Source organism: Muntiacus reevesi, chromosome 2 (genome assembly GCF_963930625.1).
Source record: "Muntiacus reevesi chromosome 2, mMunRee1.1, whole genome shotgun sequence".
Taxonomy (NCBI): Eukaryota; Metazoa; Chordata; class Mammalia; order Artiodactyla; family Cervidae; genus Muntiacus; species Muntiacus reevesi.
The window spans coordinates 224,493,200-224,634,917 of record NC_089250.1 but is presented as its reverse complement, the minus strand read 5'-3'; the positions used below and the strand labels follow the sequence as shown (position 1 = coordinate 224,634,917).

The 141,718-nt window shown below is 51.3% G+C and overlaps 3 protein-coding genes across 12 annotated transcripts; 2 read left to right on the top strand and 1 right to left on the bottom strand.

Annotated features, from left to right (window-relative positions):
* The first annotated feature begins 10,820 nt into the window (after nucleotides 1-10,820).
* CIBAR2 (CBY1 interacting BAR domain containing 2) lies at nucleotides 10,821-21,688 on the top strand. The gene is made up of 8 exons (XM_065920445.1): nucleotides 10,821-10,840; nucleotides 12,686-12,920; nucleotides 15,014-15,082; nucleotides 15,175-15,282; nucleotides 16,222-16,326; nucleotides 19,278-19,391; nucleotides 21,143-21,244; nucleotides 21,575-21,688. Exons 1-8 carry the CDS (start codon nucleotides 10,821-10,823, stop codon nucleotides 21,686-21,688), a joined length of 867 nt encoding a protein of 288 aa, XP_065776517.1.
* A 2,726-nt stretch (nucleotides 21,689-24,414) lies between these two features.
* KIAA0513 (KIAA0513 ortholog) lies at nucleotides 24,415-84,229 on the bottom strand. 5 transcript variants are annotated; one of them, XM_065925123.1, is made up of 13 exons: nucleotides 83,963-84,229; nucleotides 82,712-82,790; nucleotides 45,892-46,400; nucleotides 43,851-43,950; nucleotides 42,953-43,026; nucleotides 40,085-40,155; nucleotides 38,596-38,800; nucleotides 38,210-38,250; nucleotides 37,662-37,740; nucleotides 35,145-35,222; nucleotides 31,116-31,196; nucleotides 30,629-30,723; nucleotides 24,415-29,667 (listed from the first exon to the last, which is right to left on the bottom strand). In XM_065925123.1, the coding sequence occupies exons 3-13, from the start codon at nucleotides 46,218-46,220 to the stop codon at nucleotides 29,618-29,620; spliced, it is 1,203 nt and encodes a 400-aa protein (XP_065781195.1). In that variant the 5' UTR covers nucleotides 46,221-46,400; nucleotides 82,712-82,790; nucleotides 83,963-84,229; the 3' UTR covers nucleotides 24,415-29,617. The 5 variants fall into 5 exon arrangements, with proteins under 5 accessions (XP_065781195.1, XP_065781197.1, XP_065781199.1 ...); XM_065925125.1 differs by having other exon boundaries at nucleotides 84,010-84,229; XM_065925127.1 differs by lacking the exons at nucleotides 82,712-82,790; nucleotides 83,963-84,229 and adding exons at nucleotides 60,778-60,893; nucleotides 75,323-75,438.
* Nucleotides 84,230-84,295: 66 nt separating this feature from the next.
* ZDHHC7 (zinc finger DHHC-type palmitoyltransferase 7) lies at nucleotides 84,296-101,913 on the top strand. Of its 6 annotated transcripts, XM_065925130.1 has the most exons (10): nucleotides 84,296-84,524; nucleotides 85,036-85,193; nucleotides 85,940-86,171; nucleotides 94,031-94,116; nucleotides 95,719-96,039; nucleotides 97,378-97,502; nucleotides 97,905-98,001; nucleotides 98,443-98,524; nucleotides 99,337-99,467; nucleotides 100,069-101,913. In XM_065925130.1, exons 5-10 carry the CDS (start codon nucleotides 95,725-95,727, stop codon nucleotides 100,243-100,245), a joined length of 927 nt encoding a protein of 308 aa, XP_065781202.1. In that variant the 5' UTR covers nucleotides 84,296-84,524; nucleotides 85,036-85,193; nucleotides 85,940-86,171; nucleotides 94,031-94,116; nucleotides 95,719-95,724; the 3' UTR covers nucleotides 100,246-101,913. The 6 variants fall into 6 exon arrangements, with proteins under 6 accessions (XP_065781202.1, XP_065781201.1, XP_065781200.1 ...); XM_065925129.1 differs by lacking the exons at nucleotides 85,036-85,193; nucleotides 85,940-86,171 and adding an exon at nucleotides 91,507-91,560; XM_065925128.1 differs by lacking the exons at nucleotides 85,036-85,193; nucleotides 85,940-86,171 and adding an exon at nucleotides 91,459-91,560.
* Nucleotides 101,914-141,718: the final 39,805 nt, after the last annotated feature.

Here is a 141,718-nt window from a genome sequence, read left to right as displayed (position 1 = left end):
CTCCCAGGTGACACCGCCCTTCCCCTTCAAAGCCTGGGGCCTGTGGACACTGGGACAGGCTGAACAGTAAGAAATTCAAGCTGCACACTATTCACAATAGCTAAGATGTAAAAACGACGTTAAGTGTCCATCAACAGAGGAATGGATATACAATCTATATACAACAGAGTATTACTCAGTTGTAAAAAGAATGATAATGCCATCTGCAGTAGCATGGATGGACCTAGAGATGTCCACAGTAAGTGAACTAAGTCAGAAAAATAAAGATGAATACCATATGATATCATTCATATATGGACTCTAAAACATGGCACAAACAAACTCATCTATGAAACAGAACGACAACAACAACAGAAACAGTCTCACAGACACAGAGAACAGACTTGTAGCTGCCAAGGGAGAGGAAGGTGGAGGAGAGATGGACTGGGAGTTTGGGGTTAGTTCCTGTGAAAATCGCTGTCATGTCCGACTCTTTGCAACCCCATGGACTATCCAGTCCATGGAATTCCCCAGGCCAGAATACTGGAACGGGTAGCCTTTCCCTTCTCCAGGGGATCTTCCCAGCCCAGGGATTGAACCCAGGTCTCTCACATTGCAGGCAGATTCTTTACCAGCTGAGCCTCAAGGGAAGCCCTTGGGGTTAGTAGATGCAAACTATTATATATGCAATGGATAAACACAAGGTCCTACCGGATAGCACAGGGAACTCTGTTCAGTATCTTGTGATAAACCATAATGGAAAAGAATATGAAAAAGAATGTATATATATATATATGTATGTAACTGAGTGTGCCATACAGTAGAAATTAACACAACATTGTAAATCAACCATACTTTCATAAATAAAGGGAAAAAAGGATTCAAATTACAGATCAGAAAGCAGGAAAGGGTCACCATGCCTTACTGTCCCCATCCTCTGTGAGTGTATGACATGGACTAGATGGTGGTTTTCAGCTCTTAGACATCATAGGTTGATAATTCTTCCTTTTCCCTAATTCTAGGAACCAGCAGAGGACTGCCAACTCTTTGTTATGTCAAAAAAGGACAATTTTTAAAGTACCACTTACAACCACTGCCATCTTGTACCAAACAAGAGACAAGCTGGCACCAAAAACAAAGGAAATCAACAGTCTTGGAAGTTTTTTAAAATGGGATCATCCCCATTTTGTAAGTATGTTTCTGCATCTCCCATGTCCCTTCCTATTTGCTTTGGACTGTAAATGCTAACCAGGCCTCCTTTGGCATGTGTTCAGCCTTCGGGGACCACTGGCTGGACCCCACTGTGGTGATGTCCTACACACAGCTCGTAGCTGTTGTCGAGATGTGGCTGAAAAAATCTGGGGACCATTTGGCACTCATTTCCCACTGGCTGGAGCATGCCCTGGTGATTCCATCCTACTGAGGAAATTGGCCTCAAACTGATGGGCCAAAAGTCCCTGAAAAATATATAAAATAGATAACCAACAAGGACCTACTGTACAGCACAGTGAAATCTACTCAACATTCTATAATAAACTATATGGGGAAAGAAAAAAGACTGAACATGTATACATTTATAATTGAATTTATAACTGAGTAACTGTATACTATGATGTACACCTGAAACTAACAAAACTATACTGTAAATCAACTGTATTCTGATAAAGTTAAATACACACATGAAAACCAAAAGTCCCTGTAGAGGGCTCCATCCATCCTGAGGGTGCTCTGAGCTCCAAGGAAGGCTGGGCTGCATGTTAGAAATTCCACCTCACCTGCTGGCTATTGGTTCCCTGATCTGGCTGTATTCCCCCTGGAATGTGCACTCAGCAAACGCAGGGTTACCACTCCTTGATGTGGCTCCAGTGCCTAAGAGATCACTGGGCACAGAGTGGCCACTTAATAAACATTTGTTCAGTCACTGAGTTCAAGTACAGATACTCTCAGGAAATATTATATAGCCATTAAAACAAGGTCAATGACTGACAAACATTAACAGTGTCTGAATCTAGATGGTGGGGACACAAATTATACTGTCCTATTTTTTTCCACTGCTGTGTATATTTGAAATCTTTCCTAATAAAAAGCTGGAACAAATAACCCAAAAATTATACCCATGCAGAGTTTATAAGAAACAACATGGGCATGCCTGTGATATGTAGAAATTATGAAATCATACAAATTATTTACCATAGAGATTATAAGGAAACGTACCCCAATGCAACTAATGGAATCCTCTGGATATGGCTTACTGCCTTTTCCTCCATACTTTCTACCTATGTTTCTGTATTTTGTATAGTTAAAGGGGGAAAGTTTTGCAAGAAATATAAATAAGATGCATCTCAGGGTTTTCTTTTCCCACCACTCTTCCCTTTCTCTCTTCTCCCAGGGAGCTGCTAATTGCTCCCAAATTGTCTTCTCTTTGCCTAGGAGGGAACAAGGCTTTCCTGTTCTGTAAGTGTTTGTGCTGCCAGGAGTCCAGAAGATGAGAGAGAATGGAAAGAGGTCCCTTTACATGGAGCTGGGCCTGGGCTCCCAGGAAACATGGGTTCCCAGGACAGTGCCGAGCTGTGGGCTGAAGGCATCTCAGAAAGCTATAAAGGTCAGAGAGCAGAGTGTTCTGGCATACAGAACTGATGACAAGGCAGAAGAGTTAGGGGGACGCTGGGTCCTACCCTCCAATTATACAGATAAGAACACAAGATCCAAAGAGGGGAAATGACCTGTCCAAGGTCACACAACATCCAGCAGTCAAGGCAGGACTTGATCCCACAACTTCTGAGTTCTCCTCTCAGACCCCTCTCCCCATCCTCCAGGGCCCTCTTCAGAAGTGCTCCTGAATTTTTCTGTTTGGTGGACCCACACAACAACTACTCCAACCCCTCCCAACATCCTGCATCACCAGGTTTCAAAATCACTCCTGGCTTTCCAAGGGAAACATAGTTTGGTTTTGGTTCTTTCTTTTCTTCCACTTATATAAGGAAATCTGAGATCCCTTTCTAATTGTTTGGTCAAGACTGCAGACAAGCAACAAGGCATGCCACAAATAATATCCTGAGCCTAGGGAATCCAAGGCCACCACTGGCCTGGGGAAAGATGGGACACCAGGCCTGTCCCTGGTGCTTGCTCAGCACATGAGTCCCGAGTTCTCGGAACACAGGGTGGGGTGTTCGCCAAGTTTCCCAGATCCCTGACGTTGGGGCCCTGTCAGGGAAGACTGAAGGAGTCTATATCGAGCCCCCGGAGGCTGGGGCTTTAGTGGCTGCAAGTGCAGACGGAGTCCATGCAGAGTTGGCACCTGTGGGCTCTCCCAGAAGTGGGGCCCTGCAGTCTAGCCTTTCTTGCAGCTAGGTGTGGCCATGTGACTAAGTTTTGGTCAGTGGGATATGATCACAAAGTGATGTGTTCAACTTAGGTAAAGACAGGGGCATAGCCTTCTTTGTTCCTCCCTTCTTTCTGATTAGATAGTAGATGTGATGACCAGAGTTCTAGCAGCCATTTTGGAGCCTGGAGGTGACTCTAGGAATAGCAAGAACAAGATAGGAGAAATCTAGGCCCTGACATTGTGGAGTCTCCCACAGTGAGAAATAAATCTCCATCTTTTTTTTTTTTTCTTTTGCAACACTGTATGGCTTGTGGGATCTTAGTTCCCCAATCAGGAACTGAACCCAGGCCCTCAGCAGGGAAAGCTTGGAGTCTTAACCCCTGGACTACCAGGGAATTCCCAACTTCCATATTCCTAAACCCACAATTATTTGGCGTTTCCTTTGATTTGTGGACAAAACTATTCTTAATGTACCATTTTTTGGCTGGGAAGTGAGTTGTGGTCATTTGCAGAGGGTCTATGTGTTAAGAGGCTCAAGGAAGCTCTTTGATGAGACTGATAATTATTGGGCGTAAGAATAACTGCTGATATTTATCAGTGTGTGTCTGTAAAACACTCAGCCCAGTGCCTGGCTCACAGTAAGAACCCAATAAACGTTAGCAACTGTATTGTCACTATAGGTGATGAAACCATGTATCCTGGTACACAGGACACAGAGCACTGTCCGAGGAGGAGGCATCTGAACTTGGCTCTAAAGATGGGACTCAGGAAAGTAGACTGGTGAGCAGTGATGTCACCAGGCACTGGGACCATGACAAGATTTGGATTGTATTACAGATATAATTTTATGTGTGCCTACAGAGGACTTCCCTGGTGGCTCAGCGGTAAAGAATCTGCCTACAATGCAGAAGAGGAGAGGTGGGTTTGATCCCTAGGTTGGAAAGCTCCCCTAGAGGAGGCCACGGCAACCACTCCAGTATTCTTGCCTGGAGAGTCCCATGAGCAGAGGAACCTGGCAGGCTACAGTCCATAGGGTTGCAAAGAATTGGACACGACTGAAGCAACTTAGCACGGCATGGCATGGCAATGCCTACAGAATCAAGTGGAGTAGGTGCACGCCACCCTCATCACATGGTGAGGTAGCTGAGCCTGGGGAGGACAGATGGCCCCCACAGGTTACCCAGCAGAGCCGATTTGGGCTCTGCATTCTGGCACTGTCTGTGGTTGTCCCCACTGAGGGTCTATAGGCTAAGAACCAAGGCTCAGGCAATGGGAAGGACAGGAACAGAGGCTGCCCAGGAGCATGCTGGGGTCCAGTTCAGAGCTTCGGCCCTGCACCAGGAGAGGGAAGTGTGAGAAAGGCCAGTGTGTGTGGAAGGCAGGGTCAGCTAGCACCCCCGTGAGCCCTCTGGTCCCCCAGGGTTCACACTGGCTGTGTCCTCTGTGATCACCCCAGAGAGTGGAGGAAAGGCCAGGCTTTGAATTAAAAAGGAGTTTCCTGGGACTGATGTAACCAAATGACCCCAAACAGCACACATTTATTATCTCACGTTTCAGAGGACAGGAGTCACATGGGAAGCAGAATCTAGGGGGTGAGGGGTGAGCAGGATGAGTCCCGCCCTGTCCCCGACACTTACCATTGTGTTAACTTGGGACACTGTTTGGCTCCTGACTGCTCTCTGCCATTTTGAGGCCTGGCATGGTCCAGGAACCATTCCCATCTCCCCTCTAGCTGTAGTCCTCCCTGCTGGTCTGATGCCCCCAGTGCCAGCCTGTCCAGGATGGAGCCATTTTCAGAGCAGGGGTCATCCCACTGCTTTCACCAAGCAGGACCCTGTGGGGTTCTCCCTGATCCCAGTCCCCCTGGGGCCTCCAGGCACATCCCCCAAGCTGGGCTCAGAGTCAGAAGAAACACCAGTCTGGCAGGGCTACAAAGTCACTGCCACTGCGGGATCTGCAGCGGCCCTGACTGAGCACTCCTTTCTAGGTTTATAATCCCACCTGCTGGCTTCGTGAACCCTGTGAAACGCCACCTTGGTGTGATACAGCAGCTAAGAAAAAAATTATTATTCAATCTTGAGTGGCACTAAAAGTGTCAGGGCTTAGATCTGGGAAGACAGAGCTCCCTGGAGGCAGGAGTACTCAGACCTCGCATGGGAATGGGGCACTTGCAGCCACCCCCATCCCACCCAGGGCTACTGTGGCCAGACACCAAGGATCCCTCCCCAGCACCATCTCATGTCCTCCCTAAGGTTACCCTGTGAGGCTGGATGAAGACTCACCCCACTGCCCAGATGAGGCTCAGCAGAGTCCTGGCCTGCCTGGAGCCCAGCTAGAAGGAAAGGGCATGGACTTGGCCCCTGGTCACAAGCTCCAGGAGACAGGGACCCATCTGCCTGTGTAGAGATGTGTCTCTACCAGCCACCCAGGACTAGGGGTGGCAGAGACACTGAGCAAATGCCAATGAGGGATGGAAAATGACTGAACCCAGATCCTGGGTTCACCAGGCCCTAAAGAGGCACAGATGGCGAGAGCCAGCGTCATGCGGGGAAACAGCAGAGGGAAAAGAGTCAGCTATGAAGACAATCTCATAAAATGGGGCAGGCTGAGTCCTCCTGTCCAGGTGTGAGACCTGCATCCAACCCAACAGAGCTATGTGCCCCAAAGTAACTGCCCCCCTATCCAAAAGAAACATCAGAATTGTGCCAGCTAAGGACAGAGGGTGACCCTGGACTGGACCCTGGAGCAAGAGAAAATGATCTGTTTGCTTACGTACCAAGATGACATCTCGGGAACAAGTGTGAAATCTGAATACAGTCTGCAGATTAGATAATAGAAGGAAAGAACACATGACAGTGAGAATGGTCTGGTTTCAAGATTTGTCTGTGGCTGTGTGTGAGGCTGGTCCTGCTCTTAAGAAACATATAGCGAGTATTTGGGTAAAGGGGCATCGGGTCTGCAACTTGCTCTCAAGTGGTTCAGAAAATAAAACAGAGAGAGAGGGAGGGAGGGCGGGATGGAGGAAGAGAAGAGAATGATAAGGCAAACTCAGTAAAATGTTAACAACTGGAGAAATTAGGTGAAGGAATTCTTGTACTATTTTTGTACATCAGGAATTATTTGTTACACACAGAAAGTCCATATCCTAAAAGGAAAACGCCTGGGGTGCCATTCTCAAATCAGTGAGAGCAAACAGACTCAGCAGGGATGGCAACACACCCGTGTCAGCAGGAAACCAGCCGCCAGCGACTGGTGGGACAGCTGGGGAAGCATGATGATGCAGAGCGTTGGATGGCAGCACGGCATCCCACTCTCCTGTGTGTGAAGGTCACATGAGCTCTGGCAAGACGACGTATGTGCTCTCTGGAGGTGCACACTGCATTTGGGGGCAAAGGGTCAGGATGTCTACAACCGGCTCTCATGCAGCTGAGGAAAAAAAAATTACAGCAAAGAGAGAGAGTGAGAGGGTCATGGGCTGTAAACGAGGGGCACACAGGGTTCGTGCCATTTTTCTCAAGGACACAGACATTCCTGCCCCTGCAGCCAAAGGCAATGAAGGAGTCTGTGCCCCAGCCTCTGCCGCTCAGTCTCTTAGCTTTTCTCTCTCTGGCCACAAGATGTCTCTGTTTGGCTCTTTCTAGAAGGCAGTTTCCGTTCTTTAAAGTTCTTAAAGTTCATAAATGACCCACTGCCCTTTCTCTCTGACCCGTGGCTCCTTCTCCCATCCTGCATGAAGGCATGTGCTTCCTCTGCTGCATTTCCTGAGGTCACAGCCCACTCTGCCCACCACGTGGGAATTCCTCATTGGGGGGGGTCTCTGCTGCCCTCTGGTGGTTGTTGCTGAATACATTGACCCCCCCCCCCCCCCCCGCCCCCGCCCTCCATCTTCCAGGAGCCCTAGAAACCTGAAATGGCTTTGTAGCCTTTTCTGCTCCTCTGGTCCTAAAAGAGCTGGGGAGTCCACAGAAACAGAATCAGTCGAATGTATGAGGAGATATATTTTCAGGAACTGGTTCACATGATGTGGGGGCTGGCAAGCCTGAAAACCACAGGGTGGGTTAGAAACTCTGGCAGAAGCTACTGCTGCCGGCTTGAGGCAGATTTCTCCATCTCCAAGAAACTTCACTTTTGCTCTTAGGATCATCCAGTGACTGGGTGAAGCCTCCCCTCTCCCCTCCAATCATCTAAGGTCAGGTCATTTACTTAAGGACTGTGATGCCCACCACATACGCCAAGGCCTTCCCAGCAACCCATGCATGTGTGCTAGAGGAAACCACAGGACACTAGGGTCCAGTCAAGAAGACACAGAAGACTGACCATCACGGTCAGCTAACTGAAAAAGCTGCATTTTAAAGTGAAATGTCATGTCTCAATTATGTTGTCCGGCTGACTCCCAACTCCCACTTTAAAAAACAAGAAAACAAAACTAAAAAACCCCACCCTTTTGAGTGTGTGAGTGAGTAAGTGCAGGGCTCATAGCAGGATGGGCCCAGGGCTGCCCCACAGGTATTGTTATTAGTGTTGTGACAGGAATTACCTACATGAGTTGTTCACGAAGCTGGAAACAGACAGAGGGAAGGAAGGAGGAGGAGGAAGAGGGAAAGACAGCATACATCAGGGACAGAACGAGGTCCAGGGATGAAAATGAAGCTTTTCTCTCAATGTGTGGGGAGCGAGGGATGCCAGGCCTGGCTCATGGCCACAACCCTCTAGGTTCTGCCCTGCTGTCATGGGGCTGTCTTCCCTGTGTGTGCCTCTGCTTCCTCTTCTTCTAAGACCCCAGTTATGGGACCAGAGCCATCTTGCTTTGCATCATACAGGCAAGACTCGCACAGTGACTAGTAGAGCCTCAGGGAGCTGGTCAGAGGCACCACCTGGGGAAGACGGGGAGGTGACATGCTCCAGACAGGAAGAAGCCGAGGTTCATGAATGCATCGCTCAGGACCCATCGGGAGCTCTAAGCTCCCATGCAAGGAGACAGCTGGAGTAATAAAGGGGCCATACAGAGGTGCAGGGGAGGGCAGGTACCAGCACAGGTCCAGCCACAGTGGTGCTGTCATTATCATGGGCTGGCAGACTAGGAATTGCCCTGGACGCTGCCCTACCCTGTCGCTTTACTGCTGCACCAGGGACTTATTTCTGCTAACAACAAGGCAAGGAAAGAGGGCCATGATCCAATTTTACAGGGGAGAAGACTGCTGTCCAGAGAGCTCAGGTGACTTGCCCCAGGTCACACAGCAGGGCTGGGGGCTGGGATCTGAATCTGTGTTTACTGCTACTGCTACTGCTAAGTCACTTCAGTCGTGTCCGACTCTGTGCGACCGCATCCCTGGGATTCTCCAGGCAAGAACACTGGAGTGGGTTGCCATTTCCTTCTCCAATGCATAAAAGCGAAAAGTGAAAGTGAAGTCGCTCAGTCATGCCCCACTCTTCGCGACCCCATGGACTGCAGCCTACCAGGCTCCTCCGTCCATGGGATTTTCCAGGCAAGAGTACTGGAGTGGGGTGCCATTACTGACTCTAAAGTCCTCGCTTTCAAGGTGTGGAGAAAAGGGAACCCTTGTACACTGATGAAAGGAATGTGAATTGGTGCCGATACCACGGAGAATAGTATAGAGGTTTCTTAAAAGCTAAAAACAGAGCTACCATACGATCCTGCAATCCCACTCCTGGGCATATCTCCGGAGAAAACCACAATTCAAACACACACATGCACCACAGTGCTCACAGCAGCACTATTAACAAGAACCAGGACACGGAGGCAACATCAGTGTCCACAACAGATGGACGAGCGGAGATGATGCGGCAGACACACACACGAAGGAATGTTACTTAGCCATAAAGACGAATGAAATAATGCCACTTGCAGCAACATGCATAGATCTAAAGACTATCATACTAGGTGAAGTGAACCAGACAGAGAAAGACAAATACCATATGATGCCACTTACATGTGGAATCTAAAATATGACACAAAAGAACTTATTTACAAAACAGAAACAAAGTCATAGGCATAGAAAACAAACTTATGGTTACTGAAAGGGAAAAGAGGGGAGGGGTAAATAAAGAGTTTGGGATTAACATATAAACATCACTTTATTTCTGAGCATCGAAGAATTGATGCTTTTGAACTGTAGTGTTGGAGAAGACTCTTGACAGTCTCGTGAACTGCAAGGAGATGTAACCAGTCCATCCTAAAGGAAATCAGTCCTGAATGTTCATTGGAAGGACTGATGCTGAAGCTGAAACTCCAATACTTTGGCCAACTGATGCGAAGAACTGATTCATCAGATAAGACCCTGATGCTGGGAAAGATTGAAGGTAGGAGAAGGAGATGACAGAGGATGAAACCACTGGATGGCATCACCAACTCGATGGACATGAGTTTGAGTAAGCTCCGGGAATTGGTGATGGACAGAGAAGCCTGGCATACTGCAGTCCGTGGGGTTGCCAAGAGTCAGACACGACTGAGCGACTGAACTGAACTGATAGCTGAATCACTCTGCAGTACACCAGAAACTAACATACCATTGTAAATCTACTATGTTTCAAAAAAATAAAGTCCTTACTTTCATATACATTTTTAAAAAGCTCACTCTTCACTATGAAGACCTCCAGGCATATACAAGTGAACAGACTTGGGCAGTGGGTCCTCCATGGTAACAGTTACCAACATTCTGCTTTACCGCCTTCACCTCTTCCCGTCCAGTCTATTACTGTTGTGGTTGTCAGCTTCATATTTCTTTAGGTAAAATGTAGATGCACTGAAATGCACAAATCTAACAATTAGCAAAATGTATTTTACTTAGTACAATTTAATGTGTGCTGTTGTACCCATTTATTTTTGTGTTACCTTTGTTTCCTTACTTTTCTAACAGTAAAAGTAAGTCCTCATAAAACTAAAAAGTCAGTTGGTAACAAGCGGGAAACAAGCAGCAGAAATGAGGATTACCATATTTCAGACATACTTATGTCTCCCCTCCATTCAGCAGCAAGTCCTCAGGCCCCCCATTCCCTCTGTGCTTTGTCACACCTCTCCTGAGCAGCCAGGTCTCTCAGGAGCCTGGGGAGGGCTGGGCAGCCTTCTCGTGGGAGGAGTCCCAGCAACAGGACCCGTGAACACAGCTAGGCCCAGGGCTGCATCTCAGGCCAGCAGCCCTAAATCCAGTCCCTGCACCTCTTGGGGAGCCCTCACACTGCCAGGTCCACAAGAAGCTCTGTCTTCACCACAGCAGGGGCCTCTCTGGGACCCTACCTGGGCCAGTGCACGGAAGGGTGAGGCCTTCTAACTCCGCCTGGGGAGGCTGGCCCCAGGAGAGGTTGCCCTAGTGACCAGCAGAGGCTCTACCCAGGGTTACTGTGAGCAGCCACGTTGCCCAGCAACCAAGTGGCAGCGTCCCTTGAGCCAGGACCACACAGCTGTGCCCAGCCCTGTGCGGCTTCTCCCAGCCCTGGGGGACCCCTGGGGCCCTGCCCTTATTCCCCAAGACCTGGACAGCTGCTGTCTCTGATCACAATGAACATCATTCTCTCCAGGTAAGCAGCTCCGCGCTGGCCATAGCTGAGAGGGAGCGGGGAGGCCAGGTTCTCAGGGCCAGATTAACTGAGACAGACAAGGCTGCCTGGACTGCTGAGGGGGTGGTGGTAAGGATGCTCTCCCGCCCATACCACACCGACCTCAAGGTCAAGGGACCATGGAGGCTTCCAGATTCTGGCTTCCATCTACTTCTCCAGCATTTTTGCCCACAGACCTGGGGTAGCTAAATTCACACGGTCCACTCCCACTTCTCTAGCTCATCTCTACCTGGGAAACCCCTTCATGCTTCAAAACCCTACCAGACGTCACCCCTTCTGTGGAACTGTTCCCAACCCCACTGCCTGCAGCCTGATTCGATCACTGCTTTCTCAACCTGCCTGTCCTTTAGCCAGCTGTTCCCACACCTGGCTCCTCTGGGGACTGCAAACTCTGGACCACCTGATGATATGTTTATTTACAAATGTAACCTCTGGGCCTCACTCACAGGGAGTCTCGGTCACAAGCCTGGGGGAGGGTGGGCTGGGATTCTGCAGGCTTAACTTGTGCCCTAGGTGATTCTGATTGAGGGGGTCGAAGGACTCCACCTGGAGGGACAGAGAATGCAGCCGGCTGTGTGACCTGGAGCAAGGTGTTTCACCTCTCTGGCCTCTGTTTACCTTGCTTGCAGAGTCATGCACATGATGGGCACTGCACCAGTTAGGGTTTCTGAGGAGGACAAAAAGCCCTCCTCCCAGCTTTCAGCCTTAGAGATAACGATTAGAGGAATGCACGGCTGGGAGGTTTGGTCAAACAGAGGCGGCTAGGGCAGCAACCACCTGGGATGAGGGATGAGGAGAGGGTGCAGTGGGGCGAGAGGGAGGCGAGTGTCTGAGGCTGTGCCACTCAGCTGTTTTGGGAAGACAAAATCCAGCAGGTCCTCACTCACTCTGTACTTCTTCATGGAACACCTTTGATGGGTAGGCCGTGGGCTAGCAGCACATAAAAGATGAGTCAGCAAGCCCTCGCCCCCAGCCACTCTGCACAACAGGAAGTGATAAGTACTGAAAAATGGTGCACCATAAGGACAAACAAGGTCCAGGGCTGGGAGAGGCAGGAGGGACCCAAGGGCAGAGCACGGGGCCTTTAGGGCAGTGAAACTTCTCTATGATGCTGTTATAGTTGGAGACAGGGCATTGAACATTTGTCAAAACCTATGACATGCACCACACCAAGAGGGAACCTTCATGTAAATGAGGGACTTTAGTTAATAAGAAGGTATCACCACTGGTTCATCTTTTGTAACAGAGGTCCTGCTGGAAAGGAAGGCTGTTAATAATAGGGGAAGCCATGTGCTGGGGAACGGTTTGTGGGAACACTCTGTACTTTCCACTGTTTTTCTGTATACCTAAAACTATTTACCCCCCCAAAAAAGTTTATTAATTCCAAAAATAAAAAGCTTTATGATGCAGAGAAGGCAGAGAATTCCAACAGCTCAGGAAAAAGACAGAATCAGGGAATTTCAGAGAAAAGAGGCCATTGCCCCTCAGGATGGCTTAGAACACAGACAAACTCTACGGGGAAGATAAAGCCCCTCTACAGGATCTCACAGTGCAAAAGGCCAAGTTAGGAGACCAACCCACGCTTGCATACCTGCCTTGCCACTGACCAGTCCCATGCCCCTCTGGCTTCCAGCATCTGCCTTGCTGGCCTGACCCAGAGACTTGCGGGTATTATCTTGGGGAGCAGGCGCCTGGGCCAGGCCTGCCACTGAGGAAGAGGGCAGTGGGTGGGCGATCCCTGTGTCACTGAATGACCTGGCTGGGTGTCACTGCCCAGAATGGCCCCTCAGGCCCCTGCCTCCCCAGGGACAGCCAGGTGCGGGTGATGGAGGACATGGTGACCAATGCTGAGAAGTCCTTTGGTCAGTTCTGCTCACTGCTGGCCGCCTACACCCGCAAGACAGCCCGGCTGCGTGACAAGGCCGACCAGCTGGTCAAACAGCTCATCAACTTCGCCAATACGGAGAACCCAGAGATGCGGGCCACTCTGAGGAACTTCGCTGAGGACTTGGCCAAAGTGCAAGATTACAGGCAAGCTGAGGTGAGCGGGTAGCTCCGGTGGACCCGCTGCCCAGGGTAGGGGCAGGAGCAGTCTGAGGGTTGTTGACGCAGCCTGGTGGGGTCCACAGTTAGTGGATGCATCTCCTACAAAGACATCCCCAGAGGAGCGCATATCACTCCTTCCAGGGTCAAATTTCAGTTTATAGAACTGAGAGCCTGGAGGCTTGTGCAAGACAAGAAAGATGCAGGGAGTCCAGGAAAGAATTAAAAATGGAAATCTCCATGTGGTGTATATACAATGGAACACTACTCAGCCATTAAAAACACCAATAATGCCATCTGCAACAACATGGGATGGGCCTAGAGATTATCATACTAAGTGAAATCAGAAAGATAAAGATAAGTGTCATAAAATATCACTTGTATGTGGAATCTAATATATGACACAAATAAACACCTACGAACAAGAAACAGACTCACAGATATAGAGGACAGACTTGTGGTTGCCAAGGGGGAGAACATGGGAGAGGCATGGACTGGGAATTTGGGATTAGCAGATGCAAACTATTACATACAGGATAGATAAACAACAAGGTCCTACTGAATAGCACAGAACTATACTCAATATCTTATGATAAACCATAATGGAAAAGAATGTGTAACTGAGTCACTCTGCTGTAGAGCAAAAATTAGCAATATTGTAAATCAACGTTTAGGGATGGACTAGGAGTTTGGGATTAAAAGTAAAATGAAATAAAATAAATAGTTTCCAGCCAGTCCCAAAAAATCCCCTCTGCTACTGTAAAGAAGACTTTTGAAATGAAACAGCTTTTCCATTGAATAAGCATTAAACCAGAAGACAATGCATGTCACAGGTGATTGGATAAGTGATGGCAAAAACAGAGAAACCTCACTCCTCACCAAGCACACTCTCTGGAGATAGGGGATGACTGTCCTCAGGGAGGGGATGCCCTGAAAACAGGGAAGGGGACAGTGCCTTTGTCACAAAGGACTTCCTAATTCCACCTGGTGATTAGGGGGCCAACTGGGCTGGCCAATCATCTTTATCCAAAGAAAACTAAAACCTCTCTTTAACAAGCAGGTAGGTACAGCCTGGAGCCAGGTGCCAGGCAAACTTCCTGGAAAGTCTGTCCTCCTGATGTTTACAGTTCAGAGACGCCTGGCCTGGTTGTAAAACCAGCCAGAGGCTTCTTTAGCTTTTAAAAGGTTTACATCCATCTCAAAGGCACAGATAAAGGTCTACAACTGCAAGTTTTTCCAAAGAAATGCTGTATAGAAAGGGAGGGGAAAATGTTCCTTTCCCTTTTGGCATTTGGGGAAGTTATTGGGTTTTTTTTTAGATTTGCATTTAGAAGAGCCACAAGCTTTGATGGAGGAGGAGGAAGGGGTTGGGTGGGGATTCCAGCTCCCCTGGCCCATCTGGCAAACCAGACTCAGATCTTATTAGGAAGGCAGATTTGGGGGCAATGCCCTAGATCTGCTGAGTCAGAACATCTGGAGAGGGGGTGACTGGTGATCAGGGTTATAAGAAAAGCCCTTGGAGGGACCCCTATGACTGATTAGTGTGACATTCACAGGGTAAGCACTTAATCCACACCAGCTTTAACTGGACTGTTACTATTACTGATAATGTTTATTTAAGTGTCTAGCGTTGGGCTTGCACACAGACACTGACCCAGGGATGTGAAGTGTCCCCCTCGCCGACCCTGCCAGTCCCTGGGGCTTCACAGTGTGGTCCACTCTGGATTCTCTACTAGTTTGTGTTCCAGGTGAATCTGTCCCCCTCCCTGGTGACAACTTAAGGCAGTCTGGAGAAATGAAATGCACTGGGTCCCACCCAGCTGCTAAGAAACCCTGGGTGGGTTCACTCCTTATACCCATTTTACAGGCCAGGAAACGGGGCTCATTGAGAGGAAATGTGTAACTGTGCTCTTGGGAGGCAGAGCCCTGAGCCCAGACTGGTGCTCACAACCCCAAGGCTGGGGAATGGTCCAATGTGCAGTCCTGGGTATGCAGTCAGAGCACTATAAATGCAGGCAAGGGACCACACAGCCTGTCAGCATCTCTCTGGCTTCACCTGCTCTGACTGTGTGTGTGTTTATGTGCCCCCAGGTAGAGAGGCTGGAGACCAAGGTCGTCAACCCCCTGAAGTTCTATGGGGTGCAAATAAAGCAGACCCGGGTGAGCAAGGGCATGGCGCTGCGGGGAGGGCCACAGGGAGGGAGACACTGGCTGATCTGGGACCTCAGGAAACCACCCTCCTCCTTCCTTAGGCTGAGATCAAGAAATTCAAAAGTGTCCGGAACAATGAGATCAAACAACTGGAAAAACTGGAGAAACTGAGGCAGAAATCCCCCTCGGATAGACAGACCATCGTATCCGTCCCGAGGCAGGGGCGGGGGAGGGGCAGGGCAGTGTGTCACTGCACCCTCTGGGTGGGGGCTGCGTGGGCCACCCCAGGGGACGCTGGTCAACCTGGATCCCTAACAAAACTGTTCTCAGTCTCAGGTGAGTGTCACAAATCTGTGTGAGGAAGGCAGGCTCACATGCAGGTAATGAACAGACTCACAAAATGGTAAGGTGAGCTCTACCTGGGCAGGTGTGCGCAGGGCCCTGGGCTCAGGATGGGAGGGTCAGAGGTGTCGGGAAAGTCATCGGTTGGGACTTGGGAGACCTGGGTTCTGTTCCATCAGCAATGCTACTCAGGCAAGTCGAGGAGTCACTCCTCACCACAGCCTGCTTCCTTATTGGGGTCACCTACTTACTGCTTGTAGAAGGCAGGCACTTGTAGATGAGGAAATTGAGAAAGGTGACTTGCCCAAGATCACAGAGAGCTAAGGGGCCAACCCCAACTCAGCTCTGTGTGCTCCTTCACGTGCCAGGCCTGCCACGGAGTCAGGCCATAGAGATTCAATCAAAGCAACCAATAAAGTAATCAACTAAAATCATTCCACATGTAGGAATTAATTATCAGCAAATGTAGAGTACCTAATAGGTTACAGTTAGAGTAATAGCTCAGCTGCTCCCACTCTTTCATTCTTGGAACAATCCTGCAAAGCAGGCCTTATTACTGACCCATGTTTGCAAGCAAGTACATTGAGACTCTGAGAGGTTAAGCCACTTGACTGAGGTCACACAGTTAAGAGGGTCTGTTCAAGTGGTAGCTGCCCCTTTTGCTGTGGTTTTACTTGGCCATTCCTTCGATGACCAAATTGGCAAGAGATGCCCATTACACAGGACAGCTGGCCCAAAAGTAGGGCAAAGGAACAGACAATGATCCAGAATGGAGTTCCCATGACACTTTCTATCTCTGGGGCCAGGCAGAGACCAGCGTGCAGAGGGCCTCAGTGGATGCCAGCCACACCTCCCAGCAGCTGGAGGAGACAGTGGACACCTTCCAGAAGCAGAAGCTGAAGGACATTCAGGTAGGGGTGGTCGGTCTCCGGTCGGAAGTACTCTGAGCTGTCTCATGTGTGACCTTTGGTGTGTTTGCTCATGTATGTCTGTGTATTGTGTTTGCACCTGTGTGAGTGCACATGTGTTCCCTGTGACAGTGTGTGTGTGACCTTGTGCCTGCCCAATTCTCAAGCCCCTGCCTCCCAGAACAGTAAATCCTGGCTTCATCCTGCCGTGGGCGGTAAGATGCCGGCTGCTTGGGCAGCTGTCCTGCACAGCTGTCTGCCCGGAAGCCAGCACTGGCAGCCCTGCCTCTCACACCCAGCTGGCTCCCTGCCCGCCAGGAGAATTGGGCAATCTGTCTCTCCCAGGCCCCTGCCTTTCCACACAGGACCCTCAGGGCTCGCCCTGACTGCCTCCTTTCCTCCGTGAAGCCCCAATCACACATAGCCTCCCTCATTCCACCCAGACCCCACCCAGACAGGCCCAGCACCCCAGCTCTTACCAGAGGCCCCAGGGAGTCAGGGTCTATAAGGGCAAGATGGTCACAGAGGCCCCTGCACCCACTCTTGATCCCTCCTTTAATCCATTTTCCAAATTGCAGCCCCAGGAATCTCACAAAAGGCAGCTCTGATTTGTCACTGGTGTGGGTTTAACACCCTTCTGTGCTTCCCTTGTTCCAAGAAGAAAAGCTGAAATCCTCCCAAGGTCCGGAAAACCCCAGTCCAGCCCTCCAGCCTCCTCCTGGACACACCACTCCAAGCTCACGTGCACCAAGGCCCTTCATAACTCAGGGAGCCTTTGCACAGGCTGTGTCCTCCTCCTCCTCCTCCAAGCTCTGGCATTACTCTGCGTTTAGTCCACACCTCCTTGTCCTTCAGAGAAACTCACCTGGGCCTCAGACCTGCTCCGCTCCCTCGGGTCGGGGGTGGGTGCGCAGTTATCCCTGAGGGTGCGTTCATTGTATCTTTAATTCACTGGTGAATCTAACACATGTTGAATACGCACTATGTGCCAGGCGCTATGCCTGAGGCTGGGGACACCACAGCCAGTCAAGAGAGGCCCTGTCCTGACAGGGCTGACACCTTGGGGGAGGCAGATCCTGCGGAGCCCTTGATGGGGTGGTGGAGAGTCCGGGAGAACTCGCCGCTCCATGCCTGCCTCCCATACAGGCAGGGGCTCTGTCTGCTACGACCCCTTCTGGGTCCCGGGCACCAGCTCCAGGGCCGGGCACTCGGCGAGTACTCAGTAAACTTTTGGGAAACGAATGAAAGAACGAATGAATGAAGCGAGTGAAACACTGATAATGACTGCTCAAGCATGCACGTTGCAGGCAGAACCTAAAACCACCAGCACGCACCTATTCAACACCTGATGCTGCCGAGACCAGCGCATGCGCACATGATTCTCCACGGTCGGAGGCCAGCGGAAGCACGCGGGGCGATGCGGGCGTCCTTCAAGTATGGGGGATTCCACCTGTAAGAGACACTTCCCAGAACCAACACATTTTCAAAGAGATGAAAACCCGAACTGGAAATAATAAATACCGTTCTGTCGGTTTTACGCCACACTTCTAATGAAATATTTACAAATGAACTCTGACGCCGAGAAAAGAACGGAAGCCCTGCTTCCAAGCAGGAGGTTCACTTACCCAAGCGGGTGTCAGAAATCCCCTGGAGGGCGCCTTAAAATGCTGCCGAAGGGCCCGCCTTGCGGTCGCAGCCAGTGGGCCCGGGTGGGCCGGGAATCTGCATCCCTGACAGGTCTCCAGGTGAGGCCGGCGTCGACGAGGCGCCCACAGGTCGAGGGCCGCGGCCCTGACTGAACCTGTCACAAGTCTTGGTGACTGGGACCACTCCTGTCCCTCCCGTGCTGACGAAGAAACTGAGGTTTAAGAGGGAATGTCATTCCCTCAGGGACACGCGCCAGTGAAGGGCAGAAGGAGGCCTCGCCTGACCGCCAGCACTGCCTCTGGCAGGGCACGAGAGGAGGCGGGAAGCAGGAATTTCCAGCCCGCTCTTTGCCGCCTCAGGCCTTTCTTCTCCCAGGTGGCTTTGCGGCTCCTGCTGCCCTGCCGCCTTCTCCCAGGTGGCTTTGCGGCTTTCTCTGGTTGGCCTCCCCAAGGTGCTCCCCATGTGACCGGATGAGGCGTGTTCCCAAACTGCGGGGCTCCTGCCCCAACACCAAGCGTGTGTCCTGATGAGGCTTCCCTCACAGTGGCAGCTTGTACTGAGCACAGCACGTAGGAGGGGCCTGACACACAGTAGGCGCCTCCCCTCGGGTCTGGTGCACAGTAGGTGCTTGTGCAGGGTTCACGGCACAGCAGAAGCCCCCACTGGGGCCTGAAACACAATGAGACTGTGCTGGACATGACACACAGTGGGAGCCTTCCCTCAGGCCTGGCGCATAGTAGGAGCTTATCTGGGCCTTGCATAGAGGAGGAGCCCCCACCAGAGCCAGCCACGCAGCAGGAGCTCTGTGAGAGTTTACTGAGCCAAGCCAAACCATCTGATCTAGAGAAGCAAAACTCTTTATCAGTAATAACATTTTGACAGACTGGTCCATCAGATTGTGGGGCCAGTGGACCTGGCAGTGTCTTACCAGCAGCACCCCCTCTCCATCCTGTGAGGCCCACTTCCAGTCTTTGGGTGATAGAGGCTGAAAGTTTGTAGCTGTCAATTTTCAAACACCAGTCCTTGGAGTGAGAGAAACAAGTGCTGAGTGAGGAAGACCAGCTGGACAAGAGCTGAAAAAAGGACACCCTTCAGAAAGTTCCCAAGACCTCACACATTTCTGGAACAACCCCTGTGCAATTTTTGAACTATGGGAATGCATTAACGGTTCAAACAAAAATAATTAGAAATAATATATTGAAATTCCTCACCTAGGATCTGCCCCCTGGTTGGTCTACATCTGAGGTGAGCCCAGAACAGTCCTTCTGACAGCATTACTTATGTGATCTGGGTTTCTCTCCCCACAGAAAATTTTTTCAGACTTTGTGACCATTGAGATGGTCTTCCATGCCAAAGCAGTAGAGGTGTATTCCAGTGCCTTCCAGACTCTGGAGAGCTATGACCTGGAGAAAGATCTGGAGGTGGGTCACAGACACCCCATCTCCTATTTATGTGGTGGGGCTAAATTCGGGGCTGCTTTTGTCTTTTTTTATTGAAGTTTGGTTGATTTACAATGTTGTGCCAATCTCTGCTCTGCAGCAAAGTAACTCAGATTTACACACATATACGTTCTTTTTTAAAAATATTCTTTTCCATTTTGGTTTACCCCAGGAGATTGGATACACTTCCCAGTGCTTTACAGTAGGACCTTGTTGTTTATCTATGCTATATGTAATAATTTGCCTCAGCTAACCCCAAACTCCCAATTCATCCCTCCCCCATCTCACTCTCCCTTGGCAACCAGTCTGATCTCTATGTCTGTGAGTCTGTTTCTGTTTTGTGGATAGGTTCATTTGTGCCATATTTTAGATTCCACAAAGAAGTGATATGATATGGTATTTGTCTTCCTCTTTCTGGTTTACTTCACTTGGTATGATAACTTGGTATGATAAGTTGTATCCATGTTGCTGCAAATGGCATTATTTAGTTCTTTTGTGGCCGAGTAGTTGGTTTTGTTTTGATAGAATCAGTTTTTCTTGGCAACATTTTGTAATTTCTCGAACTTTGAAGATTGGTTTTAATGAACTCTTTTAAATATCTGCCCCTGGGCACAGAACCAGAGGTGGAAAATTTCCCCAACACCATCTTTATGGACCATTTGTGAGTATCACCATCACCCGGGTGCTTAAAAACAAATGAATCAACAACAGCAAAAAGCATCTCCAGGCTGATGCCTGCTATACTTTGCATGTAGTCTAAGTGCTTATGGTCCTTATCTGATGTGATTAAGTTTTAACATTAGCCTTCTGAGTTATCTACAATGTCCCGCGCCATGCCTCACGGTAAAAGCAGCACAGCGATTATCTTCCATGATTATCTGCTGCGGTTCTAGGGTTGGCGGGTTCAGCTGGGTCATCGTCACTTGGGTCTTTTCAGCCAGTCTATAGCTGGAGCTTGAGTGGTTTCAAAGGCTTCCTGGTTCACGTGTGGCTGTCATCTGGGTCCAGGACATGATTCACAAAGTTCAGGGAAAAATGAAGACACTGGCCCTTTGTTCAGTAATTATTAAGACTTCCAAGATAGCAGAGTTGTTCCGAGTTGGGACCCTTGAAAAAGTGCATGAGCTGTACCCCCACAAGGCCCACCCTGTGTGGTCTGCAGTGGGGTCTGCGCCCAAATAACTGCCCATGCCTCCTCCATGGGAAGTAGGCTTTCTGACATCATGGCGGCTGATCCAAGAGTGAGCATCAGAGACAGAGCCGAGTGGACATTGTGTCACCTTTTGTGACAGGCTTGCCACATTCTGTCTCTTAGAAGTGTGTCACTAAGGCAGTATTCAAGGGGAGGAGAATTATAGTCCAGCTTCTGATGGGAGAAGTCAAAGAATTTGTGGAGGAGCTTTAACCACCACAGGACGGTCAGTGAAGATTGGCCAGGCTTTGATGGCTTCACTTATCTCTATTTTGGTGATGGGGGGAGTGTGATCTTCTTGTGGGACTATGGACTCGTTACCTAGCCTCTCTGGACCTCAGTTTTCCCATCTGTAAAATGTGATAATACCCACTCACCAGTCTGCTGCAGATCATATGGCATAAAGAATAGGCGGCTCCCAGATGGACCTGGTACAGGTGGCAGTCCCAGCAGTTACCTCTGCACCAGCCTTTTGGTTTTGCTGTCTTTCCTTCCTGCTCCCACCACTTTGTTTCCTGACCAGATCCAACTCTCCCGACAGGATTTTAGAGCCAAGATGCACGGAGTTTATGGGCGTTGCGATGCTCGGCCACCACTCACGGACACCACCCTGTCCCCAGGTCTCCCGTGGTCTCTTGCCCGGGTGAGTACTGGGTGGGGTGTGAAGCCTGTGACAAGGTGAAGTGACCAGAGACCAGAAGCCAGCCGAGAATTCAGGTCTGAGAAGGAGGTGCTGCTCATGGGGTGGGAGGGTGGCCCTGAGTCTGACCTGGACCCACCTGAAGCGAACTCAGGGAACCACAGTGCGGGGACGAGGGGTGTCTCATACTTGCTGAATAATTCTCTCCAATTAGGTGAACACATCTACCTGAAGCACTTAGTAAATAATATTTGTTACCATTCTTATTATTACTGCTATTGTTGCTGTGATGATGATGATTTTATTATTATTGTTACTGTTATTCTTACTTAGAGTGCTCAGAGCACCATACGGAGCCAGAGAAAGGAAGCAGTGAATGAGGACGACTCTGCCGAGGAGGACCCCGTGGAGGACCTCAGGGGACAGGCACAGGGGCCCCATCAGTAGGACGAGAACCCCATCGGGAGGTGGGGCTCACACTGGACCCTCACAGGCTCTGTTGTGTGCAAGTCATGTGTTTTTTGAGTCCCGGTTTCCTCAGCTGTACAACAGGGAATATGTCCCTTGGCTCACAGGCTGCCCTGGGGACCAAGGTGCCCAGCAGCTGCTCAGTAAACACGGGTACCTCTCACTCGAACTCATACTGGGTCTCATTTCCTGTTTTATGACCAGGGCTCCAGCGTGTTTAAGCCTGTGTTAATGTTGAGAGCTTGGTGTGTTACCGAATCAAACTCAGGTCCATTTGCCTGTGTGTGGTAAAGTCACTTTACTGACACCAGGTTGGGGTGAAGGAAAGTGAAGTGCTTATTGCAAGTGCCAAGCAAAGAGTCCTCGGCAGGTGGTGCTCAAAAGGCCTGAACTCCCCACGGCTTTCAGGGGAGGGTTTTTAAAGACAAAGGGAGGGAGGGGGGCTGTGGGTGTGTAACCCTGGGACCAGGGACACATCACCGAAGTGAAGGGGGGTGGGGGTCCACAGACTTGGCCGGCTAACTGCCAAAGCCCTCTGGGTGTGCACATTTGGGGAGAAGATCCCTCACAGTGTGGGGGGCATCCGAGTGCTGGGTCACTCCGGGCTCAGCACACCTCCCACTGCCTCCTGGAGACCTCTACTGGGGAGAGGACGTCCTGCAGCCTCTCAGGAGAGACGCTTGGCTCTGGGGCCGGCTGGCTGCTTATTCGATTCCCGGTAGGGGTTCCACAAGCACCTCGTCAGCAAAGTGGGAAAAATATACCTTCCTTATGGGTGTGGAGAAAAGGGAATCCTCCTACACTGTTGGTGGGAATGTAAGCTGGTGCACCCACTGTGGAAAACAGTATGGAGTGCCTCAAAAAACTAGAAGTAGAGCTACCCACAATCCCACTCCTGGGCATACACCCAAACAAAACTATAATTCAGAAAGATATATGCGGGGACCCCCTGGTGGTAGTGGCTGAGAATCCACCTGCCAATGCAAGGGACATGGATTCAATCCCTGGTCTGGGAATATTCCAGATGCCACGGAGCAACGAAGCCTGTGCTCCACAACTATGGAGCTGACGCTCTGGGGCCCATGCTCCACAACAGGAGAAGCCCCTGCAGTAAGAAGCCCACACACGGCAATGAAGAGTAGCCCCCTCACTGCAACTAGAGAAAGGCTGCCCACAGCAACTAAGACCCAGCATCACCAAAAAAAAGAAAAAAACAACAGAAGATACATGCATCCCTGTTCCTAGCAGGACTATCCACAATAGTCAAGACGAGGAAGCACTCTAAATGTCCATCGACAGAGAACTGGAGAAAAATGTGGTATACACATCATTGATTGTTTTATATATCATCACCTTTTACACAGTGGGATGTTATTCAGCCATAACAAGGAATGAAATAATGCCATTTATATGGCAATATGCATGGAATTAGAGGTTATCATACCAAGTGAAGTCAAGTCAGACAAAGACAAATATCATATGATAGCACATATGTGGGATCTAAAATATGATATAGATGAACTTATTTTATACACATATATATATAACTTATTTACCTTGCTATATGCCTGAAACACATTGTAAATTAACTGTATTTCAATTAAAGTTTAATTAAAAAAAACTAAAACCCTCCTCATATAATCACCACAGGATTAACATCCTCACTACAGTGACTTTTATTACCCAAAATCCAGTTCCAAGATACCTCCTTGGGGAAGCCCACCTTGATTCTACCAGGAAGGACACTCACTCCAAAAATAACCAAAACATTCTGTATTTCCTATATTACATAATTTATAAAATATCAATTGTATATAATATCACATTTTACACTATATGTGTAAAATACTATCTCATACTTTTATACTCAATCTGTGTGTGCACATACACACACAGACACCCACACACACAAATGTACCTTTTTTAACCTCAGCTGTCTCAACCCCACTGAGAGTTCCTGAAGGAAAGTGACTTTGCTTGTTCATCTTGTGGTCCTGGAGCCTGGTGGTACCTGGCACATAGTATGAGCTCATTAAAGGTAAGTTGATGGCATAAGGGGCCTCTCCCCTACCCTTCTGGCCCCAGCATGCCCGGAAAAGACCAATCGTTCCTAATTCCAGAGTTGGGCATTGGCCAAGCTTCATGGGCTCTCTCCTATGAGAACAAAATTCCTAGCTTCCCTCCTTTGGGCCCAGGAGGTGGGAGGAGGGGTGAGGAAGGGCAGAAGGAGCATAGCTTTCAGGTTCTCTTAGAATCAGGAGAGAAAGGTTAACATTTCACAAAACATGCCTGTTGAACCGAGCCGTAAGGGCTGACAAAAGTATCCTGTTGCTGTCAGGCAGGAGCAGTACCCATAGCCCTTCGGCCCCCAGAGGGAAATAGTGAGGCAGCTGGGGCTCAAAGGCAAGACCAGGATGCCAGCTAGAAGGGGGTGGAGGCATCCCGAGGGCCGAGGCTCCTCTATTCACTAACACACGCCCAGCGGCAACACAGTGGACATGCTTCTGCCCATTAGTCTTCCCATGAGACACACACATATCTACATAATACTCAGCTGCTCGCTAAGTGGGGAGAACGACTATTTGACCCCAGAAAATAGTGTTTTCTTCTGAAAAGCCACTGCTGTCAGTGAGAAGATTGCAAATTCCATTTTAAAAGGTGCTCATGGGTATGTGAGAACAAAAATTCAACATCAACAGACTGACTTCCTTTTTAGAGATAATTTATTTCAGTTTCCACCTTCTGACAATCTGAGGTGCAATATATGGACTTTTTTTTCTTCACAGGAAACAGCTTTGATTTTTAGCGCTGTTTTGAGAGCTCAGTCTTGAAATTTTCTCCATCTGAAAACAGTTTGTAGAACACAACCTCATGAGATATAAGACTGCAAAACCGTACACATAACACACTCGAATCACTGACCCTGATTTCTGGGTCACTAAGGGCGATGTGTGGAAGTGGCCAATGGGATGTTCGAGTCCAAGACCAACGGGCGAGAGAGAAACAGGGAGAGCACGTGGGAAACCCTGCTGCAGCCCCAGAGGCCACAGTTAGGGCCACGCAGCTCTCTCACACTTTAAGGGGAAGGGCCTGCCGTCTGAGTGTGACCATCTCCTTTGGTTGGCCTGTCCTTCTCAAGGTGTCCATGGGACTCCAAGCCTCCAGCACGGGGACAGACCAGGGCCCTCATGTGGGCCCGTGCGTTGGAACCGAAGCCCGCTGAGCACTTCTCTTTTGTTTCCACAAGTGTATCATCCTGGACCAAGGACAGGACAGATGTAGCCCCCCTAAGGCTCCAAGGGGCATCAACAGCAGGAGCCCTCCTCCGAGCTCAGCACACCACTCAGGAGGGCGGTGGGAGACAGCACCCTGGTCTGACCCTGCAGGCCAGGCCAGGATGCAGGTCACCCCGCCTGCACAGAGGTCCTGTGAGAAGCGATGGGAACACAGCAAACCCAGACCGTTCTGACTGAGAACTCTACAGCAGGAGCGGGGCCCCTTGAATCCTGGGGACACAGCCAGGGGGAGGGTCCCCTCCCCAGCTCTCTGCTCGTCTCAAGCTCAGACTGACCAGCCGACTTGGGGACACAGGCCGGAGCCAGGGCACCTAGGGACAAGGCAGACAGTGTCTGAGGCGCTTGCTTGGGGAAGGACAGCAGGAAGACAGCGGCAGAACAGGCCCGGGGAGCCATAAGGAGCATCTTGACGCTCCTGGATGGGTACCCCTGGATGGGAACCATCTGGAAATGCTCCCCTTTTCTGCTATCTGGATAACCCTCACAGCCCTACTCCCAGCCACACGGCCACAGGGAGGTACTGCGGCATGTGGCTTGAGCAAGGCCCGGCTCCAGCCCAGGTCTGAGTGTCGCACACCAGCCAATTAGGGGAGCTGTCGCCAACACCATTCCTCTGCAGGGGGGCGGGGAGAGGGGAAAGTCAAAAGCTTGTCAATCTGATCTCACCTCGAGAGTCATAAAAAGGAATAAATGATTTACAGGAAGACAGGCGAGACCTCTGAGTGGTAGGAGCAGCGGCTCAAGGGAACTAAAAGGCTGTGTGTGGGAGAACAAGAACCCTGGGGCCAAGGGGTTGTGGACCCGCAAACCCGTAGCTCTGTCTGTGGCTAAAGAAGTGTGTGGCCAGTGGGGTGACCAGCCTGGGATGGCCAGCTGCTGCCCGCTCCCCCGAGGCTGCAGCAGGGCCCTCCCCTTCCTTCCCAGTCTCCCCACTCCTCTGGCAAATGACTCCGCCCCTTGGCTGCCCAGTGGTCTCAGGTTGTAGGTAGTTTGGCCACACGGCTTATCTGACCACACACACGGGCCTGCCGGATCCTCCCTAACTGAAAAGCCAGCTATTCAGGGAGCAGTGACACCCAGGAAGGTCAGGCTCAAAGCTGCGGCCCTGACTTCCGGTTGTGGTCACCTGGGTTTGACAAAACCCCTGACAGACTCCTTTGTGGTGTGAACACACCTTTTTCTCACATCAGGAGGCTGGGATACAGTGCTCTGGGTGATAAATTAACCCACTTAAAACAGTCCGCAGAAAAACACACCTCAAGGCTGCCACCTTCTCTCCACGGCAGTGGAAGTCACCATCTAACTGGGGAGGGAGAGGTGAGTATGGGCTCCGGGAAGGAGGAAAGAGGTCAGGCGGCATCTCGAACTCCATCCTTGGGGCTCCATCCTTGGGGCTCCATCCTTGACCCAGCGTGGGCTCACCTGTGATCTTGACCCTCCCAGGTTTCACTGGAGCACAAATCTCAGAAATTGAACTCTCTTTCTAGTCCTCCTTTTGGTAGATTAAGAGCTCCTCAGCCTGGTTGGTTTTGTTTTTTGGCAATAGGAAAATCACGGTCTACTCCATTTCACTGTACAAATAACTTACAGTATCAGAACTTGATTCTCCTGCCTTTGATTAAACATGCACACACAGCAGATACAATCTGAATGTTAGCACGCCCCTCTTAAACACTTATCAATATTGCTAGAACTCTAACAAAGGATGAAGACACACAAAGCCACATCTCAACAGAATCCTGTTTGCAAAGCAGGGTACTTTTTACTTGGGAGAATCAGCTGTTTGGGCTCATTACATTCACAGAGCCCTGAAGGGCAGACAGCAGGAGACCCGCCATGTCATTGCTAACGCAGGGCTTTGAAGCTCCGGCTTGGGACCCTGAACCTGCTGGGATGGGAAACTCTCCTTGTGGATACGACCCGATGCTTCCTGCCCTGAGTCTAAGTTTACAGGAAGTTCCTGAGATTACAGGAAGGGCCAGCAGAGCGCTTTCTGCAGAGCCTCCTGGGCATGTGGTGGGTGAGACTTCTTCACACGCTGGCACCTCTGAGCGCCCACCTGGGTCTGTCTGCTCTGGCCGGGCCTCACAAGGAAGATCACGTCACAGAGAGGAAGTGTCAGCGAGGCAAGCGGCTGGCTTCTGCTAGGGACGCTGTGCCTCCTCCGGGTGATACTGGCCAGACACCCTGAGGTGACATGCTCAGAGAAAGACAGTCACCAAGAGGAGACAGCAGAGCAGCCTCCCAGCCACCTCGTCAGCCACTCCATGAGGCCCACAGTCTCTGGTGGTGTCCACTCATGGGGCTCAGCATTTCGGGCAGTAGTTTTGGGGTCAGACTTAACTCTCTCAGGAGCTGGATCTACTAATATATGAAGAAGGGGAGGGGAAAAGACCCAAAGCCACCCTTGTTTCTACCTTCAACTGCTATTGCAAGAGACCTATATGGGAAAAACAAAAAAAGGTCTCAGGATCATCCTGAAGTGAAAGTGCTTGGAAAAGCCCAGAGAAGTCAAAGCTGCATTTCCTTCCCTGTTTGCATGGGTCCTCCCTCCCCACCCAGGGGGAAAGAGCCCTCCACTCCCCAGCATCCCTGGAAAGACCCGGAAGCTACTGTCTTCCTCCAGAAATCAGAGTGAATCACACTTCCACACAAATCTTATATATACAAAGGTAAGTCTTTTGGGCACCTTAGAATAAAGTGTTAATGCATTTCAACTAACCACTAAGAAAAAACTAAGAAAGCCTATGACACGCAGTGGAGAGATGTCCCTTCGAGGGCCTCAGACAAGCTGCTCACTGGGCATGGCCCTGACTTTAATGGGGGGTGGGGCGCAGCACAGAGCATCAGGGGGTTGTTGAACATCTTAGGAGGGGCAGCATCACCTCTAGCAGGCATTGGAGCAGGGCCTGCACACTCGTGAGCTGGATGTTCAGCACTCTCTGAACTGCATTCAGGAGAGACATATCCAATCACTGGGCCGGTTTACAGCTGGTGTGGCCTGCCCCAATACAGGACAGTCAAACCAGCCACATGACTGTGCTTTGTTCAGTGATGTGGCCAGAGAGACTGCCAGCATACACACACACACACACACACACACACCCATGGGTGTGTGTGCCGTCATGAACACAGCGGGGCTCCTGGAGCCCAAGCCCCCACCCCGAGTCTCCTGACAGGACATCTCACACCAATGCACTCGGGTTCTGCGTGTTTCCCATCGCCTCTCTTATGATCACCAGGACGTGCGTTCCTCAGCTCAACTAACACTTGCTCTTCTCCGGAACGTTCCAGGGAGGCATCCCCCATTAGGGAACCTGTGAAGTGCCGCCTGGAGGGCTGAGTCTTGGACATGTTTGTCGTGCTGCAGGAGGTGGAGTGCAACATGGGATGGATGGCCAGGGCAAGAAGGACAGAGCCCCGCTGGCCTCGCAAGGCCAGCGCCCTGGAGCCAGGCTGGCCAGGGCAGCCAGCATGCTGGAGGCTTGCCGCCAGACTGCAGTCCCTCGGCCTAGGCAGCTGTGCCTGGACAGACCTGCGGGGAGGACCCCTGGTTCCCAGCACCCGAGAGGGCGAGGGGGATGTCTGCAGAGTCCTCGGGAAAGCGGCCTGAGGGCTCGGGCAGCGGATGGTGCAGGCTTCCCAGGCGGCCGGGATGGAGGGCCTGACCCTGCGAATTGCACAGTCCTCACCAGAAGCCGCCTGGGCCACGATGCCTGTAACACTGACACAGATTTTTCTGTCTTTTAAAAATAAAGAGCAGCACTGTTTGCTTTTAGAAAGGGCAGATGTCTTGAAGCTGCTGAAGAAAATTCTGTTTTCTGGGCTTCACCATGGAACAGACGGCCCCAGGGAGCGAATGGTGGAAGTCTCTCTGCCCCAGAAGGAAGTGGTCAGCTGACCAGGAACATCTCAGACGCTTCACACAGACACCTGAGGGCCGCGTGGGTTCAACACAGCTACTCGGAGCTGCGACATCCCCGGGCACCCCCACCCCTGACTGTGGCTGGGCCTTCTGCAGCCAAGAAAGCCGTCCACTGCCTCGGTCTCTCTCTCACGCTGAAACAGAGGGTGTCTCTCTCCTCTGGGGGCTTCCTGTCACACGGAGAGGGGACCTAGTACCAGCCTGGGCTGACACTCAAGAGGCCACCCCCGCTCTGCTTGGCTGTGGGAGAAACCCAGTCCCACCCTGCGGGGAGGGGCCCAGATCCTCACTCCCAACTGCCCCGTGTCACTGGCGTGGGACTGACATGTGCCAGCTCACAGCTGCCCTTCCCTACCTTCCCACACGCCCCGTCTTCTCAGCAGGAGGCTGTGATGGACACGTGCCCGCCCTGGACCCAGTATCCTTCCTCCTGTGCCCCCTCGGTCCCATGTTGCAGGCCTGCCACTCGGGGGTATGGACAGTCACCTCAGTTTTAGCTGTGTAATCCCAGGGGCACTTTGGCACGCAGGTGGGGGGGAGACACAGGCAGAGGGAGGTGGGGAGGATGGGCAACCAGCTTCTTCTAACCGCTAGTTCTAGGGCGGCGTAGGTGCTGCCGATGTCATGCAGGGGGGGTGAGAGCCAGCCGCAGTCCTCCTGGGGGAGTCTTGGGCCACCTCCTGTGGCCTACTCGGTGGCCATCTGCTCGATGTGGTCGCTCAGCAGCTTGTACTGCTCTGCAAGCGAGAACAACGTTATTCCTTATGAGGGAGAGGGAGACTCAGGCAGGCAGGGTCTTCTCACAGGCATGGTGACAGCGAGCTTCCGCAGGTGTGCCTGCGGCCTGGAGGTGGGCTCCTGAGAACCAGGCTGCATCCTCCCACAGAAATGACGCTACAGAAGGCAGGCCGGCAGGGCCCAGCAGCCTGGTGTGGGGAGAGGAACGTGTCACAGGAGCCAGGCTGGGGTCCTGGGGGCCAAGCAGGGGCCACGTGGTGGGGGGATGGTGCTCTGCCCCGTGCTGGGCCACAGGGCCGGTGACAGCACTGTGAGGCTGTCCAGGGCACCTCCTGAGGCCGCCTGTCCTTGGCCCTCTTTGACTTGGTGCAGGGTGGAGTTTTAGATAATACTGGTCTAGCCAAATACATGTCTATGTGGAAGGCTTTTTGGGGGACGAGGAGGAGGCATCCCCATCATGTGGGATGATGCAGAAAGGCCAGCTGATTATTAGGGAAGTTGACATCAGCAATATATCTCCTTTCATTACAGAAGTCAGAGATTCTAGAAAAACCAACCTCAGGACCCCTGCCCCTCCCCACCCCCAAACCTCCCAGGACAGTGTGGTTCAAGAAACCAAGGCAGGCCATATGCTGGTCACTTAGAAGGAGGGCAACTCGGGGCCAGAGTCTGCCCATTTTCAAGGTCAGAGTCTGAGTGCCAAGTTATATCTTTACTTGGGCCCTGCCTTTAAGCACTGACCGGGCAGAGCCACCCCGCCCCCACCACCCCTAGCAAGTCCTATCTAACAGAACTGGGTTTCCAAATGGAAGGAAAAGTGTCCCATGCACTTAGGCAGGCAGGAACATTTAATGTCCCATTTCGAAGTAAAGTAGGGGTAATTCTCTGATTGGGATGGGGATCCCACATGCAGCCCACTTGCTCCCGAACCCCCACCCCGCCAGCCTGGCTAGCACTCACCCTCGTCCAGGTTGCCGATCACCGCCTGCTTCTTCAGGAAGTCGTTGCACAGCTTCTTGTTCAGCCCGAAAGCCAGCATGTTGTGTGTGAACGTGCTGGGGGGACATGGCCGTGAGCTGGCACCCCTCCCACCTCCCGGGGGGCGGGCTGGGGGGAAGGGAGCCGGGGCCCAACAGGCAGCCTGCCAGGGATCATTAGAAAGAAGTAAAAACCAAATTGCCTCCTCAGCCAGCCAGCTTCGCTCACCGTGAAACAGTGTGGAGGCCAAATGGAGTGACTCGTGTGCCTCTGAGACATTTAAGAACTCACGGTGGTAACAACCCTGAGTCAGGGGCGTGTGACATCATACGAGTGGCGCTCCCCCAGTGGAGCCCCCGCCAGGAGCATCTTTCCCGGCCCCTCCTCACTAGTCTGGGCCTCGGTGTCAGCACCTGGCCCTGCCAGCCCCGCTTTCTCGTCCCGGGTGCCCCGGGGTGGCGGCACTCACCCCAGCTGCCCGAAGGTGATGTTCTCGTTGAACCGCAGGCTGTCATCCCGCTCCTCCTGGGTCATGTGGCACCACCTCTCCCTGCAAGCACAGGAGGGGCAGCGGGGGGCTTCAGGCCCGCGTCCCCACCGCTCGACCCTCCCTTGCTCTGACCTACAGGTGCTGGCTTCCCTGACACAGAGGGGACTCCTGGGCCGAAGAGCTGTTGGCACTGCTTCTAAGAAGCCTTCCCAAAGGCGGGGGAGCGAGACACACACACTCATCACCTTGTCCTGGCAGATATGAGACCCAGGGCCCCAAGACAGTGTGCGCTTAGCGGTCGCCTAGAACATTTGCTAGGAGATGAGAATCCTGTCCCCCACCTTTTCTAAGGTTCAAGGACAAAGGAGGCCACAGCTCCTGTTACAGGCAGGGACAACTGCAGAGGTCAGGGCCCCACCAGTGTCTGACAAAAGTGCGAGTCAAGGACCCAGCAAGGAGGTGGCCCTGGGGCTCCCCGCCCACTGTCTCCAGGCCTCGGGCTCTCCGGCAGGGTCCGCAGCCTCTGACCACATGCTGCCCGCCTGGCTGGCCCAGCTCTGCCACTCACCCTGCTCCTGGCTTCTTCCTGGCCAAGGCCCGCCCCGCATGGCCGCCCCAGGGCCGGTGACTGCTACCCTGTGATCACAGTGAAGACGGCGCAAAGCCTCTATGTAGAGATGGGAAGCCCTGCGAGGAGGGACCACGGCCCGTGCGGCTCCCAGGCTGGGTGTTCTCCGTGCAGGAGCGTGGTGTCAGGGCTCAGGCAGGCAGGGTGCTCTTCAGAGCCTGAGGAGCTGTGTCCTCGAGTGAGAGCCCAATCCACCCAATCCCTCAGGGCATCAGCCCCTTCCCTTACAGCAGAGCACCGCTATTCTCAGTGGCCCGGGGAAGTTAGCCCTCAACCCCCCCACCCCCGTCCCCCCAGGCAAGACAGCCACATGGCCACCTGGAAAATGAGTAGATGCCTACTTCCCCTGAAGAATTACACTCTGGACGAGGAGTCTGATTAAAACAGCGTTGAGAGAAAAAAGATAAAAGGGAGAGAAGAGGGAGTATGAGGGGGGTCAGGGTGATGGAGAAGCCAAAGGAAGAGGAACAGAACCAAGAACATCAACTCTCGACTCCTCTCCACTGTTCAGGCCGACGGAGCCCACTCATGCTGCTGCAGCTGAGTGGGAACCACAGGACACCAAGGCGCATCAGAGGCAGGAGGAGGTGTCACTCCAGTCTCCTCATGCTAGCAGAACGTCCACGAAGATACCTGGAAGGTGCTTCCAGGTACTATGCTAATCCCATTCCACGCTCCTTCCCATCCCCTTTCCCCTGGTGGATACCCTTAGGACTGTCCAGGCATTACATTCCCAAACCACCACCAGGCTTGCTGGGTACAGTTGCACAGGTTGTGCACTGCACAACCCCATCCCATGTGGAAGTGGCTCCCTTGCCGCTGTGCAGCACAGAAGTCCTGACAGTAGCTGCAGAGGTGACTTTTTTTGCTGTGGTGAGGATTAGAGTTGGGACATTTAATCTGATCTCTGACGAAATAGGCAGAAGGTCCATCAGGGAATGTCTACAATCAAATCAATGCTTCAAAACTGAGTCCAACGCCCTGTACTTGTGGAAGTCTAATACCACAAGAGGGCAGGTCATGTGTTTAAGATGCCACAGTGAGAATCTGGATGTGACGAGCAGGTTACAGAACAGGAAGCTCCTGAGAACAGAGAGGATGCTGACGGTGTTGTCAGAGAGAAATCACGCTGGAGACACAAGGTTGCCCAAGGACCCAGAGCCAAACTCTGGTCCCCCAATCTCGGGGTGTCTGGGGGGCAGGTCTGGGAGATGCATGGCCAGACCACACCAGCCCTGGATAGGGAGGCCTGTCAGGCCCAGAGATTCACTTGCCCTCACGAGGTTCAGAGGCCATGATGCTCTGACCGTCTCAGGCCTCGGCCACGGTGCTGGAAAGCCTCACTCCGGGAAGGTTGGTTAATCACCCTGTACTCTAGAGAGACTGTGGGAACTCGGGGGCTTTTTATGAACGGAGGTAGCTGCTGTGCTTAAGCGCTCCTTTTAAAGCCATAATAAGGCTGCATTAAAAAAAAAAAAAAAGACAAGATTTCACATAGAACAATAAGCACTAAAAATACATCACTGATTAAAGGAAACATGCTTTGGGAAATTTCCACCAAATTTTAAAAAAGCACTGTATCAGAAATTATATTTTGAATAGGCAGGCCTTTAACTCTAAAAATATCTTAGGAAGAACTCTAACACATATCAAGTTCAAACAAAGTCAGAGCCCATTGTGGGCTCGCAGGAAACAGCCGGTCCTAGACATCTGCCTTCAGGGGCCCCTTGACACGCACAGGCCCCACATCACTCAGTGGCCGGGGGGCACGGGGCAGCTGTCCTTTCTCTGGGACCCTCAGACTCGTCCGAGTGGGCAAGGGTCTGCCAGAGCCCGCACGCCTCTGGACATGACTATAGAGACAGGTCCTCTGTCTGCACTGGCAGCTCCAGCCAGGATCAATGACCAAGTGGGCGACAAGTGACCCTGAGGGTGTGGTTTCAGGGTCTGCTCGGAGGGTCAAAGTGGCCCATGGAGGCTGGCTCACTCACGGTCAGAGCTGACCTTCTAGACCTCACTGTCCCCTCCTCTTGGGACATACACCAGGCCTTGCAGGGTTCTTGGGGGGCTGTGTCTGCCTCCTGGCCATTTCGAGGTCTCTATCGTGGGCAAGTTCCCCACCATCACCAGCCTGTCCCAACTCTGGGCCCGCCAACTGTGAGTTCCACGTGCACCTGGGTGCCCTCCCCCAGCGACCCTGGAAGGGCCCCCGCACTGTCCAGGGACAGGCACGTGGACACACACCTCTTCTTCTCCTCCTCTCCAGCATCCCCTCTGGAGCGGCAGCAGAAACAGGTAAACAGAGGAACATGTCAAACTCATGCAAGATATGTGGATGGAAAAAGAGAGCAAGCGCAGAAGGAGGGTTATCACAGCAGAGACAGAGATGGAGACAGGGTTCCGGGTGGGTGGGGGGCGCTGGCCGAGGAGTCGGAGAGCAAAGCAACACGAGATCCCCCTCGCCTACAGGCATTTCCTGCATCTGCGTCTCCCAGCAGAGCAGAGAATTCTGTCTAGAATCCTAAGGAATGGTCCAGGACCTCTCTCCCCATGTGCTCCCCTGCCTCCCAGGACACACAGCCGCAGCAGGCCATCCCACCCCCATGGGGGTTTACTGACTCTCCCCCGAAAAGAAAGATTTCACTTAAGATCCCCCAAGTGCCAGTGGACTGAAGTCTTAACCAGCAGGCTCTGCCCTCTCTCCTGCCGGGAGAAAGGTTCTGAGGTCTCCTCAGTGTTAGAGAAGAAGGGGGTTCATCTCATTAACGAGAAGAGATGCGGAGACTTCAAAGTGCCATGACTGGAGGGGCCGATAAAGTGACCCAGGCCTGGGAGGCTGCTGCCTCCTCCCCGTCCCACTGCTGCATACAGAAGGCACCAACCTTGGCTTCCTGAGCCCCAGTGCACACTCCTCGCTGCTGATAGTTTACAAAGGGGGGTCTCCAAAGGGGCCCTAGGGAAGCTGCAGCCCAGAGGAGGCAGCTGAAAGTAGCGACTGCCTTCCTCACACATGAATCCTGCACCCAGGGTCCCAGCTTAGGAGCCTGGGTTCTTACAGAGACAGTCAGAGTGGGTCCGAGGGGGCCCCGGGAGCTTTGTTCAGTGGGAGTTCGCATTTCTGAGGAGGGTCAGGCCAAGTCATGCCAGAGCCCCAGGGGGGAGAAGCGCTCATGCAAGCTGGGCCCCCCACCCGGAAGCTGTGCGCCCAGGACCCTTCAGGCAGCTTGCAGGGCACTGGAGCCAGAAGGGTTCGAGGAAGAAACACAAGACGCGAGGACTCAGCTGTTCCGTCCTTCTGCTCTCCTCTTCAGAAACGGGACAAAAAAGCCTCTCCCTGGTCCTCTTCCCCAAGGCAAAGCAGGCCTGGACTTGGCTCCTACCTGGTCGTGGGAGACCGCTTTCTCCTCTCACAGTGGACAGCATCGAAAAAAGCTGCATTCCAGAACCTCAGCGTGTGCCTGCAAGACAGACAAGATGGGAACACAGTGGGTCTCAGGCCCATGTTCTTGTTTAGTTGCTAAGTCATGTCCGACTCTTTGCAACCATGGACTGCACACGCCAGGCTCCTCTGTCTTCAACTATCCCCTGGAGTTTGCTCACATTCATGTCCACTGAGTCACTCATGCTTTCTAACCACCTCATCCTCTGTCACCCCTTCTCTTTCTGCCTTCAGTCTTTCCCAGCATCAGGGTCTTTTCCAATGAATTGGCTCTTCGCATCAGGTGGCCAAAGTATTGGAGATTTAGCTTCAGCATCAGTCCTTCCAATGAATATTCAGGGTTGATTTTCTTTAGGATTGACTGGTTTGATCTCCTTGCAGTCTGAGGGACTCTTAAGAGTCTTCTCCAACACCACAGTTCAAAAGCATCAATTCTTCAGTGCTCAGCCTTCTTTACGGTCCAACTCTCATATCCATATATATATATATATAAATTTATATATGTAAACTATGGTTTTTCCAGTATATGAACCTTTGTCAGCGAATCGATGTCTCAGCTTTTTAACATGCTATCTAGGTTTGTCATAGCCTTCCTTCCAAGGAACAAGTGACTTTTACTTTCATGGCTGCAGTTACCATCTGCTGTGGTTTTGGAGCCCAAGAAAATAAAATTTCTCACTGTTTCCATTTTTTCTCCTTCTATTAGCCATAAAGTGATGGGACTGGATGCCATGTTCTTAGGTTTTTTAATGTTGAGTTTTAAACTAGTGTTTTCACTCTCCTCTTTCACCCTCATCAAGAGGCTCTTTAGTCTCCACTTTAGTTACACATGGGCCATAAAGGCCTATGTGCCTTTATCCTCAATGGAGCTGGTTCCCTGGGCCTCGGCAGTGTGTCCTGGGGTCATCTGCATGTCTCCCAGGACCTATAACTTGGACTCAACAGGTGAAAGGTGGAACCACCACCTGTAGGACAAGGACGAAGCCACTTCCCCTTCTCGGTCTCCCGCTGAGGCTCCCAACAGGAAGCAGAGGCCTCAAGGAGACCTGCTTTTCTATAGCAGCATCTCTTAACAGAAACGGGAACCTGGCAGGGACAGGCCATGTGCAGAGAGCAGACTCGTTTATAGGGTAGCACAAGACAGAACCGTTCTTCCCAAAGATCAGAGTCGGCAAACCTATGGCACGTGGGCCAAACCCAGGCCCCTGTGTCTTTGTGTAAATCAAGTTTTAAGGGCTCACAGCCATGCTCACCCACTTACATCCTGTCCACGGCAGCTTTGGCATTATAGAGGCAGAGAGGAGTGCTTGCCCACAAAGCCTAAAATATTTATCACCCAGCCCTCTATAGACAAGTGTGCTGAGCCCTGAAGCAGAAGATAAGACAGTAGCTCAGCTGAGCCCAAAAGGGCCCGAGTTAAATCATGGACGTGGGCCCCGGGCTAGTGGGCTTCTCCTCTCTGCTGCCACCCGAGCTGGCCTTGCAGGCCGGAGCCGCAGGCTTCCGGACAGCGGCAGCCCAGCTCTGGCCGGCCGCACGTCTCCCACGCCCTGTCCTGTTGTGCCAAGCTCTCGTGCTGCGAGACTGATCCTCACAGGAGGGAAGCGTCTGACACCCTTTGGGTTCCAGGTGCTAATCTGCTGCCGACTTGTGAGTAAATAAAATAAAACACATGGATGGAGAGGCTTTGGAGGGACAAGGGTGTGCTCACAGCAGAAGGTGGGATGTCCCCTGAACACGGGTCTCCCACTCCATGGCCTTGGCGTGTGTATGGTATTTATGTATGTAAAGCAGCTGAACTAGGACATAATTCACATACCAGAAAACCCACGCTTTTAAAGTCTACAGCTCAGTGGGTTGGGTTCTGGTGTATTCATGGACTTATGCAACTATTACCACTATCTCTTTCTCGCACATTTTCATCATCTCATTCCCCGCTTCCCCCAGATCCTGGCAACCACCAATCTGCTTGGTCTCCAGGGCTTTGCCTCCTGGACACTATGTAAATACACTGTGTGGTCCTTTGGGTATGACTTTGGTCATTTGGCAGAATGTTTTCCAGGTCAACCCATAATGTGGGTGCCCCATTCCTTTACATGGCTGAGTAACAGCCCACACTGTGCATCTGAATGGACAGACATCAGGTTGTTCCCACTTCGGGGCTCTTCTGAACAGTGCTATCATGAATGTACGTGCACAGATTTTTGCCTGAGTACCTGTTTTCAATTCTTTTGAGCATCTACTCGGGAGTAGAATTGCTGGGTCATGGGATAAAACTCTGTTTAACCTCTGAGGAACTGCCAGGTCGTCTTTCACAGTGGCTGCTGCCTCGGACAGTCCCACCAGCAGTGTATGAGGTTGTAATTTCCCCGCATCCCCGCCAACACTCACTATTGTCATTTCTGATGGGGACGTGGGCACTGGCAGCTGCTGCCCCCCAGGTGGAGGGTGGTCTTACCAGATGGGCTGCTGCTTCAGGTGTGTGTACAGATAGATCTTCTCTCCTTTCCTCTCCTCCTCCAGGCTGCACACAGTCACTGTGGGATGGGGAGGGAGACTTGAGCAGGGCAAATCCCCCAACAGCCCTCCCGGCAGGCTCCACGTCCCCCCAGAGTAACACAGACATGCAGTGGAAATTCCAGGGCACCTGCTCCGAGGCCCACATCATTAATGACATGCTCAGGCCCGGCCTGAGGACTCAGTCCAGGGAGGGTCCCAGGAATGGCTCCCCTACCCCAGGAAATGTTCCTTGACATCCCTGGGATGAGGAGCTGGTCGCCAGAGAAGTGGTTTTCCATGGAAATTTAGTAAGAGGTTACACATTGGAGCAGAGAGCAACCGGGAAATCATGCAGGACAGTGTCTTCTGCTATGGGGAGCTGGAGCCCCGGATGTGTGGGGACCTGCCTGGGGGGTTGCTGGTTCGCTGTGGGCTGAGCTAAGGCCCCAAGGGGCTGCAGTGGTGCCACCCGGGCGCCCACAGCCCTGGGCCCAGGGAGGCACTCACCCGTCTTCCGCGGCTTCTCCTGGGGTCTGCCCTCTTCCTCCCTTGGGGAGAGAAACCACAGAAGTGACAAAACAATCCCCCGCCCCCAGTTTCCCAAAGAACCCTTCAACATTGCTTAAACAGGATTATGTCTCATAACCCATGTGTACATTTAGGTGGTTTTCTGAAAGCATGTGCATGAAATCAATGCGACATTTACCAATCGCCAGTCTTTTAGAACTGAGATGTGGAAAACTCTGGAGGGCGGGGAAGCAGCCACGCTTCCCAGAGTGGCTCTAAGGCCCCAGCGACAGCCGAGGAGGCTGAGATGCTTTGGTCACCAGGCCAGGGAGCAGCCTCCCGGTCACACCCATGGTCAGGGAGGGGCGCACATGGGGCACACTCACTCGCTCCTCCTGGCTGGGGGCCCCTTGGGCTTGGTCTCCAGCCCAAAGAAGCCCTTGACGTTCTCCGTCTTGGCCGACGTATTCTTCAGCAGCCGCTCGGCAATGTCCTTCTTTTCCGCCAACCAGCTGTTGGCTGACTTCAGGTAGGAGTCGATGCTCCCAGCCGGCTTCTCCTTGGACTCTGAGGGGAGCAGGTGCGGCTTACCTGGAGGTGGGAGAGCGGGGATGAGAACGACTGGAACCATGGAGGCCGGGGTCGCCTCCCCTGCCATTGCTGGACATGTGGACGGGAAATGAGGGGCTCAGGGACGCCCGCAAGCAGACACAGGGCCTGGCCCCTGCTCTCTGGGGCGGACCCCAGGTACCTCCTGTGTCCAAGCCAGCCAGGCGCCACCAGGGACGGAGGAGGACACAGGCAGGGACCCAGCCCCCGAGAGGCACTGAGGCCAGAAGGCGGGCGAGCACGCACATAGGTAAGGGTAGCACACACTGTGTGCTGAGCGGCAGCCGGGCTGGGCCTGAAACAGGAAAGTGTTGGGCACGGGAGACGGTGGAGGAGGGCAGCCAGGAGAAAGGAGGAATGTCCCTCCCCAAGGCCGTGTACCGACCAAGGTCCAGGCAGTCCCGCAGGCCCAGGTTGCTCTCTCAGGTCAAAGGGCCCCAAGCTGAGGAGTCGGGCCAGTAGCTACAGCAGTGCAGAGGGGTGGGGAGAGGGTGGGCTGTGCACAGCTGGCGAGGGGAGGACGGAGTCGAGACGCAGAGGAAGGGGATGCGAGAGTGAACCCACTGTGCCAGCGCTGCCCTGACCCAGCTCCAGCCCCTGGGCAGGCCCCCAGAAGCCCTCTTCTTGAGGAGGCCTAAACAAGTGTCTGTGGTCAAAGCTCAAGGAGCTTAACAGGGGAGCCCTCCAGCTGCGATGCACGGGAGGCCCTAGGGCCACAAGCCAGCACAGGTCAACCTGCCCTCTGCTGAGAGACAGCTCCAGCCCACAGCCCCAGGCTGCTCCTCTTCACCCTTGCCCTCAGCTGACCCTGCGTTCACGTTCACCCAGAACATGAGACCTGCACATCCTCACACCAGCCATCCTGGCATCCACCCTGAAACATCCTGCCCCGTGTGTCCACTTTCTTGTTTCCTCACAGCCGGACCCTCAGCCTCCTGACCCATGCTGTGGACCCTTCTTCTCCTCCTGTTCTAGGAGTCTCCCTCTTCCTCATCTCCACCCTAACACCAGCTCCCTTTGTTTTCTGGACCCCCCGCAGCTTTGCCTTAAGAAATCCCCACTTGGGGACTTCCCTGGAGTTCCAGTGATAAAAATTCTGTGCTTCCACTGCAGGGGCTGCAGGTTCGATCCCTGGTCAGGGAAGTAAGATCTCACATGCTACGCAGTGCAGCCAAAAAGTAAAAACTAAGTGAAAAAGAAAGCTCTACTCGATGGGCGTTGGAAGGTGAGGGTCCGCCCTCCCCGTGAGCTGCGCCAGGGCCTCACCGATGTGGTAGTAGGTGAAGCACATGGTCATGAGGTTCTTGGCAGGCCCGAAATCGTCCATCTGGTGACACCTGAAATGGGAAGAGTGGTGAATGGCTGATGGGTCCCCCCAACCGATTCCCTCTGCACGTTCCTGAGAGGACCAACACACTCATAGACATGTCTAATTGTTACCTCACCCGCCTGATGCTCTGGAAGAGAAGCCACAGAAAGAGCTCCCCGGGTCCAGAGACACGACCTGGGAGAAGGTCTGATTCCAGATGGGAAGGCCCTCACCATCCATCTACCTGACCTCTTTCACTGTCAAGGTGGGACAGCCAGGGCCCAGGAAGCTTGACCCCGCCCCAAGGGGCAGCCCCAGAACTGGAGGTCAGGCCTCGGATCTTAGGCCTAAACCTGCGTCTGGCCCTACTTCTCGGGAAGGAGCATGGGCTTGGGTGATATGTAGACGTGGGCAGTACCAGGGTCACCTGGAGAGCGTGTTAAGATGTGGATTGCTGGGTCCACCCTGGAGTCTCTGGGTCAGTAGGTCTCAGGCAGGGCCCAAGGACATGCATTTCTAACAAAGTGCCTTGGGAGCTGATGTTCTGAGGCTCCTGGCCCAGAGACAGCACTTTGAGAATGACTGGGAATATGAATATCTACTTACCCTACACCACTTGCTGAAAATCAAAGTAATCGATTACATACCAGAACCTGCGCTAGGCGAGAAAATGTCCTACAGATGTAAAGGACTGTACTTACTATATTGAGAGTATGAGATACACATGGATCCATTCAACGTAGCAAACAAAAAAAGGGGGAAAAAACTTCAAAAACAGGACCTGCCTGCCCCTGGGACTCTGCAGCTGCAGAGTTATAATGATGTCCACTGCTGCTGCTGCTGCTGCTAAGTCACTTCAGTCATGTCCGACTCTGTGCGACCCCAGAGATGGCAGCCTACCAGGCTCCCCCATCCCTGAGATTCTCCAGGCAAGAACACTGGAGTGGGTTGCCATTTCCTCCTCCAATGCATGAAAGTGAAAAGTGAAAGTGAAGTCGCTGAGTCGTGTCCGACTGTTCGCGACCCCATGGACTGCAGCCTAGCAGGCTTCTCCATCCATGGGATTTTCCAGGCAAGAGTACTGGAGTGGGGTGCCATTGCCTTCTCCGGATGTCCACTGCAGTACCATGAATTAGGGAAGAAAAGGAGGAATCAGCTAAAGCCTGTTAACAGGGTGCTGAGTAAATCATGGTATAGTCATGCATTCATATATCAGAACACCTCACAGCCATGACAGATGCACCACTGAATGCAAATGCATGGGACTGCCTTTTTAGAAGAAGTATGCCCTTGCTGGTGCATGCGTTATTAGGAGTGGGGTTGTCACTGGGAGACGGACTAGAAGTGAGAGAACCTTTCCTTTTCCTCTTAGGCTTCTGTGCTTTCCATTCTGTTCCCTCATGCACTTTCTTTCCTGTTTAGTTTTTCACCTCAGATAAGTATTACTTCAAAAACGAAAATCAACAAACATTATCTAAACAGTGGGATGAGGGCCACTTTATCATTTAACATAAAAATAATCCAATAAATCTAAAAAGCTACATTTTTATAAAATTTTTTTGCAACCATAAAAAAACATATGCTCACAAAGTCATGGAAGAAGTCTGTGTTTAAAATTTAACTCCCCCAACCACCCAGTGTACTTATTTAAGGAATAATTGAAAGAAAAATGGAGAATTAGATAGGCATGTTACCATATGGGGCATACCATATATGACACCATCTATAAAAAGTATACATTCATGAAAGTTCCTATAGATACAAATGTCTGGAGGTCAAAGTGTCCTCAGGGCGGGAGAGCGTGCTGACCCCCGACCTCTTGGGGCTGCTCTGTGCAGCTCCCGATGCACCCCCGGAGAATGTGGGCCCTCGGCTCCTCCACAAGGCCTCTCCACCCAGGCCAGCTCCAAGATCTGGATTCCTCCTGAGCACACCCAGAACTTGGCACATTCTGAGCAAGTGTAAGAAAAACAGGGGCTCCTTGCTTTTGGCAATTTTCCTCCAGTCCATGCCCTGTGTTCACGGGAACAGAAAAAGGTGGGGAGACACGGGAAAATGGCCACAGCCTAAGCCACAGACCAGCCACAGACCTGTTCCGAGGTCACGCTGAGTTGATGGGGGCAAGCGGGCTTAAACGATGATCAGATCAGAGTCAGGGCTTCCCTCTGCCCCTGGTTTCCCAGGCACCCGCCCCATAATTAAAGTCACTACTTAGTTACCCCCAGGCAGACACGGCTCCTCCGGTTCACACTGTGGAGGGTATGTCCAACTCCGATGCAAGTCAGGGCGTCTGAAGCAGGTTGGGAGTCCTAGAGCCCCAGGCCTCAGGAGCAGGAGCCCCATGACTCATTCGCCAGCCTCCACGGCCACACATTGACAGTGGGCTTCCTCCCCAGCCCACATGGTCCAGGACGCCCTCTGAGACAAAAGGCCCCAGCAGCGCCTCACTAGGAGTCTGGGCAGGTGACATCATCCAGCCATCTCATTAGTGGGCGGTGAGAGTGTGTGTGGAGCATGTCACTACAGGAAGTCCAGAGAACCTCCATCTGGGCTGGAGAAGGGCAGGGCGGGCCGTGGAATCACAGCCTGTCTCCAGACAGGCAGGGGGGACTCACTCACGCCCAGCTGTGGCCCTCTCTTCTCACGGGACTGTGCACTCTCCCGTGAGATGCTGGTCACGACTCCCAGCAGATGCCGGGGGGCGTCGGAGTAGTCAAGCTGATGACGCGTGTGTGTGGAGAGACCACAGCTGGGGCCTCTCGGGGGGGGGGAGGGAGGAGAGATGAGCAGTTAGGACGGAGGCGCTGAGCCGCAGCATCACTTACTCGAACAGGACCACCGCGAAGGACTGCACCAGGCGGTAGAAGGTGGGCTCCGAGACGCACTTGGAGTTGCAGCGCTATCCAGGAAGAGGGCAGGCGGTCAGGCAGCCGCTGGCAGAGCCGTGCTCGGCTCAGAGGGGCTGCGGGCTCACCACAGCGTCTCCAAGTGCCGAGCATCTCTACACGCAGCCCCGCGCGGGCCCAGCACGAGCCCTGCTCCACAGAAACCTGGACTCGGCAGAGGGCTGCCCTGCCCCCAGACCGCCCCACATCATTCCCTGTGTCTCTCTGTGAGATTTTAAAAGCTAGGAACTTCACCCACTCACCCACACATGGGGAAGTGTGGAAGGATGCAACCCCAAGGTGACAAGGCCGGCTGTTTTTTGGATGGGGGATTTATGGGCAGTTTTTCTATTTTTGCTTACCAGTATTTTCTAATTTGTCTGGTAAGGATAAATTATTTGTGATAAAAAAAATACTTTTTCAAAAATTTTATTATTGGAGCATAATTGCTTTGCAAAGTTGTGTTAGTAAAAAGTACTTTAAAAACTGAGAACTTCATCCATTTTACAGGAAAAACAAAAAAAGTACCTATTGGCTATTTACAAAACTTCTCATCTGAGCTTACACGGCTGTCATTGTCTTGAATACTTTATCTTTATGAAAACTGAATGTTGTGGGTTCTTTAATAAAAACATGCAGGGACACAGCCCATGTGCTTGTCTTTAAAAAGACAAACATATCTGCAATTTCATGTGGCTGAGAGGCCAGGCTGCATCTTCCACTATTCTAAAAAGGCCTTTTCGAAACATCTCTAGATGAGCTTCACATGTTTTTCCTGTGGGGTCGTTTCTCCAGAGCAGGTGGGCTGCCCCACCCCACAGCCCTGTCACCCCCTTACCTGGGCGCTCACATACCGGGCAAACCATTCCCGGCCTTTCCCGTTCTCACTGCTGCAGTATTCGCCAAACTTGGCTTTCTCCTCCTGGTCCAAGTCCTCCCTGGAGAAGAGGGCAGAGGGGAAAGACAGGAAAGCTTCACTCCTCTGGAACAGTCGGGGAAGAGGAAGTACAGGAACCCCCAAGTGCAGGTGACGCTGGACCCTGGACCCCCATCCTCGCCTCGGCTCCCCGAAGGTACTGCACTCCGCCAAGTGCAGGTACACATCTCAGCCCCTGGGCAACCCCGAGAGGAAATGGTATTATTGCCGTTTTCAAGAAGAGAAGCCTGGCTCGAGGATCAGACACAGCTGTGGAGCAGCGGGCGGGAGCCCCATCTAGACTTCCTGGCTCCAAAGCCCACGAGACCTCCCGTCTCAGAGAGGTTCGGCACCCACAAGGTCCACGGCCTCTGACAGCAGGGTTCTCCAACTCACCCGACCCCGCCTCATCTCTAGAGCTGATGAGGTATGGAGCCACCCACTGGAGTTAAGAATTCCTAACCTGCTCAGTCTCAGCAGGACATACAGAGCCCATGGTCTGATGCCCCTCCGGCCCTCAGAGGGCCTGGTTGCTTATCCCACTCACTTCTGAGGGGCCGCTCTGCTCTCTGATGCTCCCCAGCTCTGCGTGTGAGGGCTGAAGACCGGGGAGGGGGCCCCAGGCCTGCGAGTCACCACCGCCAGGGTGGACAACACGCTCACCTGATATGAACCTCTTCCAGGCACCTTTGTGGGCGGGTCAGTACTCTATCCCCAATTTAATGACTAAAATGGGGTAGCAGAAGGCTGAAGATTAATTGGCTTCTACAATTTCATTTATTTAAGGTTTCACAGAAAACATCTTGGCCTCATTTATCCCAAAATACCAACACCAGATGAAACGTAGGAATTTGCCAGGCATGTGCATGGAGCTTTGGAAGGAATGCTCTCGACAAGGCATCTGACTCAGTTGTCCAGGTTCCATGCTGCCGACAGACAGGCTGCCACAAATCTCGACTGGCCTTCCTAGCAAGTCAGTGAGCTTCTGGGCTTTCTCCTCTTTTCATTAACTGGGTGTGCTCGGAGAAAGCTGACTAATTTCAGTGTGAGTCAAACAAAATAAGTAGGAAGCCACATCTACCGCTCTCCCAGAATGCACTCAAAATCACACATAAAAGCATTTGGGGGATGGACAATTATTAGGATGCTAATAAACACTTTCCCTCTCCAACCGCAGAGGAAACTGAGCCACATCTGCAAAAGGTGGAAATCACCCAGGGAGCTAACCACTGAGGGGCTAAAGCACAATAGGAACCAACATCCTCGCTGTGTGTGGTCAACTGGCAGAAATTCTTCTTTCGCTTGAATGAAACGGGAAAAGGGTCCCTTTGGCCAGAGCGCCTCAGGCCACAACATGTGCCCATCTAAGAAGCCTTGTTAAAATGCAGATTCTGACTCAGAGTCAGCTGGGGCCCGGGACTCTGCTCTCTCTCTCTCTCTGCGGTCCTAACAATCCCCTCCTCCACCCGTGTGGCTGATGCTGCGGGTCCTGAGGAGGCACGTTTGGCATTTCACGTGCTGCTGTGAAAGATGCAAGACCAGCATGGAGACCTGAGGCCTGAACCGAACAGTGTTTCTCTTTCCCCTGCTGAGCTGGTAACAGCTGTGAAACAGATTCCTCTACTTCAGCCGCAGCTATCAATGCTCCTTGTTCAAACTGTCAGGAGCCACCAGAGAGAGGCCAGAGAAAGGTGCGAGGGCAAGTCCCCATCCTAGCAGCTGTGTCAGGGTACCAAGAGGCATGGCCACCTGAAACCCCCTGGGCTTGCAGCACCCCTAATTCGCTGTCAGCTATAACACCTCGGAAGGCATGCCCATGGGGCTCACCTCAGACGCAACGGAAGCAAAGCCCAGCCCTAAGCGGAGGGATCTCCCCAAGGGGGTCTGCAAGCAGCGGGTGGGGCCGGGCCCCGGAGGTGCCGGGCCCCGGAGGTGCCAGCGGCGGGTGCGGGTTGGGGCTTACCCTCCAGAGAAGATCTTCTCCACGTAGCCGCGCATGAAGTCGCGGAGCTCCAGCGGCTCCTCGTCCTTGGCCGAGTCGGCGCTCTGGTTGGAGGAGAAGGACTCGTTGGAGGAGGAGCGGCGGTACTGGCCCCAGGACGGGTGAGAGGGCGACTCGCCCATGTCGTTCTCGCTGTCTGCCGACTCCGTGGTCTCGCTCTCCGAGGCGCCCTCTCCTGGGGAGCTGTCGCCATCCTGCAGCTTCGGGGGCGGCGCCTCCAGTGGCGAGGAGACAGACGGCTTGGCCCCAAAGTCAATCAGCGAGCCCACGGGGACCTCAGGGGCCTCCATGGCTCAGGCCGGGGGTTGCGGAGCAGGACTTCGGGTGGGGAGATGGGGGGACGGGGTTCCCAGGTGCGTCAGCAGGAGCCCAAGGCTGAGCGGGAGCCCGCCGGGCGCATGTGCGCTGCTTGGGAGCCGCTGGCCGCTGGGATCAACTCCTCTGGGATGGCCCAGGGGGTCCTAAGGCATCTGGAATATAAGTAGAGACACGTCATCGTTCTCACCACGACAGCTTCCCAACTTAGATGAAGCAATTAGGGTACTCCTGCCCCGGCAGAAGAGGCTCCCAACTTCCAGAATTTGGGCCAGCTCTCTGCTGATGTCCTCTGCGGCTCCCTCACCATTAAACACAAGCTATAGGATGGGCAAACAGCAAACAAACACACCAATCAGGCTTTCTCCAGACTAAGCAAACAGACCTCACTGGGGCTGCACCCGCAGGCCCGCTCCAGCTGACCAGGCAGAGGCTGATAAAACCAGAAATCACCTGCCACCCGCTGTCGCTGGATCAGCAGCAGTGGAAGACGGTGTCCTCAGGCGCAGGCTATGCACACTGGCTCCTCACCTCTGAGGCCCGAGGCTCTCCCTTCCCAGGCCCCTTCTCAGCTTTTGCGGACTTAAGACCCAGAGCCTCCTCGGCTATCACACGTGGGGTCATCATGACCCCTCAAACCTTTCCATGGTTTCTAAGCAGCATTTGCCAACCAGACCCACCTCCTCCTCCCTGCCCGCTCCCTGCACCAGGGCCACGGCATCTACCTCCCGGTGCCCGTCCTTCTGACCCTTAGGCTGGGTGGTCCTCTCCCTTCTCCTCCATCTTCCTCCCTCAGCCCCACCCGGAATTCTACTCATCCCTCTAGACTTGGCTGAGTACCACCTCTTCACAGACACTTTGCTCAAACCTTGTGCAGTCTATTTACTGATTCTTGTGTGGCCACTCTGGAACTTTACTGACACTCATTTAATAAGTCTGCTTGTTTGACAGATAGATATTAGTATTCCTGCTTACCCCACTAAAGTATAATCCCCTGAGGGGCGGACCATGCCTCAGCCACCTTTGTGGCAATATGCGAGCGTTCAGCACAGAGTCCTAAGTGCCCACTGTGTGTCTGCTGGATGGATGACCAGACCTGACCGTGAACATGTGCTGTGAGTCGGGAAGCTGATGATGCAGGCAGAACTGGGATGAGGATCTTTGCTTCTAACCAGGTCTCTGCCAGTCAGTTCAGGGGCCACCTGCCGTTCTGCGGCACCTCCCCAGTGACAAGGGAGGAGCCCTCCTGATTATGAGTCCACCTTGATCCTGGGCCCCTGTCCCTGTCCTCTGCCTCTACAGACAGGTGGCTTCCCATACTATACAACTAATGCATCTTGTGAGGCAATTCAGTATCAAAACTGCATTTACTGTCTCTTAAGAGCCCAATGTTCACAGATCGATTATGGCCTCCTCCAAATTCCCCAGCTCAGGATATTTTTAGATGTCCTGAGTCAGAAGGATGGGATGGCTGCCTCCCTGTCACTGCAGAGGCAACAGCCCTCTTCAGCAGAGTCCTACAAAGACTGCCTTGGTCCAAAACAGAGATCCAGCATGAATCCCAGCTCAAAAGAACTTTCTGGGCCAGGAGAGCAACACGAAGTGTGCAGAGAGCCCGAGACTACAGAGCAGCGGGCTGGGGTCAGGGCTGCCCTGGCCCTTCGTGCCAGCAGGGCGGGTGAGCTGTGGCCTCTGCTCTCTGGGCCGGGGTCCCTGTCAGAGACATCAAGGGCAGGGGAGGGTTCTAAGGTCCTTCTGACAACAATGCTCTCAGCTCTCCAAAGAACAGAAAATCACACCTATAACAACTCACCAGATATTAAAAATGGAAAATCACACACTAGGAAAAATGTGGGCAGCTACTATGATAGGAAAAATTGAGTTAATTATACTTAAGTGAGAAATTCACCCAAATCCAATTTTTTAAAAATCTATAACACTACTCAATTAGGTAAGGCATACAAAAGGAAGTTATTAAATTCTTAGACAATTCTTCAACGCATACTAATAAGCACACATATAGACAGGCAAATCAAAACAATTAGGTACTAGCTTACACTACAACATAACCAAAATTTTGAAAACTATAACTGCAAAGCAGATGAGATTATGATAAAATTAATATTTTCAAATAACTCCAGCAACAGGGATAAATATTAATAAGATTTTAGAAAGCAATTTCCATAATTCTTAATTTTCTTTCCTCTGATCCAAGAATTCAAATGCTTGAAATTTATTCTAGGAAAGTAATTCCAAAACAGTCAAAAACAGTTGTGTGGTCTGTAACAGTATTTATAATCCTCATAAATTACGGGGAAAATCTAAATACAGTAAAGTGGCAAATAAAATCTAACAACTTGATGCAATGGTAATCAGTGTATGATGTAATTAGAAGAATTCACTTTATACTTACATAAACAAATATTCTACAGTCAACAAACATTTACTAAATCCTATTGTATGCCAACCTCTGTTCTGGGTGCTGGAAATACTGAAGTGAATGAGTTTTAATTGTACTATAATTACAATTATGTGTACATATGAGAAAGGACTAAAAAAGTAGACAGAAATGTGTAATATTACAGTGCTGGCACTGAGATCTCCCCTTTTTATTTTACTATCATTAACCATGTAGTTTACAATGAAGAAAAATTCAGAGGAAAAGGAAACAACTATTTTGAAACACTTCAGGATTTAGTCTGAAGGCTGCATCTATTTACCAAAGCAGAACCCAACAGAACAGAAGGGCAAGATCAGACCCTACTGTCATGACTATTTCTGGTTGGGCCCGAGGCAATTTCAGAGGTTGGCGGGGAGCTCTCCCAGTGCCTTTCTAGCTTGGAAATTTGGGGCATGCACGAGTCATTCTTTCTCAGAAGCCTCCTCAGTGGGCTCAGGAAGGAGGGGACAGGGTGAGGGGCCGGGCCCTGCAGGAGAGGAAGCAGAGGTCCAAGAGGGTGCTGGGTGCCATGCGGGCACCGTGGGCTGCAGGCGGCAGGCCCCTCTGCCCAGGGAGCTCTTCTCTCAACCAAACCTGCTCCCGGGGCTGAGATGCAGGTGACGCAGCCGCTCATGCTGAGGGCCTTGGAAGTACCCCACCCTCTTCCTTCAGGAAGGAAACAGAATTATGGGCCTCCATCCAGGACAAGGGGACGGTCACTGTCAACACACCAGGATCACATACCTCACTCGACTCCTGTGATCTCCAGCTAGAGAACGCAGAAGAAGTAGGCCCAGGGGGACTGACCACACTGTCCCCAGGTAGGGCCAGCCAGGGGCTGCCGCTAAGGTTTGTGGGCCCAGTGGGATCAGACCCAAAGAACTTTCTCTCTTGAAGTGCTGAAATCCACTTCGTGAAATCTTCTATTTTATTTCAAAATACCTCTGGGCTAAAGAAGACATGTCCACAGGTTGTATTCAATCCCTCTGCTTTGTCCTGTGTACAAGAAGGTCCCTAGACCCACTGCAGGGCCACAGCCCTGGGTTTAAATCAGAGTGGAATCCCTGCAAATAACATAGATATTAAAAATGCCTTCCACAGACTTGCAGCCAAATGGACCTTCCTGCAACTGCATCCTCACAATTCACCTCCTAGGCCCTATGGCAGAAGCCTCTACCAACCACACTAGATAAAATCCTAAGTCAGCCTATTGCTCAGAGAGGAGCCTTCTTCAGACTTGGGGCCAGAGAAGTAGATAACTGAGCTGAGATGGAAGACTCATAAGAAGACCCCATAAGACTCTAAGGTCTTCTGAGAGGAAGACAGTGTCTTAGGGAAGGAAGAGCCCACACAAGGGGCCTAGGCAGCCATGACTTTGGAAAGTTCCAGACAAGGGAAGGCTAAGGAGGGAAAAGGCTGGCAGGGTGGAGGAGCAGGGGCAGATACCAGGACCCTGGGTTGGGTTCTCAGGGTGACTGGCAGGTAGCCATGGCAGCAGTTTGGAACAAGAGCAAGGGGGCCAGGGGAGGTGGGTGCGGTGGGCGCAATCTTCCAGGAGCTTTCCTGACCACATGCACCCCCCCACCCCCGCGCCCCACTGTGGCAGGAACTCGGAAGGAGATTGCCTCCTGTGGCTGCAGACCACATCTCCTGGAGCTTAGCTCAAACCCTGATTTGCCCAGCACCCAGAGCACCTGGAGCGAGCACGTCTCCAGCAGGCTGACCCTGGGCAAGCAAACAGGCTCCCAGGGCCAGGGGAGACTCCAGAACCTTCTGTAGCTCTCCCCTGCCATCTGTCTCAGGCAGCTCCCTCTCCTCGAGTGCCCCTGAGCCACCAGAGGTGCTGCATCTCCCACCAGAAGAGGCGGCAAGCCTCCTGGACCAGCACACAGGACATGCAGGCTCATGCTCCCTCCATCCCGCCCGCCTCTCCTCTCACAGCATCAGGGAATCGAGGCTAGGGGGCGAGGAAGCAGGGGGCCCCCTGCACATGGTGAGGAAGTGACCAGGCACGGAGTCCAAGCTCAGGTCAACGTCAAGCCCAGGTTCTTCATCACCACGTGGTCCCTACAGGGGCCTCTCTGAAGCTCTCCTGTGGGTCAGTCACCCTCCCAAGTCTGCACCGTGGCCTAGAAGGTAGGCCCAGGGCCATGCTTGGCAAATGCCCTTCCTGCCCCTAGAGCAGAGAACCTCATGCAGGTCTACACGTGCACCTGCTAGATGGCTTCTCCCCTGCAGTCAGTCAAGCCTGTGGAGATTATTTCATCGTTTCCCCTTTATCATAAACATATCATTAGAGAAAGATCTGGAGACAGAACAGGGGGAAGAAAAAGCTGATCCCACCATGCCAACAAAACCCCATCTCCATTTGCATGGCTGCCCTCCTAGTCTTGGTCAACAGGAAAACTCCTTTGCTACCACTGCAATGATGAGAGAAATCCAGATGTGCATCCTGCACCTAGCTAGGGGCAATCCCTTCTGTGACAGCTGCAAACCGGCAGGTCACCCTAGTGAAGAGGGTCTTGTCCAGTCTCTTGAAGAGTGTCTTATTTCAAACAGACCTCACGGAAGGTCAACTGACAGTCTGGGTTTTGCTGTAGGGATGAGGGGAGGGGAGACAGGTCCCTGCCTGGGGTTTCTGGTCTCTGAGGCTGTCTTGAGACAAGTGAACTTGATCCATGACTAGACTACTGTTATGTTATCTCTTTCGGTTCGGCCATCAAGAGACTCCATAATGAACGGTTTCCAGGAAAACTGCGCCTCATTGGAATAGCTGCAGGAGAGGAGAGGCAGAAGAAATAGGAGACACCTTTCCCATACGCTGGTGTATCCATCGCCTGGTAGAGAGGCTGCTGCGGCCACGATGGATGGTTCACAGAGCCCTGCTCCCTTCCCCGGGCACCCCTCTGTGCCCTGGCAGGGGCCCAGCAGCATGGGGCGCGGCAACCACTTCCACACCTGCCCAGCCTGCCACAGTCAGTCAGCCTCACAGCGCAGAGGCTCTTCCTGTGGCTCCATCAGCATCTGTTCCCGAGCGCCCCTCCCCCTCTACAGGCCACAGAGAGACCCCCTGGGCTGGCCTGGGGTGGCGGGGGTGAGGAGGAGCCTCAGCCTGGCTGCAGAGGCAGGCCCCACAAGTCCCAGCCAGACCTCAGCCACTACTGAGGCTTGTGGAAACCTGCTCCCTGTCACTCAGAACCTCTCCCACGGCAAGATGACAGCAGGGACCTCTGTCCGCCTTTGCAGGGGCTGACCAGCTCAGCCCCCAGCTCCTGACAGATAAATCTGCTCAGCACTTTCTAGCTGGGTGATAACTGACACTGTACTGAAATCAGGAAGAAATGTGGGGCCATTTGGGGCTTTGAGGCAACAGTTCCAATGAATGAATACATGTCAAATAAGAAGTGTCAGGGCTGTCCTTTTAGATGTCAGCTGTTCAGACAGATTTATGTCCAGTCGAGGTGGATTGAGGACGACTTCAGGCCAGTGGGATCAAAGAAAACCATTACTGCAGTTGGGCAATTAATGTAGTGGAGCTTCCCAGCAGTCAAAGCAAAAGAGGGAATTATCCTTTGTCATAAGAGTCTTTCCATTCTGACATTCATTTGTAGATGAATCTTATCCAGACACCGAATTTAAAAATCAATTTGACAAGAAAATCTTCATATGAAGAGCACTGATTATTACAGTGAAAGTCTCTAACATTTTCTGCAAAAGATACAGAGATGCCGAAACACATGTTTTTAAAATGACTCTCCAGGACTTCCCCGGTGGTCCAATGGTTAGAACTCCGTGCTTCCAAAGTAGGGGATGGTGCAGGCTCAACCCCTTGTCTGAAAAGTAAGATTCTGCATGCCACAGGCATGGCCAAAAACAAACACAATGAAATGAAATGACTCTCCAAAAACCGAAAGGTGTATTTACATCCATTGTGAGCAGGTTATGTCTGGCTGGAGCATGCTACGGGGTGAAGGTGAGCTCTCGGTGGTGGTGCCAGGATGGAGCATCACGAACCTGGAGACGCCACAGTTAATATGCCCTCGAGGGTCTCTCTCTCCCTCAAGTATCAGATGTCACCCCAGGGCTTCTGGCCAGCCCCACTCACCAACCATTCACGGCTGAGTTCTCTGAAGAGCACTTGCGCCCACGTTCTGACTTGGTGATGAAAACAGGGCAATGAGAGCTGGAGGGGGGCAGGGCAGAGGTGCCCCCAAGGCCCCACTCGAGGCACCAGCTCAGGGTTTCCTATCGGGATGGGAGCCCACGCTGCTTACAGAGATGGGAGCTGAGCACCTGGTGATGAATCACAGCCCACAGCGGGGAGTCTCCGAATCACATCTCTCATTGCTGAGGAAGCGGAGAAGATGGGTGGGGAGCGGGGAGAGGGGCAAATATAACCAGGTTTCAAAAGGGAAGGCGGTGGAGGCTGGGACAGGGTGAGAGCTGTGTCAGGGAACAGCCGCAGGTCTAAGCACGGTGGTTCTGTGAGCGCAGGGCCATCAGGCAGCGACGACGAGGTCAGAGCTGATGCCAAACTGAGCTCGCGCCGTGGGTGCGTGTGCGTGTGTGTGCGTGCGTGCGCGTGCGCTTCTTGCAGATTCATATACCAAGGCAATGCTGTGGGAACAGCACGTGGGCTCTAGCAAGGACTAGACAAATGCATTACAGTTTTGAGGACAAAACAGAACAATGTGGCCCAAACGCTGTGTAATTAGGTGGATTTGCAGTTTTTTGCATTTTAAGATCTCTGAGATCAGAGGTGTCTGAGCGCTGCTTCAAGCCAGGCCCATTGAGATACATTTGCCTCTGCTTGGAGATAAAACTGGTACCTCTCCTATTTTAAAAAATAATTTTATTATCTATTTTTTTGGCCCTGCACCACGCAGCATGCAGGATCTTAGTTCCCTGACCAGGAATCCAACCTGCACCCTTTGCATTGGCAGCTCAGAGACTTAACCACTGGACTGCCAGGGAAACCCCAGCCTCTGTCTTCGAATAACTCATAAATTATCAGTGAGGGAACCTGATGTTCCAACCCAGAGTTTCACAAGTCCACAAGTCAATGTAGGTGCCACAAGTCAATGGGTTTGATGCTGATGAGAACGATAAACTCAAAACTGACCTTCAGCTGCACCGTCAGGAGCACCCAATCCAAAACCTGAGAGATGGTTTCACTCAAGTCTGCCTCCGCTGGTCAGGCAGCTCCTGGAACATTCTGTCCAACTCCACACCCCAGAAGGAGTTGGCAGCAAATCAGAGTAAACACGTCTGGAGACCCAGGCCTTGTGCTCCCTCTGTAGGGCCCAGAGCAGCCCAGCAGGATACGTCAGTTTGGAAAAAGTAATAAACTGGCAAAAGCATTTTAATGTGATAAATGCTTGTAAGAAGACTTGTGGAAAAGCAGAAAGCTACTGAGAATCTGGAGAGTGCTTAGTCGTTCAGTCGTGTCTGACTCTTTGCAACCCGTGGACCATAGCCCGCCAGGTTCCTCTGACCATAGGCATTCTCCAGGCAAGAATACTGGAGTGGGTTGCCATGCCCTCCTCCAGGGGAATCCTCCCAACCCAGGGATCAAACCTGGGTCTACCCACATTGCAGGTGGATTTTTTACCATCTGAGCCACTAGGGAAACCCAAGAATCTGGAGGGCAACCCAAAAATGAAAATAAAGACAAAATCCCACCTGATAACCGTGTCATGTGAACCACAGTGAAAAATTCAAAGGGGGGTTACTGAGGGGGTGAGTAGCTTGGGAGAAGAGACAGCAGCTTCAAATCTGGGAGGAGCGGCCATGTGACCAAGCGATCAGATTGTCCTCTGTGGTTCCAGCAGGAAGAGCAGAGTCCCAGCAAGGCAACTGTCTCCACCCCCAGAATGAACTGTCCAGAGTCTCCTTCTTGAAAAGGAAGTCGGAAGCAGAAGGTGTTAGCGGGAGAGGCCACGGGACCTCTAGGGTTCTGTGCCGTTTCCAACCCGAGATAACATTTTATGACACTGGATACAGGTTTTTCTCCGTTGCAGTTGTTGTAATGGTTATATCTGAACACAGTTCCTATTTTATGACCTCCAGGAAGAAACAAAGGTCTAAAATATTCACAGTTCCCAGGAAAAAGAGATAAGGGGCCATCTGCTGGCTCCCTCACACCTGACCTTGGTGGGTCAATATTAAAACCACCAGGACGGGCTGGGTACTGCCTCGGTGCAGAACAGGGTCGGAGAGGAGACAAGCTTCCTGTAATCTGGTGCAGGGTGCCTCCCTTGGTTCAGCAACACTGCAGAAGGCTCTGAGAATTCAACCAGCCCCAAGTGGGTCAGGGAGGGAGAAAAAGGTACACTGTGGTTACAAACCAACGGCTCCTCCCCAGTCTACGTCTTTGAAATTTCTTAGTTTTTCCAAAGTTGCTCTAAGTCTCTACTCAAAAGTCATCCCTCATCAGTGCTTGGAAATACCTTTTGCACTTTACTGATGTCTAATTCATCCCAGGTAATTCCTCAGTGAGCTGGCAAGCCTTGAGTTTAAGGCAACAAAGGAGGAGTTTGGTGACGAGTGTTTTCCATCAATTCTCACCACTAACTTCCCGGGTTGAGTGCACTACAACCAAATGCTAGAACTTACTAGGCACACCCCGTCCTTCCATGAGCAGCTGCGCTTCTTTTTTTGGCCGCACCTCAAGGCAGTTGGGATCTTAGTTCCCCAACCAGGGATTGAACCCACACCCCTGCAGTGGAGTCCTAACCACTGCACCAGCAGAGACATCCCAGTTGCACTTCTTTAGTAAAAGAATGGCACTGACAATTCAGTGACAGTTGGGTTCCATCTGGATGCAGATGGACTTGGCCTTCCATCCTTCTGGGTAATTTGGCAAAATAACTGCCTCCTACCCGAGCCCCTGGCACAGAGACAGCTGCACTTTACTGAACTGAAATAGGCTCCCGAAAAAGATCTGTTCCTTGGTCCTCTCATAGAGCCCAAGGCAGGCAAGTGATGGAACTCAACAAATGTCCATCCTCTTTGAGCTCGGTGCTCTGCCCCGGCAGCCCAACTCAAGGCCAAGACAAAGAGCCGTGCGCACTGGCCACCTGTGCCTTCTCAGGACGGTCACCTCTGAGCAAGTCCTCCTGGATGCGGGATCACCTGGCGGCCTCGGGGAGCCCTCGGCTTAACACCACGAGTGACCGGCACCGGTCGGCCGTGACATTGTCATCTCTGGCTGGTGGTCAAGGTGCTCTGCCGTCTGGAGCTGGTCAAGGCTGCTCATGCAGCTCTCCAGTGGCCACAGGCAGAGGGGACGCTGCTCTCAGTTAAAAGCAACCCCACATAGGCATGAGGATGCTGGTTTCTTCAAGACAGAACTTTCCCGTAATCAGGCTACTTCCCTCTCTCTCCCTCCCCCATCCCTCCCTGTCTCCCTCTCTCTCTGACACACACTGGGCCTTTGCTAACACTTTCTTCATTTCCTTATACACACCACCCACCTTCCTCTGGCTAAATCTCTTGGCACATCCAACCCCTGCTCTGCAACGTGGAGAAATCTGAAAATTGTGGTTGTGTCACGCTGGTGTTCTCTTTAGGTCATCTGTGACCTTTTGAAATCCTCCCTGGTGTTGAAATACATTTAACAATATTTTTAAAGCCTATCTAACTTATCTGAAGAAAATAGTCCCCAAAATCTCTATGCAGCAAGCTTTACAACAGCAAAAGCAAAGTGAGAATAAACTAAACAATCAACAAGAAAGTCGTGTCAATTTTGCTGTTAATCCTGGCACTTCACTGAAATATGACAGAGAAAATGACAACATGGCACTGTGAAAATGCTTATGTTAAATGAAAATGAAGCAGATAATGAAAAACCAAGATGTAATATTATATTCTCCCTGTAATTAAAACTATGTAAAAATAATGCAGGACAATGCCACAGTTATTCTGCCTGCCTCACACTGTTCTTCTAAGGATCAAATGAACTAATAAAGCAAACCAGAAAAAAGAAAAAAAGTCAAATGGCTAAAGTACCGTACAAATTCTGAATGGTATCTGTATTAGGCATATGAAGAGTGTTCAATACATGAACCGACAGGGCAATGGGAACTTTAAAGATCTCATCAGTATCAGAGACCCTGGAGAAAACGGCCACTTCCAAAGTTCTGCCTAATGATTTCAAATGCCCTTTGCTTTTGTTTGTGTCAACAAGTGTAGACAGAAATTCAGTGACAGCCATTGGTATTAATGGTCTGCTCATTCAGAAAATCTTTTAAGAAAGCAAGAGTTATGCTTACAATAAAGGCTTTGCTTTACTTGAGTGAGACAGAGAGGAAGGGAGAGAGGGAGACAGGGGGTGGGGAGAGAAAGAAGAATCTACTTTAAGAGATTTTTTATCAAGCCCTGGTCAGATTCTGTAGCACGAGGCTATACACATTGGTGACCACCTGGATACAAATACTTAAATACACTGAAGATTCTCGACTCTCAGAGAGATCTTTCGCAGCTTCTCCGTGTACACATTTCCTAATACCCCAAAGGGAGAGGAATACAGCTCAGGTGTCTATAGTCAAACCATTCCCTTCAGCCTGGCAGCTTGATGAGTGTGCAAGGCCAGATATGCACCGGCGGGGGAGCAGAGCTCAAGGGTTCCCTCCATCAGTCCTCTATGTGATGCTGCACATCAGGTATTTCTGTTACTATTTTCTGAATCCTTCAACTTTTACCCTTTTATTTTCCTCCTTCCCCGCATGAACCACAGTTCTCCTGTACCAGCTTCATCCTGACTTCCTCATGTCTCTGTTTAACCCACATTTCTTCATCGAATGCCTCTCAAAACAGCCATCTTCTGGCTTCCTTATGGTTCTGAGTGAGCGGAGTAATTAAGCACACACTCCATCCCATCTCACCCACTGAGTGTGGCTATAAAACCTGGGCAGGATGGACAGGACAGCTATTTGAGGGCTCTGCAAAGCAAACAGTAGCAGGCCGAGGAGGGAAGATGACCAGAATTTGAAGCCCCGCCATAGTGAGGGTGATTCTGCCTCCTCCTGACTCCAGGACCCCAGCCGGGACTGCATTCAACCCAGTACCCAGAAAGAGGCCTCAGCAGAGCTCCAGAAGTCGGGTGCTGGCGTGCGGAGCAGGGAAGGGGTTGCCTAATTCTCAGAGGCAGTGGGCCCAAACCTGGGGCTTTTCCTTTCCTGTGCTTCTGTCTTCTTGGTGTTCTCATATCCCAGTCCCCAGCAACCCCCCAGCAGCAGAGGGGCCCACAGGTGCCTAAAGCTTTGAGGCAGGGAAGCTTCCTTTCCAACCGGAGGAGCTGAAGGAGGTGAAAACCCCACTGGAGTTTTCTCTCTTGGTCATCCTCTTGCTTAGTCACGGAAGTGAGCTAAGTCGCAGGAACACTGTAGCAGAGCAGGAGAAATAAGGCCCCTCCTTCCAGGCTGAAAAGCCAAAGAAAGAGGCGTCTGGAACTGCAAAGGGCCAGGGAGACAGTGGAGCGGGAGACACTCAGGAGAACAACCCCATAAAGCGGCGTATGAGTGCTCCCGGGATCAGCCCTGAGCTCAGCATGTGCAGATAGAAGCCTGAGAGGCATACTGTGCCCTCGGAGCACCAAGCCTCAGGAGAGAACGCGGAATCACACTGGTGACACACGCGGCAGAGCTGATGAGCGTCATGAAGGCTTGGAGAACACAACTGATGCAGCAACCCACAGAGGGCTGGCGGGGACCTAGAATCTGAACTCACACGGTCTAGTGCCTGCTGCAACAAAGATGGCAACATTCTCCACAGAATTTAACAAGACCCGGGGTCTCATAACGTAATATTCGTATATTCAGGATCAACCCAGAACTGCTCAACATACAAAGAACCAGGAAAATCCTCAACTCACATGGGAGAGTATAATCAGCTGACGCCAGTGCCAAGATGACAAAGTACTGGAATTAAGACTTCAAAGTCATTATTACAAAGCATACTCAAAGGAGTAAGGAGGAGTGTTCTTGAAATAAAGGTAAAGACAAAAAGTCACAGCAAAGAAACAGAAGAAATGAAGTGGAATCAAATGAAAATTTTAGTACAAAATACTGTAACTGAAAAATTTTAAACCACTAGAAAGGCACAATAGTAGGATGAACATGATAAAGGAAAGAGAGAGTGAACATGAAGACAGATCAATAAAAATGATCTAATCTGAACAACAGAGAGAAAAAAAAAAAGATCTTTAAAAATGAGTAGAGCCTTGGGGACTTGTGGAGCAAAACTGAAGGGTCTAATATCTGTGTCATTAGAGTCCCAGAAGAAGAGGAGAAAGAAGACAGTGCAAAAAATATACTTGTTGGCCATGCCCTCCACAGTATGATGTCGCTGGGCGACAGACACACAGATCAGTGAATCAGGACAGAGCCCAGAAACAGCCCCACACAAGTAGAGCCAACAGAGTTTTGACAAAGATCCAAAAGCGATTCCATGGAGCAAGGACAGCCGTTTCAACAACAAATGGTGCTGAAACAACTGGACATGCAGGAGCAAAGAAATAAGTAAATAGATAAACCTTGACCTGAAACCTTCACACCTTGTTAAAGTTATCTCAAATGGATTACAGACCAAATGTAAAACTATAAAATCTTATCAACTGAAATAATGTGAAGAGTTCTAAGATATGACATTTGAAAGCACAGTCCACAAAAGGAAAAGCTGATATACTAGACTCCGTAAAAATTAAAAATTTTTCTCTGTTAAAAACACTGTTAAAAGAAAAGACAAGCTAGAGACTAGGAGAACATATTTGTAAATCACATATCCAATGAAGGATTTGTATACAGAAAACAGGAAGAACTCTCAAAACCTAACAGTAAGAAAACAAGCCAACCTAACAAGGGGCAAAAGAACATACATTTCACCAGAGGTGATACAGACGGTAAGTAAGTACATGAAAAGGTATTTGACATCATCAGTTATGAGGGAAAGGCAGATTAAAACCATGGTGAGCCACCACGTGGGGTTTCCCTGGTAGCTCAGCTGGTAAAGAATCCACCTACAATGTAAGAAACCCCAGTCCAATCCCTGGTTCGGAAAGATCCCCTGGAAAAGGGATAGGCTACCCACTCCAGTATTCTTGCCTGGAGAGTCCCATGAGGGATCCCTCCTGGGGAGGAGGGATTCCTCCTCCCTAGAGGAGCCTGGAGGGCAGTCCATGGGGTCGCAAAGAGTCAGACACGACTGAAGCAACTTAGCACAGAGCCACCAATTACATACCTGCTAAAATGGCTAAAATAAAAAATATTAGTCATATCAAGTGTTGACAAGAATGCTGAGCAACTGGAACTCTAACATACATTGTTGGCAGGAATGCAAAAAGGCTTGCCAGCTGTTTTGGTTTTGCTTTTTAAGTAAACTTTGACATTTTAGGGTAGTTTTAGGTTTACAAAAAAAGCTTCCTTGGTGGCTCAGATGGTAAAGAATCGGCCTGCAATGCAGGAGATGTGGATTCGACCCCTGGGTTGGGAAGATCCCCTGGAGAAGGGAATGGCAACTTATTCCGGTATTGCTGCCGGGAGAATTCCATGGACAGAGGAACCTGGTGGGCTACAGTCCAGGGGTCGCACAGAGACAGGCATGACTGAGCAACTAACACTTTCACTTTTTTCACTTTACTGTAGACCTACCATATACCCCACATCGCTTTCCCTATTGTTAGCATCTTGTATTAGTTAGGTATATTTGTTATTATTCATGAATCAGTATTAAAACATTCTCATTAACTGAAATATGTACTTTACTCATATTTTCTCAATGTCTTCCTAATGCCCTTTTTCTGTTCCAGGATCCCACATGACATTGTCATCCTGTCTCCTCAGGCTACAACAGTTTCTCAGCTTCTCCTTGTTTTTGAAAACCACAATTCTGAGGTGTATTTGTGTGTATTTTGTAGAATGTGCCTTAGTGGAGACCTGTCTGCTATTTTTCTCACGGTTAGACTGGGGTTATGGGTGTTGGGGAGGAAGATCCCAGAGAGAAGGTACCATTTCTATCATATCATTTCAAAGGCACACACTATGAACATGACTCCTCCCAGGCAACCTTGATCATCAGGCTGAGGTCACACTTACCAGGCTTCTCCACTGAGAGTGCTCTCTTGTTTATCTCCCTTTCCAAACTGTACTCTTCGGAAGGCTGTCGCTGTGGGCAGGCCCGCTTTAAGGAACGGGGAGTTAAGCGCCAAGCCCTTCAGGGTGGAGGATATACAGACATCATTTGGAATTCTTCTGGATGGGAGATTTGGGAAGTTTCTTATAAACATATACTTATCACACCCACCCACTCCGAGATATGTATTTAAGAGAAATGAAAACTCAGGGTCACACAAAAATCTGTACACAAATGTTTCTAGCAACTCTATTCATAACTGTCCCAAACTGAAAATACCCCAAATGTCCTTCTCCAGGTGAATGACTAAACAAACTATGGTGTACCCATACTAGAGTCAACCTCTCAGCAATAAAATCCCACCACACGTAACACCTCGGTGAACCTCAAATGCATGATGCTGAGTGAAAAACACTGTTCTTGGAATTTCACCTACACCCTGACTCCATTTATAAGGTTAGGGTTAGGTGCTCCAAAAGATGGGGGTCAGGGGCTGCCAGGAGTTAGGGATGGGGTGCAACAAACAACAAAAGGAAATGTGGGCGTGATGGAGAAAATATTTTGTCTCTTAACTGAATTCATGGTTACACGAATCTGTACGTATTTTAAAATACACAGAACTATACTCCAAAAAAGTCAGTTTTACTATTTGTTGTTTAGTCGGTCAGTCGTGTCCAACTCTGCGGCCCCATGGACTGCAGCATGCCAGGCTTCCCTATCTTCCACTCTCTCCCAGAGTCGGCCCAAACTAAATTTTACTCTATGTTAATTTTAAAAAAAGAGGTGGAAGCAGTGAGCCGAGTGCCTAGAACAATGGCTAATAAGTAAATAGTAGTTCCCTTCTCTTATAAATGGAGAAGGAAATGGCAACCCACTCCAGTATTCTTGCCTGGAAAATCCCATGAACTGAGGATCCTGGTAGGCTACAGTCCATGGGGTCACAAAGAGTCGGACACGACTGAGTGACTTCACTTCACTTCTCTTATAAAAAGTGGGGCCCCAGAGCCCCCAGGCCCCACAGCTCCATGGCTGACGTTCATGCAGCCTAGCGCGTGCCCTAGATTTCTTGGTTTGGCAGGTACCTGTGTCCACATTTCTCCCAGGCATCCATTTAGACCCACACACTCTTCCTGACAAACAGGTCTAGACCTGAATCCTTAGAGAACAGGGTTAGACAAATCAGTCCTTTCAATCCCTGTGCCAGCTGAGCTTACGGGACACCACCTGCCTACATGTGGGCCATCCGTCTTCTGTAGGCAGACAGGGTCAGACATGTGAGACAAGAGGTGGAGAACTGGGCAGGTCCTCGATCCCAGGGTCCCTCATTTTCCCATAATTTCTCATCCTTTGTCTACGTGGAGGAAGGGGCCAAGTAGGAAGAAAGTACTCTGGATCAAGTCAGTTTGGTTTTAAAACAAAACAGGTAAGGCAATGCCAGTAGAATAGTCACATATCACAGGTGTGGATATGCAATGAAGACACATAGTAAGAAACGTTTAATGAGAGAAAAACTCACAGAGACGACTCTCTCTGGATTCTCTACAGGAAGCGCAAATAGCCAAAGACCAAAGTAACAACAGTCAAGTTAAGAGCAACTCCCTGCATCAGGGAAAGTGGGCAGTTGCAGTCCGAGCGCCTGGCCCACTGGCCTCCCCAGGGCTGCGCATGGCTCCCCCCCACCAGCCAGTGTCTCCTTTCCGAGCCCTCCCTCAGCCAGCGGCCACTGGAAGATGCGCCTCACCTGCAGGGGGTCCAGTCACGGGCCTGAGACAAGTACAAAAGCCCAAGCTGGACATAAGGATCAAGGTCAGCCACCCGGAGGAGCTCCATTAAGCCTAGTGAGCTGACCACTGGTCTGAGAAGGTCAACAGAGCCTGAAGAGGCTGGAAAACAGGCCCCCTGTGCCCCCAACATGCGAGGTAGGACTCAGTCCCCTCCTCTGCAGTAACAGTGACTCGGGATCACTGAATCTTTGAAATGGGACTCAATTTCAAGAGCCGCCCCCCAGCAGTCTTAAAATAGAGTCATGGGCCCTCTGCTTAAGAACCAAATACAAGGATCCGCTCCCCAGAGAGAATGCTCACTTTGCTCTAAGCCTGAGCAGCTCTGGGAGCACCCCAGCCCCTCTCCACCCACCCTTTCCTGCCGAGGAAACGTCGGGGAGTATGTCTGTCTGTCAGAGACAATGCCTGTGACTAGGGATGGACCCCTCTTTCAGTGGAAGGAGTTGCTGGGAGAGTTGGGGGTCTCATGCTTCTGCACACAGAAAATGCAGTCAAAGCTCCCCTCTGGGACCACCAGGGAGGGCCCTGGTCTCTGAGTCATCTCCTTGAAAGCCTGGGCTGGGTGACACAGGAGTCCCTTCCTGGGGACTCAGGGCTCCTGACTTGCACCCCAGGCCCAGGGTCACCTCCTCCCTTCAAGTTCACACTATGGACCCAGCTTCCTCATGACTGACTGGACAAGGGCTGAGCTGCAGAGAACGCACCAAGTGTCCACGCGGAGAAAAGACAAGACTTCTTTCTGAGCCGCTGTGGTTTTCAGGAAACAAGAGACGGGCAAATGCTCATGCCTTTCTAAAAACATGAAGGTCCACGGAAGGCATCTGAGGCAGCTGAAGGCACGTCAGTCACGCAGGGCAGAACCGTCCAAGAAAGAAGAGGCCAACTCTGTGGGGCGGTGTCTGCTCCTGGAAGCAACGTGGCCACCAGGGAGCGGGCCACACTCGCCGGGCTCGGCCACATCTGAAGCTCTGCCGGCCATCAGCCCATCCCTCCAACCGAGGCCCAGAGTTCAAGAGAACTGGGGCGATGCCTCTGGGTCCCCTCCCAAGATGAGACAGGATGCCCACCTCCAGGCCGCCACCTCCACAGCTGGTTTTGCTTGTTCCTTCCTGGAGTGACTGGCCCCTGTTTGTCCATTCGTGTGGTTGGGGTGGGGGGCGGGTGTTGGTTGTTTAATCGTGTCCAGCTCTTTGAGTTCCCACGGACTGTCAGCCCATCAGGCTCCTCTGTCCCTGGGATCTCCCCAGCAAGAATACTGGAATAGGTAGCCATTCCCTTCTCCAGGGGATCTTCCCAACCTGGGTCTCCTTCATTACAGGCAGATTCCTTTTACTGTCTGAACCACCAGCGAAGCCCCCATTTTCCCACTGCTGCCCCCTTACTGAGGAAACGTGTCTTCCTAAAACTCCACTCCAGACTCTCGTGTCAACAGGAGAGATCCCATGTGCTCTTCAGACTGAGTATTCCTGAAAACATGACGGGGGAAAGTGTCATCCCATCAACAAGACCAGACCGGCCCTGCTAGGTTGTTCCAGTGACCAGAGAGACAGAGGGACAGAGAGAGAGCCAGAAACAACGAGAGAGACAGACAGGCAGACGCAGAGAGGGAGACAATGGGGTGAGACAACAGTCCAGCACTGCGGGACCTCATGACAGAGCATCATCGATTCTACAAAGAAGTCTGAGACGTGAAATCAGAGTCTGTTATCAAACCTTTTCAAGATTCTTATACCACTCATGATAGAAGCTACACACAATTACATTTTTCTAAAAATGTTCTCCCCTTGCAAATTTGAATTTGAATGAAAGGATGGCATTTGCAGACATCACAAAACAGACACTGCTCCCACCTCTCAGCAAGCACCGGAGACGTCCAGCCACACCTGAGCACTGCCGTGGTTCCTGGTGTGACGTGCCCTCCAGAAGGACTGTTGCTTCAGCCAGAGACAATGGTACGAGAGAGAAGGCCAAGGTGACTTGGGTTGTCCTTTTCCACAATGCTGTGACTATTATTTAGCACTTTTTAATAACTAACTAATAATTACAATCAACACCCAGTGTGTTCTCACGACACACCAAGCCCTGAGCCAGACTCTATGTGGAGAACCTGCTTTAATCCTCCTGGAACACAGGAGCTAGGTTATTATTATTCCCATTTTATGGCTGAAGAAACTTGAAGGGTTAGAGAAGCTGTCTAAAGAGCTTTTTAGATAAGTATTTTAAACTAACTGTCTAGAGCCACAGAGCTAAGTAAGAAAGTCTAGATAAGCCCCAGCAGAGTCTGGGTCCATGACCTTGCTGTAAGGCAAGGAGGTTACTGCTCACCAGGAGACAGATAAACATGCTCGAGGGAGCGTCAGTGACCGGAGTGGGTTACAGCCCCCTCATCAATCCCTACTGGAGAAGACATGCAGGCAATGTCAGATTAGCAGTGTGACATTTTTTACAAAGCATTTAAAGAAGTTTTTTAATTCCTACTTTAGTAGAGACTGGCAAACACACAGGCCTTAGTGCTTTTCACCCACAAATGCTAGGTTTTCCTATTAGTTACTCGTGGCCTTAATGAAAAAAAAAAACTGAACAATTTAAAAATAATAATAAAAGAACAAAAGGAGATGTTGGGCTTCCCTGGTGGCTCAGATGGTAAAGAATCTGCCTGCAACGTAGGAGACCCTGGTTTGATCTCTGGGTCAGGAAGATCCCCTGAAGAAAGGCATGGCAACCCACTCCAGTATCCTCTCCTGGGAAATCCCACGGACAGAGGAGCCTGGTGAGCAATAGTCCACGGGGTCGCAAAGAGTTGGACAAGATTAAGCAACTAACACTTGCAAAGGAGCAGAAACAAAACAATTATGTACTAAGTGATTCCAAATTTTATTTTACTCAAATAAAACCCCAAAGCATTAGTGTCAGATGAGACTTTAGATTTCTAGAAGACAGTGGGGGTTGGCAGACAGACAGAATGGGGAGGGGCTTCTCCGGCAGTCCAGTGGTTAAAGCAACGTGCTTCCAAAGCAGGGGTCCTGGGTTCAATCCCTGGTTGGTGAACTAAGATCCCACATGCCACTCGGCACGGCCAAAAGATTAAAAAAAAATTTTTTTTTTTTAATTAAAAAAAAGAAAGGAATGGGGAGGCTGACAGGAAGCTCAGGGGAAAGGTGCAGACTCATGGAAGCCGCTCTAAGATGGGAAATGGTGACACAGGGAAGGGACGGGGTGTCAGCAAAGCTGCAGAGCGGTGCACACGCAGCTGCGTCTGGAGCCCCCACTTCTGCCCACAACAGCGCCAGCCGAGTGAAACAGAGAACAAGGGAGAGGAGGGAGCACTCCTGCCCTGGGGCTGGTTTGACATCTCTCTGCTCAGTGCCAAGTCCTGCAACTTTCATCATCGAAGGCCAAGGACACAGCCGCTGCCTCTCATCTCCGATGGAGGAAGTGCCAGCATGACGGACGAAACGTGTTATCCTGTAGAGTTCAGGTCACGTGTGTGACCATTTATTAAGTCCTTACCAAGTCGTGGGAATTGTGATTAAGTCCTAGAGACACAAAGATGAATAGGATATGGGCCTTCCTTTCCCAAACACCATCTAAGAAGAGACAGACATAAGTGAATGATTATAGCAAGGGAAAGCAGCGCTGTCATTCCAGGATGTAGGCGTGAATGGGAGACCGGAAGCGGAAGCAGAAGCAGGTGATACTGCTGGGGAAGACCTGGACTGCACTGTTCGGGTCAAATCTGGTGGGAGCCTGCCAGCCAGGCAAGGGGAGACACTGCAGAGAAAACAGCACAGGGGACTTCTGATGGTCTAGCAGTCAGGGGGTGTGGTTCTATCCCTGGTCAGGGAACTGAGATCCTGCATGCTGTGAGGTGTGGCCAAAAAGTAAAAAGAAAACAGAAGCAGCAGGTGAGAAACAGTAGTAATTCCCAACACACACACACACACACACACACACACACACACACACACACACGAAGCAGCAGGCGTGAGACAGTAATAATCCCCAACACACACACACACACACGCGTGCACACACACATAGATGTACAGACTTACTCAGACCTAGTCAGGTGACTGAGGATGAGAAAGATCATCAAGTGCAGCACAACGCTACTTAATGCTTGCAAGTATTCTCTAAAAGTGTAAACCTGAAACTTATCATCAATCCCTTTTCTACCCACAATAGTATGGGAGCTGAACTCTCTGATTTTGGGGGGTGTTCATATTTAACAAGAATTGAAACAGGTGTGATTCTGCACTGCACTCCTGCAGTGCAGTACATGTCTGTTTGTTTGCTTGAAAATGTAGATGGCAGATGCTGACTTCGAGGTAGGTGGCAAGAAATGGGGTTCCGCTTCTGCTTTGCTGCAAAGGTTTCCAAACAGCTTCCATGGGCGTAAAGCACATGGATCCACAGTTCTCAGCACGGGCTTCTCCAGACATCTTCCCTGAAGAATTCTAATTCCTGCGGCAAACGTGGAGCGGCATTTTTTTTTTCATCTCAAAGCCTTTAGCTGGAGGCAGTGCCTGTTTGGTCTGCCCTTTTAGGAAAAGAAATGCTAAATAGGGGTGGGTTTACATGAAAGGGAGACAAGGGAATGAAAAGACCAGCACAGAACCTGTCACGTTTCTGGAGACTAATAGCCTCCTTGACGTTACCAGAGGCAACTCAGAAACGCAGCCAACAGGAAGCCATGCTGATAGACAGCAGGGCTCCAGCAGCATGCATGCTGGATAATTCTCGGCAGTGGGGGCTGTTCTGCACACTCGGCAGCATCCCTGGCCTCCACCCACGGATGCCTGAAGCACCATCCAGCTGTGACGAGCAGAAGGTCCCTAGATGTTGTCCCCAGTTGAAATCCCTGATCTAGATTAACTCTGAGCAGTAACAACACCACAGAGCCTCAATCCTGTTCACTGTTTCCTTTTGAAAATCTTTTTCTTGGTAGTATCACCGTCACCCCACAAATAAGCTCAGTAAAGAACTATCACGATGGGCCTGTGACATACCCAAGTCCTGATATGAAGCAGTTAGGGACCTACAAGAAACAGGAAGCCTTGTGCATGAAATTCCCCTGATTAAAGGAGGCTCTAAATGGCAGTGACTATTCAGTTGCCTCTGGGATGTGAAGAGGATGGAGACGTGGTTCATTTGTTCAGTCATGTGTTTGTTTGATCACTCAGCAAACATTCTTGAGCATCACAGGGTGCCAGGCGCTATGCCAAGTGGACAAGGCAAACAAGTCCAGGCCTCCAGGAGCATGTGCTCAAATCAGAGAACAGAGGTAAACAGGAGGCATCATGCTCCCCATCGTAAGTGCAGTGATGAATGAAACAAAATGAAACAAAAGCACAGGTGGGGTAGGGCTGCAGCCACTGTCCCTGTGTGGTCATTGAGCCAGGGAACGTGATTCACTCAAACTGAGATGTGCCAACCACACAGATCCCAGACTTAGTGCAGGAAGAGAATGTAAGCTGTCTTGTTAACAATTTTTTATATTGATTAGATATGTCAATGATCATATCCTGGGCATACTTGCTTAAATAAAATCTACTATTACAGTTAATTGGGACTGTTTCATTGACTTGTTTGTGCGGCTGCTAGAAGCTGAAGCCCACATGTGTGGCTCATCCTGCCCTTCTGTTCCTTCAGCCTGAGAAATCTCCACTGCCCACCAGCAGCCCGGCCCCAGCAAACGGCAAGTTCGCAGGCTCTGTGGTGGGAATGAACTTGGCCTGGCTGAGGCTGCGGGGCTGCCACATACTAGGCAGGGGCTTGGGAGCCAAGTTAAGGAGTCGGGGAGTTTCATCCCAGGAGCGCTTGGAGAGACCTGGAGGGTTTGCCTCAGGGGAATGCCACGATCTGATTTTAACTGTACAAAGATGCTGCGCTCTGTGGCTGTGCAGAGAAGGACCACTGGGCGGGAGGGGTCAATCCCTGGGGTCCCTCAGGTTTTGGCCCCTTGGGGTGACCTGAGAGATGGAAGTCCGAGATGCTGCTTCCTTCATGGGGCACAAGGGTCTTATTAATTCCCTGTACGTTACATTTGATTATGTGGACAACCTTTACTCCACGACAACAGGAAAATGAAATTTTTTCATCATCCAGATCGGGCCTCAGGCTCCTGAGAGTGATCCTGCTGCTTCTAGAAGTCCAACATAACCTGCCTCCCTCCAGAGAGGGAAGTGAACCAGCTTCCCTCCGTGAACTGGTTTCCTATTTCCTGTGCATCACCACACGAATTAAGCTTTTCACTGTTCCCGTCTCACTGAATTCTTTGACTTTATTCTAGTCATTTACTATGAACACACAGTTCAGTTTAGCTTTCTTCTCTTGTGAGGGTCCCCCCCCCCCTTTTCCTGAGCTCTGTTTTTACATCTTAGCTTCCCTGCTTCACCCCCAAAGCCGCTCACTCAAGGATGCCACCTGAACAGTAACCCTCCAAGCTCATTAACTCTGGCATTTTCCGTTTGTGTTGCTCTTTCGAGATTCTCCTTTTCCCCTGCTTGTTGGTCATCACTGCCACCGGTGAGTCATCAGCTCTGAGTCATGCCTGGCCGGGATGCAAAGGCCTCGGAGCACACCTGTCTGTGAAACGCTGGCCCTTGGGAACACGGCCCGCACCCAGCACGAGCTTCCATACATGGATTCAGTAACGAGGAGAAAAACATTCCCCTTGACTCTCTTTTTTCTCCTCCAGATTTACCATTTCTTTCAGCTTTTGGTAGAGATGATTCCCACAGTGCAGTGCATCTTGATCATTCACTTTGCATCTTCAGAGGCAGAAGAAAGTTTCCAGAATGAGCCCAGAAGGCCCCAAGGATGAGAGGCTTTTCTTCCATGATGTCCCTCCTCTGTTACGAGACACGGAGTGTCACCCCATGTGCCACGCTGGAACCACACCGCCTTCTGAGAGCTATGAAGATACCACCAAACTGTGCGTAAAACACGGAGGATGGGCCCCACCCCAGACCAGGACATGGGAGAGATGAGCTGTAAACGCAGCGTGGTACTTGGACTGGACCTGCGTGAACCTGAGAGCCGGCGCTGCCCTCACAGGCTGTGACGGGAGGCACACAGGCCTCCTCGCCAGGGCTAACCCTGAAGTTCAAGGCACTGGATCTGAACCCACAGATACCAGCTCTGCTCCCACACTCCTCCCTGAAGGCCCCACGCTCTACCATTACAGATTCCTTTTTTTCTAAGCATCTCCCTTCTAAATATAAAACTCTTAGCAGAGGTGCTGCCATCAGCTCTCAGCACCTGGGAAGACCAGCCTAACAGATCCCCACAGCAAGGGGTCTGAAAAGGCAAGAGGCATGAAAAGTCAAGACGGGAGTGCAGTGTGTGGGATGACGTGGGGTGGGGTGGGGGTGGTACTTGGGGACATTAAAGAACATCCCGTCTCTGCAAAGAGACACAGAAATGGGCAGAGATGGTGCCGCTGGGGAGGAGACTGGGAAGCCAGGGGAGGGGAGGTAGAGACAGAAATCACTTTTCCCTGGACATCCTCCCATATCATTTGAGTTTTGTACCATCTGCATGAATTACCCAGCCAACAAAAAATTAAATAGGGGAGGGGTGGGAATTGGGTACCTGGGTGAGATGAAGCCAGCAATAAAAAGGCCTCTGAAGGCGAAGGGACAAGTTACATTGGCCGCTCGGCTCACAGGCTGCCCTGCTCTCACCACCCCCAACCCCACTCTCCCCGCCCAGGCCCAAATCACAAGTTTTTCTAGCAACTCCTACATGGCCCTTTTTCTGAACCTTTCTCAGGGTCAAAATCTGAGACACTGAAACTCAGAATTCTCAAAAGCCTTACTTAAAGGCCCCTCAGAATCACTGGGAAAGCCCCACAAAGGCAAAAATGTGACTGCTCTGATATTGTGGCCTCCAGCTCCGACCGGCTGCGTGAGGCCTGACACGGGAACATCGTGTCCAGTTGCATCGATTATCTCGCTGTCAGGGAGCCAACCCTCTGCCACAAGGGCAGAGACAGAAGTGTGCCAGGGGAGCAGTCATCCCCCCAGGGCCCCTTGGAGCCATCGGAGAAACTCCACATCCTGCCCCAGGCTGGAGCCAGCAGGGAGACCTCACCGCCAGCGGCTGAGGGAGAGGCCACGGGCTCTGCAGGCAGTCAGGAGGTTCATGAGGCCCTGGACGACCCCGCGCGAGTGCCTCTATGGCTCTGACCCTCCCTCTCCTCGCCCAGGACACACCTAGAGCACAAGCTGTAAGCTGCAAGTTGTAAGGATCACAAATGCTTTAGGCACAAACATCCAAATCCATGTCATTAGCCCGAAAAATAACCCGGCCCTTCCTGCCAGTTTTACCCCGTAAAATGTTCCTGGCTCTCGAAGTTAGAAGCTGTTATGCTTTGAGCACTCTGTGAACTGAACCATGGAAAGAGATGCTGAGGGACCTCCCTGGTGGTCCAGGGGCTAAGACTCTGTGGTCCCAATGCAGGGGACCCGGGTTCTAGATCCCACATGCCACAACTAAGCATCCTGCATGCCGAAACGAAGACCTGGCGCAGCCAACTAAATAAACAGTTTTTTTTTTTTTAAGTCATAAAGTCATAATGGAATAGGTTGGGCCCCAAATCCAATTTGACCAGTGTCTTTATAAGAAGAGACAGGGAGACACACACGGAGGGAAGATACTGTGAAAACATGCACACAGACACACAGGGAGAAGGCCATGTGACCACAGAGGCAAGGATGGGGGTCATGCAGCTGCAAGCTAAGGAACAGAAAGGATGGCTGGAAACCCCCAGAGGCTGACAGGGGGGCAGGAACAGATACTGCCTCTGAGACCCCAAGAAGGAACCAACCCTGCTGACACCTTGATTTTGCACATCTTGTCTCCTGATCTGTAAGAGAATAATTACCTCTTGCTTAAACCCCCCCCCCCCCCCCCCCGTTTGTGGTACAAAAATACTGTTACAGCAGCCCTAGGAGACTCATAAAGAAACCGATCTGGTTTTACTGTCTGTTTAAAGCTTAAAATTCTCTGGCCTGACAGTCAGCTGACCAGCCTATGGATGGCTGTCTCTAGTAAAAGAAGACTAACTTATTATCTACCAATGCAGCAATCCCTCTTATCTTTGACGAGGTCTGTTATAAAAATCATTCATTTAGAAAATATTTATTGAGCACCTACTACATGTCAGGCACTCTTTGGGGTACTGTTGATACAATGTTAAATGGGGAGCCAACACTAAAAGCAAGTACACATATGGTCATTTCTGATACCAATGACGAAAGTAAAACAATATAACATGAGCGAAGTGGGTTAGGGACCAGGATGAAATTATTTAGATTGTTAAGGGAGGTCCCACTAAGCTTGTGATACTGGACCGGTGACCTGAATGACAAGGAGTCAGCCATGGGAGAATCTGGCTGGAGGAACGGCCAGTGCAAACGCCCTGAGACAGAGCAAGTTAGACCCAGTCAAGGCTCAGAAAGAAGGAAGGACTTTTGTTGAGGGAGGGAGTGGCAACTGATGAAGCTGGAGCAACGAGGAAGGTCAGTCAGTCCTTGCATAGTGGGCCCAGGTAAGAAGCTTGCATCTGATCCCACGACTAAGATGTCACTGGGGAAAGACATGACTTGATTCATAGCTGTTGGTTGTTGTTGTTGTTGTTTAATCACTCTGGGACTTACCTGTTGGTACAGTGGCTAAAAATCTGTCTGCCAATTCAGGGGACACGGGTTCGATCCCTGGTCTAGGAAGATTTCATATGTTGCTGAGCCTGAATGCCACAACGACTGAAGCCTGTGTACCTGGAGCCTGTACTCCTCAACACAAGAACTTTCACCTTTGTCATTTCAGATCTACACATCCACTGATGTGCCCCAGACTGCCTTAACTTTTTAAAAACTGTTTTGTACCACTGACCTGCTGAAACACACTCAGATAAACTCCTCTGGTGTCCTTTTTCAGATCTAGATGCTCAGACCTAGAAGATGGGATTCAAGTTTATTCTTCCCTAATGATAACAGCTGTGCCCTCTTTAAAGGAAAAAAAAAAAAAGCATCGCCATAACGCAAACAATGCCATGTATAAAAAAAGCTAGATAAAACAAACAAAAGTACTGGGTCAACTCCTCAGGTTTCACAACCACTGCATTTTTCTTCCGGGTGGAGGACAAGGAAAACGATTATGGCAAGTGTCCCTAGAATTGCCTTGGTCTGTTGCATCACACGGCTGAAGACACCTAGACTATTCGGAAACTCTGAGCGCTTGAGCAAAACACTCCCTGCAATCATACTTCCCACTAGGTTTCTCAAGGATCTATAAACAAATCTGAGTACACGCAGACGCTCAAGCCGGGGATAGAAGGAAGTGGTGGAGAGCATCTACATCTGACAGCCATGCTGCCTTAGCGAGCGGGGAAAGCGGTGGGAGACAGGGATGCTGGGAACCCTCGGGCCCTGGGATGTGTGTGTCATCGGCCCGCATCCTGCACCCCGCTCGGCAGAGCAGTGATGGGCCACTGCATCTGGTGTCAGACAGCTAGGCTGAACACTCTGCTTTGCCCCTACTAGCTAAGTGACCACGAGCAAGCCATTTAGCCTGTTTCCTCATCTGTGACATTTATGAAGATCAGTTAAGATTCTGTGTGTGAGAACCCTTTACAAATTATTCTGTGGTGTAAAAGTGAGGGGTTATCATTGGCAATTGGGATTTTTACTCCTCCCTTTGCATGTCATATGGGTTGACTTTCCCTGACTTTCTCTCTTCCCAGAGAGAAATGCTTTTGATGTTTCTTTTCACCTGATTATTTTCTTTTGAGAGAAGAGGAGAAAAGAGACAGAGGCAGGTAGCATGACTCATTCCACCTTAAACTTTTCCTAAAAACTGTCCTAAAAGAAGTCCCCTCAGAGCCATTTTGTCGCTGCGCAGTTGCTCAGTCACGTCTGACTCTCTGCAACCCCACGAACTGTACCCTGCCAGGCTCCTCTGTCCTTGAGGTTTTCCAGGCAAGAAAACTGGAGTGGGTTGCCATTTCCTTCTCCCAGGGATCTTCCCGGACCAAGGATCAAACCTATGTCTTCTGCATTGGCAGGCAAATTTTTTACCACTGACCCACCTGAGAAGCCCTTCAGAGCCATTTGGGGGTCACCCTAAATCAATTTACCTCCGAAGAACCAAAGTTACTATCATGCAAAAAGGACCACGTCTAATATCTGTGGATATTCTGCACTGTCTGGAAATCTGTAGCAAATTATTTAAGGTTTGTGATTTACTCAGGTCACTGGCTTTTCATTGGCCTTAGTTGCTGTGTTCTCAAATAATACAAACTATCTTCACATTAGCCCACACATGCCATACAAAAGACAAACACGGCAGAAAATCACAGGAATGTAGTCCAGAACCAAATGAGAAGTTAGAGATAATCAGCTCAGTAAGGTGCATATGCCTGAGTCCTCAACCATCTTCATCTCTTTAATGTAAAAAGAACCTCATGAGTCAACTTTCTCATTGTGAGCTGATCTCAACAGCCGATCGCCCTGTGCTTCAAACGCGTAAGCAGTCCTATTTCTGCACCAAGTGGAAACAAAAGCCAGTGACAGCCCAAGGGAGAGATGGAACAAGGAACACACACTTCCAAACAGAACCACGGAAAGACGGAAAGGAGCGCTCAAGTGTAATATAACTGAAATTTTTTCCTTTGCTTAATTCAGTGTTAAGCACCTAACCATGGTTGCCCTGGTTTAGGTTGAGGGAGGGGGTGCCTAGAATCAAATGAGCGCCAAACCTCAGCTTTAGGTGACAATGGTCTGGAGGGTGGCCTGGTCCCGGACAGCTGTCAGCTTGCCCCTAGCATTTACTCACCCCAGCAAGTCAAGCTGCACCGTCAAGCTCCTCACCTGTGCCAGCTGAGAGGTGGGTTCCTGCCCAGTCTGCAGGGGGCACCCTGGCCTCACACTTAACCGGAGTCACAGGAGCTGGCCAGTGCCTACTAATCAAGTCCTCTTCCTCCTCCCAAATCCAATCAGCCTACAACCCGGGGAAGCCCAGACCCCACGCAAGGCGAAACTTGCACCCAGCTCCAGAAAATCCCCCCTCCTGTCCTTTCCAAGACCCTGGTCTCTGGGCCAGGCCACCCTGAAGCAGCTGCTCTCCACAGCGCGGGTACCGCGGCCCCGCGGCAAAGCTCCTCTTGCTTCCGACCACCACGGGGAGGAGGGGACACCGGGGAGGCGGGCCGAGCCCTTCTCCTGTGCCCCCACACCGCCCCCGCTGCCACCTAAGAAGCAGAGGGGCAGCAAACTTAAAGCCCAGCACGCAGCACAACTCGCCAAGAGTCTTCCCCATCCCGGTTCGAGGAAGCCCCTCCCCAGCACGCTCGTCCAGGAGTGGGGGGGTTCCTCCCCCCAAACTGGGTAACCGGCTCCATTCCTAAGCCACCTGGCGATACCATCAGCCGCCAGGGATGGAGACACCTTTTCCAGCACTCTCCCCCCCCCCCCCCCAGGGAGCGCCCTGCTCCCCGCAAGGTGCTCTTGGCCCCCTCTTCCCGTTTCCTCACCTCTGCGCGAGCAGAGGCCGACCCCGCAGAGCCCCCCGGGGCCCCGGCCCCCACCCGACCACCCCTCACCCGCCGGTCCCCGGGCGCTCCGGCTGTCGCCCCTCGGAGAGCGAGTCCCCGCGCCGCCCACAGAGCCCAGTACGCCGTTCCCCTCAAGGGCGCCAGCGGGCCCCCCGCCCCTCTCACCGCGGCGGGGGTCGGCCGGCTGGCCGGGCGGGCCCGGGAGCGAACGCGCGGGCGGGCGCCTTCGGGCTCGGCGGCGCGGTCACTGCGCCGGCCTCGGAGCCGGGTTCTTCTGAGGCGCCGGCCCGCGCGAGCTGTCAGTCAGCAGCTCGGGCCCGCCCCCCTCCCCCCGCCTGGACTGCGCAGGCGTGGGGCGGCCCGGAAGCGGCGTCACGTGCTGGGGTGGGGCCGCCACCCGCGCCCGAGGCTCCGAAGCCCCGAGGCTCTCGGCGGCTCCAGGGCTGGGGTCGCCTTTCGGATGCAGGCGTGGTCCCCCCCGACCCCGGGAGCACTCTTGGGGACCTCAAACAGAAGGTCGCCGCAATCCCGTTTCCTCGATCTGCTCAAAAAACTAGGGTGTTCTCCCAGGCTGAGCAGAGCTGGGGAGTCGGCGGGTGGGTGCAGGCCGGCCTGCGGGCAGACGAATGGATTATTTGGTGATTCTGGAGGTGGGGAAGCCCGGGAAGGAAGTATAACCTGATTCGGGTTGCTTTACCCCGCCCTGGTGTCCGCACCTTTAAGACAAGGATCCCCTTATGCCATTTCCTGCTTGCCTTGTTTCAGTTAGGCTGAAGCCTTGACATTAAGGAACGTACTTGAGAAAGAAGTCAAGCAAGGATGTATGGACCGGAAGGAAGGGCACCGTGAGGCCGATTGATTTTTTTTTGAAAGGGGGCATCTTCAAAAACTGATGGATTCCACTTTCTGCTCCAGAACTCCTACGCCCATCAGCATCTTTTCACCAGATACAGTAAACACAATTTTCGGGCTGTCCAGCTTGGGTTTCTTCCACATCTCTTCAAAGGAACAAACCAAAACCACAAAGGGTAAAAAATATGTGTGCTTTTTTTTTTAAGCTTTTTATTTTATATTGGAGTATAGCTGATTAACAGTGTTGTGACAGTTTCAGGTGGACAGCAAAACGACCCAGTCATACATACACATGTATCTGGAAGATTTCTCAGTTCAACAGCGAGCATAGGAATGTAAATGGACACCCCCCTCCCAAACATTTTGGGGTTATGGCAAGCTTGGTTCTAGCATCTAGTGAAATAGACTGAATTATGACACTGCAAATTCTCTGAAAACAGTGCCAGAGCTACACGGCAGAGCTACAGAGCGCCTTTGGGTGGGTAACTAAGCTGTGTCCAACTCTTTTCGACCCCATGGACTGCAGCCCTTCAGGCTCCTCTGTCCATGGGATTTCCCCAGCAAGAATACTGGAATGGGTCACCATTTCCTTCTCCCAGGGTATCTTTCTGACCCAGGGATCGAACCTGCATCTCCTGCATTGGTAGGCAGATTCTTTACCACTGAGTCACCAGGGAATCCCTTATAAGGCTCGACCTTTAAATAAATGCCCTGGCATCTGAACTAGGGCAGAATGTCAGCTTCAGAAAACTGGGGCAGGGGGCATTCTCTGAAGTCCGAGGATTTAGGCAGGAGGAACTGGAGTTCTGCCACTTAAAAGAAAAGATGACCTGTGGATTGATGATCAAGTGTCTTTCTTGTGCCCCACATATGGAGCTGCTGGTCCCTGGGAAGGTGGCCTGTTAAGACTTGCTTGGGAAAGTTTAAGGGACCAACGGGAAGGAAAGATCTGGGAGCTGTGGTTCTATAAGAGGCGTGGGGCCTTCAGCACCTCAGCTGCTTCTGGTCCATTTCTAATTTGCATGACCAGCTCCGTGTAGTCATCATTTGTGAGACTGGCTTTTTTAAGCTTCGTGTGAATTCAGAGAAGTGTAAGACGGTGTTCATTCCCTTATGTGGGCACTACAGATGGGGGCATCCCGCAGGCTACAAGACCATCATGAAGACTGTATGGAATGGAGGAGGATCTTACCTGTGACTGGAGGAAGTCCTACCTTGGTTCAGTGAGTGAACCCAGCACCAGAAGTGGACTCTTGCAGCCTTGTTCTCACTCTGGTGATACCAACTATTCAGGAAAACTGGAAAATGAGGGTTCATTCCGGGTCAGACTCCATTTGGGGGAAATATCATTTGTCCTCAAGAGATTCATCTATCTCACCAAACCTCAGAAAAGATCTTCTGAACTTGCCAGAAGGTTGGAGAGAAGCACATGACACGGCCATTTTACTTAAAAAGGGGAAGAAAGTAAATTCTGCAAACCACAGATCAGTGACCTAGACATTGGGCCTGGGAAACATTCAGGACAGATGACTCATGAAAAACATCTGTGACCCCTCAGAAGAGGAAGCACCAGTGGCAAAGATCAAGTCATGCTGGGTTAACCATGAGATTTCAAGATACGAAATCTATACTGGTAATTCGAGGAAATATAGAACTAGTGTGTTTGGACCTGGGAGGTATATTTACCAGAATGTAAATGTGTAAGTTACAAAAGTCCAGGCAAACTGGTTTTTCAGAAAGAGGGAATATAGGGCCTTCCCTGGTGGTCCAGTGGTTAAGACTGAGCTTCCACTGCAGGCGGTGCAGGTTTGACTCAGGTGGGGGAACTGGGGTCCTGCATGCCTCAAGACACAACCCCTCCAAAAAAAATGGTAAAGTGGTAATAGTAGGAATACAGTGGCTTGCATGATTGAAAAGTTCTGGGGTTGGCCCAGCCAACCCCAGGGGCCAACTTGGATCTAGGGGCCAAGTGACATCATCAGAACTTGGTCTCATCTCTCTCATCTTCTTGACTGCTTCCCTTTTAGGTGGGCTTCATGCTCAGATCAGATTTTTTCTTCAGGATTTTTTTTCCTTAGGATCTTTATTTTTTTTTTTTTAGTATCATTGGTTTACAATGCTGTGTTAGCTTCTGCTGCACAAAATGAATCAGCCATGTGTATACACGTTCTTCCTGTAGAGGGCACTTCAGGAGCAGGAGGCTATGAGCTCCTCTCCCAGTTGTATGACCTTCAGCACACTCAAACTCCGTGGGCCTGTTTCTTCATCTGAACAAGGGGCCAGCCACGGGGGGCCAGCCACGGGCATGTTCATTCATTCATTTGCTGCGTATTGCACTGTCGCAGGAATGGGAGAGAAGGAGGAATTTTTAATAATGTGCCGGGGAGGAAGACACGCTGAAGGGCAGGAGAGAGCCAGTTTGGGATCCCAGAGAACGCAGAGCCCAAGGCACAGGGCTGCTGCCCCCAAGGGCTCTACCTGCAGCCGGAGGTGAGGTGACCCAGTGAAAAGGAACTGAGGAACGTGTCACTTCACTTTGGGTTGTTTAGACTTCCTGGGCCTTGTTCAACACCTTGAGTTGGGGCGCTTCAGCCTCTGGCTTCCCTGATCTGGCTGATGCATTCCACATCACAATCTCAGTGGAAAAAATAAGAAACCACCCAAACTCCCTTCTGAATAAATTTCTGATTTTTCCACTATACAACCCTTGGAAGTCTCTTCCCCTCCCACTGTTAAAGTACCAGCATACAAATCATAAATGTACAAGGCTGAATTTTTACCAAGTGGACACTCATACAACTAGCACCCAGCTCAAGAAAGAGAAGATTACTAGCCCCCAGCATCCCCACTACAGTGGTAGTCACAGTCCTGCCCTGTCTTCCTATACCAAAGGTCAGTTTTGCCCAATTTTGAGCTTTTATTCAACATCCTGTTTGTGAGATTTACTTGTGTGTAGTGGACACTTTCATTCTGTACAGTATTATATTTCACGGTATAGGTATACTACTATTTGTTCATTCTAGCCCCAAACTGCAAACAACCTGAATATCCATGAACAATGCTGTGCTGTGTATTGCAGGAACATTCTATCACAAGTCTTTCCATCTGTCTTCAGTAGATACCCCTAACGGTCCTGTGGGATGGTTTAACAATCACATTCCTGCCCCCAGCAGTGAAGTGGATGGAAGTCCCAGTTTCTCTGCACGCTCACCAGCACTTGGTGTTTTTCCATCTTAGTCATTCTAGTGGGTATGTAAATAGTATTTCATTGTGGTTGAAGTTTGCATTCCCCTGATGACTAATGAAAATTAGCATTTTTTCACGTTTGGATTTTCTTCTGTGAAGTACCTGTTCAAGTGTTTTGCCAACTGTTCTATTGGGTTGTCTCATTTATTTTAAATTTTTATGTATTTAAAAATGGATACACGGTTTACAAACCTATTCCTTGTACATTTTCCCAGGGATTGTATATATAAACATGTATATTCCCCAGATCTCCTTTTCCAAATACACAGTTTTACACCATAGTTAGTTGGTGATGGACAGGGAAGCCTGGCGTACTGCAGTCCATGGGGTCACAGAGTCAGACACGACTGAGCAACTGAACTTAACTGACATCATAGAGTTAATATACCTCAAAGATCACTGCACAGTATTCCATTCCTATGTATAACATACTCTACTTAATATACTGACAGCATATAAGGCGATGCAGTTTTTTGCTTCTACAAACATTCTACTGTAAATACTGAAGTGCAAACATCTTTGTGTACATGAGGGACTCTATCTGGAAGATAAACTGCTGAGTGGGATTGTTGGGTCAAAGGGTAAATACAATTAAATTTTTGTGATTCATACTTCTGTCTTGCTCTGCAAAGAGCTGAGTAAAGTGACAATTGCACCAATTTGGTCTTCCTGGCCAACACACAGAATCACCAAACTTTAATGTTCATCAACTGACTAGGTGAAAAATGGGATCTCCTGATACTCTTAAATCTGCATTCATTCCTTTTACTTTGAATGAGGCTGAGCATCTTTTCATGTGGTTGAACAGAGGCTCCACTTTAAAAGAACTATCTTGTGGGATGAGTGGTTAGCTGCACACTAGCTCCTGATGGATACACAGAACTGATCCTGGAGCTGAGATGTCCTCATTCTTGTGAGGACGTCCAATGGCAGGTGTTTGGTTCCATGGGCCTTAAGAAATGAAGGAGAGACAAAAAAAAAAAAGTGTGTTGAACCACAGTCTCAAAACAGGAAGAAACCTTAGAAATCAAGTCTAATCTTGTATTTTTTTAGAGATTAAAAAAAGCTGAGGCTTAGAGAAGGGAAATGACTTGCAGAAGACCACATATCAAGTCTATTGAGAAAGAGATGAAAATCCTTGATAAGAGTTGAATTGTTTTTGTCAACTGTTGTCATCCTGTTAGATATTTTAATGAATGATTTCATCATGCTATTTCCTTTAGCAACAGGGCAATTTTCAAGTTACAGTAAGCAAACCCATACAAGTGTGGGGGCTGAGGAGAATTACAAGTCTTTTTGTGAAAGACTTTGAAATGGGTCACAAAATTATTGTGTGTCTTCAGTGGACAACTAGGTGTTGTCCTGCACACGCTTGGGTTATCTGGGTCTAAGGATCTTTTTGTTTGCTTTAAGCTCTTTCTAACTCTATAGGATTTTTTTTTTCCTTTGGCAGCATCAGGTCTTAGCTGCAGCACTAGGGACCTTTCATTGTGGTGAAGGGACTCAGTAGCTGTGGCGTGTGTGGGCTTAAGTGCCTCCCAGCACACGGGATCTTAGTTCCCAGGCCAGGGATCGAATCTATGTCCCCTGCATTAAAAGGCGGATTCTTAACCACTGGACCATGAGGGAAGTTCCATTCTATAGGTTTAAAATTTATTTATTTATCTATTCGTTTATTTGGCTGTACTAGGTATTAGTTGCAGCACTTGGGATCTTTAGTTGCAGTGTGTGGGATCTAGTTCCCTCACCAGGGATCAGACTCGGTCATCCTGCACTGGAAGTGCACAGTCCCAGCCACTGGACCCAACAGGGGAGTCCCAACTCTATAGGTTCTGGAGAGTAGACAGCAAGGCAAGTGATTCTGTTACCAAGGCTGTTGCCCCAGAATCTTACCCTTGCCCCTCCTTCAAATGAAATCAGTGTTTTTTTTCTCTTTAATTTACTTAATTTTTAAATTTTTGGTTGTACCATGTAGCATGCAGGATCTTAGTCCCTGACTAGGAGTCGAATCTGTGCTTCCTGCAGTGAAAGCTCAGAGCCCTAACTACTGGGACCACCACAGAACTCCAAAACCAATCATTCTTATCTAAGAATATCCCATGGACAGAGGAGTCTGGTGGGTTACAGTCCATGGGGTTGTAAAGAGTTGGACATGACTGTGGAGCACCCACAAGCATGCACATTTCAGGAAGAAGATGCAAAGAGAAAAAGTAACAAGAACTGATTAGAACAAACTAGGCCAAAGACTGGGGAAGATTTGGCTTCCTCCAGTGTACCTCGAGTCTCATTATCAGCTCACTCTAATATATTAGCACACGCTAAATGACATGCTCACCAGCGCCAGGACAGTTGACAAGTGCCAGGACAACAACTGAAAAAGCCCACACAAGCACTGCAGAGAAGAGGGCAACAGTTTCAGGTCCATACCACACCCCTGTTCTCCAGTAAGTCAGGAATATTCTTTCCACTCCTTCCAATTCCTTCCTTTTAACCTTGACCTTCTAATATATTTGGTGGCTCCACCAGAATTGGGTTGAGAGCTGATTTGCAAACTAGGTTCCCCCTTTCCATCCTTTGGCTATTGAATATAGCTTGTGTGATTCCGCTCTCAGCACCGCTTTCAGGTAAAAGACAAGAGGTCTCCATGCAAGTCCAGTTGACCTGCTTGGTAACAGTTCTTGCCCACCAATATCTGACATTCAAAGGAAACTTGTCTGGCAGAAATTCAACTGACTTCCCCACTGTAGAAGCTAGTTTCGATTTGGTTCAATTAAACAAATTCTTTTTTTTAATTTTTTGGCCACACCGTGGGATGTGGGATCTTAATTCCCCCACCAGGGACCGAACTCGTGCCCCCTGCATTGGAAGTGTAGTCTTAACCACTGGCAGCATTCCTGACTGCCTACATGTACCTGTCTTTTGGATTCATCTTTGAGCCACTTGCATCATTCATCTTACCTACTTTTTCCCTTATAAATTAGTGAGTTAAATCTTTGACATGTGTTTATATTTGTATGAGAGTCATGATTTAACTTTTAAAATTTCTCAGATATGATTGTTGCATTTATTAACTTATTTTTAAAGATAGTTCTGTGGGGAAGGATAAATTAGGAGGTTGGGATTAACATATACACACTGCTATATATAAAACAAATAACCAACAACAACATACTGTATAGGACAGGAACTATACTCAATATTTTGCAATAATCTATAAGGGGAAAGAGTCTGAAAAGGAACATATACACATATGTATAACTCAAACACTGGGCTATATACCTGAAACTATATTGTAAATCAACTATACTTCAATATTTAAAAAGATATCTTTTAACGTTGTTCATAGCAAGTGTATCTTTAAGCATAGCAACCACTTGCAGTCTCGACATTATCCAAAGACAATCATCCTTTCTTCCAGCTTATACAAAAAGAATTGCACACAGATTGGAAGCCTACCTCTCTTTTCTTCCTTGTGGAAATAAACGTGCCAGGAGATAGGAGGGCTTCCCTGATGGCTCATCGGTAAAGAATCGGCCTGCAATACAAGAGACACAAAAGACTCTGGTTCGATCCCTGGGTCAGAAAGATCCCCTGGAGGAGGAAATGGCAACCCACTCCAGTATCCTTGCCTGAAAAACCCCATTGACAGAGGGTTGACAGTCCAAAGGGTCAGAGTCGGATACAACTGAGTGAATAAGCACAGGAGACTCAATGAGGGTTGACTGAATGTATGAAAGTGAAAGTCGCTCAGTCCTGTCCGACTCTTTGCGACATCATGGACTATACAGCCCATGGAATTCTCCAGGCCAGAATACTGAAGTGGGTAGCCTTCCCCTTCTCCAGGGGATCTTCCCAACCAGGAATCGAACCCAGGTCTCCTGCATTGCAGGCGGATTCTTTACCAGCTAAGCCACAAGGAATGTATGCTGCTGCTACTGCTGCTAAGTCGCTTCAGTCGTGTCTGACTCTGTGCGACCCCATAGACAGCAGCCCACTAGGCTCCTCTGTCCCTGGGATTCTCCGGGCAAGAACACTGGAGTGGGTTGCCATTTCCTTCTCCAATGCATGAAAGTGAAAAGTGAAAGGGAAGTCGCTCAGTCGTGTCCGATTCTTCGCGACCCCAAGGACTGCAGCCTACCAGGCTCCTCCAACCATGGGATGTTCCAGGCAAGAGTACTGGAGTGGGGTGCCATTGCCTTCTCCAACAAGGAATGTATATATAGCACCATATTAAATGCACAGGCACAGTAACAAAAATCTTAAACTTTTAAAAGTTGGAATTCAATGACTAATGCACCTTTTACTTCCAAAAGCTTAGCTATATAAGCATATCTGGGAGCAAGAATGGTAAACTGTGAGAAGGTGGCTTGCAGACAATGAGATTCTATCCTTCACCCTCAATTAGTTTCTATCAATCTTACAAGTTAGTGTGAGTTAGTTACAAGTTAGTAATTAAATAATTTAACAACAAACACTAACTGAGCGCCTACTTCCCAGCCCTGCGGAAATTGTTCCCATTATAGGAAATACTCCCCCCACGTTTCACCTTCGACAAACTTAGGACTCAGCATCTGTAAAGGGGCCCTGGGACGCTGTGGTGTCCAGCCCCCCCGAGGCTGTTAATCGGGAATCACGCATACAGCGGCGCTTCCCCTTCCCCCAACGCGCTTTCCGGCCCAGGCGTCCCCCTGGCGCTTCTCCACTAACCCGTGATCGGGTTTCTCATCCCCGCGCGCCGGACGCACAGCTCGCACCTCTCGCGCTCTTCTCCCGCGCCGCCGAGGGCCCCTGGACACGCGGGTCCGAAAGCCTGCGGCAGCCCGTAACCTCCATCCTTTCTCTTCCCCAGACGTCAGCTTGCACGGATCGCTTTATTTTAGAAAGCGGACCTTGAGACTATGGAGGGCCTTCTATCCCTGCGAACATCCAGTTTTTAAGACCCGCGGTTCCAGAGTCGCAGAAGCCCCGCCCCCGCCCCAGCCGCGGCGCGGCCGGATCTGCGCAAGCGCGGCGCCGCCGACCCCGCGCGGTTCACTTCCGGGAGCCGAGCCTCCGCGCTTCCCGGGCCGGCCTCCGGGTCTCGTGTCCCCCTGGGCGGCCGACCCCCTCCGACCGGCCCGGCGGGACCGAGCCGAGCCGCGGGGCCCGCCGTGGCCCGGCCATGAGCGCGGCCGCATGATGCGTCCCTGCCTCGGCCGCTGCAGTCGCCGCCGCCGCCGCCGCCGATCGGGAGGAGCCGCAGCGCCGGGCGACCCCGCCCGGGCCTCGGGTGAGCTCGGCGGGCCGGGTCGGGCGGGCTGCTGGCACCCGGCTCTCCCGGCCGATCCGGGGCCCCCCGTCCGCCAGTCTCGGGCGCCTTGCTCCGTCCTGCTCCACCGCGCCCCGCCGCACCTGCGACCTTCCCGAGTGCCTCTCGGGGGCACCTCTGTGCCGGCGCTTGACTCCTTCCTCTGCCGGGTGTCTCCTCGTCCCTCCTTGGTGCACCTCTCGGGGTAGGGCCCGAATTGCAGCCCCAGCTTGTTGCCTGACCTTGGGCGTGACACTCAGCTCTCCCAGCCACAGCTCCCTCCTTTTGATAGCTAATAAGGTGGGGGTTGTTAGGGCCAGAAGACACAGTAGCTATAAACCCTCAAGAGTAGTTTATGGGCTTGCATTACAATAGACTTTCTTAAACATCGCCTAAGGCTTCTCAAATGCGCCTGTTCTTCACTTCTTTATACGTTTTTAGCTTTTCTTTTTTGTTCTTTGCCAGCTCCCTCCTCTTCTTTTTCCCTGTCCAGGATCTTTTCAGGGGTTACCTACCAGGCCACCTGGGACAGTCAGGTCAGCCTTCAGGGCAGTGTTTGAATCTTGCTGCAGCCAGAATCATCTCTCCTGAGGAGTCATTGCTGCTGGAACTGTCTCTCTTCGCTATTGGATGGAGACACTTTATTGGCTTGTGGGTAACCGGTTTTATGAGTGTAAGAACTGTCCACATAGCTGCTTTGTAGCTTTTTTTTTGCTGACCAGGTCCTGTAAAATGCAGTCCAATCAGTGCTACAGTGCTTAACATTTGCAGTCTGCTTAGCATTTGTACTTAATGCACATAGATTTATCTATTTTACTGCTACTGTCTCAAATCTCAGTCTAGAAAGCTAGACCCCCGTCCGCCAATCTCAGGCCCCTTGCTTGAGGGTCTGGAAATCTTGGTCAACATATATTCCTTCTTAGACTGTTCACCTCAAAGATGGTGAATTGAATCTTCTGATACTTTTACAACTTTTAATTTTTTTCAAAATCAGACCTAGTTTTTTGATACTGTCTTACAACTTTTATGAAACCAAAGGCAACTTTCAAAAGTCACCTTGTTAAATTTGCTTGTTAGTAGGTTGGGATACTTGATTAAAGAGAAAATCACTGGGGGTATTTGAAAAATGGGGTGGAACACACATGTTAAATTGCATCTCTTGAACATTCTGGTAAAAATGGAAGGATCAGAGTGATGGACACTATTTGGATTGTGTACTTTCTGGAATGAGGCTGGTAGGTTAACTTTTGAGTTGTGAGGTGGAGGAGAATGAGACTAAATGAAGGCAGTTTCCTAAAGAATTCATAAAACAGGTGGAACTCTCTGCACACATTTCAAGTCAAAGTCAAATGAGTAGACATGTATACAGAGTTTGTTTTTTGTTTTTTTTAAACCAGTGACTCAGAGCCTGCCTCGATTACAGTGAGTGAATTGAGAAATACTGGCATGACTAGAATGACCTCAGTGAGAGAGAAAGTACTGAAAGGAACTCTGTATAAGAACTGTCTTGAGCCAGTCAAAAGCCTGGATGTGCCTTTCCACTTTTACTGAAACTGTTCCCTGCAGACTTGGACCCTTTGGTGACATAGGTAATACCATCTTTGTTAATTTGAGGAACTGGACCGCACAGTAAGTTCTCATATGAAGTTAATGCTTGGGATGAATTGAGTACTAGTTTTCCTGATGATTGCAGACCTTCCCTGCTCCAGACTACGCTGAATAGCTCTAAGGATAGTTTTCTTGAAGCAGCTTTTTGGGGGTCAGTCAGTTCAGTCGCTCAGTCGTGTCCAGCTCTTTGCAACCCCATGGACTGCAGCGCATCGGGCTTCCCTGTCCATCACCAACTCCTGGAGCCTACTCAAACTCATGTCAATTGAGTCTGTGATGCTATCCAACCATTTCATCCTCTGTCGTCCCCTTCTCCTCCCGCCTTCAATCTTTCCCAGCATCAGTGTCTTTTTGGGGGGTATGTTTCTTTAAAGTAATGTTTTATTTAATTTTTTGGCCACACCATGAGGCTTGTGAGAACTTAGTTCCCTGAGTCAGGAATTGAACCCATGCTTTAAGTAGTGAAAGCACAGAGTCCTAACTACTGAACTGCCAGGGAGTTTCCTAAAGTAATGGTTTAATTATAAAATTAATACATACTTGTTTTGTTAAAAAAAAAAAATCAAACACTAGAGCAGAGCATAAAATATAGAGTCCCAAACACTTACTCTTGCTCCCTGTTGTCCCCAAAGCCAGTGTCACATTAACAACTTGTGTGTGTCCCTTCAGCTGTAGAACCCAAGAATTGAGCCACCTGCAGAGCTGGTCAGCTACAAAGTCTAGAGGGAACAGTTTACCTTGTCTGTACTTTGGTCTGCCTGTTCTGGGATGGCATTTCATCAATCACTTGCCTCTGATTTTTTTTTTTTCTCTTTCACCCACTTCTTTGCCTCTATCTACAGACATGTTCTTGTCTCGATTACTGCTTGATTCCATTCTTGAAAAAGCACCAGTAGAATTTTATTAATTGTCTGATAAAATCCAGACTCCTCATGGGGCCAAGATAATGCCTTATATTGGTACAGCACCTCATAGTTTTGAAAACACTATCCTGCAGTGCTCTCTGTGTCTTGGGTGCTTGGTAAATGTTTGGTGAATGAATGATCTTGCTGGGCAGAGTGGGAGTCTTCTAAGGAGGAGACAGCAGGAGCAGAAGCACGGGGCCGGGGGGGGGGGGGGGGTCCACAGACACAGCAGGGAAACAGCAGGAAGGCTGGGCGAAGAGCCCAGAGACGCCCGGGAGCCAGATTCAGTGGAGCCCTGAATGCCATGGCCCCAGGGCTTGGCCCCTCTATCGGTTAGATTCTGCAGAGGGACAGCGAGAGGTGAGGGAGCCTGAGCTTGGGTCGTGGGAAGGCGGGCAGGGGAAGGGCCGAGCGGCAACAAGTGTCAGCAGCTCCTAGGAGGAGGGACGGGGAGGAGGACTTGGGTCTCAAGGGGAAGGTGCATAGTAAACCCTGGGTGTGCGGGGAGCATTATCAGTTAATGGGAGGAGAGGCCGGCTCTGTTAAGCCGGCGGTTTAGGTCATTCTGGGAGGGCACGGGGCGTGTGCAGCCCCGGTAATTAGCAGGAGCAGTCAGGATAGAGAGGCTTCCAACTTCTCTTGAGACAGGCTTTTTACAGCGTTATCTTGGTTGAAATGCTTTTAATTCTTAGCGTTCTGTATTTCCAAAACTCACTCTGTTACAGAATGCATTTTCTAAAACCAAGTGCTCTGGGAGGCCGTGTGTTTTAATGGAAGAACATGGGCTTTGGAGTCAAAACTCCGAAGTTGTTTTTTTCTTAAACAGACCCCCACCTGACTGAGAGGCTGTGGCTGTGGTACGGGGATAAAGGCGGGAGCTTTGGTATTTTGTCCTTGTGGCTTCGAGGCTGCTTTGTGCAGCCTGTGCACTCCTGGGGACACACCCAGAATAAACCCTGCTACTGGGGGTCCCGGTCCTAACCTGTCCACATTACCCCACCCCAGGCTCCCACTTTTGACTCTTTTCCCTAGTCCTTTCGTGTTCTTGTGGGCTTCATTTTTGCTTTTTCTTCTCTTACTCAACAGGTATTTGCAGAGGTCAGGGTGTGCCGGGGATAAGAGTAGAACATTCCATTGAGGTGATGACAGCGGAAGGAGACAGTGGGGGTGGGAGGGAGGTGAGGGGGAGGTCCACAGGCCCCACACGGGAGGCCTGGGGGTTTTGTTCTAACCATAGAGGCAGCCACTGGCTGGTTTTGATAAACCCGGGAGTGGCAGGGTCTGACTTCTGTCTGTTAAAACTGGCTCCAGATGCTGACTGGGGAATGGGTTAGGAGCCGGAGAGCAGGTTGGGGGTGCGCAGAGGCCGCGAGTGTATAACAGTGCTGGTTCATGCAGCCCATGTGAGGGCTCCTGAGCCTTCATCGGGCGAGGCAGGCTGGTGGAGGGTGGCGCACATCTAGGCAGGTTTTGAAAGTCAAGCTCACAGGAAGGACCTGCTCATGGGTGAAGTATGGAGGGCTAGGGGAGAAGAGTGACGTGAAGGGTGTGTCCTGAATTTTTACTTTGGCAACTAGGTGGTGGTGCAGGTGCTGTTTATCAAGATGACAAGGTGGGATCCCAGCAGTTTGGTGGGTGGAGAGGTTTCTGCTTTGACCTGACTGTGGTCTTGTTGGGTAACCGATCAGAGACACTCAACAGCACATTCTTCCTTTGGGGGTTTCCCACATGCATTTTCTCTAACTTGACGGAACTGAGCTCTTGGAGATCAGCTGGAGAGCACACAGCCAACGAGGAAAACCCAAGACCCCGCCTGAGCACCCCAACACTGAGGTGTCTGTGGAGAGAGGGGCCAGCCAGGAGTCTGGGAGTGGCTGGCGGGGAAGGGGAAGTAGCCCATGTCGCCCCCACCTCCACCGAGAGCCTTGGCTCCTTCTGTGTTTCTCAGTTTGACCTCTTTTGTTTTAGTATGAAGGACCTTTCGAGAGAGGTTGCATAAGTTTACTGTTCACAGAATGGCCGATGTGCCAGCATACCACTGAGACTTGGCTTCGGTCCGTTGTTTTTTTTTCCCTCAAAGGTTTATATTCCGTTCTTCAGTTTCAGTAATTTGAGAAGAAAATAGTGGTTCATATGGCATACATTATTGGTCTGGTTTCAAAGCCCGAACTAAATCTTTCATGATTGCAAATGGATGGAAAGAACATTTAAGAACGTAATTGCAGTGAATGCACTGGGCTAGGTGATCTGCACGCTCCCCTCCTTCAGTGAGGAGCCTGTGTCCCTGTCGACTCCCCGCCTCACCCAGGCCTGTGCTGCAGCCGTGCTGCCCTTCTCCTAAGCCTCCCCTGCTACAGAGCAGCCCGTTGGCGGGGCCACATGTGACATCTTCCCGTTATCCCCGGTTATGGCACCTCCTTGGAGTTCTTAAAATTCTCCCTGGAAGCTTATTTTTTGGTCATAATTATTTCCCTTACATCATAGTAAGTTGAGAAAACAACAGGAAATCCAGAGAATGAACTTTAGACCAAATGACGGAAAATGTACCAGGGCGGACCATTAAAGAGGATAAATCACACACACAGGTGCCCCTGCTGACCCAGCCTCAGGCCCACCTGGCTCCTGAGCCCACCTGCCAGGCCTGTGTGTGCTGACTGCTCCAGCCATCGTGCGCCTGCCCCCATCTGCTCCCTCCTGGCCCTGCTCTGGGTCCTGGCAGTCCCTCCTGGTTGCCTGCCTTCCTCCTTCCACCCCAGTCGTACTTGGTCAGTGATGGCTGTAAAACATCTGTTTACCAAAGCCCCAGTGTCTCCCTTTGCAGCAGAACCAAGTGCGGAATTCCAGATGTCCTAGCTTGGCCTCTGGGTGCTTCCTGGGCGGCCCGGCCTCCTTCCCTGCCTCCCTCACACTGGGGGCAGGGTGGGAGGTGCTGCAGCCCGTGGGTTCCCTCTCCTCCCTCCGTGCCTCTTGCACCGTTGCCTTCCTGGTGGACACTGTTCTGTTCTCTGGACAGGATGAGCTGTTGTCGGCTCTTTCCATCCTCACTCTCTGCTGTCACTGGGGGAAACACTGAGACACCACTCCGCAGGCCGGTTCCCATCTCTGGTGTGTAAGCGCTCGTGGGCCGGGGGCCTGTCTGCGGTCGAGCATCCTGCAGGCCTCGTGTGGTGTCTGGAGCTTGGGGGCCCGCCCCCACGTCTGAATGCAGCAGATCTCAGGGCGCTGCGTCTGCTTCTCACGCCGCCTCTGTGCCCGAGGCAGAGAATTGCTTACTGCTCTTTTTTATAGGTCAGCAGTGGGTGTTGAAGAGTAGAACAATGCTGAGTGTAAAAGCAGTGCATTAATGTAAACATGAACACCAGACTCTAGGGTAGACATTCCTGTTATTGCAATAGCAACTGATCCCCGAAGAATACTGATGTCTTTTGTTTACTTGTTTTCAGTTTGTTTATGAGATGCATTTTCTGTCTGTAGGCATGAAGAGAAACACTGGGGGAGGAGATTAATAAGACACTTGCCCACAGATACTGTCAAGGGTCGACTGAAACAGGGCCTGGCTCAGAAGGCAGAGTCCGCGGGGAGAGCACCTAGAATGCGGCTGTTACCACTCCCTTCACACCTGCACACGCACCTGTGCTGGTGGTTTTTTCTCTTCAGTTTTTAGTTGAGGAATAATTCATGTAAAATGAAACGGACAATTTTAAGTGTGTAATTTTTTGTTTTATTTTAAAATATGTACTCGGCGTGCTGAGTCTTCGTTGCAGCATGTGGGATCTGGTTCTCTGACCAGGGACTGAACCTGGGCCCCTATCTTAGGGCTGCGTCCTAGCCACTGGACCAGCAGGGAAGCCCCCTAACTGTCCTCTAACAGTTTGCTGAGTTTGGTCCTGACAGTGTGTGCGTGTCTGCAGCCTGCTGCCCTGGCCACGTAGGGGACTTTGCATCAAATCAGAAAGCTGCCCTGGGGTCTCTGTCCTTCCCTCTTGTGGTCCAGCCCCATTCTGAGTTCTTTCAAAGTACATTAGCTTTGCTTGGTTAGAGGGCCATGGAGATTGACTCCTACTGAATACATTCTTCTGTGTCTGGTTTCTTTCACTTAGCCACATTGTTCCATGTATCTGACCTCCCCCCATTTTTTAGTATGAGTTGTAGGAATAAACGTGGTGTGTTTGTTCATCCCCGGGGCGGGGGGGGATGTTTGGGAGTTCTGGTTTGGTGGTTGTGATGAAGGGAGCAGCTGTGACCAGCTGTGTGCATGTTCTGTGTTCACACTCACGCGTGTGTCCTCACTCACGCAGTCGTGTCCGGCTCTGCAAACCCAGGGACTGTGGCCCACCAGGCGCCTCTCTCTGTGGGATTTCCCAGGCAAGCATGCTGGAGTGGGTTGCCATTTTCTTCTCCAGGGGATGGTCCTGACCCAGGAATCAAACCCGCATCTCCTGCATTGACAGGCGGATTCTTTACCACTGAGCCACCTGGGAAGCCTGGGTCACATTCACCTTGAGGTAAATACCTAAAAGTGGAATTTCCAAGTCACAGGGCGGGTGTTTGGTTTAACTTGGAGAAAGTGCCAGACCACTTTCCAAAGTGGTTGCTGTGTTGGTTACTTTTTAAAATTTATGAAAGTAACTGGGGATTTGACCTCACTGTAGAGATTCTGCTTAGGCCCGCGGCCTGGGATGCACTGACCTGTGTTTTGCAGAATCAGTTTTCTTTTAAAACACTGCTAACATAAGCTCATTTGAAGATATTCAGAATGAATGTGAATGAAAAGTGGAAAATATTACTAAGCATAATTAGGCATTACTGGTTCAGCACGTTATTCAGCATTTAAAGCTGTTGGCTATGCATAGATACTTGAATAAAGTTACTATATGTAAATGCCATATTTTAAAAGTCAGCTCTGGGCTTCCCTGGTGACTCAGTGGTTAAAGAATCCGCCTGCCAGTGCAGGAGACATGGGTTCGATCCCTGATCTGGGAAGATCCCTCACGCCATGGAGCAACTAAACCCAAGCACCACCACTCCTGAGCCTGTGCCTGGGAGCCGCAGCTGCTGAGGCCCACATGCTGTAGAGCCCGTGTCCCGCGAGAAGAGAAGCCGCGGCAGTGAGAATCCCACGCACCCCAACTAGAGAGCACCCCCTGCTCTCTGCGACTGGAGGAGAGCCTGCAGAGCAACAAAGACCCAGCTCAGCGAAAAATAAATACGTCAAGTTATAAATACACACAGTTATCAAAAAGAAGGTCACCTACTGTAGTTTAAGCAGCTTGTGGTCCATGGCCACATGTGTTACTAAGAGTTCCGAAGGCACTCAGAGTCACAGGGACACCAGAGAGCTTTGGTGTGCGGGCCAGCGCTGGCTGTGGGCAGGAGGTTGTCTAGCTCAGCGTGGAGGCGGGCAGGGGAGCCTGACCCCAGAGCCAGCACGGCGGAAGGGGGCGCACGTGGCCAGGATGCGGTGAGCAGCCCCCGGTTCCTGGGGGGACCCAGAGCCCGTGCCCTGGAGGAGACCAGGGAAGCTTAGCCTGCCTGCTCCCCAGTCCCACCAGTGCCCTGGTGCCTCACCGTCCTTCACGCCAGCCCTCTGGCGTCTTAAGTTAGGGGTCTTGGTTTGAGAAAACAGACACCAACCGAGGGTTTGCCCAGCAGAGCAGTGTCACACTGTAGGACGCTGGGTGCAAACGGAGCGGGCCGGCTGTCAGGCGCCGGGGCTGGGGGCTGGGGCAGCAGTGGAACCGTGCCAGGAAGGACATCTCGGCTGGGGGCTGGCTGCCTTTGCCAGACATCCTGTCGTTCGGAAGTTGGTCCTCTGATTCCTTCTCTCCTCTGGTCTTTCTGACTTTTCTTCAGTTTGATTTTTAGTTGATTTACAATTCTGTGTCAGTTTCAGTGTTCAGCAAGGTGATCCGATTATATGTATATATATGTACACACACATATGTGTGTGTATATTCTTTTCCAGATTCTTTGCCATTATCATTCTTACAAGGTGTCAAATGCAGTTCCCTGTGCTATAGAGCAGGTCCTTGTTGCTTATCTAGTTTCTATATGGTAGCGTGTATCTGTTAATCTCAAACTCCTATTTCCCCTGCCTCTTTTTTGTTTAATTCTCCTTTCTGGGAGGCTTCCCATTCTCTCTTCCAATCCTGTTTTTAAGATTTTAAAATTCTATCATACCATTTTTCAATAAGTAGGGAGTTCTCAGAATGTTCCTCTTTGTCTCACAAATACAGTCTCTTATTCCTTCAGTTTTCTTCCCTGTGCATTATACCTGTTCTCAACTCCTGTTTCCCTCTGGCTTCTTTCTGGGGCTCTGTCTCTCATGACACCTGGTTGGGGCTTTCTCCAAAATATGTGACTCTTGGCTGTTCGCTGACATTTAAGCATGAGATCTGCCAGGTGTGTGGAGGGGGCCGTGTCCATGGTCAGCTGGCCTCTGGCGGCCCTGCTCTTGGGGAAGGCTGGCAGCACTCTGCCCTCTCTGGGGGATACCCCCACCTCGTGGTGTCAGTCGGCCTTTCTTCCTGGGCCAGATGAGTGCTTCCAGGAAGGCTGTGTCTGCTCGCCCACCTGCCAGTGAGCCCGGCCGCTCCTCCCCGTCCCGCCTGCTCACTTGTGCCCCCCCCTCCCGGGGCCCTTCCCCTGGGGGCCCTGGCGCACCTCTCACCTCTCACTCCCGTCGTTTGCTGCAGTTCCTCGGCTGTGGCTGGTGAAACAGTTACCTATGGAAATGCAGGCTGACTAGATTTGGTCTGGATTATCCCCAGGGCTCTTTCTCGAGGGATTTTGGCTTACAGGTTTTATTTAAAACCGGGGCTGATGTAACGGGGGAGTAAAATGGACAGGTTTAAAATTTTCAGGATTCTCAGTCAATTTACTAATAAGGAAAACCTACAGGAGTCATGATTTCATAAAGATAGTTCTGAATGCCAGAACAAGTAACTTTTCTAATTAGATTTTATTATCTTCCAGATCCTATAACATAGGACAGTATGCACCGTAAGATCCTCAAGAAAAGGCACAAAATATTCAAGTGATGTCTAGTGATAACTTGTGAGGTAAGTGTCTCCCTAGGTATATAATCACTGTTCCCTAAGTGTTCGCACTGACTTGCACCCATTGATGGTTGAGAGTCCCCTCCTGTCTTTGGTTTGCTGACCACCTACCCTAAGAGTATAGTGAGTCTCTGGAGCAAGACCCCGATTATTAGCAGGAGTCACAAAATGAGGGTAGTTCTCCAGTCTGCATCACTGGGAAGGTTTTGCTTGAATGGCTGTCCCTTAAACAATGGAGATCTGCAGCGTTGCCCTTGGTGTTCTGGGAAGTGAGGCTTGCTTTAACACGAGGACAAACAGGTTCAGGGGTGTAGACAAAATCCCATTAAACTAGCCATGAAAGTAGAAAACCGATGATACGGTATCTGCTTGGCCTTCAGTCAACACACTATGCTTTCAGGTTTCTCTCAGGAAACCGAAATCCAGAGCATTCCTTTCGAAGGTGCTGCTGCTGCAGAGTGAGGCTGCGCCCTCGCCCTGGGGTCGCGGCGCCCGTTGCTGTGCTCTGGTGTTCCCAGTGTCTAGCTGAGTTGAGCCTGAAGGAACAGTTTCTGCACTTCCTCCCCTCCCTTCCTGTTACACTGACACGGCGTAGGTGCTGTGACTCAGCGGAAGGCACCTGCGCTCGGTCACCGAGAGCCCAGTGTGCGCAGCCCAGCCTCCCCACGTTCATGGACTGCTTTCTTGAACATCTTGGGAAGTAACTGTGGGGTATGAGACACTTCCCTCTCCCTCCGGGTGGGTGTTACACATCTGGCTCTGAGGCACACAGCGGGACACAGCGGGACCCTAACGTGCCCCTGGGACGGTCCCCGCCCAGGTTGGTGTGTGCGCGATCACTCTTCCTCACAGTCAGAGCTGCCATCTGCGCCCCTATTTCTGGACCAGACAACCGTGCTCTGACGAAAGGCTCTTCCGTCTCGGGACGCATGGCTCTGCTCCCTGTCCAGCACCCAGGTGCCACTTCTCAGCCTGCAGCCTACCTGAGGAGTAGCCATGCAGCAGTGGGATTCTGGCCAGAGGATCTTCTCAGCCTTGGTGGACATGTATGACCCACTAGGAAGTTTGTGTGGCAATCACCAGGCCACTCGCCAGATCTGAGAGAGGGACCAACTTCACACTGTTGCATCTGGTTGTAAATGAGATGAGAGGAGTTATAGGGGTAAAGAGACAGCAGGATGTTTATGAGGAAAAGTGCATGTCTGACCCTACACGTTCTTGCCTGTCAGGTAATTTCCCAGGAAATGTGGGAGAGTTGTCAAAAGAACAGACCAGTGAGTGAGGGAAACTGTCAAAAGAATGAGAGAGGAAGGGCATTCTAGGAACAACATAAAGAAGATGGAGATTAAAATAGGAGCCTGCCTCAAAAACATGCTCACCCATTGTCAAAGAGTTAGAACTCGGGGGAAGGGAGAGCACACGCAGGGTGAGATGGAGACCCGTCGGGTGAGAACCCTGAGCTCTGCATCCGGGGGCCAGCGTGGACATGAGCAGCAGGAGTCACCTGTCCACCAGGCTTGGTCCCCTCGGGCTCAGAGCCTGGGCCCCGCAGTGTGCGTCTGGCCGTCATCCTGCTGAGGCGTGCCCCCTCCCGCCTTCCCGCAGGGAACCATGCCGTCCTCAGGGCACCGGCTGCGGGACGTCGAGCACCACCCTCTGCTGAGCGAGAATGACAGCTACGACTCGGCGGCCTCCTCTCCCGCCGAGGCTGACGCGGCCGACAGGGTGTGGTTCATCCGCGACGGCTGCGGCATGATCTGCGCCGTGCTGACCTGGCTGCTAGTCGTGTACGCGGACTTCGTGGTCACGTTCGTCATGCTGCTGCCCTCCAAGGACTTCTGGTACTCCGTGGTCAACGGGGTGGTCTTCAACTGCCTGGCGGTGCTCGCCCTGTCGTCTCACCTGCGTACCATGCTCACCGACCCTGTGAGTGCCCGCCCTCGCAGGGCTTTCCTGCCAGGTCTGAGCTGGGGAGACACCAGCGGCTGTGGCCGGAGGGTCTCACACTCCCGTGGCCTTGGGGGTCAAGTTCCTGGGCACAGGCTGGCGACCTGGTCCGCAGTGTCCCCGCCTTGGGCTGCACATCTGTCCTCTGAGCACGTAGGAGCGCTCTTGGGTGGGTGGGTGGGTGAGGGTCACGTGCCTTACTGTGGAGCAGTGAGTGTGTGTCCATGAGAACGAAGGGGCGGCACTCCTAAACCTGGTCCCTTTCTTCTTACAGAACATGTGACCCTCCCCCACATCATTTCCTTCCGGCGATAGGGCAGCCTGCTCGGCTCCTGCGGGCCTTGGAGCCCAGTGGTCCTCGGTCTTCACATGTGCCTGCTGGGCTTTGCAGACGTGGTGTCAGCCCGGGCGCGCAGAGCTGGGCTCGGCTCCTCTGTCCCCGGCAGCGGGCTCTGTCTTTACTCCTGCTGACAGCGGTGCCTTGCCATCTTCCCCGCCCTTGATGTCCCCACACACCTGCTCTCTCCTCCCTAGTGGGGCTCCTTCTCCAGAAACATGTATTTCTGTGTAAAGGACAAGCCCCATGGGGCACAGAAACGAGACCCAGGCCTTGCTCCCAGTCCACATGGCCATGGCATCCAGAATGATCTTCCAGACATGATTTTCACTGCCTGTGTCCACCGCCCAGAGAGCAAACCCTCCACTCTGCAGCCTGTGGCCCATGGCCACCCAGCACACCGGGTTCCCCAGCCCTCTGCAGCTCCCCAGTGCTGGGAGCTCGTATGGACACCCTTTGAGAGCCTAGTAGCTACTCCCACCCCTGGGGCCGGACACCTGGGGGTCAGGGACCCAGGGCACAGTCCTCAGGCTGTGATAGGTATGCAGGGAAGCATTATGTAACTGTAAAACACGAGATAAAGTCCTTTTTCCGACTGTTTTGTTCAACCACCCCCTGCTGCAGCTGATAGGAAACCTGTGGGTGTGCTTATCAGGGACACCCTGCCCAGAGCCCAGGGTGGAGAGAGAGTGGCTGAGCAAACACAGCCAGCCTCCGGCGTGTCCTGCATGAAGTTGGAAAAATCCAAGTGACTCACCAAATCATGAAGGATAATGTGCTACTTGAGTTTATTTTATAGCTTAATTTTTCATGGAAACAAAACTTCTGGTCCTACATTACGTAATAGCTGTTTTTCACATTGATATAAGTGGCAAGAGCAACATTATAAATGCTAAGACTAATTCCTAAATTTACTGGGTTTTTTTCTTTCTTAAAACTTCAGTTCCTCCCAGCTAAAATACATTGTTATTAAACCATAGGGGGCAGTACCCAAAGGAAATGCTACTAAAGAGTACATGGAGAGCCTGCAGCTGAAGCCCGGAGAGGTGATCTACAAGTGCCCCAAGTGCTGCTGCATCAAGCCTGAGCGTGCCCACCACTGCAGGCATGGCGGCTCTGCCCCAGGGGGACCGCGGGCCCCGGGCCACGGTGGGGGGGGGGGGGGCGGGCCTGAGCGCGCCCACCACTGCAGGCACGGCGGCTCTGCCGTAAGGGGACCACGGGCCCCAGAGCGGGGGTGGGGATGGGGGGGGCCTGAGCACCCACCACTGACAGCAGGGAACCCATTTCCAAGCAGTCTGAATACCCACCACTGGAGGAACCCATCCTTAGGGCAGCCTGAGCACCCCCCCCACCACCACCACTGGGACCACTTCGAAAGGACATCCTGAGCACCCACCTTCCCTGGGGCAGGATTCCCTGGGGGCGCCTCTTAGCAGAGCTGTTTTCAGTGGGTGGTGTTTCTTTAGAGCACAAAATTAGTGAAAATCTAACTTCTCCTTCTCAGCATTTGCAAAAGATGTATTCGGAAAATGGACCATCACTGCCCATGGGTGAACAACTGTGTCGGAGAAAAGAATCAGAGATTTTTTGTGCTCTTCACTGTGAGTAAAGATACTACTCATGCAGTGATTTGTGTTGAGTCTTAATTCTTTATCTACAGTCTTACCTGAAACAAGTGTACATTTATTCTGACATCAGACCTGCAGTCCCTTCTCTGGGGTTCAAATTACAACTGTGCTGTCGCTGGTGGGGAGTCGCCCAGCAGATGAGTGTGTGTTGCCTGTGTTGCTCCAAGTGTTCACTGTGATTTAACTCTCTCCTGGATACCTTGTTCAGTTGTCATTAAAACGTGTTTTCCCCATGGTGTATTAGTCTGCGCAGTTACTATCCTTGGTCCCGAGTGACCGCAAGGAGGCATGTCACCTGCTCCCTCACTGCTACTGCCCACCTCCCACACCCTCCCTGAGTCTGAGGTGTAGCAGTGGACGCACAGGTCCTCACCCTCAGGTCCTGGCACCGTGCTGACCAGTGTCTCCCTGCAGATGTACATCGCTCTGGCATCCGTGCACGCGCTGGTCCTCTGTGGGCTGCAGTTCATCGCCTGCGTCCGAGGACAGTGGACAGGTAGGCTGGGGGGGCGGCTCCTCGCTCGTGCCGAGGTGGGGAGAGAGGGAGGAAGAGGCCTCCAGTTTCAGAGGAAACCCTCGCAGTTGTCTTAGGTATTAACGGATTACCTATCATGATGAAGCTATATATATATATATATATATATATGTACACACACACACGCGCGCGCGCAGCTGCCTTAGGAATTAACGGAGCATTTTAAGAGGAGAAGGTGGGCAAGTTCTCACACTGCCGTTTACCTAGAACGATGAAGCCATATATATATATATGTACACACACACACACACTCTTAGTCTTCCTTAGTCAGCTGATAGTTTCTGCTGAGTTCCATTTGTATCCTGCAGACCTTTGAGACTGGGTGGAAATTTGTATGATCCCCGAGGCCTGGCGTGTGCTCTGGCCACTGGCCAGGCATCATTCAGGGCCATCGGATGAAGCAGGACAAGCCATGCGGCATGGACTCGTGTGTGTGCCCTGCTCACAAGTGTAGGCACAGGCAACTCCCATCTTTTCTGACTTTAGTTGTATTTTAATACACAGTTCAGTACACGAATACAGTCTCAACAAAGCCTGGGGAAATACGGGTATTTGAGGTCTGCCGACCAGGCCGTGGTGGTGTGAATGCTGGCCTGGTAGGACCACCCTCTGCCCCGGGTGGACAGCAGGTGTGCCCGTGAATGAAACAAGCTCGCGTCTCTGTGGACAGTGGCGCAGAGGAGGCCCTTCCGCGAGCTGGACCCCCGCACCCGCGGCTCAGGATGTTGGGGGTGCTCCGACGTGCCTCACAGCCAGCCCCCTCTCGTTCGCAGAGTGCAGTGACTTCTCCCCTCCGGTCACTGTCATCCTGTTAATCTTCCTGTGCCTTGAGGGTCTGCTGTTTTTCACTTTCACCGCGGTGATGTTCGGCACCCAGATCCACTCCATATGCAATGACGAGACGGTACGCCCCTCCCCTGCTGGGTGTGTGTGGCCTCAATGCACCGGAGTGGGTGGGCAGTGGACGCAAGGGCCTGGTGTTCCCCAGGAGGTGGAACCTTCATGGGAGCCCCCATGGACCATGACAGCTTCACTGCCTGTGTCCCTCTCCCCGGGCACAGCTCAGGGCTCAAGGGTCCCTTTGATTTGAAAGTCAACAGAGCCAGGCAGGTGGAGCCAGCAAATGCCCCGTTTCTCAGAGACCCCGCCCTCGGCAGCTGAGTGAGTCGCAGGGACTGGATCACATTCATGCCTTTCAGCTGAAGGCCTCTAGCAGGCACTTGAATTTCTAAGACCCAGAAAAAAGATCAGCGCCTGGCCCAGAGGACCGGCTCCCCTCACACCCCGGGGGCTGCCTGAGCTTTGCACCCACCTGGAAGCCCCTGCTCAGCTGTGTCTGATGTGGTCTGGCCCGGTGGCTAGAGCCCGGCTGTCTGCACAGGGGCCCGCAGGGCTGGCACCAGGACGTGTGGTTTGGGTGGTGGCTGCTCACCTGCCCTTCCTGCTCAGTACCTGCCCAGGGTTTTCCCGCTGCTGCCGCCCACTTGCTTTTCTTTCTCTCCCAGGAGATCGAGAGGCTGAAGAGCGAGAAGCCGACGTGGGAGCGGCGGCTGCGGTGGGAAGGGATGAAGTCCGTCTTTGGAGGCCCCCCCTCACTGCTCTGGATGAACCCCTTCGTCGGCTTCCGATTCAGGCGACTGCAGACGAGACCCAGGAAAGGGGCCCCAGAGTTCTCAGTGTGAGACCCTCTCGTCACTCCAGAACTTGTCCATGGACTTAAATTATCTGGGGTTGGAAAGGGTATCAACAGCTCTCCTGTGACCCCAAGGGTGAGTGGACCAGCGGCCTGTAGCGAGCGGGGCTTCACACGTTCATGGTCACAGACGGCAGGTTTCCCCCACGAGTGACGTCACTGTCCAGTAATGAAGGGATGTGGCCGCACGGAGAAGCCAGATGTCATTCCCTCCCTGCTCAGTCAGGAGTCTGTTAACACGCTCAGCGTTTTCTAGGAAGCTGTGTGGGCTGTTACACGGGTTGTTAGAATCCTATGTGCCGAGCTGCTTTCCTCAATCATGAAGAAAAGCCAGTCCAGTGGACAGGAATGCCACGGTCGGTGGCCCTGGGACTCTTCGGGCCCCCTCAGTCCAGGAGGGGTCTGGACACAGGAGCCCGTGGGGGCTACGGGAGCAGCAGGGCTGTATGTTGCTCCTGGCCTGAGGCCAGTGGGCCCTGACCCCATGAGCAAGTCCTCGCGTGTCAGTGTGTGTGCGTGCACGTGTGTTTTAAAGTGGGCCGTGTTGTTCAGGCAATGTGTCATGGGGGTGTGCTGCAAACAAGCTATTTTTTAGAAACCAATGTTTCAGGGAAGAGGGGCGAGCTGTGCGGGGTCCCCTCCCATGGGGTTTACATGAATGTATTGCATACTGGAGAGTATCGAGATCCAAAGAACAGTCACTCCTGTGTGGTCTTCTGTTGCCCTCCCTCCTGTTTTCAGTTTATTTGAACAATCTGGAGTACCTGACAGGGCTTTGGAACCGCACTGTGTGGTTCTGGCCAGATCAGCGGCATGGACCGGCCCCTCTGTGGCCCCGGGCTTGCACAGCTGACCCTGCAGGAGGCGGGCGAGGCCCTGAGAAGGGGAAGGGACCTGGAGGCAGGAGCCCTGTGGACCTGGTTTACAAACAGTATTCAGGATGGCAACAACTGGTTTGATTTTTTAGATTCTTTCTTTCTTTCTTGGGGTATCATTTTGTTTGTTTCTCTACCCACGTCACAAGTGATAAAACAGGACCCTTGGTGCAGAGTTTAAAGTTATGCCAGAAAGCAAACAGCTCCCCGCCCTGGGGATTCGCCTTAAACTTGCCTGGTCTGTCCATGTTTTACGGGATTCCACCATCTCTGACAGTCTGGGGTCCCGAGCCCCCTTCCACGCTGAGAAGAGTGGGCGTCTCCCACCTGGTCTCCACGCCTCTCTGCCCACCCATGAGCCATTTTGCTTTTGTTTGAATTAACCCATCCTCTATCCTGACCGGGGCTTCACCATTCCTGATCCGGGCTGACAACAGATGTAGCCGAGGGGAACGGGCTGCAGGGCAGAGGTGAGGGGGCTCTCACTGCAGAAAAGGGGGTGGGGGGTGTTGAGTCACAGCCAAGGACAAACAGGAGACAGGAGTTCCCGAGGTTGTTCTGCACACTCATTTGCACATCCGTCACTGGGGTTGGATGTGTGTACTGAGTTTCAGTGTGAGGCTTTTAATATGTATATCCTGGTTATCAATAAAAATTATCGAAGTGGTTGAATCCTGTGAGACTTGGCAAATATGTGCAAATCAAGTATACTTGACTTTTCAACCTCTTCTTTCAATGTAACTTTTGTAAGAAATAAAGTCACCAACTGACATTGTCCAGCAGTTTGTCCAGTGGCCGGTTCTTGGGGGGTTGTGGGCGTGTCTCCGTGCTCAGCTTTGCCTCGGTTCATGGACGCCGCACCCAGGCCGCAGTGTCCAGAGCCCCTACAGCGCCTGAGACGCGTGATTCAGCACCAAGGTCGTGCTCACACAGGTCGCCGTTTCCACATTTTTCATTTTACTCTCAGTTGATGCACCTCCTCTCACTTAGCTTTGCACTAAAGCTTCCTTAATTTTTTAGTGTATTTAGAAATAAAAAGTTTTAAAAATCCCTTAATTGCTTGCTGGGATTCACCAGTGAAGCCATCTATTCCTGGACTTTTATATTGGGAGGTTTTTGATCACTGGCTCCATCTCCACATTAGTTATAGCTCTGTGCAGACTTGATAAAACTAGAAATGAAAGACTATACATTATAACCGATGCCAGAGAAAGATCACAAGAGACCACTGTGAGCAACTATGGCCAGCAAGCTGCATGACTAGAAGAGGGGGATCAATTCCCAGGATCAGAAACATACTGAGACTATGTCACAAAGAAACAGCATCCACTAGAAAACATCAGCCGAGGTGGGTGCCACAGTGTGTTTGGGAAAGCGTGGCCAGTCATCACTCTGGTCATCACTGCTCTGGGGAATGCAGAGGCAAGTGCCAGCGGCACATACTTTGTTTTGAGGAATTTGTGGGGGCAACGTGAGACCTCAAATCGCTAAAGCAGCAATGTTCAAATCAAATGAAACGTCTGAGGTTTAATTTTGCTTCTATTGCATCTCCTCGTTCTGTCATCCTTGAGGACGTCGTGTGGAACAAGTCAGGTAAGAAGAGAGTGCTCCTTCAGAGTCAGCCGCCTGGCCACTGCTGGGATCTGCTGAGACCGTGCAGGGCGGGTGGCCCTTGCAGGTCTGCCGTCTTGAAATAGCTCTGCTACTTTCCTTACCCCAGCCAGCCTGAAGAAGGGGTCACTCTGCTCTGAGGCCAGTGGCATGTCTGTCTGAAGGCCTGGAGACATCTTCGGATCACCAGGTGCTGCTGGGCCCACTCTGAAGGGGATGTGGTCCTCTGGGTGCAGATGCTCTGACTTACTTGCAACACAGGCACGGCAGCCCTGAAGTCCTCTCCCCAACAGGCCTGGCATGGGACAGCCAAGCTCCATACGCCGTCTAGCCACAGGGCCACCTGGGCACCAGGAAACTCAGACTCAGGCAGCAATCAGTCCTCCGATACACCAGCACCATCCCCAGGCTGGGAGAACTTGCTTGAGTTTCAAGAAAAGCCCCAAGTATGTAGATAAATATGGTGATGATCGCCAAGATGTGATTTTGACATTTCCAGTTTCCAAAGTGCCTTCCTCTGTGACCGGATCACATGTTCCCTATGAACTTCCAGGCTGATAACAGTGCACCCATTTTATAGACCAACAGACTTTCATCGATGTTCTCAGAGGGAGGAAGAAAGGAGTGAGTCCACATGGACGTTTAGAATAAAAGCACTTTTTTCTAACCTAGATACGTCTCTGTTTTTACTTTTTAAAATACTGAGTTCAGGGACTTTCCAGTGGCTGAGACTCTGCGCTCCCAGTGCAGGGGCCCAGGTTCAATCCCTGGTCAGGGAACTAGATCCCACATGCCGTATCCACAACTAAAGGTTTCCATGTGTCACGGCTAAGACCCAGCGCACTCAAATACATACAGGTATTTTAAAAAGCACTGAGTTTAAAAACAGTAGTAGTAATAACTTCTTGAATAACAAGGAACCGAAAACAACAAATTAAGCCTTCACTGATCCCAGATAGCACAGAGCTGGGAACAATGCTGAAAGCAAAGGAGAAATGGGTCAGTCCTCAGCCTGGCGTCAGCATCACGTCCACCAGAGGGCGCCATAGGACAGCAAATGCACCCACACTGCACGCTGCTGAGGCCACAGAAAAATTCTGCATCATTGTCTCATCCAGCCAGCCAGTCAACAAATATTTACTGAATACCTACTATGTGCCGGCAAGGCCTCTGCCCTCAGTAGACACAAGCACAAGAAACTGAATGTGGAGCGGCTTCAAGGACGCGGGGCGGCGGGGGTCACTGAGAAAGTGGCGCCGGCCCCCATGCGGGGGTGGGGGGTGGGGGGGGAAGCCGCCGAAGCCGACCTGCCCACAGCCACGGAGTGGAACCACAGGCACAGCCGCCATCCCGCTCGCGGTTGTGCAGCCCCAGAGCAGCGCCCCGGGAGGCGCCCGCCCGCCCCCGCCCTCACGGGCCCCGCCTCAGGCAGCCTTCCCTCGCCCGCGCGGGGCAGCTCCCAGCCGGCTCCAGGGCCTTTGCGCAGAACACTGAGCAGGCGCCTGGCGGAGAGCTTAGGCCAGGCCTCTGCGAGGGCCGGCGGCGCGCAGGGGGCTGCAGCGCCCGGCGGGCGGGGGTGGTGTGGGCGGTGAGCCTGCGCGGGGAGCGGGAGAGGTGCGTGTGAGCTGCACGCGGCGCCAGCACCGCAGGGGGCGTGTGAGCCGGAAACCGGGCCCTGTCAGTGGGAAACGCGCGCAGGCGCCCTGGGGCCCTGTGAGCCTGGCACAGGGCCCTGTGAGCCGGGAGGGCGGCGGTCATCCTCTGGCCTGAGGGGCCAGCAGCTGGCGGTCAAACTCAGGCCCCCTCCGAGTAGGGCCGGCGGGGCGCCTCGAGAAAGCTGCGAAGCGCCAGCGGTGGGCTTGGCCAGTGCGTGGGTCCCACCGCCACTGGGCTCCTAATAGTTTTTAATTTGAGGATAATGACAATATCCTGATTTTTCCACCCTACACTTTGGGTTCTGAAGTGACATTTATCTAAAAATTGCTGCATTATTCCAGAGTATCTCTGAGAGCCTTCCACAGAAGTATGTGGATCGTTTTTCTGGAGCTGCTGGTCAAACAGGAAAAAAGCCATTAAGTGGACAAGTTGAAGATTTGTCAGCAGAACTAGACTTAGAAATGACATGAGAGGAAGAACAAGAAAAATCTGATGGAGATGAAAATAACCATTCACAGGTCAAAGCACAGATCAATGACGTGAGCCACCTGAGTGACTTACCTCAGTCACCTGAGAGTGCTTCCCAGGGTGGGGATGTCTCTAAGAATTCCACGTTGCAAGTAGAACCACTGGACTTGAGGTATAAAGATTGTGTTAGCTTACTGAAAATTCGGGATGCAATTCTTTCGTGTGAAATATAAATAGAACTTTTAAAAAGCCACTGTGAACTACTTACAGGAGAAATTAAAAAACTGGAAAATAAGGTTGGTGAGCTAGAAAGAACTGTCGGAAAGAAAAGAAGTGAATCACAGTTAGGGCATCAGAAAGTAGAGTGGCAACAAGAGCTCGGCAGCTTGAGAGGAGAATATGTCGTTAGTATAGTAGAATGTGAAATTCACGGAAATAATACTGACCTTAAAGCAAGAAGAAGAGAATAGAAGAAATGCTGATTCGTTATATGAAAAATTAGGGAGCGGTTAAGAAGAAAGGAAGACCAATATAGTAAAGAAGTTGAAATGAAACAGCAACTTGAACTCACTCTCAGAGCACTAGATGGAACTGAAGACTGAGAAATGATCTGAATCAGTGTCTCTCCAGGTTATGGAAGCAACATATGACACTCAGAAGCAGCCTTTTGTAGAACGGAATGCCAGAATCTTACAGGAGGGAATCCTGACCAATCACCTTGCCAAACAAAAGCAAAAAGAAATGCTTAATAAGGACATGAACTCTGAGCTGCTGCTGAATTTGAATCTGAGTCCTATGGAGTGTCTCCTCTAGGATCTACAGATGGGTCATATCTGTATCAGGACCTACTTTTGAAAACATCACCAGAATGTGTACAGGTTTTGAAGAAAAAATATATGATCTGAAAGATAAATAGCAAAAATTTCCCTTCTGGACTGTTTTCATGACATTTTAGTTGTTTCCCATTAAACATGATGAGAAAGTCTTTATTAAAGAGAAATATTTTTGTGAAAAGAAAAGAAACTGAATGTGTAATTATATACTGCTGATTCGTGCTAAAAAAACAGAGCAGCAGAGAGAGGGAGCGTTAGTGCCAGTGTGATGGAGAGTGAAGACTCAGGGAGGGGCTGGGCAGGGAAAGGTGTGCTCAACTCTGAATTGGAGCTGGTTAAAATCCAAGAACTCGGGTTGGAAGACCTGGTGAAAGTCACGTGTCAGCCTGCTGGGCTCAGGAAAGAGGCTGAGGGGTTATCACGTGTGCAGACACCGAGGTCATCCGCCGGGTGTAGGGAGGCTCATCTGAAGCAGATTTCTTAGACATGGGCCAACCACTTTCCCCAAAGTCCAGGAGCAAAGCAGACGAACCTCTGAAGACAGGGACCTCAGAGACATTTCCATCTTGGGTGGATTGTTAGAGGGCCTTGGTGGGAGCAGGGTTGGCCTCTGCTATGGGAAGCTGGGGTGCCGGGGTGGGGGTTTAAGTGCTGGGAGGGGTCTGCACATGGCCTTTCTCTGGCCTCGGCCTGGGTGATAGTCTGCCATCTGGGTACCAGAGGAGAGATGCTTACTGGGTGGCTTCGCAGGCTGGCTGGCACACATGGGGTTCTGTGTCCCAGAAAGCTGAGTGACCAGGCAGCCTCCGTGAGGGTTATTTTGTGGGCAGGTCTGGCTTCAGCCTGCGTGCCTGTGAAATATGGTTGAAAGAGGCAGATATGCTACATTGCCCATCCCTGCCACCTCCCAGCTGTGTGACCTGGGGCCAGTGCCTTCACCTTTCTGGCCTCAGTTTCCTCATCTTTAAAACGATGCAACAACATTTCCTGCCTTGTGCAGCCTTTGGGAGGATTAGAAAGGAGGGAACATGGAGGGCTGACCGGGAGGGCTGGTGCATAGCAGGCACTCCAGAAACAGGGGTAACTGTGACGGGCCTATCCACTGAAGGGATTTGCAGCCAAGCAAGACCTCAAGTCAGACCTGATGTGCAGGGGGCAGTCAGATTCTTCATCCATCTTGTCTGCCCTTTCTTAGTTTGTTTGGACTAACATGGAGTCCTCAGTTAAGATCTTGCAAGATTTTTTTTTTAACCAAATAAAAATATAACCAACTAAACAAAACCAAGTCCATTTATAACAAAGTCCCACCAGGGCAAACATTTGCAATCTCCCCAGAAAGCATTTTATCCATGGCAGGGAGGCCTGTGGAATTTTAAGAGGCTGCAGCTCGTGTCTTTGAAAACCGCCAGCGTCTTCGTGTTTGTCTGGGACTCTCTCCCCGCTGGGGTACTTTTCCATGTGCCCTCATTTCCCAGCAGAGCCTGAGGCCTGTGGGCAGCCAGCAAGGCGCTCTGCACTCAGTGATGCTCTGGAGCAGAGGCTGCAGGCTGGCGGCCGTGACCTGGATCCAGCCCCCACGGGTGGGTCAGATACCACGGTCAGTTGCTAACATCTGCAAATCAGGAGATTTCACCTAGAAATGCAGATTCACGGCCGCCTGGGTCCCATTCTTCCTGGCCAGGTGCCTGGTGCCAGGGCAGCTGTCCCCACACGCACACAAGTCGTCAGGAGAGCATTTGAATTCTTTTCAAAGGATTTATGGGGGCAAAATTCACATAACATTGACCATTTTAAGGCATAACCCTCCCAGACTTCAGACAATCCTACAAAGCTATGGTCATCAAAATTGCATGGTATTGGCACAAATACAGAGATATGGATCAATGGAGCACAACAGAGAGCCCATAAATAAACCCACACACCTAAGGTCAATTAATCTTTGACAAAGGAGGCAAGAATATAAAAAAGGAACAACAGTCTCTTCAGCAAGTGGTGGTGCTGGGAAGGCTGGACAGCTGCATGTAAATCAATGAAGTTGGAACACACCCTCTCACCATGCACAAAAATAAACTCCAAGCGGCTTAAAGACTTAAACATGAGATAGGACACAAAACTCCTAGAAGAGAACATAGGCAGAATACTCTCTACTGTAAATTGTACAAATGTTTTACTAGGTCAGTCTCCCAAGGCAATAGAAATAAAATAAAAAATAAATAGGACCAAATCAAACTTACAAGCTTTTGCACAGCAGAAGAAACCATAAACAAAATGAAAGGACAACCTAGAGAAGGGAAGACAGTATTTGCAAACAATGCGACTGGTAAGGGCTTAATTACCAAAACACACAAACAGCTTATACAACTCAATAGCAAAGAAACAAAAAATTCAATTGAAAAATGGGCTGCTACTGCTGCTGCTGCTGCTAAGTTGCTTCCGTCGTGTCCGACTCTGTGGGACCCCAGAGACAGCAGCCCAACAGGCTCCCCCGTCCCTGGGATTCTCCAGGCAAGAACATTGGAGTGGGTTGCCATTTCCTTCTCCAATGCATGAAAGTGAAAAGTGAAAGTGAAGTCGCTCAGTCGTGTCCGACTCTCCGCGACCCCATGGACTGTAGCCTACCAGGCTCCTCCATCCATGGGATTCTCCAGGCAAGAGTACTGGAGTCGGTTGCCATTGCTTTCTCCAGAAAAATGGGCAGAAGACCTAAATCGATATTTCTGCAAAGAAGAAATACAAATGGCCACAAAACATGAAAAGGTACTCAACACTGCTAGTTATCAGAGAAATGCAAATCAAAACTACACTAAAGTACCACACTTCACACCAGTCAGGACAGCCATGATTAAAAAGACGACAAAGAACAAAAGCTGGGGAGGGTGTGGAGACAAGGGAACCCTCCTACACTGTTCGTGGACATGTAAGTTGGTACAGCCACTATGGAAAACATATGGAGGTTCCTCAAAAAACTAAAAATAGGATTACCTAATGATCCAGCAGACCAATTCTGGGCATATATCCAGACAAAACTATAATTCAAAAAGATACAGGCACCCCAATGTTCACAGCACTATTCACAACAGACAACACATGGAAACAACGTAAATGCCCATTGAGAGAGGAATGGATAAAGATGTCACAGTACACAGACTACAATGGAAGACTACTCAGTAATAAAAAAGAACAAAATAATGTCATCTGCAGCAACATGGATGCAACCAAACATTATCAATCGTACCAAGTGAACTAAGCCAGACAAAGACAAATAGCCATATGATATATGTGGAATCTAAAGCAGGATATAAATTAACCTATGAAACAGAAACAGACTCACAAACATAGAGAACAGACTTGTGGTTGCCAAGCGGTTGGGGCAGGGGGGTGATGCAGCGGGAATTTGGGATTAGTGGAAACACTCTATTACATACGGAATGGATCAATAAAAAGATCCTATTGTATAGCACAGGGAACTATATTCAATGTCCTGTGATAAACCATCATGGAAAAGAATATAAAACAAGAATGTGCATGTTCGTACAACTGAATCACTGTGATGTACAGCAGAAAGTAATACAACGTTGTCAATCAACTATACTTCAGTAAAAGAAAAGAAAAACAGCCGACCACGTTCAAATGAGCAACCCAGTGGCACTGGGCACATTCAGTGTTGTGTGACCACTGCCTTTTCCTAGCTCCAAAGCGTTTCCATCATCCCCCGAAACACTCAGCATTACTCACGCTCCACCTTCCCCAGCCCCTGGTGAGCACTCCTCTCCTCTGTCTATAGATCTGCCTATTCTGGATGCTTCCTGCGGATGGAACCACACACTGTGCCTGGCTTCTTTCACTCGGCGCATCTTTGAGGTTCACATGTGGGTCAGGGCTGAGGACTGCCCCAGCACACGCCTGTATGCATATTGCAAGCATCCACTTCCATGTCACACGGCAACCCCGAGGAGCGGCAGGGCAGGCATGCACTCCCGCCTTGCTTGTCTGCTCTGGGCCTGTCCCCTCTTCCTCCAGCCCTGCTGGCTTCTACCACCTCGTGGACCACTCAGATTAGCAGCTACGTCCTCCCAGGAGCAGGGTCTCAGCTGCTGAGTGACTTGGCAGTCCCTGGCCTGGGTGTCCCCGACGTGCACTCACACACTGACACATACACACGTATGTAGCAGAACAGCCCCATCCTGTGGCTTGGCACTTTGCTTTTTTTCACTTAGTATATCCTGGAGGTTGTTCCACATCAGAGGCAGCACCATCTCCTCTTGTTCTTGGCTGCATACTACTCCACTGCATGGTTCTGATTCCTAACAGAGTGAGGGCCCACGCCTCTGATCCCCACATAGGGACAGCCCTGCCAACACTCAGACACCCAGCCTGGAAAGGGAAGTCTGAGATATCCTCTCTGCTTTCTTGGCTTCAAATCTCCTTGGGCCAATACTTCATGTGTTTTTATTTTTCCAACACTTGGTGTGCACTTGTACTCTGTAGACATGTCACAGATGCTTGTTAATCACACAAATGAAAAAAGGAACAACTACTTTCCATGCATGGTTTAAGGTCTGGCTCAGATACCACTTCTTCCAGGAAACCTTCCCTAGTCACCCCTTTCTGAGCCCACAGACCTGTACTCTCGTCACGGTACTTACGCCTACCACCTGGATTATCAATATCTACCCCATCAGCTACGATTTCTCTGGGTATTGCCAGGAGTTGGAAGGACACCCAGCACAGAGCAGTGAATGGACACCAGTGTGGTCAGCATCAGGTCTAAAGCATGCCTAGTGGGTTCAGGTTCCTCCAGGCCCAGGGAGGTGGGAGGCAGGTGCAATCACAGCCACTTTCCAGATGAGGAAGGTGAGGCTTGGAGAGGCTCAGCATCTTACCTGAGGCACCCAGCTTCTCACTGGGGGAGGGGCTGGTGACCCCACCTCTCCAGCTCTCCCCCACTCCGAACTTTGCTTCCACCCTCCTTAGGGCTGAAGGGCACCCACAGAGCAGAGCACGGTCTGGATCCTGGGGAGCAGGAGGAGGTTCGGGGGAAGGCTGGGGGGGGGGGTGGGAGGTGGGCAGGGTCTCCAGCACCCTGGTGCCCTCAGGACCCCAGCAGGCAGGGGGAGGTGACCCTCGGGGGGGTTCCACGTGAGCACACGTGTGTCCGCCCCAGAGCCCTTTGACAACGCTGGGAAAGAGGCAGTCACGGAAGATGCCGCCTATCAGAGCCCCTTCCCCGCTGCACCCCAGAGCAAAGGGCTGGCCCGCCTCAGGTGGCTGGGTTCTCGGTACACTCTGCCCTCTCTTACCTCTGTTGTGGGAGAGTAAGAGGGAGAAAGGAACACGTTCGCTGAGGGGAAACCGCAGAAGATACTAAGAAGCTTCAGCGCAGGGAGATGTGACGGGGTTGGGGAGCCCGTGGCAGGGAGGTGCACACACGGCCACGTCTCCGGCGGGGCCCCACCAGGTAACCAGGGCTTTGTCGTTTGCCCGGCCAGCTCCCCCATCCCTGCCTCCTGCTGAGAGCTGTGCCTTTCTCAGGGGGGTTCCATGCTGCGAGTAGAGCTGGGAAGTGGGGACAAGGAAACAGGCCCCACGGAGGCTGGAGAGCCAAAGGAGAGCCTTTGCTGTGGAGACTTGACATCTGGACGAGACCGTGAGAAAACAAGCAAAACTGGGGACTTCCCTGGAGGTCCAGTGGTTGAGAATCCACCATCCAATGCGGGGGGACAAGGGTTCCCTGGCCAGGGAACTAAGATCCCACAGGCCATGGGGCAACCAAGCCCACGTGTCACAACCAAAGGAGCCCATGCACTGCAACAAGAGCTCCTGCCTGCCTCAACTAAGACCGGACACAGCTAAAAATAAGTAAATACGTGCATCTATAAAAGAAAACAAGTGAAACTGCAGATGAAGCTCATTTCCATGATAAAGCAAAGTGAGGGAGGGAATAAGAGGCAACTCTTGAGATCTGAGGTTAGCAGCGGGGCTGCAGTGGATGGCCAGGGAGGGGTTCTGAATGGAGTCACTGCAGGATGCAAAAGACACGGGGAGGGGAGAGAATTCTGAGAAACCATGGGCTCCCGTGGTGGCTCAGCAGTAAAGAATCTGCCTGCCAATGCAGCAGACACAGGGTTGATTCCTGGATCCAGAAGATCCCCTGGAAAAGGAAATGGCAACCCACACCTTACCTGGAAGGCAAGGAAAACCTTACCTGGAAAACCCCATGACAGAGGAGGCTGGCAGGCTACAGTCCAGAGTTGCAAAGAATTGGACACGACTGAGCAGCTAAACACACACGCAAACACAACTGTGGGCTGAGGAGTGGGTTCCTCCTGAAGCTTGAGAGAAATGAAAAGTGAAAACGTGGCTTCCTTCCAACCTTCCAAATCCTTTTTGGTGGATGGGCCACACCCCTCTATGATGCTCTCTGGACTGGGCCACCTGGAACCTCGGTTCTTATTAGGGTTCCATCCGCAAAGCCCCTTTCAACAACAAGGAAATGATCTAATCCCCATTAAGAGAGAGGCAGGGGCTGTAGTCACCCCACATCAGAGATGAGGAAACTGAGGTGCAAAGAGGTCATGTGAGTTGCCCAAGGTCACAGCACTAAAAGGGGCCAAGTCAGGACAAATCCTCGCATTTTCCTGACTCCGAATCCCCAATCTCTTTTCTTTCTCCAGCTCTGCCCCAGGAGAAGGATCCTATGACACTGAATCGTCTCTTTTTCAGGGTTTAATATTTTGGGCCAGATCTGAGTGAGGTTTGCCGTTTCCTCCAAAATTTGGCCTGACCTCAGGGCACCGCTGCCCGGTCACTGGCCAGAGTGCCCTGTTGGCAGCTGTGGGCTGGTGGGCAGGCTGCTCTTGGCACGACGCAGTGGAAACTCAGACAACTCAAGAAAAACTCTATTTGTCTTTGTGGTCAAAACACACAGGACAATTTTACAGACGTCAAATAGGATGATGGCCAGTGTCGGCACAGATGGAGAATGGGCACAGCTGCTCTGCGTTAGTGGAGTTTGAAACCTGTACGACCTTCAGGAGAGCAGTCTGGCACCATGAATCCCACGTCTTAAACACGCAAAGCCTTTGACCCAGCAAGTCCACTTCTAGGAACACAGCCCAAGGAAACAGTCTACTGGACACTAACTGTTCTCACTGCCACAGTGACCGACCTCAGACTGAGCTCCTACGGGGTCAGGGGAGCTCACGTCTGACAGCCTGACTGGAGCTGGTTCACTGGAGCAGCTGTTCTTCCCCAGCCTTGTTCTGCTTCCCCCGTAAATGCAAGAGCATTTTGACTATATTGAAAATTAGCATCTAATCATGCATACGTATTTCTATGTATTTCACGGCTTGGCTTTCAATTCCGAAAGCAATAAAACTTTCAGTCTAGAGGGGACATCAGGGATCTTCTAGTCCAACATTCCCCAAAGTGGAGTGGATGTCTGTATGCTTGGATAAGCCGGGGAAATGGGCACATGCTTCCTTGCAGGCTTTCTCGGAGCCTTTTTGCTTGATGGCAGGTACTGCAGTCTGCACGAGACAGAAAGAGGCGGCAGTAACAGACTCCTATAACAAACGACCACAAACTGGGTGATGGCAAACAGCAGCAGGATCCCGTCTCACACTTCTGGAGGCCAGAAGTCTGAAGTCAAGGGGTCAGCGGGGCCAGGCTCTCTGAAGGCTCTCGGGGGAACCCTTCCTGCCTCTTCCGCCTTTGGATGGACACAGGTGTCCTTGGCTTGTGGCTGCATCTTTCCCACCTCTGCCTTCGTCTTCACGTGTCTTCACTCAGTGTGTATCAGTTCAGTTCAGTCACTCAGTCGTGTCTGACTTTGTGACCCCACGGATTGCAGCATGCCAGACATCCCTGTCCATCACCAACTCCCAGAATTTACTCAAACTCATGACTCACTCAAGTCAGTGATGCCATCCAACCATCTCATCCTCTGTTGTCCCCTTCTCCTCCTGCTTTCAATCTTTCCCAGCATCAGGATCTTTTCCATTGAGTCAGCTCTTTGCATCAGGTGGTCAAAGTATTGGAGTTTCAACTTCAGAATCAGTCCTTCCAATGACTATTCAGTTCTGACTTCCTTTAGGATGGATTGGTTGGATCCCCTTGCAGTCCAAGGGACTCTCGAGAGTCTTCTCCATCACCACAGTTCAAAAGCATCAATTCTTCGGTGCTCAGCTTTCTTTATAGTCCAGCTCTCACATCCATACATGACCACTGGAAAAGCCATAGCCTTGACTAGACCATGTGTGTCACTGTGCCTAAATTCCCCTTTTCTTCGAAGGACCCCAGCCACCTGACTCGAGTCTGACTTCATTCTAACTTCATCATGTCTGCAAAGACCCTAATACGGTCACACTCACAGGTTCACATGGATGTGAATCGAGGGGGTGCTTTTGCTGCAGCATAGATGGAAGCTTCAGAAGGTGGGGTGGTGAGGAGCCGACTGATGTCAAGTTCTCCCAGCATCCCTCAACCTGCTGTGCTGGAAGAGTAGGGGTGAGGGTGGGCTCAGGGGGACAGCAAGTACAGTGGGGAGACCACTGTGCCATCCAGACAAGAGGAGATGGTGGCTCGGACCAGGCAGAGCCAGTGCAGGTGGTGAAGCGGGTGGCCTGGGGCGTCCCTTTGAAGGTGGAGTTAAAGGTAACTCTGCATTTGGACGTGAAATGGGAGAAAACGAGGCATCAAGGGGGAGCTCCAGGTTTTAGCCGAAGATACCAGGACAGAGGAGTTGCCATCAGAGCAAAGCAAAGAGCCAACTGGTTTCCGGGCACACTCAGGCAGACTGACGTGGACTAGGAAGGAGGGACTGGTCCTTCAGGCGAGCATGGACCTGGGTGCAGAGTCACCCCTGCCCCACCCCGTGAAATCAGTCCTCTTTGTGTTTCCAGGAGCAAGTCCACGACCACCGTGTATACACTGGCCTCAATGTCTCCCACCAGAGTCACCTCCTGACGCTCCTGCCCCACTCACACTCCTGCTTTCTGTGCACCCACTGCCTCCCTGTCAACACGGGAGGCTGCAGATCTTGGGGCCTCGGTGTCCTCTGCCAGGGCTCACAGGTGGTCTTGTGGTTCCGGGGGAGGGGCAGGACCCTGCCCACACCTACCAGCCCCAGGGGGCCTTCCCGGCAGCTTCGCCCGGGGTGTCCTAGGGAGGGGGCAGCGCCGTGGGCACTGCCAGCAGACAACAGAGGCTGCCCAGGGCAGGAGAGGTCCCTTAGGTGGGGACTCTTGTGGCTTTCGGTGACTGTGCGTCTCAGGCTGGGCTGACCAGCTGGGCTTGGCGAATCCTGCGGGCACAACCTCAGAACTGGAGTCCGCTTCTGTTTCATCAGGGCCGAGGGCGGTTCACACTCATGAAAAGGGTCTTGCTGCCCAGGCTGAAGGCACTCGCCAGCCGGCCGCACCACAGAGTCACTTCTCAGGTTCGCCACAAAGCAGGTTAGGGAGCCACAGTCCACTGTCCTAATTTGAGCTCTGAAATGTCTGTGGACCTCTCCCTTTTGCTGGGAATTCAAAGGACCTGGTCCAACATCTGGGCAAAAAGGAGGCTGGCCCAAATTCCAGGCAACCGCTTGGCCTGGGCAGCAGAAGACGTGGCGATGAACTGTGACGAATTCCTCAGGCAAGGGGTAGAGCCCTCGGAGCCTCTGTTTTCCCATCTGTAAAGTGGGATCTCACTCCCGCATGTTCCAAGGGTGGGATGGCCCGTGGCCTCCAGGCCCTGCTCTGTGGAGAAGCCTGGGCGAGGGTGGATGCCGGAGTCCGAGCCCTCCTGCCTCCACTGCAGCCCTTCCTGCCTCAGCCAGAACAACTCTGGTCAGTCTTCCAAGTAAAAGCTCCCCACCAGGAGGTGCAAAACCTACTGGCCAGTGGTTCAGGATCTCATGGCTCTGATTCCTGTCCAGGGCCCTTTGGGGTGTGGTCAGAGTCATCTAGGACCTGACTGTCCACCTTCCTTTCTAGCTGTGCTTCTCTCTTATCAGTCATGTGCTGCTGGGTGAGCTGCCAATCACAAGGCCCCACCACTGAGCCTACATGTGATTCAGGCCTGGCCAGTCAAAGAACTCCTGCCCTCTAGCCACAGGGATAGGACCAAGGCTTAGTCATGTGACTAAGACTGGCCAATCAAGAGTCTTCCCTGGACCACCAATATTCTGAAACAGGAAAAGAGACAGGATCCCTTCTCTTTTTTCATCAAGCTGGAGGACCTAAGCCTGAGTTCACATCAGCACCATGTTTCTCACTGCTGGGAGAAAGCCTGTTTACTCTCAGAGAAAATGAGGTCCTCATTTTCAATGGGGAATGTCAAGAAAGCTCACTTGGCAGCAAAGTCCCCAGAGTGGATCTTTAAGCTTCTCAGGGGTTAATGTAAGTAAGAACTTTGCTTTTGTTTATTTATTTAGTGGTGTCCTTCTCTGAGAAACCAAATACAGTTTGCAGCATCCAGACAGCACTTGAGACAGTTCAAGGGATACAGAGAGGGCAGGCAGGAAGAGCAAGCAGAGGGCTGAGCCAGTTTTAAAGGGACTTGACAACTGGCCAAGAAATAGCCATGCTCTAACCCTCTTGATTGCAGGAAGACTCTGAGGGTTTAGGTACCCCTCCAAAATCACACACAGGGTGTCTGAAGCACTCTTTTAACTCCAGAGCCCATGTCCCCAGACTTTTGAATTTCGTAGAAATTTAGAAAAATCTTTTGAGAACTAAAAAGAATCAATAAAGTTCCACAGCCATCCCTGACCAGCATCCCTTCATAAAATGATAACTTAACCCCCAGCAATAGAGGAAGGACATGAGCTGTGAGCAAAGGTCAGTCCTCTTGTTTGCATTTTGTTCAGTCTGGAGGGACACTTAGTGATTTTCTCACGTTTCCTCAAAGCACCGACTACTGGAAATGGGCATGAGCAGGCAGGCAGTGGGTGTGCAAGTATCCTGGGGCTGCTGTAACGAGCACCACAAACTAGAGGACTTTGAAACAGCAGAAATGGGGCTTCCCTGGTGGCTGGGTGATAAGGAATCCGATTGCCAAAGCAGGAGACGCAGGTTCAGTCCTGATCCAGGAAGAGCCCACGTGCCTCGGAGCAACTAAGACTGTGCACCACAACTACCAAGCCTGTGCTCTAGAGCCCGGAGCTGCAACTATGGAGACTGCACGCTGCAACTACTGCAGCCGGAGTGCCCCGGAGCTGGCGCACCACGAGAGAAGCCCCTGGGCACAGCAACTAGAGAGCGGCCCCTTCTCCCTGCAGCCAGAGAAAAGCCTGCCCAGCAATGACCCAGCACGGCCAAAAGTAAGTAAAATTAGTAAAAAACAAACAAACCAAAAAACCCAGCAGAAATGTATAGTCCAGAGCCCTAAAGTCTAAAGTCCAGGTGTCAGAGACTTCCCTGGTCGTCCAGTGTCAAAGATTCTGTGCTCCCACCCAATGAAGGTGCCCTAGGTTTGATTCCTGATCAGGGAACTAGATCCCACATGCCGCAACTAAGACCCAGCACAGTCAAACAACAAAAATATAAAATCAAATCAAGGTGTCCACAAGGCCAAGGGCTCTCTGAAGGCTCCAGGGAGGATTCTGTGGCTTGTACAAGAGCCACTCCCATCTCTGCCTCCATCTTACACGGCCTCTCCCAGGTGGTCTGTGTCTAAATTCCCTTTTTCCACCTGACTGGATAATGGTGGGAAGCACTGGCTTAAGGTGAGAATAAACTGATATTCCGAGTCATTAACAACAGTAGGGAAGAAAGTGTTTGAGCCAGCTTCAAGTGGGGTTGGAAAGATGAGTTTTGCTTTGGATATGTTATGTTTGCAATGACTGTAATACAAGTATTTGTGATTATATCCTGTAAACAATATGAATGTTAAGCCTAGACAAATTTGGTCTTAAGGTCTGTAGAGATACTTGAAGAAAATAATAAAAATGAACTGCTTTAAAAATAAACAAGTCAGTAAATTCCCCTCTTCTTTTATAAGGACACCAGGCATTAGATCAGGGCCACCCTAACCCAGTAAGAACGTATCTTAACTTGATGACATCTGCAAAGACCCTATTTCTAAACATAAGGTCACATTCACAGGTTCTGAGAGGCAAGACTGGTGTAGATCTTTCTAAGGGACACCATTCAAGCTGGCTGAGCAGGCCAGCATTACGGGGCACCTCCACCCCCGAGGCCCTTCCCATACTGACAGCAAGGCGTGAGAAAGATGGATCTGAGGGATGGTGCCCTCCCAGCTTGGGGAGAAGGGTTTGGACCGCCAGGGACAGCTGGGGACCCCTGGGCAGAGCCAGCTTCCCTCACACATTTCCGTTCCAAGGAATAACTGTCTGGAGGGCAGCCAGCTGCCAGCTGGCAAAGCCAGGCTAAGACATGGACCTTCAGTGCTGGGCCAGGGCTGGACTATGACCTGGGCACCTTCCTGGGGAAGAAGCTCAAAGCCTCGCCCCAAGCCAGGAAACCGGCCCCGCCAAAGGGCAGATTCACAGCAGAGGGATTCACACCTTGGCCTTTCGGATGGCAGGAGGGCTTGACTCTGCCGTGAGGGCCCCCCTGTGCCCTCCCAGCATGAGTGTAGAGACACAGCAGCAGCCACCACCTGGCCTGACCTCAACCCTTTGGATGCAGACCAGAGTTTGCTCACAGGCTCCCTGGAGGCCGACGCTGCAGGGGGGACTTGAGTCAACTGAAACTACACGCTTCTGAGAGAGGGGTGGTAACCAGCCTGAGGTCATAAAGCAATCATTCAGTGCCAGTGTGAGAGACCTGCCTCCCAGTTCTGCCAGCGCGAGCCTTTTACCCACTGAGATGGTTCTATGAGGGGAGGTTTTTGCCCCTGGGAACCAGGGTTGATTTTATAATGGTTTTACAGTGTCGTCAGGAAGAAAGTGTCATCCACTTCACAGTCAGGCCTGCTGGACACCTGATATTTGGGAAAAGGAGAGAGAGAGAAGCCAGCTCCGACTAAACACATACTATGCACCATGTGCTTCAAGTTCCCATTCCCACCATCTTACCTGTGAGCAGCAGAACGCCCAGGGCAGCTGGAGCCATCCCGGGGTTCCCATCCCCTCTCATGCCATCCCAGCGTGTCAGCTTACCTCGCTGAGTCTCAGGTGACTCACCTGTAAAATGAGATCACAAGCGCAGTGTCACAGGTGGTCACTAGGATTAGGGGTCCCATCCCAGGAACAGGCACATGGTAGGTGCTCAAGAAAGGTGATGTCCACTAAATATTAGAGAATGCAGATCCCAACGGCAGTGATTTCTCACACCGGTCAGAACAGCCATCATTAAAAAATCTACAAAAAGGACTTCCCCTGGTGGCGCAGTGGATAAGGATCTGTCTGCCAACGCAGGGAACATGGGTTTGATCCCTGGGCTAGGAAGATTTCATATGCCGAGGAGCAACTAAGCCCATGCTCTAGAGCCTGTGCTCCACAACAAGAGAAGCCACCACAATGAGACGCCCGAGCACCGCAGCAAAGAGCAGCCCCTGTTCGCTGCAACGAGAGAAAAGCCCACACACGGCAACAAAGACCCAGTGCAACTAAAAATAAAAAGTCTACAAATAACAAATGCTGGAGAGGGTGTGGAGAAAAGGGAACCCTTCTACATTGCTGGTGAGAATGTAAACTGGTGCAGGCGCTATGGAAAACAGCATGAATGTTTCTCAAAAAAAACCTAAAAGTAGAGCCGCCATATTATCCAGTAATCCCACTCCTGGGTACATATCTGGGGAAAACTGTAACTGGAAAAGATACAGATACCCCTATGTTCACTATTTATATTAGCCAAGACATGAAAGCAATCTAAATGTCCATGAAAAGATGAATGGATAAAGAAGACGTGGTACATGTATACAATGGAAATATTACTCAGCCATAAGTAATAGTCACAATGAAGTAATGCCACTGCAATAACATGTATGGACATAGAGATTATCATAGTGAGTGAAGTAAGCCAGACAGAGACAAATATCATATGATATCGCTTATATGTGGAATTGAAAATATGACACAAATGATCTTATCTACAAAACAGAAACAGACACACAGACATAGAGAACAGACTAGTGTTTGCCAAGGGGGAAGGGAGGTGGGAGAGGGATGGAGTGGGAGTTTGGGGTTAACAGATGCAAACAATTACACAGAGAATGGATAAACATTCTACTGTTTATCTGTATAAACAGATAGTATAAGCATCTGTATAAACAGATGGCTCTGTACAGCTACTGTATAGCATGGGGAACTACATTCAATACCCTGTGATAAAGCATAATGGAAAAGAGCATGAGTAAGCATGTATGCAGATGTGTAGCGGGAACACTGTGCTATACAGCAGAAATTAACAGGACGCTAAGTCAGCTACACCTCAATGACTTTTTTTTTTAATGAAGAAAGATGGTGTTTTAACTTTCCACTGCTAATGGAATACTTTTCTGCAAACTTTACCGCTTCAACAGCCCATGCTCAGTATCTGCTGTCTGGGGGTCAGAAACTTAACACGGGTCTCACTGGGTCAAACTGAGCTGTCAGTGGGGTCCCTGAGGTTCTAGGGACAAACTGTTCTCACCCCTTCCAGCATCCAGCAGTGGTCCCTCTTTCTTGGCTCATGGTCCTGTCTCTATCACCAAAGCCAGTGACCCTGCATCTCGGACCCATCTGCATTGCCTCCTCTTTCTCTGATCACAGCTGGGAAAGGGACTCTGATTTCAAGGACTTGTGATTCCACAGTGCCCACCAGGATCACCCAGGATCAACCCGCATGACAAGGCCCTTCACTCAATCACGCTGGCCAAGTCCCTTCTGCCACGTCAGGTCACACACACGCAGGTTCCAGGAACCAGGGCGAGGGCGTCTTGGCTGGGGTGGGGGCACGCAGGGGGTGGGCGGTACTCTGCTGACCACAGGTGAGCCGAGTTGAACTCCATCGAGCAAGGGAAACCTGGGCTGGTCCCTGGCAATTCTTCCTGAAAGAAGAGGATTCCACTAAACCCGGCTCACTCAAGGGCCATTTCCCACCCCTGCTGTTTTTGACTCTCTTCAAAGAAGCTCTGTCTAGCCAAGGAGACGGGGTCAGGGCTGCCAAACCTTTGCTTCAAAATAAATCTACTTGGAAATTTCCACCGGACCAGGCCCTTTCCCCTCTCCCAGACCTGCCCGAAATCCCAGACCAAACAGGGCATCTTATGGAAGGACCATTAGACTCCAAGTTCTCCTGAGAAGGTTTTTGTTGTTGTTTGGGTGTTTTCTTTTCTTTGGTTTGTTTTCCCCATCAAACTAAACAGCACCAGGCACACTGTTACGCAGGAAGAATGAACTGGTTAGGACATCACCCTCAACTTAGGAGAGGGTTTTACAGTTCTAATCGTCACAAGGACCTCATCTGTTCCCCAACCCAGCTTGTATCCTCCAGGGTCCCTCCTTGCAGCCTTCAAAGAGCACACAGCTATTTCACAAGCTCCACACGTTTACAGTGAGTGTATTTTATGCCGACAGAGGCAGGCACATATATCCCACTTGCCTAACACCCAGCATCTTTTGATTTGAATGGATTCATGCAGGAAGTCACTATTTACGATGGGCTCAGCATTAGATGTTTTGCATGGAAGATGTACACTTGTTTTGGATTTCCAACAGGTTCACATGTCATCTTATGAATTCCCTACCCCAACAATTCAGGGGTCCCCAATTTCCTGATGAGGAAACAGGAATGGGAGAGGAAGGGGACTTGGGCCCTGTCACTTAGCTGATAAGTGGCAGGGCTGGGTTTGAGGCTGGGTCCTCTAACTTCAGATCATCCCAGTTGACTGTGGTCACACCCACTTCTCTTGTGATACTGTGACAGAATAAGAAATATAAGCGTGGTCTTCGTCCTGGTTCCTGGCACAAGAGCTCCTAGAACCCATGTAATCTGCCAATGGAGAGACAGGCGTGTCCTTGGCTACGCCTAACAAAACCCTCTCAATTGTACCTGAGTTTATGCTAATGAGGCGACTCCTGGTGCCCCCAGAGAGCTTCAGCATGGGGGCTGGTTGTGGAGGGATCCAACCATCCGATTAGAGGGCTGAAACTTGCAGCGCCATCCCCGACCTCCAGGGAGGTGACGGGAAACACCAGTGGCAAAGCAGCCATGTCTATATAATGGAACCTCCATGAAAACACTTCTGGGTTGGTGAATACATTCATGTGTCGAGAGGTTGTGCAACAAAGATCAACAAAGATAAGACCCCAAACCCCATGGGGACAAAAGGTCTGAGACCATTCCAGACCTTCCACTATGTACATTTTTTCATCAGTATCCTTTACAATAAATGTAAAGGATTCATATTTATGATAATAATAAATGTAAAGAGGGAATTCCCTGGTAGTCCAGTCATTAAGACTCCATGCTTTCACTGCTGAGGGCTCAGGTTCAATCCCAGGTCAGGGAACCACGTGGTTTGGCTAAAAAAAGTAAACATGAGGAAAGTATTTCCTTGAGTTCTAAGAGCCATCATAGCAAGCTACTGAATGGAGAAGGGGACTTCTTGATTTGTAGCCAAACCAGAAAGAAGTGGGTGTCACCTGGGGACTCACCACTTGTGACTGGATCGAAGTGGAGGCAGTCTTCTGGGACTGAGCCCTTCACCTGTGGGGTGAAGCCCGTCACCTGTGGGATCTGCTCTGACTCCTGGTAGTTAAGTGTTAGAATTGAATTAAGTTGTAGGACATCCACTTGGTGTCCATAGAGAATGACAGAATTGTTTGTTGTGAAAAAGCCACATAATTGGTGTCATAAATGTTATGCATGAAAAATAGACCTTAGTAGTAACTATACTCATTCACACGTTAACTCATTCAACGTTTAACAAGTTGCTTAGGTCAACTCTGCACTGTCGTAAGTGATGAGCAAGAAAGGCACATCCTGAACTCACAGAGACGGAACGCACAACCTCCAGATCATGGTCTCTCCACATGCTGAGCCCAGAACTGTGTGATTTACCGACAGAAACAGCAGAGAGTCTGAGTCAATTGTATAGGGCGGGGTCACTGCACTGGTAACTTAGAATTCTCCTTTCAAATTTAGTTATATAACAGGCTGAATAATGGCCCCCCGCATCGTATCAGGTCCCGATCCATGGAACCTATAAATGTTACCTTCTACAGCAACGAATTGCAGATGTAACTAAGGATCCTGAGATGAGAAAAGTATCCTGAGTTATCTGGTGGGTTTAAATGCTATTGCATGGGGGTTTCCCTGGTGGTCCAGTGGCTAAGACTCCACTCTCCCAATTCAGGGGGTGGGGATGGGGGTGAGGGGCCGGGTGCGACTCCTGGTCAGGGAACTAGATCCCACAAGCCACAACTAAGAGGTCGAGTTCACATATCAAAATTAAAGATCCCACATGCGGCAACAAAGATCAGAGATCCCGAGTGTCGCAACTAAGACTTGGCACAGCCAAATAAATAAATAAGTATTTGAAAAAAAGAACAATGAAAACGAAAAGCAAACGCTATCACGTGTATCCTTATAAGCGAGGCCAAGGAGGATCTGACACCCAGAAGGAGACGGCAGAGAGACAGGAGGGGCAGAGACACTGATGTGGCCACAAGGCTGCCAGAAGCTAGGGGAGACAGGGAGTCCCTCCCCTGAAGCCTCCAGAGGGCGCGCAGTCCTCTGGAGAGAATACATTCCTGCTTTGTTTTTTGTTTTTGCTTTTTTAATCACCAAGTTGATGGTAATTTATTACAGCTGTCACAGGAAATGAGCACAAGGCATAAGCCGGTTATGTGCACAAATCTGAAGTGCACGGCACGATGAACTGCCACATCCACACACAGCACGTGTCATCCTGCAGACCAAGACAGAACGTTCCCAGCACCCCAGGGGTCGGGCACTACCCTCTACCCTCCCCAGGAACAACCCCTCTGCCCACCTCTACCACGAAAGAATGGTTTTCCCTGCTCCTGAACTTCACATACAAGGGACTGTACAGCACGTACTCTGGTGTGAGGTGTCTTTTGCTCAGCTTAGTATCACTGCAATGCATGCATGCTGGTGGGTTTTTCTTTCTTCCTTTTCAGACTATAGGACTTTAACCTGTTTGTCTAGTATCCCACGGATGGACACCTCGGCTGTTCCCAGCCATCAGCTATTAGTAAGCTGATAGGAACGTAGTTCCAGTCTTTTGTGGATGTGCCTCCTCTGTCTCATTCCCATACCTAGGAGTGGCCCTGCAGGGTTTGGTTTCGTCATTTTCTGTAGTTTCCAGGTGACTCAAATGTGTAAATCAGGTGTGAGAACCACTCTCCAGGCCAGTGGTTCTTGACCAGGGACAGTTTTGCCCGCAGGGGTCATTTGGCAAATTGGAACATCTCCGCTGGTCACAACTCAGAGCTATGCTAATGGTATCTCGTGGAGCAAGGCTGGGCTGCTGGTCAACCTCCTACAGTACATAGAGCATGCCCTACCCACCCACCCACCCACCCAACAGGGGATTATCCAGAGCCCGTGGTCAAGAGACCTGAGGGTGAGAAATTCGACTGCACCATTTACTCAGGACCACACGTATGAATAACCCACCTGCAGGTCAGCTGCAGCTCCCAGAGTCTGGCCCTGCTCAGAGGATGGGAAGGGCTGATGGTGGTGAGACCTGGAGGTCTGAGCCCTCTACAGAGGCAGGCTGTCCTGCCAAGAATGCAGAGCTAACCTCAGCTGTGAGCCTTTAGCGGAAGCTCCCAGGTGCCCTCCTGCCCCACAGACAGTAGTGTGGACTTCCGCTCAGTCCTCCTTTCCTGGGTCTGTCAACTCTAAGGACACAGAAAGACCCCGGAGGGTGGGGACCATGTCTTAGCCGGTCTTCCATTCCAGGCAGCCCAGTGGGGGTCACTGAAGTGAGGCTGTCCCATGGGACACAGGACATGGGAACCAAGTTCCTACAGGAAGGCTCCTCTGCTCCATCTGTGCTCCTTCCAGAGGTGACCCCACGTCCCTTCATGAGTTCCTCAACCTCCCCCCTCAGTCCTAGTCCACACTCCCCACTGGGGCACATGGCATTTCTCAAGCCCTCACATGCTGCACAAAAGTCGCGAGAAGGAGGGCCCCAGTCCCCACCATTTTCATTCTATCACTTGGGGCCGTTCTGGAGGTGGCACTGGGCTGCAGGGTCCTTCAAACCCCCTCGAGCTCTCCCCTTGCTCTGTCTGGCTTCTCAGTTCTTCCATCACCTGTATCATCAATTCCCTGCATTCAGTACCCTCTGCTGAAAGGCCCAGCAGGGTGTCAGTTTCCTGGGCTGGACCTTGATTGCCCATGGGCCCACAGTGAGCCTCTCTGCTGTGGGTCACACTTCCGGACCCACAATGGAGGGCAGGGAAAGGCTGAGCGTGTCTTCACCTCCCCGGGGTCGGGCTGCGGCCAGGCTCCGGCTCTCCCACCTGCCCTGTCCTCGGCTCCCCTCCCCCCTCCTCGGCTCCCCACCCCCCTCGGCTGCATCTCACATCCCCCTGCTGTGATTCTGATTCACACCCTTGGTGAGTCCTGGTTGTGAGACTCTTCATGGGAGATGGCCCAGCAATGGGAATTCCAGGAATGGTTACTCATGCTCAAAAACCCCGCTTTCGAGACCACTATTTCACCAAGAATTAAAAAGACAACTGAAAATATTTTCCTGCTCAGAGCTGTGTTTAGTCCTCTGCAGTCATTCTCTGCCCTGACAAGCCACATCTGTGGCCTGGTTGGGATAACAGAAGGGGTGCTGTTGGGGGCACCTCAAGAAAGGGCACTGGGCTATTTCAAAATCTTCTTCCCCTAGAGAAGTAAAGCCAGTATAGGCAGCAAGGAACAGGCTGTTTTCTTGGGAGCAAAACCTTTGTAGAAACTAGTGGACCCTTGGTTGCTGCTCTGTATCTGGTGTTTCTGGAAGGGCAGATACTGGTGATGAGAAGGGAATAGGGATTCCAGGGTGAGAGGGAGACTTGAGTGCCCTTTAGCACAGTCACACTTCCCAAGAATGAAGGAGGAAAAACACCTCCCCTCCCTTTCCACAAAGTTCAGTTGGCTCAATCCATCCTGTCTGAAAATAAAGAAGAAAAGCAGCTGATAAACGTCTCCTGCTTGAGGCCGTCCTTTGAGGAAGAACCCAAGCCATGACTCATCACTTGCCTGCGATAAGCATTTGCAGTTTCAGGCAGAAACAGGCCACAGCATGCCAGGGAGGGTGGGGGCAGCCGCTGCTGGGTCCCGCACTTCTGGCTGGCTGGGGCTTATCTGCCTTTGGTAATGCAGGGGGATCTGAGTTGCCATTCCATCGCCCCTCACTGGAGGGGTGTCTGTCCAAACACTCACAAGCACACACCCATGTGAGGTCTGAGATTCCCCAGGGTGGGGGTGGGGAGGTAATCAGGCTCCCTTTCGTCCTGTCTGAAGTCAGACCCAGACCAGGCACCCCGCTGGAGAAAACCCAGGCCGGCCAGACCTTTTGCTGTCTGAGTCTGCTCCACGAAGTGCTGGCATGTCCGGCTGGTGTCTCCTGGACGGCATGCCTTGGTGGCATGCCATTTGGGAGGCCGGCCCCTGTGAGCATGTCCACCGGCATTAACGGGGCAGGCAGCCTCAGAAGGACTGTATTTCCAGGTCCGCAGCAGAGGCTTAGAACCAAGCCCAGGACAGGTCCTGGCCGAGAGCACCGAAGCTGCGGCTCCTCACACAGCCACCAGAGGGTGCTGTCCAGCACCGCCCCTCCACTCCCCTTCTGAAAACCTTCCGAGGCTCCCCGCGGTTCTCAGGACACAGGCCAGCTTCGTAAACCCACTGACACGCTGTGCATGATCTGGCCGCTGACCTCTCCAGCTTCACCTTGCTCTCCCTGCCCTGTGCTCCAGCACAGATGGCTTTCTCCCCATTCCTCGAGAGGACACTTCCTGCATCCATGGGCTTTTGCGATCACTGCCCACTTCTCAGAGGCTCTCCCATTCATCTGCACTGAGAGAAGCCCAGTGGTCCCTCAGGTTTAATAAGCATCAGCTCAGGTGCTGAGAGAAGCCGTCCAACACCCCGATGAGGTTACGTGGCCCTCTGGCACCCTGGTGTCCTGCACTTCTCAACAGCACTTACCACGGATGCAATTAGACCACTAATTCTGCCGTGGCTCGTCCACTGTGTCCCCAGCTAGACCAGCAGCATCTGAGTTGCTGTGTGCACTGCTGACCCCCGGGCCCACACAACGCCCCACTGCAGTTCAGTCTCGGATCTCACTCTTCCTGGCACCTGGGAGGGTCGCACTTTTGCTCCCGGTGAGAGCCTTTAATTAATGTGACCCGAGCCTCACGGCCCAGACGGCAGCTGCTCCCTTAGCTGGGGTCCCCTGTGAGGGACACAGGGGAGCAGCAGCCCCGCCACCCATTACCTGTGTGACTGTCACCTGCTCCTCAAATGCCCCCACACACCTCGACACACTCAGAAACACACAGGGACACGCAAACACACATGCACGGACATTTCTACCACCTTCTAGTGCCTGGCATGTAATCGGTACTCAGTAAATATTTAGTAAAATAATCGATCATTAAATGAAAAAATGACTAAATCAATGATGTGCTCACTATGCTGGGTGCTGGAGGAAACCCCCAAACACACAGTGTCTTGGCTTAGAGTCGTCACTTCATACCCCCGAGGGGAGGCTTTGCGGGCAGGTGATACAGAAGGGCTCCTGGGGTCGTGGGCCTGGGAGGAGGGGAGCAGGACGGGACGGGATGAAGCCTGAGAGCGTACGATTTCATGCCCAGTCCTGGCCTCAGCCTGACCCAGCTTTATGTGTCACATGCATGACTCACACGTGATACACACGGAAGTGCTTCAGGAGGGAAAAACACCTTAACAAGTCTGCCCTGAATATGGAAAGCGACGGGAGAGGAAATTATGTGGCCAGCTCTGTTAGCATCGGCCAGAGTCTGCGGGCCTCGGTTTCCCCTTTACAGATGCACAATGACCCAGGGCCTGGCCCACGAGGCCTGCTGTGAGCCTCAGAGGACTCATGCCGTCAGTCATAACCATCAACCACCACGCTGCGGGCACTCGAGGCTGCCCTGGTATAGCTTCTTTCTGGTTGCTGTGGGGGCCCGTTCATGGCGTGAAATTAACCACATACCTTTCTGACTGAGGCAAGTGGCATTAAAGTACGATCGAGATGAAGTGCCAGCCTCTGGCCAAGAACATCCGCCACGCGTACTCTGCCAGTCCCACCCAGGATCTGCCCCGCAGCGAGGCCCCTCTGCTCTGCTTCTGGTAAATGAGCACCGAGTGCCCACTGGGGGCAGGAAATGGCTTGCAGATGGCAGGTGGGCCAGAGACAGCTAAAAATGGGCCAGACTGGGGTCATTTAAAGGCTCAGTACGTTGAAAGCCTTCAGCTGGCCAAGCCCAGGCCACAGCTGAGCAAGCAACAGGCCGGAAGCATGCACTGGGCTTTTGGGGGCTGGACAGTGTCTTTTTAAGTGGAAATGTCAATTGGCTTCGAAAAGAAGACTCAGTTCTTGGAGGGAAGCCAAGACTGACCAACAGCCTCAGTGCATGAGCTAACCCAATGGGGAGACCTGCTCCTACGTGGCGTTAGAGATTCGGGGGCCTAAATGGGGTGGAAGAAGTTCTGGCCCAGGAGACAGCGAAAGGCACAATTCCTTCCTTGCCTCCCTCCATCTACTCACCCTCTCTCACCTTGTCTTTTCCTTCTTTCTTGGTGCCTCATTTTTCTTCCCTTCCCCCTCCGCCTCCCTCTCCTCCTGAGTTTTCTCTTCCGCCAAATACTTATTAAAGGCCTGCTATGCCCCAGAGGCTCTCCTGGGCCCTGGGATGCAGCAGTGAATGAACAGAACAGAACAACCCTGCCTCTGTGGAGCTCACAGTTTAGAGAGATGAACAAGAAAGTAAGTAAAAACACGTTTTTAAAAAACGATCTGGAAAACCAGTAAGGAAGAAAGGGGGATGTAGTCTAGAGGGTGGGGGTTGGGGTAGGTGCGGAGGTGGCGAGGAAGATCACTGGAGAAGGGCATTCCAGGCAGAGGGCGTAGCAGGTGCAAGGCCCGGGGGCAGCAGCGTGTCTGGTGTGTCTGAAGAACAGCAAGGCAGGGTCTTCCCTAGTGGTTGAGCAGCTAAGAATCTGTGCTTCCTCTGTAGGGGGTGGGGGTTTGATCCCTGGTCAGGGAACTAGATCCCACCTGTCACAACTAGACTCCACATGTCACAATGACAACCCAGTGCAGCCAAAATAAATAAAAAGAACAGCAAGGTGGCTCGAGCTTACCCAGTGCCACCCTCTGGACGGTCACAGAACACTCCTCTTTGTCCTACTTGCTTCCTGGTTCTCTCTTGGGGACTCAAGGATAAATTCTGAGCATCTACTTCATGTACAATTCTCTGCTCCATGCTGGGCATTCAGGTGAGAAACTCAGGCAGGATCTGCCCTCAAAGAAGGCATGGACAGATATGGGTGCCTCAAGAAGTTAACACAGAACCACCTTATGACCAGTTATGTGCCCCCCCACACACGTTCAGAAGAACTGAAAGCTGAGACGCAAACAAACCCTCATACACGCATGTTCACGGCATCACAATTCCCAACAGCAAAAAATGGAAACAGTCCAAGAGCCAGTGAACAGATAAACCGAGGGTGGTCTGTCCTGACAGTGGGGTATGATTTGGTCATAGAGGAGAACGAAGCACTGACAACAGCAACACCACAGATGAAGCTCGAAAGTCTTGTGCCAAGTGAGAGAAGCCAGACACAGACAGTCACGTATCGTGTGGCTCCCTTTATGCGAAATCTCCAGAGGAGAGAGACCCACAGAGGCAGGAAGTAGGTGGGTGGTTGCCAGGAGCGGCAGGGAATGGCAAGATGGAGAAACAGCTTACTGGGTACAGGGTTTCCTCTGGGGTGAGGGGAATATTTTGGAACTGTGTGGAGGTGGTGGTTTATAACATTGTGGACATGCTAAAGGCCACTAAAGTAGTCACTTTAAAAGTGTTAATTTTATGTGATTTCACCTCAATAAATTAAACAAAACCTACCAAAGTGGGCAAGACTAAACTCCAGAGAGACCAGCTGGAGGTGCTGCTCAAAGGTGGTGGCGGAGGGGTGCAGGCAGGGGCAGGGGTGGGAGGAACTTGGGATGTGCTGAGACTTCAGAAGGATAGCCCCCCAACAAACGGAGGAGGAGGAGGAGCCCCAGGTTCTGCAGGACTGGGTGGATAGTGGGGTTTGTCAGCATCTGGAGCACAAAGCCCCCGGAAGCTTCTGGAGGAAGAGTGATGGGCCATCTGTGTGTTGGGTTTCTGGAGCCTGGGCGCCTGCCAGGGTGGGGGTACAGGGTACCACTCACGTGAGCATCTCCCACCCAGTGAGTCGGTGGGAGGACTGCTAACATCTTTCTGGAAAGACAGGCCGTGGGTCCTGTTTTCTGGAGCCGGCCCTCCCCACCCCACCTTCTGGGCTGAGCCCCGAGATCTGAGTGGCTGCTGTCGGTTCAGTGGGCATCAGATGGGGAGTGTGTCTGGGTTGGGTGTGGCCCTGGAGGTTGGGGTTCCTGGGGTGACAGGGGGCTGTGCTCACGTCAGGGGCATGCCCGGGGTCCTCCCAGCTCCACCAACCTGAGAAGCCCCTTCCCTGGGGCTTGTGGACTTTGACTCCATCCATTTCTCTTTGGGGGCAGAATCCAGATGCTTGGGCCTTCCTTAGCTGGATGGGGCAGAAATGCTGGAAGGGCCTACATAAGGACCCCAGGGGACTGCCCTGATCCACGACCAGGCAGGGGCCCCTGCCTCACGAGGGTCAGCAGGGAACTGGGTCTTGCCGTTTGTAAACCTCAGAAGCCTGAGTGGCCCCTCTAGAAGCCAGGCCAGGTCCACAAACATCTGGAAGCTGTCAGCCTACTTCCAGTCTACACTGATGCCCTTGGCATTGGGAACGCTGCCCTCGGGATGCAGACACAGGTCTGGGGGTGCAGAGGAGAGGATGTCCCTACAGGAGCAGACAGGGGCCGGGGCATGGCAGAAATGTCACGCTTGGCAGCCAAGGGTCAGCTGAGAAGGCAGCTTTTGCTTGGGCACTGTGAAGACAGACGAGCAGCTATTTCAGAAGCTTCCACGTGGTGCACCAGGCCTCATCTCAGGCTTCTCCCCGGACCTCAGGCTTCATTTCCTCACACAAGAGGCGGGGGGGGGCGGGGGGGGGGGCGGGGGCGGTCGGCGCTTCCCTGTGCTTGGCCTTTGTCTGGATGCTCCCTGTATCCCTCAGAGCTCACGGAAACACTGCCTGCCTCCCATTATAAGCTCTCAGACACCCCATTAAACAATAAATCTCAGGGTCTGTCTCCTGGTTGCCAGCCCAGGTGGGTAGGGTGTGTCTGGCTGCTCATGACTGTCTGTGCCTTGTACACAGTGGAAACTGAGGAAAGGACTCGCTGTATCACTGGATGGATCACTAGATCCCCTGAGAAATAGTTTTCCATTGTTTCTCCTATTATAAATGCATTCAGTGAAATGTGAATGACAGAGCTCCCAACTCGGCTCATATTTCTGATGTTTTGAGGGAAAATGAAGTAGATACAAGCAGAAGCTACCTGTCAACATTGAAGCAGCCGAGAGTTGCAGGGGAACACTCGTCACAGCTCTTCAGCTCTTAAACCTTCTGAGGCTTGTACCTTGGGTGGGCAGAGCTGCCCATTAGACTGGGTTTGGGGTGGGGACTGTGGGATCCTGAATCTTCCAGAGAACTCTCCTGAGGTCTCAGGTTCCCAGCTGTGCTCCCAGAACTGTGGTACAGGAGTCTAAGTTTTTTTCAAGAGAGCAGGGGTCAAAAACAGAGGTGTGCATCAAAATGCAAATTCCTGGGCTTTGCCACTTCTAGTGTGAGGTCTGGTCTGGGACCCTGGTGAGGAGGGGCTTGAAGAGCTCTGGCTGACAGGATGGCCTGAAGCCTCTCGAGGGACGACCCCTAAACCTGGAGTCTAGGGCTGGGCAACCTCCATGAACCCCAGCTCGTGTGGACAGCACCCACTCCCCACCATGGTGACTTTGCGGGAATGAAGATAACTGGGGACCAGGGTGGCCCTGATTAGCATTGAGACAAGCAGAATGGTCTGACTCATCAACAGCCTCTCTGAAAGCCAGATCTGGAAAATTTATGCAAGGGGAAAAAAAAAAAATGAAACAAACAAACATGAAAAGAGAGGGGGAAAGTGTTTTTTAAAAGGACTGGAACTAATTTGGGGGTTAAACCCAGCTGCCCACACAGATTCATTTCAGCGTTTCCAGTGTTATTCTATATGATTTATTTCCTGCTAAAGCATCTGACAACTATTGTGTAAACAGTTTCCATTTATCCTGGAAAGGCATCTTCTCCAGCTCTGGGGAGGTCCAACCAGGCCCCAACTTAATCAGAACAACAACAACAACCGGTTTTGATTTGGAAAGACAAAACCCACAGAAAAACAGAAGAGTAAAACAAATGCTGAGTCCAGAAGGGAACTCGAGACAACCTGGAATGAGTCACTCAGGGCACCACTGACTCTTGGAAAGATCCGGTTTTGAGTCCTACCGTGTGTCCTTCAGCAAGTTACTTAGCCTTTCTGAGACCCGCTTTCCTCATCTACAAAATGGGGAGAGTACTTGGACCTCCTGACCTCACAGGGAGACTATGAGCACAGCATGTTGTAAACACTTAAAAATAGTATTACTTATTATTCTTATAAAGTGAAAACATGGTCAACAGTAAACGACTTTTTCTCCCTACACTTAATACGTGGGCTCATTCTGCAAAGGTTCCAAAAAGAAGGACAGCTCCAGGATTTCAGTTGGATACGAGGTCACTTACTACGAAGGAAACAGATGAAGATCAAGAAAGGCTAAGGGATTCGTTTGTTCAAGGCTCACAGTCAGCTAAATGCATGATTGCCTTTTGAATCTAGAAGAGTCCTTAAGGGGACCTCTCTGGCAATCCAGTGGTTAAGACTTGGTGCTTCCAAGGCAAAGGGCACGCGTTCAATCCCTGGTCAGGGAACTATGATCCCACATGTTGCACGGCACAGCCAGAAAAAACAGTCCTTTAATCTGAAAGAAAAGGGACCCTCCCTTTGAAATAAGTGGTATGCCAACCTCACCACTGAGTCATTCTTTCAACGCCATGACCAAAAGAGAATATTAAAGCCAATGCCGTGAAGCTAGCTGGAGGAAAAAACTTCCCATGAGCTGATATGGGGGCAGGACGGAAAGCAGGCATGGGGAAAGGGGCTTCTGGAAGTGAGTGAGGGGGTCTTCGTGTGTGTGCCGGGGTCCGGGGCAGCATGGCCGGGGGCTACAGAAGAGCAGCATGGCCCCCGCCTGGCACAGCTCCAGAGTAGCCACCGTTCTGTGGGATGTGATGCAAGAGGAAGCCCCTGGCTTTGGCCCAGGGCAGCCGGGGCTACCAGGCTGGCCTAGAAGTCCACTCAGGCCATGTCTGCCGGCTCAGCCCAGGCCCTTGCAGGTCAGGGCACAGGAAAGGGCCACCACCACCTGGGAAGCTCATCACCAGAGCTGGTCACCCCATGGCAAGAGGAAGCGAGAGGCCAAGGTCTGGAGGCCAGGAGATCAATCTAAGGTCAGCACTGGCAGCGCCCAGCGAGGGCAAGAGGGGGCAAGGGCAGGGCAGGGCAGGCCGGCGGCCCCACGCGGCCCCTGGGCTCCAGCCACGCAGGCAGCAGCCGGGGTCAGCACAACGGGGCCGGTTGGGCAAGGAGAGCCCGGGGTTCCCGGCAGCAGCCCCGGCTGCGGCCTGAGGACACAAGTCGCTCACTCTTGGCCGGGACCTCGGCTGCCTCCTGTTGGGGAGGGGTGGGTGAAGGGTCAGCGGAGGCGGCAGTGAGGACAGGGCAGCTGGGATGACCCCAGTGTCTGGGGAAACACCTGCGTTCCCACCTTTTAGCTGTGATGTCCACTCTGACTCAAAGCCAGGCTTAGCACCGGCATGAAGAGGCCTTGGGATGGGGATGCCCTTCAAATTCCAAAAGCATTCCATGCAAGGTGGACTCAACGGGGTAGCTTGGCTCCTCCCCCCATGTTCATCAGCCCCTCTGCCCTGGGCTTTAGGTTGAGGCCTCCAGATAGAGAGCCTGAGACAAGGATTTGGGACAATCCTTGTCCCAAATATAGCAGAGATGCTACAGAATAGCATCTATTCATCTATATTCATCTATAGAATAGAATATAGCAGAGATGCTCCCAGAAAGCACAGATGAGGGGGTGCAGAAAGGAGATAGGCAGGAGAAAGATGAAAAAGAGAGTGGTCCTGAGCGGGTAGCCTGCTGGGCACCCCATGACTTGGGGCGAGCCTCTGAGCTGTCCCACGTGAGGGGCAGGACCCAGGCTTCCCACAGCATGCTTGTCCTTCCTTGCCTGAGGGCAGCTCCCCAAACATCAACTCCACAAGGTTACACCCATCCTTGTCTGCCTGAGACTGAGGGCTTTCTGGGCCCTGGGACTTTGAGCCAGATGCAACTGAGTCAGCCTACTCTCTGGCTCTCCTGGGGAACCCTGCTGCACCCTGGACTTGCTCCTGTGGCCAGAAAAAACCCCAGATGGGACACAGCAGGTAAGAAGCCATTGGCATGCATTGCACTGGGGAGCTGAGAGGCAACACGGGCAAGGGCATCTAGTAGCATCTGCCCACCAGCCCTGTCACCCCACAAACCTCTAACCGCCCCACCTCCTTCCTGCTGCCTTCCCTTATCCACCAGCCACAGCACACCAGCCAACCGTGACACTGCCCTAATATTCCCAACACCAATGACCTCAGGGCCTTTGCACTGGCTGCTCCCTTTGCCTGGAAATCTTTTCCCCAGACACAACCACAGTAAAATCTAACCTCCATGAGGAAAGCTTGTGTACAATCGGTACAGTATTCCCAATGCACAGAACAGTGCCTGGAACTTAGTAAACGTTCATCCACTCATAAATGAATGAAAATGATCTAAAACAACATGAAGGAGAATGAATGATCTGAGGTGCACCTGGAGACGAGTTTCCAGGCCCTTCCACCCAAGCAGACTGCCTCTCCCAAAGGAAACTGGGGGAGAGTCCTCTAGACGACTGAGAGAAGGTGAGGGTTCCTGACACCCTGGTCTGCCTCTGCTGCCTCAGGCCCTGTGCGGCCCCCGCGAGGTGGTCATCAGCAGAGGCATGACCCAGGACCAGGACTTTCATACTTCCCTTCAGAAAATCGGTCTATGCAGAACCCCATCAAGCAAACCCCCAAATGTGGTTTTGCCTTACTTAAGCAGGGGTGAGGCATCTAGGCCCGTGGACAACCCTAGGGACTGGGGTACAGCGTGAAGTCCACTGACTTGGAGAGCAAGGGGTTTCAGCACAGAGACATGGAACGCGAAGACCAGAGCTTCTCAAGTGACTGCACACCCCCAGATGCAGATCGTATTCAATGCAGAATCTGAGGCACAAGGTTTGAACGAGAGCCAGAGCCTCTGCATTTCCAACCAAACTCCCAGGTGATGCTGAGGCTACTGGCTTCGAGCCTGCACATTTGGGAAAAGTCTCCCCTCTCTGTCCGAGTCAGGGAGGATTTGATCATCTTGCCTGCAGTTGCGACCAGCTCAGCAGCAGGAAGGTCTAGGAGAGAGGCGGCAGAGACCTTGGAGTCATCGGCAGTGGGAAGAACAAGGCAGCCTCTCAGACACACAGGCCCACGTGTCTGAGTCAGGGTACAAGGTCCGCTGCTGTGACAGAGAGGCCCCCTGATACGTTTGCTTAAACAATATAAGATATTATTTCTCTCACAATCCAGAGGGAGGTGACTACTAGCAGGGTGGTTTTGTGAGCTTTAACACATGGTTTTTATCTCTGGATCCAAAGTAGTTGCTGCAGCCCCTGATGTGGTGTCCACAAGCCCAAAACTGGGAAGAGGGGAGAGACAAAGGGAGCCCAGGCCCGTGCTTTTTAAGGGCGCACGTAAGGACACACAATGCGTCTGCTCACACACCGGTGGCCAGACACAGCCATGCGGTCATTACTGGCTGCAAAGGACGCTGGTGAGTGAGCAGTCTTAAGCCCAGTGAAAACTGAGGCATTCTGTCATTAAAGGAAGAAAGGGGGTGAGTACTGGTGACATCTGCAGGAAGAGAAGTTGTTATTCTAAAACTTAAAGTTATATGAATGATATCCCAAGAGCCTTATTAGGCAGAGACTGCCCACCCCAACTATGTGGATACAGTGTGTGGTCAGTGGAATAGTGACCCCCCGCCAAAGTCGTGCATGTTTCAACCTCCACAACCTGTGAGTGTGTGAGCTTACATGACAAAAGGGACTTTGCAGATGTCACTAAGGACCTGGAGGTGGGGACAGGGTCCTGGCTTGTCTCATGGGCTCAGTGTCATCATGAGGGTCCTGGCAAGAGGGAAGCAGGAGGGTCAGAGAAAGGAGACGTGAGGATCAAACAGAGGGCGGAGGGACGAGCCCTGAAAACCAGGCTGTGAGCCAAGGGACGTGGGCGCCTCTAGAAGCTGGAAAAGGCCTGGAAACAAGTTCTCCCCTGGGGCCTCCAGAAAGAGCAGCCCTGCCCACACCTTGATTTTTGCCTGAAAGACTCACTTTAGACTTCCAGCTTCCAGGGCAGTAAGAGAACACGCTCGTGTGGTGTTTAAGGTGTTGGGTCCCTGCAGTTTGCTAACAGCAGCCATGGGAGACTGTGCCGGGGAGAAACATCCCTACTGCTCAGCTGGGGCCTCTGGTTTGCGTCCACAGGGCCTGGGGCTCTTTGCTGCTCCCACAGACCCTGCTCTGACTTAGACTAGACCTTCAGCAGCCTCAAAAGACCCCTCTTTGGAGCCATCCTCAGCAAGCACAGTTTAGCTTTCGCTAACTGATGATGATCATAGGTAACCAGGATAAACCCAGGCCCCATGGGGCTCAGCAAGTCCTCAAAGTTCCCGTCAGTCTCTGCCTTGCAGCCACCAGGGAACTTCTGAGAGAATACCTGAGTGCACCCAATCCAGAGGTCCCGGCAGGGGCCCCAGACACTACCCTCTCCTCCCTGTTCCCTGACAGAATGGCTGGTCTCACTGACTGTGCCCCCAGGCCAGGCTCCATCTCCCAAGCCCCAGTGTCTGCTGCCACCTCAGCACCCACGGCACCTACTGGACCACAGCTCCTGCCGCCCCCCGGCCCCCAGAGGGGCCCACGATCCTCTCTTGACTCTGAAAGCGCAGCTTTCTCTCACTTGGCCTCTATCTAGAGGCTTCCTAATGAATTCTATAAATAAGTAATCTTTTCACAAATATGTGATCTTCACCAAGGGTTTCTTATGCACAAGGCGCTTTGCCCAACACGAGCTGACCTCCACGACCTCTAAGCCTCATGGCCATCCTTCAGAACAAGGGTGTCATTACGCACCCCCCGCCCCTGCGGCAGGAAGGAAACGGGTGGAGAGGCCCGGTGCTCTGCCAAGGTCACCTTGCTGGGAGGCAGAGGAGGCTGGACCCCGGGGCTGGCCGGGCACAGTCTCCTGTGGCTCCACCACTCTGGTCTGTGGCCAGAGCTGCCTGCAGAGAACATGTCCTCCCGCTGACCTGAACAGCCTGTCCACATCTGCTTCCAGAAGGGTGGCCCTCAGGGTCCCCTAAGGCCACTGCCCTCTTTCCTGATGGGAAGATGAACGGAGCTGGCGCTGTGTGCTGGTGGTTGGGCGGGAGGCAGAGAACTCGGGGGCCAGGAGTGATGAATCAGCAAGCATGCGCACAGCCCAGCCTGAGGGTCAGGTTCTTCTCTGCCAAAGGACACGTGACCTCCCTCCCTGGCTGGGCTGGGAGGCTTTGCTTAAACAGCATCCTTTCAAGAAGCCCATGGAGGGGCCATGACAGCACCACTTTCAACTGCGGTGACGTGGCTCTCTCCTGCTGTCTTGGAAACCTGGGAAACACTGAGGAGGAGGAGCAGACTGGCCGGGAGCCCAGAGCTCAGAGACTTAGTTTCTCATCTGTAAAATGGAGCAACAGCCTGTTTCCTGTGTCCAGGTGCTAGAGAGGACCAACGAGATCATGAAAGAGGGAGCATTTTGGAAACTCACTTGTGCTTCTTTAAATACTTTGGTAGAGAGCCTGTAACAGGCCAGGCTGGGGAGGGGACTTGCTCGGGGGACCACCCTGCCCTCCAGGAGTTTTCAGCGTGGACAAGAAGGCCCCCAGACCATCACAGATAGGCCCAGGAGCCCAAAAGTGCCAGGATATTCTGGAAGACCCCAGGGATAGGAGGGAAGCTGAGGCTGGAAGGATGAGTGGGCAGACAGCAGTTTGACTCTGCAGAAAGAGCAGTCCTGGAGGCAGTTGGAACACAGATTCACCCCCAGACTCCCGGCCTTCAGATCTCCACTGGTCACTGAGGAAGCTCCTCAAATAACCAACAGGGATCTGAGGCCCAGGAGGGAGTGACCTGTCCAAGGGCACATGGCTGGGACTGGTGGAATCTTCCCATGACAGCCTGTGCAAAGGCCCTGGGGTGTGAGGGAGTGAAGTGACAAGTGTGTCTCAGGGGCTTGGTCAGGTTGTGAGACTTCAGGGCTGCCCCCCACCCCCGAAGGTGAACTCATGCAATGGTGACATGAAGATGTAAGCAGGTCCCAGCCAGAGGTGAGGCTGGGGACAGAATTGCTCGGTCCCCGTGGGAAGCACACGTGCCGGGAATCCCATCCATCCCCTAGTGGCTCTCCTCCACCGGTCAGGGGGAGGGAGGGAAGACTTTCTCTCTGGCTGGGCATGTGGGGCTGCCTCGCCCCTTGGGACTCTGCTTGGCCCCATCCCTCTGGACAAGCATTTGGAACAGGGTGGGGTGACTTCCTCCTGGAGATAAGGCTCGGGCAGGCATCCCTGGCAGCTGCTGCAAGGACAGCTGTGGACACAGAGCCTGGTTCCCTGAGCCTGGAGATGCTGCAATTTTCTGATGATAATTGAACCCGAAGCCCCCAAAGATCCTAGGGGCTTAACCCACCTCAAAGACTGTGTGATGTTTTCAGACGAACTGCAGTTGGAAAGTCTGCAGCCTTTACAAACACAGCCCACAGTTCGGCAGGCTGCCCTGCTTTGCTGTGTTATGTAGGCCTGACCTTGAGAGGGGCGAGGGCAGAGCCTTCGCTTGCAGATGGAATGCAGTTCATGTTTCTAACCTGTTTTGCTTTCTTGGGAAAAAATTAAAATGTTCACAGGTCACTCTTTCCCTCCCTGCCCTCATTAACAATAAAAAATAGCCTTAGGGCATCTGATGGGGAAAACATAGCTTTTTTAAGAAGCTCTTTTGGGATATAACTCACAGGCCACACAATTCACTCTTCTAAAGCACACAGTTGCATGGGTTTCAGCATGTTCAGTCATGCAACCATCAATACAGCGACTTTTAGAGCATTCCACCACTCCTAAAAGAAACCCTGTATTCTTAGCCACACCTCCAACCCCTCCACTCCTGGCAACTACTGATCTGTTCTCAGTCTCTATGCATTTTCTTTTGGACATTTCATATACACAGCATCATACAAGCTGTGGTCTTTTGTGTCTGGATTGGGCTTCCCTGGTGGCGCAGACGGTAAATAATCTGCTTTGCCATGCTGGAGACCGGGGTTCAATCCCTGGGTTGGAAGGTCACTGGAGGAGGGAGTGGCTACCCACTCCAATATTCTTGCCTGGAGAATTCCAAGGGCAGAGGAGCCTGGCAGGCTACAGTTCATGGGTTGCAAACAGTGGAACACGACTGAGGGACTAATTTCCTTTCCTTTTATTTGACCTGAACATAACGCTTTCAAGGCTCATCCATGTTGCAGCCCGTGTCAGTGCTTCGTTCCTTTTTATAGGCAATAGATACTATTCCATTCTGTGGACAGACTATGTTTTGCTATCCATACATCTGCTGATGGAAATTTCGGTTTTTTCCACTTTTTAGAGGCTGTGAATAGTGCTGCTACGAACACGTGTACAAGTTTTTGTGTGAACCTAACTCTTCACTTCTCTTGGGTACATAAACAGAATTGCTGGATCATATAGTAACTCTACATCTAACTTTCTGAGTAACAGCCAGACTGGGAAACCATAAAGTATTATAACTTAGATGAAGCATTTATTAAAAACTCACTAACACTTGCTGAACACTTACTCTGGTCAGGCTGTCACATGTGCTACGGTTACTGCAGCCCCACGACAAGCTTGCTCGGTGCATACTGCTTCTGTCCCCACTACAGGACAGGAAGCTGGGAATCAGAGACGCTGAGTCACTGAGGAGGTGGCCCAGCCTCTAAGTGAAGAGCGTGGACATGAACCCAGGTAGCGGGCTCCCCTCCCTTCTGAAGACCTGGGGCAGGCAGCCTGTATTCCAGAGTCAGGACGGCTGGGCTGCTTCTTTAGCCAGAGATGTTCTCATGTTGAAGAACTAACAACCCAAAGACCACTTTCTAATTCCTCCTCCTGGGAATCAATCAGAGGCTGGGTCATGATGCTGTGTGGCCATAACTGACTCATTCATCCTTCACATTAACGGTCGACCTGGCCCAGCTCAGGCAAAGGCCTGCTGGGCCGAATCCCTGCTCCAAAACCAACATCCCTGTGGTAAACAGAACCCAACCAGAACTCTCTTCCTTACAGCAGCTCCGACACATGACATTACATGAACCAACATTCCCATCTTGCCTGCTTACCTGAAAGCAGTCATTCTCGATCCTGAGCTGAGCAGAATCCTGAGGGTCATAAAAACCCAAAATGACCAAACCACGTAAGTGTCCATCAACACATGAATGGATAAAGAAGATATGGTACATATATACACAATGGAATACTACTTGGCCATAAAAAAGAATGAAATAATGCCATTTGCAGCAACATGGATGGACCTAGAGATTATCATACTAAGTGAAGTAAGTCAGACAAACACCATATGATATCACTTAAATGTGGACTCTAAAATATGATACAAATGAACTTATCTATGAAACAGAAACATACTCAGAGACACAGAGAACAGACAAGGGGGACGAGGGAGGGATGAATTGGGAGTCTGGGGTTAGCAGATACAAACTATTGTTTATAGTCTGGATAAACAACAAGGTCCTATGGTATAGCACAAGAAACTATATTCAACATCCTGTGATAAATCATAATGGAAAAGAAAATGAAAAAGAGGATATGTTTGTATAACTGAGTCACTTTACTGTGCAGCAGAAATTAACACAACACTGTAAATCAAGTATACTTCAATAAAATAAACTGAAAAAAAATTGCTGGGCCTAACCCTCTGAGAGTCTGAGCCTATGGGTCTGCAGTGGGCCCGAGAGTCAGCAAGCTCCCAGGCGAAGCTGACGCTCCAAGTCACTAAGTCATCAGGTGTATCGGGGCTGGTCCACAGGGCCTGAACAAGGTGTAAAGTGCTTCTGTCTCTACTTGGGCAAACCCATTCCGTGAGGAATGAGGCTCCTGCTGCACTTGGGACCTTTGTATCCTTGCCTGATGGGGATGCACAGAGGGTGTGAGAATTCCCTTGGAAGGAATAAGAAAGGCTGTCTAGATGGGGTGGGCAGGAGTTTCACAACTTATCAAGGTACCAATTCAGACTCCTGCCTATGTATTTGTAAACTGATCCCTGGTGCTCTGCTGCCCCCCAGTGGTGGGCAATTCTGCACCACCTCCTTTGGGAGGTACCCCTTGACTGCTGACTCTAACTGGGGGTGCCTGCTCCCTGACCCCAGAACTAGGGTCCTCGAACTTGGTTTTTCTTGGGAACTGATCTGTCGTCAGTCATTCACACTTTAGTAAGAGTAAGTGTAAGTTCGAGTCCTTGTACTTCGTTCCAGGGGAGAGTGCCATTTAAACTCCAAAGCTCATTCTGGAGGATAGGAATGCTTCACTGCTGGCTTTAAGTTTTATGTACCAAAGAAGGACAGGCAGGGTCCTTCTGAGAACAGAGAGCAGCTGTCTTCTCTGACCCTGGAAGGTAGGAGAACCTGGCCGAGGCCCT

Bases quoted from the DNA above. Each gene is read 5' to 3' on its own strand.
- ZDHHC7 (XM_065925133.1), top strand. From the start codon at position 95,725: ATGCCGTCCTCAGGGCACCGGCTGCGGGACGTCGAGCACCACCCTCTG. The intron at 98,002-98,442 runs GTGAGTAAAGAT...GTCTCCCTGCAG, and splicing joins GATTTTTTGTGCTCTTCACT to ATGTACATCGCTCTGGCATC. The intron at 99,468-100,068 runs GTACGCCCCTCC...TTTCTCTCCCAG, and splicing joins CCATATGCAATGACGAGACG to GAGATCGAGAGGCTGAAGAG.
- KIAA0513 (XM_065925123.1), bottom strand. From the start codon at position 46,220: ATGGAGGCCCCTGAGGTCCCCGTGGGCTCGCTGATTGACTTTGGGGCC. The intron at 38,251-38,595 runs GTGAGTGTGCCC...TCTCTCCCCAAG, and splicing joins CCCCCAGCCAGGAGGAGCGA to GGAGGAAGAGGGCAGACCCC. The intron at 37,741-38,209 runs GTGAGTGCCTCC...CCCATCCCACAG, and splicing joins GGAGAAGCCGCGGAAGACGG to TGACTGTGTGCAGCCTGGAG.
- CIBAR2 (XM_065920445.1), top strand. From the start codon at position 10,821: ATGAACATCATTCTCTCCAG. The intron at 19,392-21,142 runs GTGGGTCACAGA...CTCTCCCGACAG, and splicing joins ACCTGGAGAAAGATCTGGAG to GATTTTAGAGCCAAGATGCA. The intron at 21,245-21,574 runs GTGAGTACTGGG...ATTCTTACTTAG, and splicing joins TCCCGTGGTCTCTTGCCCGG to AGTGCTCAGAGCACCATACG.